At 35.3% G+C, this 113,972-nt stretch overlaps 4 protein-coding genes and 1 long non-coding RNA gene across 6 annotated transcripts; 2 read left to right on the forward strand and 3 right to left on the reverse strand.

The window, feature by feature from the left end:
- Positions 1 to 10,305: 10,305 nt before the first annotated feature.
- Positions 10,306 to 23,670, forward strand: LOC129254193 (eukaryotic translation initiation factor 2 subunit 2-like). Its single transcript, XM_054892650.2, has 8 exons — positions 10,306 to 10,797; positions 13,806 to 14,013; positions 15,642 to 15,739; positions 16,961 to 17,144; positions 17,543 to 17,613; positions 18,305 to 18,453; positions 19,312 to 19,454; positions 20,125 to 23,670. Exons 1-8 carry the CDS (start codon positions 10,765 to 10,767, stop codon positions 20,298 to 20,300), a joined length of 1,062 nt encoding a protein of 353 aa, XP_054748625.2. The 5' UTR covers positions 10,306 to 10,764; the 3' UTR covers positions 20,301 to 23,670.
- Positions 23,671 to 25,361: 1,691 nt separating this feature from the next.
- Positions 25,362 to 50,225, reverse strand: LOC129254192 (RNA-binding protein 39-like). Its single transcript, XM_054892649.2, has 14 exons — positions 49,793 to 50,225; positions 46,465 to 46,567; positions 44,561 to 44,634; positions 42,432 to 42,506; positions 39,635 to 39,955; positions 39,136 to 39,247; positions 36,285 to 36,377; positions 35,477 to 35,674; positions 34,463 to 34,528; positions 33,769 to 33,976; positions 32,655 to 32,872; positions 31,635 to 31,843; positions 29,883 to 30,067; positions 25,362 to 28,939 (listed from the first exon to the last, which is right to left on the reverse strand). Exons 2-14 carry the CDS (start codon positions 46,522 to 46,524, stop codon positions 28,830 to 28,832), a joined length of 1,929 nt encoding a protein of 642 aa, XP_054748624.2. The 5' UTR covers positions 46,525 to 46,567; positions 49,793 to 50,225; the 3' UTR covers positions 25,362 to 28,829.
- Positions 50,226 to 50,997: 772 nt separating this feature from the next.
- LOC129269200 (uncharacterized) lies at positions 50,998 to 58,316 on the reverse strand. Its single transcript, XR_008585375.2, has 3 exons — positions 57,844 to 58,316; positions 54,587 to 54,703; positions 50,998 to 54,049 (listed from the first exon to the last, which is right to left on the reverse strand). It is a non-coding gene; the product is annotated as an uncharacterized LOC129269200 (long non-coding RNA).
- A 9,258-nt stretch (positions 58,317 to 67,574) lies between these two features.
- On the forward strand, positions 67,575 to 77,075 carry LOC129254191 (uncharacterized). The gene has a single exon (XM_064094880.1). The coding sequence runs from the start codon at positions 67,713 to 67,715 to the stop codon at positions 69,327 to 69,329; it is 1,617 nt and encodes a 538-aa protein (XP_063950950.1). The 5' UTR covers positions 67,575 to 67,712; the 3' UTR covers positions 69,330 to 77,075.
- A 20,969-nt stretch (positions 77,076 to 98,044) lies between these two features.
- Positions 98,045 to 111,840, reverse strand: LOC129271521 (ubiquinone biosynthesis protein COQ9, mitochondrial-like). Of its 2 annotated transcripts, XR_010292612.1 has the most exons (7): positions 111,488 to 111,618; positions 108,061 to 108,415; positions 105,473 to 105,659; positions 104,229 to 104,384; positions 102,883 to 102,936; positions 100,651 to 101,137; positions 98,685 to 100,495 (listed from the first exon to the last, which is right to left on the reverse strand). XR_010292612.1 is itself a non-coding variant. In XM_054908853.2 (6 exons), exons 1-6 carry the CDS (start codon positions 111,528 to 111,530, stop codon positions 101,102 to 101,104), a joined length of 831 nt encoding a protein of 276 aa, XP_054764828.2. In that variant the 5' UTR covers positions 111,531 to 111,840; the 3' UTR covers positions 98,045 to 101,101. The 2 variants fall into 2 exon arrangements, 1 of the variants encoding a protein (XP_054764828.2); XM_054908853.2 differs by having other exon boundaries at positions 98,045 to 101,137; positions 111,488 to 111,840.
- Positions 111,841 to 113,972: the final 2,132 nt, after the last annotated feature.

Raw genomic sequence — 113,972 nt, forward strand, 5'->3', positions numbered from 1 at the left:
TGCATTTCTTTGTGCTAGTGTGAGTGTACAGATATAAAAGAATAGCAAAATAGCTATTCAAAAAAATAAAATTCATATGTCATATAATATAGGTGCCATGAGCCTAATTACATCAGGATGGCTAAAGATATTCGTTCGACCCAACCCATTCGAATTTTTTCAATTTGATGTTGCTGATTGACAAAAATGTATGAATATGATTCAAAATCTAACACTGATTCTAGAAATGGTAACTACTGAACTTCCTTCGTCCAAATTGGGAAGATAAATAAGTGACTTGGAACTATTTTTTGACTGGCGGACTAATTAGGGCTATTTTACTGTTTCAGTTGATGAATTTGATCCATTCATAGTTATCTTCATAAATGGCGATTTATTTTCAAAATGAGCTGGCTACGGTACCCTTTCCTGGTCAGATATGGAATGTCAGATATATATCCTATCCAATGGTAGTAAACATTCCACCCTCTAATTTCACATTTATTTTTGATGAATTTTTAAAAGTGCCATTTTAACACACAAGTCTATGGGGAATGTTTTACGCGCGTGGCACCTGTAACAACAGGCAACTCGACCACGTCTCCATCTGCGTCAAATTTTAGACATTTTTTTCAATGACGTCATGATGTTCTATGGTACGCTGCCCATGCCAATTCAATTTTAGTCAATTTGACAAGACTATCTCTTATTTAGGATTTTACTTTACTTTTAAAGTTAACTTTGGGCTCTATGATGAAAATTTACCTAATCATTTCATGGCGATGAAAATATAACGAGTTGAGGATAATTTCCATCATGAAAATATCCCTCCTCTCTCGAAGATATCTTTATCAATGATTTATTGAAATATCTTTCCTCTTTTTGAGAGATTTTCATAAATTCACCAATAAAATATTTTTTTCTCTTTGGTGAAAATGACTGAGAAAAAAACAACAAGCAGACTAAATTTAGAAAATGGAAAGTCTACACAGATGTAAATCCAATGTAATTTTGAGTGACATTTCTGTTATCACTTCACAGAACTAAGGGAACTCACAGGGCTCACAATGCGTTGATCGACAGCGTCAATCATGTTGATCCTTCTTGGACTTGACAGAACTACACTCGAAAAAATATCGGGTAAAAATTTTCCATGAAGGTATGTGTCCAACCAGCATTGGGCATTCCTTTTGGGCATTTTTATTTATCCTGTGTGATGAAAAGTATGCCCATTTTAAAGTACACCTGTAATTGCTGCTTATTTTTTAACCTTACTGGACAATACGCTTCCCGCGTGGGGTCAAATACTACTGCCCCAAATTGCCTGGACACATAATTACCCTCGTACTGGTTAAAATTTTACCCAATATTTTTTACAGTGTATTTACAACAACGACCCAGCCCCCAAGGCTCATAATGCTACTATATGCCTTCATCGTGTAAAAAAAGTGTATGTTCATTGGTGGACCCATGAGGGCCGAAGGGCCCCCCCCCCCCCCTGGCCGTTATTGGCGGCACAAAAAACAAGGGCATATGGAAAAGAATTTAAAAAAGAATGGGAAGAAGAAAACGCAAAGTAGAGGAGAAGAAGAAGTCTGAGGGAGAGAAATGAATGAAACAAGTTAAATCAATGGTTATCTTGGAGAAAATTTTTAAACTTATATTTGGAATAATTTAGGCTAGGTGATTCTTTGATGTTATTATTAATAGTTCCCCAGAGTCTAGGGCCTTCAAAAGTAAAAATTAATTTTGCAAGGACGGTCCGGGGTAGTGGTAAAAAGGAATTCATCTGATTGACGTGGGGGATATTTGTGAAGAGTTTTGTTTTTGTTAAAGGTCAAGTCCACCCCAGCAAAATGTTGATTTGAATAAATAGATAAAAATCAAACTAGCATAACACTGAAAATTTCATTAAAATCGGATGTAAAATAAGAAAGTTATGGCATTTTAAAGTTTCGCTTATTTTTCACAAAACAGTGATGTGCACAACTCAGTGATGTCCATCACTCACTATTTCTTTTGTTTTTTTATTGTTTGAATTATACAATATTTCATTTTTTACAGATCTGACTGTAGGGACCGACTTGACTGAACCATATAGTATTAAACTATGCTAATTCCATATGTATAGGGAGGAATTAATCGCTGTTTCACTTGACAATGAGGAGAAATTTAGAATATTTCATATTTCATATAATAAAATACAAAAGAAATAGTGAATGGATGACGTCATAGTCTCCTCATTTGCATACCGACCAGGATGTGCATACAACTGTTTTGTGAAATTAAGGGAAACTTTGAAATGTCATAACTTTCTTATTTTACATCCGATTTTGATGAAATTTTCAATGTTATGCTTGTTGGATTTTTCTCTTTTTATTCAAATAATCTTTTTGTTGGGGTGGAATTGTCCTTTAAATGAATAATTAAAGGGTGGTAACATATGAATTGACCTAAGTTATGGTACAGTGTTTTTATTTTTAGAATGTTATTGTTGAAAAACAAGCGATCTGAGTGGGATCTCCAGGACAAGTTGAAAATAACACGCAACGCCTTCTTTTGTAAAAGCAAATATTCTATCTAGGTAGGTTGAGTGTGTATTTCCCCAAACAATTGCTCCATAATTAAGATATGGTAAAATTAATGTTGTTTAGGGAGGAAGTTGGAAGAAAAAACTTAACTTTGTTGATAACACTAATATTGCGTGAAATTGTACATTTATATGTTGTACAATCAGTGGCGTACCTGGGATTTTTCACAGGGGGGGGGCAAAACCGTCCGCCAAAAAATTTGACAAGCAAAAAAAAAAAAAAAAAAAAAAAAAAAAAAAAAAAAGGTCTTCAATCACAAATGAAGGATTTCGTACCAGAAAAAAATTTGACAAGCAAATAAAACAAAAAAAAACAAGGTCTTCAATCACAAATGAAGGATTTCGTACCAGAAAATAATTTGACAAGCAAAAAAAAAAAAAAAAAAAAAAAAAAAAAAGTATTCAAGCTAGCTCGTCAGGGGGGGCAATAAAGGTCTTCAAACTCGTCAGGGGGGCAGGGATACGTGTTTTGCATGGGTTGTGGCTCGTCAGGGGGGGCAGACTGCCCCCTTTGCCCACCCCCCGTAGGTACGCTAGTGTGTACAATTAACGGTCCATGTGTGTTTTCCAAGATAATTTGTTGTCTTTTTCCAAAATAAAATGTTTTGTTGTTGTAGTAACAACTTCAATGTCTATAATGTCCAGTTTAAAATGAAATGGCAGTTGTTCTAAAGAAATGCTAAAAAGCATGCATTACGTTTTTGTACATTAATTGACAATTTGTTTGCCCTATATTGTATCAAGTGTTCAGTACATTAATTAAAATATCGGGGTTAGGATGAGAGTATAGAGTACATTGAATCATCTGCAAAAAGGGCATAAGATAATATTTCAGAGGAGTTCTGGATGTCATTTATATTATAAATAAAAGTGGGCCCAGTAAGCTGCCTTGGGGAACACCCCAGTTAACATTTTGTAGAGAAGAATTTTGATCATTGATGCTTACGAATTGTTTACGATTTGCGAGGTAGTTTCTGAACCACTCCAAGGCCTTCTCAATTAGAACTCCGTGATTTTCAAGTTTGTAGAGAAGTATTTCATGATAGTGTCAAAGGCCTTGAGTCTCGACGATGCCAGCAGCAGATCAGTCATGCATTATGTAATTAGACGAATATAACAACAGGCAACTCGACCACGTCTCCATCTGCGTCAAATTTTAGACATTTTTTTCAATGACGTCATGATGTTCTATGGTACGCTGCCCATGCCAATTCAATTTTAGTCAATTTGACAAGACTATCTCTTATTTAGGATTTTACTTTACTTTTAAAGTTAACTTTGGGCTCTATGATGAAAATTTACCTAATCATTTCATGGCGATGAAAATATAACGAGTTGAGGATAATTTCCATCATGAAAATATCCCTCCTCTCTCGAAGATATCTTTATCAATGATTTATTGAAATATCTTTCCTCTTTTTGAGAGATTTTCATAAATTCACCAATAAAATATTTTTTTCTCTTTGGTGAAAATGACTGAGAAAAAAACAACAAGCAGACTAAATTTAGAAAATGGAAAGTCTACACAGATGTAAATCCAATGTAATTTTGAGTGACATTTCTGTTATCACTTCACAGAACTAAGGGAACTCACAGGGCTCACAATGCGTTGATCGACAGCGTCAATCATGTTGATCCTTCTTGGACTTGACAGAACTACACTCGAAAAAATATCGGGTAAAAATTTTCCATGAAGGTATGTGTCCAACCAGCATTGGGCATTCCTTTTGGGCATTTTTATTTATCCTGTGTGATGAAAAGTATGCCCATTTTAAAGTACACCTGTAATTGCTGCTTATTTTTTAACCTTACTGGACAATACGCTTCCCGCGTGGGGTCAAATACTACTGCCCCAAATTGCCTGGACACATAATTACCCTCGTACTGGTTAAAATTTTACCCAATATTTTTTACAGTGTATTTACAACAACGACCCAGCCCCCAAGGCTCATAATGCTACTATATGCCTTCATCGTGTAAAAAAAGTGTATGTTCATTGGTGGACCCATGAGGGCCGAAGGCCCCCCCCCCCTGGCCGTTATTGGCGGCACAAAAAACAAGGGCATATGGAAAAGAATTTAAAAAAGAATGGGAAGAAGAAAACGCAAAGTAGAGGAGAAGAAGAAGTCTGAGGGAGAGAAATGAATGAAACAAGTTAAATCAATGGTTATCTTGGAGAAAATTTTTAAACTTATATTTGGAATAATTTAGGCTAGGTGATTCTTTGATGTTATTATTAATAGTTCCCCAGAGTCTAGGGCCTTCAAAAGTAAAAATTAATTTTGCAAGGACGGTCCGGGGTAGTGGTAAAAAGGAATTCATCTGATTGACGTGGGGGATATTTGTGAAGAGTTTTGTTTTTGTTAAAGGTCAAGTCCACCCCAGCAAAATGTTGATTTGAATAAATAGATAAAAATCAAACTAGCATAACACTGAAAATTTCATTAAAATCGGATGTAAAATAAGAAAGTTATGGCATTTTAAAGTTTCGCTTATTTTTCACAAAACAGTGATGTGCACAACTCAGTGATGTCCATCACTCACTATTTCTTTTGTTTTTTTATTGTTTGAATTATACAATATTTCATTTTTTACAGATCTGACTGTAGGGACCGACTTGACTGAACCATATAGTATTAAACTATGCTAATTCCATATGTATAGGGAGGAATTAATCGCTGTTTCACTTGACAATGAGGAGAAATTTAGAATATTTCATATTTCATATAATAAAATACAAAAGAAATAGTGAATGGATGACGTCATAGTCTCCTCATTTGCATACCGACCAGGATGTGCATACAACTGTTTTGTGAAATTAAGGGAAACTTTGAAATGTCATAACTTTCTTATTTTACATCCGATTTTGATGAAATTTTCAATGTTATGCTTGTTGGATTTTTCTCTTTTTATTCAAATAATCTTTTTGTTGGGGTGGAATTGTCCTTTAAATGAATAATTAAAGGGTGGTAACATATGAATTGACCTAAGTTATGGTACAGTGTTTTTATTTTTAGAATGTTATTGTTGAAAAACAAGCGATCTGAGTGGGATCTCCAGGACAAGTTGAAAATAACACGCAACGCCTTCTTTTGTAAAAGCAAATATTCTATCTAGGTAGGTTGAGTGTGTATTTCCCCAAACAATTGCTCCATAATTAAGATATGGTAAAATTAATGTTGTTTAGGGAGGAAGTTGGAAGAAAAAACTTAACTTTGTTGATAACACTAATATTGCGTGAAATTGTACATTTATATGTTGTACAATCAGTGGCGTACCTGGGATTTTTCACAGGGGGGGGGCAAAACCGTCCGCCAAAAAATTTGACAAGCAAAAAAAAAAAAAAAAAAAAAAAAAAAAAAAAAAAGGTCTTCAATCACAAATGAAGGATTTCGTACCAGAAAAAAATTTGACAAGCAAATAAAACAAAAAAAAACAAGGTCTTCAATCACAAATGAAGGATTTCGTACCAGAAAATAATTTGACAAGCAAAAAAAAAAAAAAAAAAAAAAAAAAAAAAGTATTCAAGCTCGTCAGGGGGGGCAATAAAGGTCTTCAAACTCGTCAGGGGGGCAGGGATACGTGTTTTGCATGGGTTGTGGCTCGTCAGGGGGGGCAGACTGCCCCCTTTGCCCACCCCCCGTAGGTACGCTAGTGTGTACAATTAACGGTCCATGTGTGTTTTCCAAGATAATTTGTTGTCTTTTTCCAAAATAAAATGTTTTGTTGTTGTAGTAACAACTTCAATGTCTATAATGTCCAGTTTAAAATGAAATGGCAGTTGTTCTAAAGAAATGCTAAAAAGCATGCATTACGTTTTTGTACATTAATTGACAATTTGTTTGCCCTATATTGTATCAAGTGTTCAGTACATTAATTAAAATATCGGGGTTAGGATGAGAGTATAGAGTACATTGAATCATCTGCAAAAAGGGCATAAGATAATATTTCAGAGGAGTTCTGGATGTCATTTATATTATAAATAAAAGTGGGCCCAGTAAGCTGCCTTGGGGAACACCCCAGTTAACATTTTGTAGAGAAGAATTTTGATCATTGATGCTTACGAATTGTTTACGATTTGCGAGGTAGTTTCTGAACCACTCCAAGGCCTTCTCAATTAGAACTCCGTGATTTTCAAGTTTGTAGAGAAGTATTTCATGATAGTGTCAAAGGCCTTGGAGAGGTCCAGAAAAACGCCTCTTGTATGTTCAAAGTTGTCATTAGCTTTTGTGATTTTGTCAATAAATGAGAGAGTGGAATGAGATATACTATATTTTTGGCGAAATCCAAATTGAAAATTATATCATATTTATTCAAAAAATTTAATAATCTTCACCATTTCCATAACTTTAGACAAAGTAGGCGATAATGCTCTCGGTCTATAGTTACACACATTAATCTTTTCTCCTTTATTGTACACTGGTATTATCTTTGATATTTTCATATTGTCAGGCACGACGCCATTATTAAAGAAAGGTATTATATACTAATGGATCAACAATATATTCTATAACATTAATTCTTTAACAAAATATTGTCAATACCATCATGACCACAGCTTTTTTTGTTTTTTAGTTGTTCACTATATTTAGTATTTCATTCCTATTAAAAAAAAAAGAATTAGGGTTTGGTTGGTGAATGAAATCCGTAAATTTCTTTTGTGTTAATGATAAATTGTCTGCAAGACTTTTTCCAATTTGTGTAAAGTATTGATCAAATATATCAGCTATACGAAAAGAATCATGAATTTCAACATTATTGTGCTTTATTGTTTTTATGCGTGCTTTTGTGCTTTATTTATGGCAGTGTTTATTGTTTTCCATGTTTTATTGATGTCGTGTTTGAAACAAATTAATTGATTTGTGAAATATTTTCGTTTTTCACTCCGCAATGATTTAGTGAGGGTATCATGTGTATATTTACGATGTGACTTTTCTGAGCGATTAATTTTATCTGCATATAGTACAAGTTGTTTTTGCGATTTATTGATCGTAATATTTATTTCGATATCCAAGGAAGTCTTGGACTCTTTTTATAATTATTACATTTACTGACCAATGGTACATGTATATTTAAATGTGAAGTAAAATTTTTCATGAATATACATGTGCTGTATTTGTATCTTGAGAACTGAACGCTTCAGACCAATCCGCGTCTTCAAGACCATCTTTTAAGCTCTGTAAATTATTTGGTGTTATAGCCGTCGGAATTTATGTTGCGGGGTGTCTTTTTTTTTGCTTACCTATACGGAGTTCTTGAAAATATCGGGAAATTGTCAGAAAAAAATTATTCCATACTCGGGTAAAGGAGAAACATTACAAAAATATTATCAATGGTAAAAAGGATGATGAAAGCATGGTATCCAAAAATTCATGTGACCTATTGTGATTAGATTTAGATAATGTCTATATTAAAGTCACCTAAAATACTACATAACAATCTTTATTATAAAAAACGGATTTTGTAGAACTTTCAAGTATCCAAAAAAAATATTTGTGTTGGAGTTAGGAGGTCTATAAAATATGATGATCATTATGTTATTAGATTTTGGTACCCGAATTTCAATGATAAGAGATTCAGCAATTTCATTCATACAAGTAAGATCACTGTGAGTAAAATATTCTAGTTTTTCATTCATATAGATACCTATACCCCTCCTCCTCGTCTATTACCCCTATGGTTTTCTACGAACGTAAAACCAGGAGATAAGTATAAACCATCAGATTCCTGAGATAACCATGTGTCGGTTTATTAAGGACCGGGACATTCTCAGAACATTATGTCATCATATGAATATAATGACTATCTGATTTCTCTTCCTATAAGCGCGAGATGAAACTTGTCAATATTCCATTCTGAAAAAGGGACAATTTAATTATTGAATTAATTTATTAATATAATATAAGCCCAATAAAAGCGCGAAATCTGTCAATATTATAGCCTGAAAACTGGACATTTAAGGACGTTCCACAGTTAAAGTGAAATCCATGTCATTTTCACCAAACTTTGCACATAGATACTTTAGAACCTTAATATTCGAAATATGCAAAAATTAACATAGGTCCATGTGCTTGAATTTTTGCTATAGAGCTTCAAAGTTCACCCAAATTGATGTTTTTAAGAATTGCGCATTCAAAAGAATTTGGCATTTTTAGACCGCCCAAGATTACTACAATGAGTTTAAACCTCTATTACTCAGTCAAAATACATGAAAAAGTCATCAAATTTCGCAAGAGAGTTAATAATTGTATCGTTAGAATGGAGAATATATTTATAGTGCTATTTGTTTGCAATTTTAAGTTTAACAGCACTGTCAGTTCTTAAAAATGGCGTAAAAGATAACAAAATCCCAATCTAAAAAATGTAAAATTTCAGTAACAAACTACAAACGTACAATAAATGCTGCACTTTATTCAAAATCCATGTCATTTTCACAAAAATTTGCAGAGTTGTAGAGGAAGGTATACCTAAGAGGTACAAACATTAAAAAATAGGGGTTCATGTGCTTGTTTTTAAACTATCACCATTTTTATTAGAGCAAATGTGCTTTTTAAAACACCAAAAATGCGCCGAATGCTTAGTATCTATGTGAAGAAAAAATCAAAACCACTCTACCATTTATTCAAACTCGGGCTAATATTCGTGATTCTTGGCAGCACTGCAGAGTAAAGTATTTTGAAATTGTAGAGAATATTTTTTTGAATGGTCCATGGGATAATTCCATTTTTTATATTCATGAAATAACGCATCGGATCTGCAGTTAAAAATCAGCTCATACCCGCAGCTAATTAATCACCTGTTCATCCATTGTGACGTCAGCGCGCAGAGTGTAAATTATGCGCAGATCATAATGTGCACAAACATAACTGTGGAACGTCCTTAAAACACTTTTTAATTATGAATAAGATGCATGACTTAATATATGTTCAACAATCAATGCCATCGCAAATCGCGAGCCGAAATTTTTGATAAACTGTCATGAAATGGGGATTTTAAGTAGTTTATTATAGAATAATATTGAGATATACATAACGCACAAATCAAAATACCAGCGTACAGCGCTAGCTGTACGTTAATTTCGACTCGTTTCGACACTCTGATCTGAATAGGGATATTTTGAGAACTTTATGGAATAAAGCAAAATAATAGGCCGGTACCTATACAAATCAAATTTTGCGAGCGCACTGCGCGATCAGAAAATGTTACTATTCAGCCCATAAAACATACATTTTTACAGAGCACTTTTTAAAAATCAATTTGTAAATAAAAAAATTGGAAGTTCGATTTACGAACTTGACTTGAAAATTCGATATTTTAATCTCCATATTCAGCAAGATATGTAAATCACCTAAAAGGCAATGCGAGCGTGAAGCGCGAGCGAAAATTTTATAAAGTGACATGAAATATTTTTTTATTATTTCATTCACTCGTTTTCCTCCTCTTATGTTTCCCCTTCTTTTTTTCTCCTCTCTTTTCCTTTCTTTTTCTTTCTTCCCCCTTTTTTCTTCATTTTTTGCTCCGCCAATAGGGGGGGGCGGGCCCCTCTTGATCCGCGCCTATGGGGGTGTCTGGTAAAGAGATCGTTTGGGATGCCTTCTCACTGCTCGACCCCACTGATTTCTCCTTCTATTTGTTTGTTGTTATGTTTTTTAGTACTATTATTTTTTACCATGAGAAGATGTACTGTACAAGTATTTCGCAGGAAACAAAAGCTAAGCCAAAAAAAAAATCCACCCACAATGGCTCTCCATAACCATTTCTGTACCCTCCGTTCGTTTTTAGTGGACAGTTCAATGGAGATTTGTGCACAGTTCAATGGAGATTTGCCTCGCACATGAATTTCTGATGCAATCCCCCGCGATGCCTAGCCTATAGACTAGGCATGCACACGCACTCGCGCGATATCGACCACACATGTGTGTAAAACCGGTAATCCAATCTATCTGCATTGCATGCATTGCACTATTGAACAAACCAGCTGTGCTGCGGAATAGGAACTGGACATTTGACAAGTTACTATAGATCTACTAGTTGTTGTGTACTAATTATCACATCAGTAGATTTGCATCTGTATTTCAACATTCTGAAGAAAAGGGAGAGAGTTTCTTTTATCTAGTATTAGTACCGGTATTATTAATATTAGTAAAAACGAAGCTGAAAAGTCGGAGACAGAAACGAAGTCGAACTCGAAGAAAATGACGGACGAAGTTCAGGAAGACAATGAAGCGGTAATGACAAAAAAGACCAAAATGTTTTCATAGGATCTTAATTTTGTATTTAATTTATTCTACTAAGTGAATCCTTTATTTTTTCTATAGATTAACGACTAGACTAAGTTAAACCTACCATTGTTTAGATCTACTAACATGACTAATATTCACCATAGGCATAGCCATGCTAAATCATGATTGTAATGAAGGGCCTAAACATGCTAAATAATTTCCAAGACAAGAATAAAATTAAAAAATGAATGTTCAATTTCTGTTTCCACATGAAGGATTTTTTTTTATCCCCAATAATTATGCCATAATCATGATATTTTAATTATGATATTAGGGCCAAGTGTATAATATGCCCTGTTTTTTATTGTTCAATTTCAACTTTGCCTAAGTAACAGTAACAACAAAGTCATGAAAGTTAGGGACCTTATGTGAATATGATTATGAGGCTTAGGGTAAAATTAAATAAATTTTGTAGAGACTAGAGTCTGTTATCATGATAGTATTATCAATGTCTGAATTGAATTTATAAAGAGGGGCTGTCGCATATGTTCTTTTGCTAGAATCGCGCAGATAAGCGTACGCACAGACTTCGGGGACCTTATTACCGTATAACATATCTGAAGTCAGAAAAAAATATTTTTCATCACAAATGATCAGATAAAAATTGTAAAACTAATTTGAAACAGTGAGATATAATATTGTTCATGAAAATTGGCTCAATATTTTGGCATATTCAACTTACTCAGATGAACATGCTACATCATGTATCTGTGGCAGTCCCGTGGATATTAGTATTACATGAGCCTTTCAAATTATTTTGAAACTGCAGCTTATGCTTACTAAAATCAGGTACACTGTAAGACCAATATTTCGATCAAATACTAATTAGATGGCCATGCGTCTTGAACTTGCCCTATAAAAAGGTTGTTTTCTTACGCTTTTCCCATTTTCATTCAGTTTAACATATGATATCTCAGTTGAACGGAGAGATATTGTCTTGAAATTTGTATCATTTTAAAGCTGAATCTATCATGTCTGAAAAAATGAGCGCAATAGCACATAATGAGCGACACTGCGATTGATACTGGAACTTGGAAGTCGGTACTTAGTATCGAATGATAGTACACTGTAGATCTACATGTATGCCCTACACGCATCTTGTAATCCTTAATTTGCCAAACTGCCATTTGTCCGTCATGATTTTGCTGTGTCCGCCACGCTTTGACTATATCCATCAGGGTTTTTTTGCTGGCTTTTCTCCTTGAGGGAACTGCCTACTGGTCTGGGTAAAAATACTGTTAAATGTGAAGTCCCCGAAGAAAACGGACAGGATCGTCTGGTGCAAATTTCTATCACAAGCAAAATAAAAGTTACTATCCCTATGGGGGGGGGGGCATCAATTATGTTAAGCAGATCCAAAACACTATAAAGAAAAAACAAACAAATAGAAGATGCCTTATCAAGCTGTGTATCAATGGTTATTTTTACGTAGAGCAATATTGTCAAGTACATGTAGCTCTAAAATACTAAAGAAAAAAAAATGCTTTTCATGCGATATCAACGGAAGGTAATGTTATTTTTTAACTTAGCCCTTCAAAATAAACTAAAGTAGATCCAATTCAAGTAGGTTTCCAAAACTACATACATGTTCAAACCCTCCACATTTCAAATACATGTACAAGTAAATAAACATAAAACCTAAAAAGATCCATTGCCTTTCAAGATTATGGTTGACATTTAACATTTATAAACACAATACCACCAAATAAATTCAAGTTACTCCATTCATTTATTTATATCAAAATGAATGTACATTTAAAACATGTTCCCAATTCAAAACACTTTGTTATTATACAGTGTATACACTACATTAAATAGAAAACATCTCAATGATAGTGTATTATCGTGCTTGCAACATACACTGGTGTATCCTCTAGTCTACAGTACATAATTTACAATTTATTTTGTTAATGAAATGTATGGATTCATTCACAATATAATATATTGGGGCAATTCCAAGCAAAAGTGGACATTTTCCAAAAATTTATATTGGCTCTATTTCAAATCTGGATCAAATTTTTCTATTAAAACTCATATGGGATTTCATAAATACAAGAGGGGAACATAATTAGCCAAAATTTTGTTTTCTTTCGCATCTCCTCATAGGAGAATCCAAATCATACAAAAAATTCTATACATGGGACTACATATATTGTTTTTTACTTAATTTCAATTTATCAGAAAACTTTTGCTTGTTTTGTAAAAATTTTCTTTTGGATAATTTGAAGGTCATCATTTTACATCATATCAAAAGAAAATTTTAAAATATAAGTTCATTTTACGTCGCCTGTGTGTGAATATTTCAGATGTCACTCCGTAACCGGGTATGGGTTTATGTTTTAAGTTGTAATTAACGAAAAAATAGGTCAATTTTTTAATGTAATGCAGCATATTAAAGCTAGAACAACATAGAATCCAATCAATAACTCAACATTGTGATAGCCATTTAAAGTTCACAGAGTTTGAGCAATATGTTTTTTCTTCAAATATGCATGTCCATTTTACGTCACTTTGTAACCATGATTATGAATATTCATATCTCATTAATTCAGTGGATCAAAATAACAAATATTATTTTGAAAAGTGGGTTTCAGCAACTACTGTCAGGTACCATTTCTTTGCAAATAACTATTTAAATATAGGTGATATCTTTGTTTGAATGCTAAAAACTTGTTTCTGAATGTCACTCCGTAACCGTGGAACTGCCCATTGGTCTGTTTTGTGTACATGTGATTGACCAAATATAGAGTTCTTTAGATCTGCTTTATTTGTATGTAATTGATGTCTTTGTGATAAAGTTTTAAAAGTTTTTTTTTTTTTTTTTTTTTTAATTTCATGAGCATACACTTGTCTTAGAAAGGAAAAAAAAAGTACGGAGTATATAAACTCAAATATATATGATTATGCTGGTAAGTGGTAACCATCAATTTTTTACTTGTTTGTATATTATACAGATCTTTGATCCTTCTATGAAGAAGAAAAAGAAGAAGAAGAAGACGCCCTTTGATTTAGATGCTGCCCTCGGTGGTGAAACTCAGAATGAGGAAGCTGATGCACCGGCAGCAGCAGCAGAGAATGTGGATTCAGAGACAAAACCAACCGAGGAGACGCAAGGGGAAGGAGAGAAGAAGAAAAAGAAAGAAAAAGCATCAGCAGATAATTGTAAGTTTATTAATTGTATTGTGTTATTTAATTTGTAGTTGAGTTAGCTACAGTACATGACAAATGTTTGATTCAGTCAAACCTGATTTAGGGTAATTCCACAGGAGAGAAACAATAGATACTCTGAATATGCATCAAATTGATCATTTTGATAAGTCCTGAATTCAGCAAAATCATGTAATTAAAATAAGCTTCAAAAATTGGAGTCAACTATAGTCAGTTTTTAGTATAACTGGTTTTGATTTTAGATGACATTTTGGTAGCCTGACCATGGCACCATTCGGTAGTAATTCTGTAACCTAGCTAGAGTAGCACAATACCATGAATAGATACGTAAAGAATTGATGAAATTGAAGTGTAAGGTGAAAAAAGCACATTAAGGCAAGGTTCAAAACACACGCACAAACTTGACAGCTTTTGGTTGGTATGGAATTAATCATCATCGTATTGCTTTTAGCAACCATACATGTCTATATCCTGGCATCTATAGGCTAACATTGATTCGACTTAAAGGAGAATTAAACCTTTCGAACAAGATAGCTTGTTTGATAACAGAAAAATCAAAGAAACAGATCAACAAAAGTTTGAGAAGAATCGGACAAAAAATGAGAAAGTTATGGGCATTTGAATATTGCGATCACTAATGCTATGGAGATCCTCACAATGGCAATGCGACAAAGATGTGTGATGTCACTTGTGAACAACTCTCCCCATTACATTAATATATATTTCACTTAAATTGCCTCTTTTATCACATCTATCAGTAGATTATATATTCTTTATATAGGAGCGCATGTAATACAGATTAAAAAAAAAAAAACATTATGGATAAAGAGTTTGTATCACCATAAGAAAAAGCAAAAAGAGACATTTTGGGGGTATTTTATAGTCCATCAAAGGAAAAGTTGTTCGCATGTGATATCACAGATCCTTGTCGCATTGCCAATGTGAGGATCTCCATAGCATTAGTGATTGCAATATTCAAATGCTCATAACTTCCTCATTTTTTGTCCCATTTCTCTCAAACTTTCGTTGATCTGTTTCTTTTATTTTTCTGTTTTGACACAAGCCTACTTATTCCAAAGGTTTCATTCCCCTTTAAATAAGTCTTAGCTGCAAGGTCCCTTCACACGAGTCTGTGATATCTTACAAAAGTGAAGCCCATAAAAAATTGTCCAGATACAAAATTATAAAATTGTGGTTTGCGCTGTACTTGTAGCTTTTTATTCTCAATAATGGTTGTTTTCCGGGTATTTTTTTTTATAGATCTAATAAATGTAATGATTTACTCATACACATGTTTCATCTCTGTTGGAGAATATTAAATTGGTTGTTCGCAAAGCTAGCCAATGCCTCTAAGGCCGTATTTTCTCCACCTTCAACATTGTTTTCCAAAGGATCATGCAATGAAGGAAACATATCCATAAAGATCAGCATACTTCTTTGGCCACTTTTAGTTTAAATGTAATATAGTGACACATGTAGGTTTCATATGGTTCCATTTCTGTGTTAGGAATACCTGCCATGTTTATTTTGAGAAAAAGTTATTTTCAGCTTGTAACCCTAATGCTACAACATGAACGTTTGCCATTATTGGTGTACATTTCTTCATTGAATTGTTTTTGCAGTCGATGAACTTGACCTGGAAGATTTCACAGCGTTGAAAAAGAAGAAGAAAAAGAAGAAGACGGCTTTTGTGATGGATGGTTTGGAGTCGGCCTTACCAGTAAGTAGCACCTTTGAAGGGATACTCCAGGTAGAAAATTATGTGATTTGAACAAAAAGAGTAAAAATAGACACACAAAACACTGAAAATCTTATCAAAATCAGACAAGGAATAACAAAGTTAGGAAAATTCAAAGTTTTTGCATTATGACGGTGAAACAGTTCTTTGCATATCTTCATGAGTATCATCCCTTTCATCATGCTTGAGAATCTGTGTTTTAATATCAGGCTATGTGGCAATCTGCTGTGCACATTGCATCATATTGCATTATGCAATCTCGGCTCGAAGCTGTTGAAGTTTTGAAAGCCAGAAACATAGGTTTGGAGAGGCCAAATGACTTATCCAAGTGCAGAGAGGTATATTACAAAGATGAAGCAGAATAGGATGGTAAAAAGAGCCTAGTTTTGAGTGTGCCATGTGGCAAGTACTATTGGCCTTGGTCTGAATAGATTTGAGCTGGGATGCAGTGTACATTAGTCTTAGATTTTGTTTTGTATGATTTGCAGACACTCTGGCCCGAATTCACAAAGGTGGTTTTGAAAACCCACGGTTGAGTCCATGGTTTATGCAGATTTCCTGTATGAATTACGCTTATATTAGCGCGTATCGGGCGCGTGTATAAAAAATGTCCAATGCTGATGCGCGCTTTTGTCACAGTGCGCCAAATTGACGCATGTTACCATGGTTATATACGCTGTTTTATTCATGAGTCCACTGTTTGAAGAGTGGACTCATGAATAAAAACAGTGGACTCATGAATAAAACCATGGTAACATGCGTCAATTTGGCGCACTGTGACAAAAGCGCGCATCAGCATTGGACATTTCTTATACACGCGCCCGATACGCGCTAATAAAAGCGTAATTCATACAGGAAATCTGCATAAACCATGGACTCAACCGTGGGTTTTCAAAAACACCTTTGTGAATTCGGGCCTTTAAATTCAGTTTTTCATGAGAAAAAAATTGCTGATAGTGCACATTTTAGGAAGATTGGCCACACTGTCTTGAATTACCAATGAACAAGAATGGGTCTAGATAAATGCTCAAAATGGCAAAGTTGGAGGAAAATTGCCAATTATTTTGGGGATACAGCCCCCTTTCGGGTCTCTTATTAACGTGCACAGAGCTAAGACAATTTATGATGTTGATGCAATCAAATGATTGGTCATGTGAGTTTGCGTCTCTTATCAAGTGTCATCCATCTCTCATATCTTTCTAGGATGTGGATGATAACACCAGCAAAGAGCCGGCTGAGGAAGACGCTCCCATGGCACTGGAAGATATGCCAGAGATGGAGGATCTAGATATCACAAAACAGAAGAAGAAGAAAAAGAAAAAGAAGAAGCGAATCGAAGACTTGGATGGAGATGATGTTGTCGAACCTGTCATTGGAAAAGAAGATGGTAAGTCAATCGTAGGAAACGTATGATTGGTCTTATTTTCACTGCAGGACTGTACAGAACCTATCTTCTTTCCCTTATAATGCCCTGGTTTCCTTGTTTTCTTTTACTTTTACAGTATTATTTGTCTTGGTTCACTTGTGTATATTGCCAATAATTTCTCATGTCAATTTCTAATAATCCCTGTAACATGTATGCTTGATACTTTTATTCAATTATGTTGCAAGGTTGCTATGTGCATTGCACTCGTAAAGTTGCAGTCATGCTTTGTAAACTGTTTTGTATCACAATACATGTATTGCAAGACTTAATTTTTGTTCTTTTTTTTTTTTTGCCACAATTTGAAATCTATTTTGGATCTTTTGATCAAGGTTTTTTTTCATGTTTTTTTTTATTTATAGATAATTCAGAATTAAAGGACACAAGTGGTACAACGTGGGCTGGAACAGAACGTGATTACACATATGATGAAGTAAGTTGTAATGTATGTACAGAACTTACATGTGTTGACCGATACTGTCACTGACTGGTATTGTGCTGACCTGGGATAGCTTCTCAAAGAGCTTTGTATCTTGTGGAAAAGTTGCTCCAGGAATATTGACCATTATCATTTATTTAAGGATTATAAACACTTGATTATAGTTGTGTGTATTTATGGACATACATCTGTGTATAATGTATAAATGTATAGAAAAAAAGACAGCATATGCATTTTTAATACAGAGATGATGATGAATGTAACACTAATATTGTATGTCAATACTAGTATTTTGTGATGATGTACATGTGCAGTTATTGTGAAAATGATAATGATGATGTTGGCAATGATGACCACATTTACATGATCACAGAATATTAACATAATTCATGATATTGTGAAGCTAAAGCACATTCATTGATACTTTTGGCAATACGGTCATCATCATCTTCATCATCATCATATTGCTACCAAGAGAATAGTACATTGAATAAAATTGTGGTTTTCCTGAATTTTGTTCATTACATTTCATATGAGATAAAGCAAAGGAAAGAAAAAAACTGTATTTTGTTTATTATTGTTCCTTTTCTTTATTCAAATACAAGTGTATTTGATGTCATACTATTATAGAATCTTTATACTTCCGTTCGCTTTTATTATTTTTCTTTTCTTGTTCTTTATTTAGTTACTAACGAGGGCATTTGACATCATGAGATCAAAGAATCCCGACATGGTAACAGGAGAGAAGAAGAGATTCATCATGAGGCCTCCTCAGGTCGTTAGGATTGGAACCAAGAAAAGCTCCTTTGTCAACTTCACAGAAATTTGTAAAATGTGAGTGTGAAGATTCATTTTACTGACATATTTCAATTATTTTACATGAACATAGAGTGAAGACATTTTATAATGTGTCAGAAATGGCATTGCCATGGTAGTGGCACATTACAGCAATAAACCTTGGAAAATTGTACACAGCAAACTGGTGCTCATGAGACTTGGCCCATATATTGATCTTAGAGTGAAATGCAAAAGCATTTATTAAAGTGTCGGAAACTGCGATGCCATGGCAGTGGTATATTGTGGCAATGAGTCCTCATCATGGGGCTTGGATATTAAACATAAATGACATTTGTGGTAACGGTCGCAAATGATTGTTTGTATGTGTAACTAGAAAATACGCGCTAAGGATTCTGGAAGAAAATGTCTCCAAGTAAACATGGCATTCTAGCACGGAAAAATTACACGGGGCTTGTCATGATTTTGCCCCCAATATGCTTAAAATAGCCCTCGAAACTCGAAAAGGAGCCCCGGAAAATCTCCAGCCATTACTCAATGCAATGTTAAAGCTTATCAAATTTTGCAGATTTAGGCAAAAGTTTTGAAAAGTAGCCCCCGGAAAATAAGAACTTAATTTCTGCCTGCATTCTCGCAAGGTACCTTATAGGGTCGTTTTCCAATCAGTTATCTCACATGCATATTGGCAATCTTCAGTATGATAGTGTGTTCAGCTTCACAGAGTACGGTATGCTTAAATGTACCAGATCTTGATCTTCAACATTATGGTGACAATTAGCCTTGAGTTTTAACAGTTTTCTCATGAAATTGTTTGCTGCAACTATGTGATTGGTTTCAGCTTGAATCGCATTAGGTGATAATTCTAGGTTTTATTCATAATTTTTTTTTTCCACACAGGCTTCATAGACCCACAGAGCATCTGCTCAACTTCTTATTAGCCGAGTTAGGGACGAGCGGGTCCATAGACGGAAATAACCAGCTCATTATCAAAGGTCGCTTCCAACAAAAACAAATGGAAAGTGTACTCAGGAGATATATTAGTAAGTATTGTAAAATGTTTGCCATTGTTGGTGTACATTTATTCATTGAATTGTAAAATTGAATTCATGTAAAATTACAAACTTAATCATGTGAATCACATTTTCGTTTCATCTCCCCCTCTTCTTTAACTGTTTCAGGGAATACATACTCATATGGTCTAGTAAGGAATTGGAATAGTAATCTAGACACATTTTGGGAATTTATCCAAGCTGAATACTGGTTTTAATGCTCTGGAGTATGGAGATGTTCCAAATTTTTGTAATTCGACTCATTAATACTGACATGAAAACTTTTGGGGATATATTAATTTAATGTTTCTAATAATTTTTTAATAATGCTCTTTCCTTCCTACTTACCTCACTTTAGATTATTTTGGTAGAAATTATTGTTTTTCTTATTAATAGCAGCTGTGATAAAGATTTGTGAATGTTATTCAAAATATTACAGAATTAACTGATAAAATAAGATGTTTGAAGGCAGTATATCAAATGTTTTCAAATAATAATATGTATGTTCGGTTACTTTAAATGGCAATTTTGCAGTATTATTATATTTACATTGATGTTTCGCTTTATAATACTTGATAAATCAAACCAAAAATTTGGAAGCCTCTCACAAAATGTGCAGATGCCTGCTAACTGAATAAACCCTTAATTTTCTTTTTTGCAGAGGAATACGTAACGTGTCACACGTGTAGATCGTCCGAAACCTTCCTGCACAAAGAGAATCGGCTTTTCTTCTTACAGTGCGAGAGGTGTCAATCACGGTGTTCTGTCGCTAGCATCAAGTCCGGTTTCCAGGCCCTTACAGGCAAAAGGGCACAAATGCGTGCCAAAGAAAAATAGTAGGGTTTCTTGTGTTTGTATGTATAGAAACGTTGTCTTTATATCAATGTCATCCTTTACTGTATGCATAGATAGGTATGTTACTCTGATACACATCATGCACGTGATCTCTACTTCTCTGTATTTTTATTCAAAACCTTACAAGCTTGTATGAATAATTTTTTCCTTCTGTGTTTTCTTCTGATATTTACCCATAAAGACAAATAGTGATATAATATTTCAGTTATTTAAAAAAGAGATGTTTGTCCTGTGTCCAAACCAGTATGGTTTCGGTATAACTATACATAATTCTTGAAAGCAATCAAATTGTTCTGTTAGTGGTATTGAACGAGGCTGGTGTGACCTTTAAAAACTTCAACATACAGGTGGCTCTGCCCAAGTTGAATCTATTGGGACCAGATTGCAAAGCATGTATTTAAGCCAGGGCTGGACATTAGCAATGGCCCGGTGGCCTGGGGCAACCTAAATTGAGAGTCGGTCCACCAAAATTCTGTAAAAGCTCACACTTGGCCCGGTTTGGCTACCAAAGTTTTGCAAAATTGAAATGTTTTCTATTGTTTCAGGGCCACCGCAGTTGCTCTGCGGGCCACCAAAAATATGATATTGATGATTTTGGTGGACCGATTGGGCCACCAAGAAAAAAAGTTAGTGTGGAGCCTTGATTAAGCAATAACATCTAAATGTTGAATTTAACCTATTGTTATTGATACATGTTTTGCATATTCTGGTCTGAAATCATGCTTTTGAGTTAAGGCATTATTTGACTTAGAGAAGGTAGACTTGAAACCATCATTTGCGTTAGGCCATTACTTGTCTTTAAGGGGTACTCCAGGCTGAAAATAATACAATTGGAAGAGATAAACAAAAATTAGACAAGGAAAACACAGAGAATTTGTTCAAAATCGGACAAGAATTAACATAGTTATGACATTGAAACGGTTCTATGCATATCGTCATGAATATTTATTGAGCAAACTGGTGATGTCATATCCCCACTTGTTCTTATTTATGTTATTGCATTAATTTATGTTTATTCTAACTTGTGAAAGAATAAAAAAGAATGGATTAAAATCTGATTTAATGTCTTAGATATTCATTGCTGCAAATTATTATTATTATATTGTAATGGAGGCATATCATACACACATGTATGAAAATATGAAATTAAAATGATTTCATGTAATAACATAAGAAAAGGGAAAATGGGGATGAGACATCATCAGCCCAACCTAATGAATATTCATGATGCCATGCAAATAACTGTTTTCACAAAATATTGGTGAATTTTGAAATTCAATAACAGATTTATATTAAATTTTCAGTGAATTTTTACTCTTTTTTTTTTTAGATATAATTATTTTCAGCCCTGATTATCCCTTCAATGAAGGTCAATATTTATTGTCTCTCATTAGTCATTTTGTGAATCAGGGTTTTTCTTTCTCAAACTTTCACACATACAATCAGAGTAGACAGTATCAAAGAAATGACCCCCCATGTGCATGTTGTGTTTATCATTTTGTCCATGTTTGTGTACACACGTCGTCCTGTATTTTTATGCCTTTTCTCTTTTCATTCTTAAAGCACCGTCAGGATGCTCTCAAAATTCTATTAATTTGTGACATTTCTCCGTTAATGGAAATATGGATTGTTATATCCCTTATTGCCAAGAGAAAGCATATGCATGTTTGTAAGTAAGCAATTAGTGGACTTACAGCTATACACCATCACCAGGGGGCTTGATTGTGAAGGTAGCTAGTATATGGAAATTTGTTACAACACCAAGTCATATAAAAACTCTGCTTTATAAATAGGCTTTCCGTTCTCATTTTGAGTACATCTCCTATTGTGCTATGTTTAAAGGTCAAGTCCAATTCAGAAAAATTTTGATTTTCATCAAAAGAGAAAAATCAGACAAGCATAATGCTGAAATAAGAAAGTTATGACATTTTAAAGGTTCTCTTATTTTTCACAAAATAGTTATATGCACAAATTTGTCACATGCAAATGAGAGAATCAATTATGTCCCTCACTATTTCTTTTGTTTTTTATTGTTTGAATTATAAAATTTTTCAAATTTCACAGATTTGACAATAAGGACCAACTTGACTGAACCATAAAATGATATCACAATGGTTCAGGGAGAAATAAAACTTTGTTTCACAGGACAATGATGAGAAAATAAGAATATTTCATATAATGAAATATAAAAGAAATAGTGAGTGAGTGATGTCATCAGTTCCCTCATTCGCATACCAGCCGGAATGTGCATATAACTATTTTGTGAAATTGAGTGAAACTTCAAAATGTCATAACTCTCTTATTTTACATCCGATTTTGATGAAATTTTCAGTGTTACGCTTGTTGGATTTTTCTCTTTTTATTTGAATCAACATTGTGTTAAGGTGGACTTATCCTTTAAAGAAGTCTTCTAATCTATAATTTTTTTAAATAAAATTCTAGTTGTCCTATTTCATGCAAGCAGTGATTGTATTGCACATATCTCACCATGTAGCTACAAACTGTCTGTTGATAATGGGAACACCAGGAAAGTCCTAATGTTAGAGAAAATCAAGTTCAACTTAGCAGATAAATTTATACTTTGATGTCCAATGATCAGTTCTAATTTTACAATAATTTTAAAATTTATGATTGATTTTTCTCAATGGAAACTTTACTTGTTATATATTGCAAGGACAAAAGCCATGATTAGACCAAATGGGCATAGCATAACTGGAAATTAGACAAACTGCCCGGTGGGCTTTGTGGCAATGAACTTGTAGAAGAAATGGGAGTAGACCAAGTAGCGATCCAGGGTATTACCCTAACTTGTATATGTTTCACCCCCAAAATGCATCATGCAAATATATGTTTACAGACTTATTTGCTAATGCTATACAGTATATCATTTGTGAGCAAGGTTGCAAAGTACATTTTCTTCATTATTTTCAACTGTGTTGTCTAATTGTACCCATGAAAACATTTCTAACTTTTGATTGTTTATTGTGCAGAACCAACCACTCATCCTGGATAATCAAATACTTTTCAAAGATCAGTTATATTCTCTGTAGAGGATGTTGCCTTTTCTTTATCTCAAGTTAGTCATCTGGGCCCCGTAACTCAGAGGTTAGCGATTAATCACGAAATGAAATGGCCTATCAAGATCACCATTGCATGCACATTTTGCTCTGTAGACTGACTAGGAACCAATCAGAATTGTTCTTTCAACTTGGAGATTAATCGCTAACCTTTGTGTTACTGGGACCTGGGTTTCATTCCATACCAGGTTTTTTTTTTCATTTGCAAGAAATATGAATCAAATCATGATGTGGTCTTGATAGATTGATTAAATTTTGAAGAGATTTCAATTTGACATTGTTTTGGATTTGTCTTCATTTTCGACAGCATTTTATAACATTGTGCACAACATACACATGGCAATAGAGTACCGAAGTGTGACGTCACAATGTCATGACAATGAACCGGCTGGTTCTAAACAGAGTCGCAGCTGACTATCTATACACATTTGTAATTGCAAAATTACCATACTCCTATGAGAAACACGCTCCAGGCCGCCATGACACCATGGCAACCGACGTCATCGCTTCGGTACTCTATTCAGTGGGTTATGATAGGGTAAGATATTCTTGCTCATCAAATGTGGATAACATTCAACGTTTAATTATTGCTTGTCATAATACATGCACCACCAACCAATGTTTGCTGTCACGAGAGCCTTGTGGGTCAACCATTCTCCCCCCAAGCCATACAAGAAAGAACAGGCCATGAGTAAAATTCAAAAAATAAAGAAAATATTTAACTTAACACTGAATCCCATGTGCAGGGAAGAATAAGGGTTTTTAAGAAGAACTAACAGTGATATCCTAGGAAAACTGTAGTGTTCAATCGAGGCTTGCAATCACTATGAAAGAGAAACGGTGATTAATGCATGGTGTCGAGAACACTGCAGTCAACAAATCTCTGGGGGGAGGGGGGTTTAATTCGAGCAAAAGAGTGACGCAACAAGAACGCTGCAACTTTCGCACATGTATAATAAAGGTGACATTTGCTCCGGCGACAATTGCTCCTGGCTTTATTTCTTCCCTTGATTTAGGTTTAGGATAGTGGTGTTAAATCAAGGGATGAAATTAGCAAGTCCTTGTGTGGACTTTATGAAACGGCCCCCCCACGAATAATATACAAACTCATAAATCGAAACTGGGGGGCGTTTCATAAAGCTGTTCGTAAGTTAACAGCGACTTGTGATCCTTTCTCACACGCTAGATAATCACAAATGAACATTAAATGAAATGGTGAATATCATTTACCACAAGGAAGGGTCACAAGTCGTACTTAAAGTCGCTCTTAACTTACGAACAGCTTTATGAAACGGCCCCCCGTACTGTTAGAGAATTGTTTCACAATTGGTTATCCATAATTAAATCACAACTTTAGACCACAGCTTGAATTTAACATGAGTCCAAAATACAAGCCAATATCCCTGGGAGTAAGAGGTAAGGAAAAAGGGGGTGGGGTAAAATTTGAGGGAGAGTTTGAGACAGAGAGGAGGGGGCCAATGAACACGAAAGAATAGAGAGAGGGAAGAGGTTGCCCATCTATTTTTCGGTTTATTTCCAATTGCCAACTCATCTACTATCATTTGGTCTACCATCAGTTAGTCCACTCACATGGTCTACTTTCATATAGTGTAATGCCATTCCCTCTAATAACCAGTTGGTTCAATAGCCATTTAGTCCATATACCATTTGGTCTAATTAAACTGAAGTGTTTTGTGCAAAATGAATGAAAAGAAAATGGGTATTAGACCAAACTGGTTATAAGACGAAGTGATGATTGGACCAAATGGTTTTTAGACGAAATGTTGGACGGAATGGCATTGATAAGACTAAATGAAGGTAGGCCATGTAGTGAGTGGACGAGTTGGCAGTGGATGAATTGGCAATTTACCTAATTTTCTAGGAGATCGTCGACGGATCTGAATGACCACTTCTTAAAACATGTCACAACACATCAAACATTAATTAAAAAGCAAAAGCAAAATACTTGGATTTCTGTATAAAATTTATTTTCAATACAAGTGATGTTGATGATTGAAGAAAAAATGAAAGTGGAACAGACAAAAAAATAAGGTAAAGATACATGTAGAGAAAGATTCGCTTGTTCAATACCCCTTTGGAAACTATGTGAGCTGATGGTTCCAAGTTTGTTTTGAATTTCCGTGATTATTTTTTTTTTTGGGGGGGGGGTCCGATCAAATCATGTACACACAATAGAGAAAAAAATAAACATATTTCAAGCCAAAATTCACCACCTTGTACTTCTACAAACCATAATATACCAGTCTAAAACCTTTGTGCCCAGTTTCACAAGTATAGTAAAATGAAGTATTTTTTTTCTTTCTTATTTCAGGTAATGAATTGTCTGTAAATCATTCTACAGAAACAATGCCAGAAAAGATGTAATCTAACAAGAAATATCTCCTTGTAATAGAAATTTCTCTGTATAGGAATGTGGATCAGGTAAAAAAAATTCTACTAATTTCTGCTGTCGCAGAAAATTTGTGTAAAATATTTATTTGATGCGTGTCAAAAGCACAAAACAAATTTCAAGGAGCTATGTGCATAGACAAATATTAGGTGTTTTATTCCCTCAAATAAACTTATACTTTACACTGATGCATTCACATTTGAAAGTGCCTTGACGTGAGGATCATACACATGTGTTCATAATAGTTCTGCTTTACTCAATATTTTTAAATATGACGTTCTGCACATGTATCCAAAATAAATGGAAAAGTTATTTCAATGCAAAGGTTTTTGCACAAGTAGGTACTATATTTTAATTTCATTATCACAGAATTAAAGGACAGCCACATTCCCAAAGGAGCCTGGCCAGAACACAGCTATCTCGTATGGTTTTATACTGTGAACATATGATGTAAATGTCTACTGACATGTCATGAGGAACTTATGAACCAAGAAATAAATCATATATGACCAGAATAAAAAATAGGGGGGGGGGGGCATTTATCTCAAAGTATCTCATATGTATTTACATAATATTTACAAAATGTCATTGTTCTTGATCAATACTGAAGAGGGAAAAAAGTCAAAACAACTCGTTGACATCAGAAAGCTAGTTTGGGTAAAAACAGACCCCTTATTTACAAGTACAGGCATCATATTAATAAAAAATTTACAAGTCTGAAAAAACTCGGGGACATTTGATTCAAGCATCATTCAAGCAAAATATTCTCAACGGCACCAAAAGAAGCTCATTGTGATAGCTTGCACATTAACTAGGTTTGTGGTGCGTTCACACACTCACTATGGCATGATAAGACCGAATAATATTCCTGTTATTGCATCACAATTTGCTCCACATTTTTTTTAAGACTGCTGGGAACACAAAATGTCTTTCTTTAGCAGATTTTAGCTCAGGAACGTACATAACGTAATTGAGAACTTTTTTATAATGACCAAAAATATTTATCAAATGTGGTGAGCAAAATTAATCCCTTCAAGGACTGATATTAAAAGTGGATGCTGGATGAAATTGGTTCAGGACCCTGTTTCATAAAGACCTCTGTTTATGGTAAACTTTCCATAATGTAACTAAGTACATGTACCTTGACATTGATTGGCTACTGAGCCTTATCACCATAGTAGTTACAACAAATGGTAAACTTTCAATAATCCTAAGTGTTTTATGAAACAGACCCCAGGTTCTTGGTACTGAGGGGGAGCATCTTGATAAGGAAGGATATATGGAAGCGGGGGGAGGTCAGATAAACTGAGGTCCATTGCAACATGGACAGTTAACATAAAGGGCAATCCCATGAAAAAAAATCATAAAATATTGACTGGACTCGAGGGTACAACAAATACATAGCCCGCAATAGAATCATATTGGCACTGAGTCTTAAGGGCAATATATTTGACGTTTCCCGAAAGAAGAGCCACCTAATATTTTTATCATCGAAATCAGACATCAAGAGCAAAATCATGAAACATTAAGTATTTTAACCTTTAAGAGTGTGATTCTATTTTCCATGTTGGGCAGGCTGAGCCTCATAAGCTTTACCATTGAGACGTATAAGAAATGTCACAGTATCCAGCGTTTGTTCATCTTGACTGACATTATGACACATATTGCACGGCGCAGATCAATATGACGCCTATCTCTTTCTACACGTCCTCAGATGCCTAGATGTGAGACCAGGGAAAATACAAAGGTATATTTTGAATCATCTCAGCATGCAAAGTCAGTACGCGCAGAGCGACAGAGGAAAATACAAATAATATACCTATCCCTTTCTGATATTTATGAAATCTAGGGCATTACAGTTTTGTAAATTACCAGCTCGGATGTTTGATATGGGTAATAATCAACCACATTTTCTCCATTCTTATTTCATTTCTTGAATGGCTCAAGCCATGATAATTTCAAATCATTACATGCTTTAATACGACGCACGAAGCAGAGAGTTATAATTTTAAGAAAGATTCCAGGTATAGGAGGTCCCATTTACATGCTTTATAAATTGCCCAAAAACTTCAGTGCATCACTTTACTAAACAGCCTACATGAAGTAGAAAGACTGATGTTTGGGATCAAATCCAATTAATAAAATTAAATAAAACACATGAACTCCCTGCAAACCATAAGCATATTCTTCTTTAAAAACAAAACAATTCTTTTTTTTTTCTTTAACAAATATTATATGAAAACCTTTCTTGAAATAAGATATCACCCATTGGCAGGGTAGTGGTTAAGAGTGGGCAAGTGTGATGAATTACTGTATTAATAGATATTAGATCAGATAATCATAAAAACACATGTACATTGTACATTAAAAACCACATAATAGAACTTTTACAAAGGGTATTATAAGCACTCTGCTTGACAATAAACTTCTCATATTAAAAAAAACAAAAGTTTTGGAACATTTTCAGTCTTATGGGCACATATATTGTGATAAATCAAGCCTGCTAGCTGCGCAGCAAGCGGCAGAAATCGATGTGGCATATATCGTCGATTCAATACCTAGTCAGACACCGATTTCCATTTGCAAGGGATCAACCGTACATTATCCACTCCATGTAGACCGAATCAGAGAACAAAGCCCAAGTATCAGCATTTGATTAGACATTAATGACAACTGGGCTCCGTAACACAAAGATTAGCGATCAATCGCTAAATGAACTGACCAATCAACATCAATGTTACACGCGCATTTGGTTTGAAATACTGACCAGGGACCAATCAGTGCGGTTCTTACACATTTGCAATCCATCGCAAATCTTTGTGTTACGGAACCCTGCATGGCAATAATTCCAGAGTAGAGAAGATGGTCACACGTTTCACCGATTAATCTCTTGGCTTTGCTTGTAGCACCCACGCAGCACAGAAGAGGTGATATTTGGTATCGAACGTTCTGTAAAAATTGTCACGGCTGAAGCAACTTCTGCGACATGGACGTGACAGAAAGGAGAGCGTTGCTGTCAGCGTGCTACACTCTCCTGGGTGTGCTGGGTTGAAGTAGCATTGTAGCTGATGCAGCTTGCGGAAAGATGGCATGGTAGTTGGCCACTGGCATGTAGGCTGCGGTGATCATTTTACCTGGAAATACAATCAAACACACATCATTAACTTATAGAGTCTTCAATTCTTCCATAATTACACTTGCCTGCATCACCTAACAATTTCCTTACGAGTCCCTATGCACTCTCAAATAATGTTGCACAACAACCCCGGCTTTAGGGGAGAATATGCTACACACTCTGTGTATATGGAGATGTATTTTCATTCAATCTCACATGAAACTTTGAAGAAACACATCAGAACTATTATCTGAAGATAAACCAATTTGTTTTCAAACAAGCAAATACTAATGCAAGTACTAATGTCCAATTTCAAAACTTTGGTTCATATTCCAGCACTTGGTCATGTGTGTCTCTTACTCCAACCTTAAAAAAAATATATATATATTTTTGTATTCCCAAAGTAGCCATCTCCCCAAAATATGTTTCCTTCTTCAAAATAGCATTTTTGTTTTAAATATAAATTTAGCTTGTCTTTCCAAAATACACCCCCCCCCCCCTCCCCAGATGCTTCTAAAACAGGGTTCCCAGCTTTTCAATAAAACAAATTCCCTTATTTTTCCCTGATGAAGTTTAAAAATTCCCTGATAATTATTTAAATCCATTCCCAGTTTCGCATGTTTTCTAAGTTGTTGCAGTGAAATACGTGTATTTTCAGTATAAGAACAATAATGTAAAACCACCATAACCAGTCATTCAATGGAAGTTGTTTTGATATGCAACAAAATATAACAGAGTCTGACTGACTACCGTGCTTTCGACTTTTGGGCTGATCAAAATTCCCTGATTTTTCCCTCATTTGAGGCATTTTTCACTGATTTGAGGTATTTTTTAATCAAATTCACTCATTTTTCCCTGACTGGAAAAAAGTAAAATAATTTTCCCTGATGGGCTGGGAACCCTGTAAAACTGGAGTCAATGGCCGACAATGAAAAATAAAACCATCCTTGGTGGAGACCTACCTGCAAACCATCTGTTGTGCAGATTACTAACAGCCGCCATAGCTATCTGAGCATTTGGGCATTTGACATAAACATTTCCCTGCGGCGATGCTTTATCTACGTGTATATGAAGCACTCCTCCGTGTTTATTACATTCCTCAATCACGTCATCTCGGATATCTGTCTCCCAACCTATCATTGTCTCTCTGTAAGAAAAAATGTATTCAACTGTGAGTTGATAGTTTAAGGTATGTCTAAAGCTTTGGTAGAGGTTCAATACTGTGAATTAAGTATACTTAGGTACAGAGCTGTCAACTGTTATTGTGAAAAAAAAAATCCTTTCCTTTATTTCTTTATATCCTATTTTCAAGCCTAAAATCCTGTTTTTCTTTAAAAATTTTGAACAAAAAACCAAGAAATATCATCATTCTTACAAATTTCATAATCCTATAATTGGGGTAAAAATCCTATTATGTGTCACTTCCCCCTTAAAAATCCTACTAATTGGCAGCTCTGTTAGGTATCATTTACATTCTGATCTTGGAAAGGTGTACTGTCCTTAGATTTATTTTTCTTCACAAGTTTATTCCTTCAGGATATCTAGCACCCATTCGCAGTAAATGTTTTTATTCCCATTGTAAAATGACAGATGGCCACTTTACAGATTATTATCACCCTTTTCAATTTTAAAATAAAAATAGTTCAGAATGATTTTTAATTTCTGCAAATATCTACTTTTATAGGATTCATATCATGTGATATATGGGGAGAGCAGCTCAAATGTGGGGTCACAAAATATTAAATTAAAAAACAAATTTTATTCACTGATGGATCAGTAACAAACCTTCAATATCGTTTCTATCATTTTTATTGATATCAGGGTAATCTTTGCATAAAATTCTGAATTTATCACGTAGAGGAGACCCTATTATCTATGCTAATAAAAGGTTTTCCTGCGAGCCCATTGGGAGGAATACGGTCACATGGCTGAACCTTAACCCTAAACTGACCGGGGGGGGGGGGGGGGGGGGGGGGGTTGAATCAACCCCCCCCTCAACATTTTCTGCGATCATTTCGCCGCACAAAATTTTTTTACCGCGCCACTCACAGAGTTTATACTTTCAAGTCTCGCGCATCTTTTCAGACCAAATTTGCGACACCCAGGTACGCGGTTCTAAAATTATGCAACATTTTGTAAGTGCATGTCAGACCAAAAATTGTTCCAAAACGTGATTTTGTGTACAAAGTCAATGCAAATTGAGTTTTCTCATCTTATTAATAAAGATATGGTTATTTTTGCTTTTAACAGCTGAAATCAATTGATTTTAGCATAATCATGCTTCAAAAAGGTTGTGCAATAAATCTGGTGAAAAAAAAAAGAAAAACAAAAGGTTGAAAAACAATGAAATACATAAGAAATTCATAAAACAATAAAATACATAAGAAATTGATTTCCAAACCGAAGTTTTTTTCAATTGCGATTGTTAAGAATGCTACAAAGAATATTTTTACCAAAAATTAGCATTCTAGGAGCTTTATTTAGTGAATTAGAGCAAAAAGTATGATTTATGCATAAATTAGCATAATTAATTCATATAAAATAAAATCTCATTATTTTGGAAAATTTTACCATACAGCCTTGTAGATTACATCGCACACTACCAGCGTGCAAATTTTTGCGGCGCTCGCAAGGGGGTCGGGACGTACAAAGGTCGACTATCTGATGGAATTTCCAATTTATTTTTCGTTTGAATAGTTGATCAGAATACGTACGCTTGAGGATCGAACATGTTGGAGAGCATGAAGCAAGCTGTAGATCCAGCTCCAGTAGGTCCACCTGCTGCTGCTGGTGGTGCCGGTGCTTGGACCTGTGGTACGGGCGGTGGTACCTGAGGTACTGGTTCAGGTAATAGACCAGCTGCGAGAGGTGGGATGCCTGATAACACGTCTGGTACGGCTCCCATTCCTAGTGCCAAATTGGTCTGAAAAAGTAGATGAAGATATACAGATAAGGACAAGAAGACTTGTGACAGGGATATTTTGATGATTTCAAAATTGTATATATGAATTATGAAAATGCACAAATATCAAGTAAAAAAATATATGTCTACATATCATATTTTGATTACTTCAACCTTATGAATCTTGCAATTCTCCAAGTTTAATAGATTAGTTCAACAAAGAAAACTGAAATTTATTGCTTAAAAACATGAGAGAAAAGTATGTGGCAATGCCAGCTTACATTAAAATCCATGCTTTGAGCTACTTCGCATTAGGATGCTATTTACCACAGAAATACTCATGTCCTAATTTTGTTGATAGGTCTAAATAGATCTTCTTTGACTTTTCTTTTTAATCAAAATAACAGGATCTAAACAATTGTTGCACAAAGCAAATGATTTCTTCATTCTTTTACTAAATGATCTACCCTCTCTTGTTGAGGCTTGAGTCATCTATCACAAACAGCCTGGACAGATTCTGGATAGACTATACAATTAACCCATGCACGTGTTAACATTTTTACTATTTCAGTTGTGTTATTGTTATTTATTCTTTTTATTAATCATTTATTCGGCATAATAGAAAAGATATTAAATAGAAATTTAACAACAGGATAAGGAGAGTCACATAGATGCAAGGAAAGGAAAATAGATGAAATAAATGACTATTACTTCAAGGTCTTCCTTTCAATCCATAAGCATTTACAGAAACACCCTGGGTACAAGTAAGGCACACAACAGCAAAGGAGTTGTACATGTGAGTACATGCACCCAGATTGAAATAGAGGCATACCTGTTGAGCTGAAGCAGTGGCTGCTGCCAGAGCTTGCGCACTCTGTTGAGCCTGTAGCTGAGCAGCTTGCAGGGATTCCTGTAGGTTCAAACCAGCTGCTGGCTGTGGTAAGGTCATCTGGGTTGGATTCACCTGGAGTCCTGGTAGACCCATCCCTGGTACCTGGCTCAGCGGATGCAACGCTTCCGCTGCAGCAGCGGGGATCTGGAAACCAGTGCCTGCACAGTGACAAAGAAATACAGATATTCTTGGTGTTTAGCCTTTAGGGATGTCACTCGGAAATTATTAAAAAATAGTCTGAAAATCATCCAGAATGACTCCTTCCCTACAAGAAAAACGTGTTTTCTATGGCTAAAATAGGTAGCCTAGCTTAGCTGGGTAATAATAATAGCAGGGCCCGCTGGGAGAACAGTTTTCGGAACTGAAGTGGCTACCCTGGGTAAATATACTGTTATTATTATTAAAATATATTGAAAAGGTCTGACTTCAGACTTTAGTCTTAAAAGTGGCATCCCCAAGCCCTTATCTATGTGTATCATACTGGGTGAATTTAAGTTTGGTGTTGGTGTTGAAAGCACGATTAAGATTGTCTTCCTAAGCTCCAACACCTAGTCTGACTTTACACAATGATTCAAATTACATGACAGCTCAACACCTGGTGCAATTCATCCAAGCACCAACTAACATTTCAAGTTATAGGAGTCAAAAATCTAAAGTCAATATCGTAGTTGAAATCAGCAACTGCGGTGACAAAGCCTTCCTGGGGGTCTCATGCAGAAATAGTTGCATATCGAATACAATTAAAAATCAAACACAAGTTGATTTCAAACTATTCAGAAGCATGCACTTGCATGTAATATATCAAGTTGTGTTTAAATGCAACTCTTTCTGCAATTTATGAGCCCCTGAATAAAGAAAAACAAATTACTTTTGCTATTTCTTTTTCTTTTTCAAATCTTGTAAAATGTGTGTTGTTCTTTGAGCACTAAAGAGAGTCAACTGTCAAGGTACAAGTTCAATTTGTTGTCAACATCATCAGTGCTATCATTCTTGACATCATTACCATCATCTTCATCAACATCACATTTAATAAAACAAATGCCATATGTCTTACCTTCTGCTAGTTTAGCCATAAGTTGCAATCTGCCGGTAGTATTGAGTGTGATGCCTCTCTTATCAAGCTCTTCGCTATCTAGAAACGACGGCGTCTGTTGACCTTGTTCATTCCTCTCTGTAACGTGGTTGACTTTCATGGGTCTTCCTGCTAACTCAAATCCATTCAACTGATCTAGAGCCCTCTTGGCATCCTCGGCATCATGGAACTATAAAAAAAACGCAGATTTATTTAGCACAAAAAACAAACTTAAGACTGTGCATTATTCAACTTGCCATTACAAGATAAACTATCTGTTGTGAACCAATAAAGAGTTAGCACTCTTCACGCATAACAGTATGAAGATGGTTATGGGACAGTCACACTTGGATGACTAAGCCAGCGTATGCCCGACATATGCCATCATACATTTGGCAAGTCATTTACCCCTATTTCTTAATAAACAGAATTGCAATTTGTCAACAAAACAATATTCAATCCATTGGATTTCTTGATATTAAGAAGTAGGATTAAATGAAATGTATGGCAGCATACACAATCAAATCAACACCTTGTTGTGGTGGACAATTCTTGATAATTTAATCTTGAAAATCATGTATATTTTGCCATACAAATTATCAAGTATGTTGGATGTTCTTCGTGACATAAGCAATAATGACATTTAAACAATTATATGGCAATAGATTCTACTTACAGTAATAAAACCATATCCCTTGGATCGATTGGCGTCTGTGTCCATCATGAGTTGAATATTATCAATCTGCAAGGGAAGTACAAATAACCAATAATCAATAAACTGGCAGAAAGTCGATCCTACTGTGAACTTAAGATAATAGTAAACCAAGTTACAAGATAATTACATGTTCATGAAGCTTACAGCTTAAACTGATAATATATTTCCCTTGGAATACAGGTCATCATTCAAATATAAGAAATCAATACAAAATACAATTGCCAAGGATTTTAGAAAATCAATGATCAATATTACTGTTGATTGTTCCATTAAAATAAAAATAAATTAGCATGGAAAAACAAGCTAACATCCATGTACCAGTACATGACATGACAGAACTAATAAATAATTTTTATTTTTAAAAATGCTAATGATACCAAATATAATGATTTATCATGTCTAAAGAATACAAAGTGCTGACAAACCCTGTTGGTAGTTTGCCTAGTAGTTTGACTTTCATCAGAAAGTTAAATACATGGATAGGTAATTCATCAATTCATTCAATCATCAATCCATCCATCCACCCATTCATCTTATCCATCTTTCAATCAATTCATCATTAAATTCATCATTCATTATTAAAGGACAAGTCCTCCCCAACAAAAAATTGATTTGAAATCAATATTATATTATTCAAACAATAAAAAACAAAAGAAATAGTGAGGGACATCATCGACTGTCTCATTTGCATGTCACCCAGTTGTGCATATCAATGTTTTGTGAAAAATAAAAGAAACTTTAAAATGTCATAACTTTCTTATTTTACATGTATTCATTTTTCAGTATTATGCTAGTTCGATTTTTCTCTATTTACTCTAATCAACATTTTCTGGGGTGGACTTGACCTTGAATTTCTTATTCATATATTTATTTTATCCACATTTAAATGCAATTTAAAGCATTTTGAGTTCATGAGCTGGCAGGGGTGAGGTAGCAAGCATAGGGAAGGTTACAATAACCCCCTGTGGTACTTACTTTACCAAACGGTTCAAAGATGCCCCGGAGCATAGCTTCTGTGATGTTATAATGAAGAGATCCTACATAGAGCCTCATAGGACCTGAATTGACTTTCTGCAGGGTAACATTCTGACCAGCTGACCGGTTCTTCTCTGCATGGGACGGCTGTACGATGATGGGAACACCTAGTAACTTCTGATTGTTGAGTCCTAGTGCCTGTGTAAATTACATTATTCATATCATTACAATTTTGTCACTAGCACCCAAATTAATCAATTCATGGGACTACAGGATTTAGTATAGAGGTGTTTTATTCATTAATTATTTGTACATTTGTACAAGTCAAACATGACTTTCTCCAAAACTGGATACAAAGGTCATAAAGAAAAGTTTGCTCGCATGTTTATCATTATCTGCATAATTCAACTAGAACTGAACATGATAAAATGGCTCACAAACTAATTGGGTTATAATATTCAAATCATTTGTAACAGTAACTTTTTGATCATCTTAATGAAATTCTCCAGGTTGAAACATATACAATATAAAATATCAAGATTGAATTGATATTAATATTTGAAGATATATTGATCAAAGTTGGATGCCCTGAAACTACCCCCAAACCCCATTTTATACCAAAAAAAAGGCCTGAAAAAACTATGTGTAAAATACTAAATTTCTAAAACTTGTTCCTTTAACACAGACAATATGAAGGTAGGGGTTTCTTTCTTTAGTAAGTGGGATCTTAATCCCTTGCATTTATCCTTTGTGTAAATATCAAAGAAAGAAATACTACACGTAAATAAATATCGCTCTCTACACTTACCAGAGGTACTGAGTCTGCACAATCGTATTCCACATATCCTACTCCTTTTGATCTCCTTGAGTTACGATCTGTGATGATTTTGACAGTCCTCACCTATGGGGGGAAATATAATCATGGGTAATTACAAATCTCTCCTGACACTGGATACAAGCATCCTTTGCAGTATCAATCATTCTTATCTCTCTTTTTCTTTCACGTATTTTTGTCGAGTGAAGGACCCCCGGGGGGTCACTCTCCACATGGACTGCTACCCACCCATGTCCGACAACCTCACAAATGCACCCTAAACGGCATAACTACATCAACTAAATTTGAAACCCTAAATGGCGTAACCCATGAGAAAAGCCACCCTAAGTGGCGTAAACAGGGAAAAGCCCCTAATTCGATACCCTAAGTGGCGTATACATATCGAAATCGATTAATTTGATACCACACTGATTACTAATGTTAGATTTATGTTACATACAACAGGTATAAATTCCCGGCATTTAAAAAAAAGGTTATTGCAAGTAAGGCCAGCATAATTTACTCTCAATGACACCTCTCTTACGCCACTTTGAATAGCCATCTTTTAGCCTAAATTAATGAATGCAAGTGAAAAATGTTGCTTGCCTTGACTGACTGATGCATCACTTACCATTCGTTTTACCAATTTCATCAAAACTTGAAAAAATGGAATCCATACCAGTTAATGTGTTGAAAAATACATACATTAATTAAACCTGTATTTTCTTTTATTTTGTTTTAATTGATAATAAAAAACAAATCAATATAGGAATCCCCGGTATGAATCAAACAAAATGGTATAGACTATAGGCCTAAACCCTAGGCGTGCTGCCTAGTATAGAGGCGGGTGTAAGACTAGAGACTATACTGTACGGGGGTATTCTCTCATAAGTGATGCACTGGCCGGCGTGTGCGAGGATTATTTTGTATCCCTTAAAATCACGCCCTTCATGGTGTCGATTTACCAGCGAATGGTGCTGAAATGCAACCCTATTTGCCAAAGACGTCAACGACGCCTGAAACGGGACCCTTTTCGACGCTTTTTCTGGACGCGGGTGCGTAGCAGGCCATGTGGAGAGTGACCCCCCGGGGAAGGACCTTGTATCTTGTAGTAATTTTTCCTGAAATCCTCCATCAGGAAGTGTTTACCAAAGGCAGACGAGAGTGGTGGTATTTTTCTCTAGTTTTGGGTTTGGGAAATTGGGAGGGAATTTATTATTTGGTTTGTGAAAATTTCAGTACTTTTTTAATTAACACTTTCCCTAGTGAGTTTGTACCAGTGGGCTATTGTGTCAGGGAAGAATGAGTTTGCAAGCTGAGTCGTGTAGATGAAGGTAGAGTTAACATTGTATTGCTCGTCATGAGAGCGTCTCAACCTTTCTTAGAGGGACATTTATGTAAATCTTAAGTGAACTTTAAGTGAAATATCAAATGTTGTAAAATTGGAGTGTACTCCTTTGCATTATTTGCATGCTATACCTACTGAAAAAATATTTTGAAGTTTCCATTATTTTTTTCTTCTGCTGGCAGCATAAAAAAATGTTCTGATATCCGTAAGTATACAATATCATGATTGCTGCATATGGGATAAAAAAAAAATGAAATTACTATTCTCTGCCTTTTGTGAAAGTCTTGATCACAAAGAAAGTCGTAGTGTCTCTATGACTGTCAACTGTTGGATGCTTGCTGAAATACATATTTCAATCCAATGTACAACATTTTTAATTTCCCCCCATTTTTGGCTCTCTCTCCAGAGTACAGTACATACAGTACAAGTATTTTAGTATCTCCTAAGTAAATATAAGTGCTGCTAATTATTGCATAGTATTAATAAGAATGCTTTTATATCATTCGACAATACAATAAAAATTCATTACAAAGTGTACAAGGGTTGTCTGGAATATATATCCATCCATAGTATCACAATTACTATTAAATGTAAGGAGAAATGCTGCAGTCATACCAACAAAAATGACTCTAAACCAACCAACCAATGATATGTAGGGACAGTGATTTTCCGTTTCTAAAAATTGCCTTTTCCGTTTCAGAAAATCTTAAATTCAGTTTTAGCAAGTCTGAAAACGGAAATTCCCTTTCCCCACAGACTTTGTGTGCATGAAAAAGTGACAATTCCGTTTACATAGAAAATCAATACGCAACGAGTCGCGATGTCAAAATGCTCACGCAGGTCGAAATTTGTATTTGCCACTGTACTAACAACGCTTTAAAATCTATTGCAATCGAAGAGATACGAATACAAAAACTATTTAAAGAAACATAATCAACATCAATACATCCTCACCTTTCACATTATTAGCACCATTTTTTTGTTGAGATTTTATCGATAATTTGGGGACTTTTTGGACATCGTTTTGAGCAGTCAACGACTTACGCCCATCCGCCATTTTGGATTCGAGGATTCCACCAAAATGATGTTATGACCAAACGAAGAGGGCGGCAACACACGGCCGTGTTTCTGCCTTTATGGGGACGTGAATGTAATTTCGATACGATTGAGTGACGGAATCGAGTGCAGTCAGGATGTGTGGAGTGTCATGGTTGTAGCGAAGTGAGATGTTTTTTGGCCAGTTGATATTCATATATCGTTGAGGATATGGGAGTAATTTCTGTTGCTATTCTGTGCATTTTGAGGAAAAATACGTTTTTCATGATTTTCCATTTGAAGAGCCACTTTCCATTTCAAAAGGCCGAATTCGTGAATTCTGTCCGTTTTCCGTGATCGCGGAAAATCACTGTCCCTACATAAGTCATTGAAAATATCATGAAAGCTGTGGTAGGTCTGGAGTCGGTATCGCTGGTGTGACTGTGGGATAAAATACCCTACCTTTCCAACTGATGAGAAGAATTCTTTGAGTTCCCTTTCTTTGGCTCTCTGTGAAAGTTGCATAACGAAAACAGTTCTGGCATCACGCGTATCTGCATCTGGATCATCCCGCCTGAATGAGGAAAAGATTGGAATTGAGTTCCTGGTGAATTATGCACAAAATATGCTTGATTTATTTCTCTTAAAATATCTCTCTCTCTTTCAAAGAAACATTTATTCAAAGTCAAACATGAAAACAATTTATTCATTTTACACAAATATAATAAAGCAAACATGTTCACAGCAGCTGTACATGTATACTATCATAATAAAAAACTTTGTATTTATCATGCAGAACTGACTCTACTCCGTATATTCTTTAATAAAAGAAATGATGAACTGATCTACCTTGCAAAACGTTTAGAATATAATATATTTAGCATGGAGAATTAAACAAAATCAAAATCAAATCTCCACCACATCCACAAGTACACAACTACTAATTGCCTCAGTGACTTACACAGGGCTGATTTCCTTGTTGCGTTCTTTACTGCGTGATCTTTTGGATCTGTAGTTGTCTTCCTCCCTGTCTCTGTGATAATAGCCACCTCGACCACCCCTATAGCCTCCTCCACCCCATCGGTCTCCTCCCCTGTACCCTCCGTAGCGCTCCCTGCTTCGGCTCCGTCTCCTCGGCGGGCTCCTTCGTCTGTCCCTGTCTCTGTCACGATCCCTCCTGTCACCTCGGTCCCTGTCACGATCTCTATCCTTGTCTCGGTCTCCCCTGTCCCGGTCTCTTTCACGGTCCCTGTCTCGGCCTCTGTCGCGATCCTTGCGATCTCTGAAATGCAAGAGGAAAGCAGATGTAGTCAGAATAAAGTCTTTCACTTGACTACCAATGCTACGCCTTCTTCCAAGAACTGGGGACTGTTTCAGAAACAGTTACAACTACAACAAATAACTTTATAAACACATTGTATAGTGTTTCAATTATCAGCTGCATAGGCTAGTGTACGCCAAGTACTTCAATTTATTTGTAAAAAGCCTGGAGGAGCATTCCAATCATTTATTAAGTAGTCTGATGAGGTTGTGGAGAGCCAACCCCAACTGGGCCATCATGATGCAGCCAACTCCAAAGGTATGCAACATTTATCAAACACTGGGAATTCATTCAGTTGAACATCAAGACAGTCCCTCTATGTAATTTTAAAGTAATGGAACTGGTAACTATTATCCTAGACTTCTCTCTCTAACATCAATGTTTTCCTTCTTTATCAATAACCATCTGAGGATTAGGGCTTAGAAGAGAACAGCAAGAGATACCTCTTCAGAAACAAGTGGAATGCCTCTGGCCGTCTCACCTGCATCACGCGATTCAATATAGCAGCAGTGCTGATTTTGAAAACTACTATAACTCGCGCAAGATGTTCAGTGATACTTGGTTACTCTTATTTCCACGTTTTATGAACTAGACCAATACACTTATAGAGATATGATGGCAATTCAACAAATACCCCCAACGTGGCCAAAGTTCTTTGAACTTACATGACCTTTGACCTTGATCATGTGACCTGAAACTCGCACAGGATGTTCAGTGATACTTGATTACTCTTATGTCCAAGTTTTATGAACTAGACCAACACACTTTCAAATTTATGGCTGTAATTCAACAAATACCCCAATTTGGCCAAAGTTCATTGACCCTAAATGACCTTTGACCTTGATCATGTGACCTGAACTTGCACAGGATGTTCAGTAATACTTGATTACTATTATGTCCAAGTTTCATGAATCAGATCCATAAACTTTCAAAGTTATGATGGTAATTCAACAGATACCCCCAATTCGGCCAAAGTTCATTGACCCTAAATGACCTTTGACCTTGGTCATGTGACGTGAAACTCATGCAGGATGTTCAGTGATACTTGATTAACCTTATGTATAAGTTTCATGAACTAGGTCCATATATTTTCTAAGTTATGATGACATTTCAAAAACTTAACCTTGGGTTAAGATTTTGATGTTGATTCCCCCAACATGGTCAAGTTCATTGACCCTAAATGACCTTTGACCTTGGTCATGTGACATGAAACTCAGGCAGGATGTTCAGTAATACTTGATTAACCTTATGGCCAAGTTTCATGAACTAGGTCCATATACTTTCTAAGTTATGCTGTCATTTCAAAAACTTAACCTCAGGTTAAGATTTGGTGTTGACGCCGCCGCCGCCGTCGGAAAAGCGGCGCCTATAGTCTCACTCTGCTATGCAGGTGAGACAAAAAACTAAGAAAGAGATTGAAGCTGATAAGGAGAACAAGTGGAATGCCTCTGGCCGTCTCACCTGCATCACGCGATTCAATATAGCAGCAGTGCTGATTTTGAAAACTACTATAACTCGCACAAGATGTTCAGTGATACTTGGTTACTCTTATTTCCACGTTTTATGAACTAGACCAATACACTTTTAGAGATATGATGGCAATTCAACAAATACCCCCAACGTGGCCAAAGTTCTTTGACCTTACATGACCTTTGACCTTGATCATGTGACCTGAAACTCGCACAGGATGTTCAGTGATACTTGATTACTATTATGTCCAAGTTTTATGAACTAGACCAACACACTTTCAAATTTATGGCTGTAATTCAACAAATACCCCAATTTGGCCAAAGTTCATTGACCCTAAATGACCTTTGACCTTGATCATGTGACCTGAAACTTGCACAGGATGTTCAGTAATACTTGATTACTATTATGTCCAAGTTTCATGAATCAGATCCATAAACTTTCAAAGTTATGATGGTAATTCAACAGATACCCCCAATTCGGCCAAAGTTCATTGACCCTAAATGACCTTTGACCTTGGTCATGTGACGTGAAACTCATGCAGGATGTTCAGTGATACTTGATTAACCTTATGTATAAGTTTCATGAACTAGGTCCATATATTTTCTAAGTTATGATGACATTTCAAAAACTTAACCTTAGGTTAAGATTTTGATGTTGATTCCCCCAACATGGTCTAAGTTCATTGACCCTAAATGACCTTTGACCTTGGTCATGTGACATGAAACTCAGGCAGGATGTTCAGTAATACTTGATTAACCTTATGGCTAAGTTTCATGAACTAGGTCCATATACTTTCTAAGTTATGCTGTCATTTCAAAAACTTAACCTCAGGTTAAGATTTGGTGTTGACGCCGCCGCCGCCGTCGCCGCCGCCGTCGCCGTCGCCGCCGCCGCCGCCGCCGCCGTCGGAAAAGCGGCGCCTATAGTCTCACTCTGCTATGCAGGTGAGACAAAAATGATCTCTCACCTGTGTCTTTCTTTGCTCTTGCTGCGGCTGCGTTTCCTTCCTTTGCTCCTGCTGCGACTCCTTCTCCTTTCTTCCCTGAAATACAAAGTCTCCACATGTTAATAAATTATCATTTATGAAAGTACAACTGTATTTACAATTACTTATAGTATATTCTAATTGAAACCCCTTTTATCCAAAGCAATTAAATCTGGTTTGAAAATTTTGATATTTCCATCATATAGCTTTCATGGAGTAGACTTCCAAATACACTAGGAAGTGAAAACTTAATCTTTATTTATTTCTTCATCTTTTTTTAAAGTTGAAATGAACAAATTTATCATCTGCAGAAAAGGAACTTCTCATGCTCTCCTGTATGGGAGCTGTTTAAATCGTAGAGCACTTCTTCTATCAAAATTCTGTCCCTTGTGATAAAAAGATGGAATGCAGAGTTACGGACGAGCATTCATTCCTATTTGACGTTTCTATTTGTAGATTCAGGGTGTAGCCAATAATCCAACTATAATACTGAGTATTATCCACTTGACAACACTGGTTGTATATATATATATCTAATTACAGACAGGTCTCAAATTACCCCCTAATGCAACCATGGCCATGGCTTGGCTGGGACACTTTTAACTGACCTCAATGCCCCTCTCAGTTGCCTTACATATTTTTTTTAGGATATTGCTAAAATGTCCTTATTTCAAGCTGTTGTACTGTATAGAAATGGACCTTATAGAACAGGGACGTTGCCCTCCTAAATAAAAACTTCAGGCCTCTACAGCTGTACATATTTTTTTTCTTCTAGACAGTTAACGGCGAATCAACTAACTCCTAATGTTCTTCCTTCACTGTTAACTCATAATATCACACATATGTTGATGCGGTTTCCACAACAATTGGTCCCCATGCACGTGACACAGTGACACAAAGTATCCCAGGATGGTCTAATTATTACACCATGTATCCCTCAAAACTCAGACACCTTTTAGACAAACCATATACATATATCTCCTGCAGTCTCACACCAGACTCAACTTTGTTTTAATGTACATGAGACTACAGAAGATAAGTGAAATGTGAGAGGGAGGGTGTCAAATCATATCAAATGGGGGACGTCAATCTCGACACCTTGCGCCACGGTGATCATCTCGGCTCTTCTCCAGTGACCAAAGGACGAAAACAACTTTCGAATTGCGTTCTGCAGGCGAAGTTGGCTAGGTATTTCTCACTTTATCCATACAATCTGCGGCAATAGACATTGACCCAAGTTGTTACTTATTTCTTGGTTTTTAAACACTGCTTTGGGGGAGTTGGGGAATGGACTTCACTTGAAATCAACTTAGACATTATAATGGACTTACTCTGAAGATTTTAATTGCAATCCACATTTATAAAGGCCAAATATGTCAATGAATGATTTTTGTGAATTATATGCAGCAATAAAAAGAATAACAAACTGCTTGCTCTTTGACAATGTCTCCTCACTACATGAACAAATTCACATCTCAAAAAAAATTTAAGTATACACAACAATATATCAGAGATGTATGTGTATATATGTGTTCCTAAAAATTGTATTTGATCAAAAACATGCTTCAAGTAACTCTTATCCCCAAATTTCTCTACAACATGGTGTACATTTTGGGCATGCATGTAATGGAAAATAGCATTTTTTCCTCAAGCTCTACTAGACAGGTGTTACAAAAGCAACCATCTACAATCATATCTGCGAGATGGCAAATAAATTCTCCCTGCATCACAGTTCCACTATACCTTACCTTAAAGAGGGGGTTTTAAGCAGGGCTGACTTTTCCGCATCAAGTTCACCAAACTATCCCTCAAAAACTTGCCACCTATGTGATGGAGCACATGTGTAAAATTGTTACTGTGTTTTTAGCCTGGAAAGAAATATAGTCTTCATGATGAGATTTTCTATGTGTTTTAGTTTCATTTGTACCTCTCACACACTACAACCTACTATGGGGTATCCACTGACACATTTCAACATAAAGACTGAAATCATTTTCAACATAACACTTTGACTCTTGCCCAAACATCAGTGACGCAAGTTAAATGGACATTGACATAATGACATAAGTAAGAGTCCCTTTAGAGAAAGTAAATAGTAATGAGCAACTCACTTTTTCTTTGACGCCGGGGCTTCCTCTTCTGTTTCTTCATGTGTGGGTTGATCATCTTTCTCTGGGGCGGCTTCCTGGATTCCAAAGGATAACATCATCATCAATGTAACACCACAAGCACGATGGGGGAGTATTGGGTAGCAAAAAGGGGAGGGGCAACAGGGATTGTGGTAGAATAAAAAAGGGAAAGAAAGCAGAACAAGCAAAGGCATGTGAATAAATGTGTTCATATTTTATATTTGTTGAGATTTTCCCATGACTTGATGCATGCATGAGAAGCAGGAGTCTCTCTATCAGTTGCTATTAGATTTAAAGTCTAACTGTTGTGTGAGGAAAATAAAGCGGTTTTATAATTGATTATTTGGGGGTTTTCCCCTGGATCATCCTGAATGCAACTTGGCATGAAACTACTGCTTCTCATGTTGCTCCCTTCGCATCAACTTACCAGGCACCTACTATAAAACAGTGCTTCCAAATTTGGAACATATTATAACCCTAGGAACGTTTTGCCTGGGACCTGCAAAGGAAAATACTTACACTGACCTACAACCATCAGTCATGAAACTTTTTAAAAGACCGATCCAAATAGAATGAGATGGTCCAAATACCAGTAAATAGGAATCTGTGACAAATGAAAATGTTGGAAAAGTGTGAGGCACTGTTGTCTTTATAAGACAAGAACCCTGCTGTAAATAGGTGCATTGAGATTCTGACTATTAGGGATAATGCATACATCTTCATGCATGAAAGGGTATAAAATAGCCAAAGGAGACTAAATATACCGCAAGAAATGAATTTCTTGGACAATAGTGGAAAAGTAGCAATTGTTTTGGGAGAAAGATATGCGAAAGAGTACAATGATATACTTTGGTTCCAATTAGTTCTTCTTTTCAATTTTCCTCCGTTGAAACATGCATCAACATTCTACTACTTTCTGTTACAACCCCCTACCCCCCCAAAAAAGGATGAAATTGTCAAGATGTATTAACAAAGGAATAAAATCAAATAAGTTTAAAAATATTTGAGAAATTAATTAGTGATGAAGAGTAAAATTCATAAACAAAAAACATTTATTCCTAGAGGAGCAGAAGGCAGGTGACAAAAGACCAATATGGTCCTGCACGCAACAAATCATTTTGTTATCCTTGACTTAAAATGTTGAAAAGATCATTACTATCCACAAATATGGCTGTAATGCATTATAAAATCATGCACACTCCTGAGTGCATGAGACATGACCCCCCCCCCCATTTCTCCAATCGCAATGGTTTTTTTTTTCAACAATGTACATCTTCAAAAATACTATATTTTATACTCTTTGTCATAGAGATGATACAATATGCTTTGAAGGTCATGAGCTCCCTAATAACATCTGGGTACAGGTGGACATTCTAATCAAACCTAGAAAAGACAGATGGGTAAGCATGTCAATTTCATTCTTAAAAGAGTGTTTTTTTTTTTTTATTGTCAATGAAAATCTATTTAAAATTAAATGTTTAGAATTTAAAATTCTTCGCAACATCAATAGGTGATTCTGTATGCTAAAAATTCCAAACTTTGCTCTTTAGCTGGATACACTAAACATAAAACATATTTTCCCTCTTTTTACATCAAATTCACTGTGCACATAGGAACTTGGTTCTCAGCATTTTCAAATATTTCGATTTTAAAAGACTGCCTAAAGGTTCTGGATATTAATTCTTGATAAATGGATGAACTTTGACATTAACCATCATGAATATCTCTAATTATGTCAGCCTCCCACAAACATATAATCAAAATGAAGTCATAACAACATCTTGTTTCAAAATGCTTCTTAAAACATGATTTAAAATTGATTTAAAATACATATAAAAAAATGTGTATCATGATCCAGCAATCAAGTAATATCAACAAGAACTCACCTCTTTTTTGTACATGTAGGGGGCCTCCAACATGGCCTCAACATCCAAATCCTCTGCCATTTTGATTGTCTATTTGTCTTCAATTATTGATAACCACTTTACCCTAAAATGAAAACAAATGATGTAAATTAATAGGTAGATACAGTATGATCTGAATCAGTTCATCAATGATAGACATTCAACCATTTCAAAAATTGTGAGACTGCGACCTGTTTATAAAATTGTGATCGACAAAAACAAATTGCTAGATAACTGTTATCAAACAGTACGATCAAATAGATTGTACACTAATCTGAGATGTTGCCTACTTCTATTCTGTTTTATTTTCCTTTCCCCGTTGTCAGAACATAACGAAAGGTATAAAAAATATATATTTTAACTCGCTAGCACCTCAAAACAATTTTTCAAATATGTCCTGATAGATCGTACTGATCTGAAATGTTGCCTACTTCTATTCTGTTTTATTTTTCATTTATGATATTTATCGGCGGATGGAAGTATTTTACGATTCATGATATTTATAGGCCGATGCAAGTATTTTTTAAATCTAAGTTGGCACTGCTCATGATATTGTTGCCCTCTATACCCATCTTGTACATGTACATGTAGCTAGGCTACAGTAACAAAGACGGCAAGATGGCGACAATAACAGACTGAAACAGACTCCTGCTCTTAATTATTTTTCTCATTTTTCTTGATCTATTTGAATAAATACATGCACCATTAGTATGTGGCGGGGGGGGGGGGGGTAAATATATTTTTAGCCCATTTACATAAGTTTGGGCTCAAACCTTAAAGAAAACAAGTATTTTGGAGCAACATTGTTGTCTCCAAAATACTTGGTGTACGTAGAGCAATGGCATCCAGTCCCTGGCTCCGTGGAGTAAGCATAAGTTTTACTTTCTAGGAGCCTCCTGGCTAACCGGGAGCGCCACAGCAATGAATCTGTGGCGAACCTCTAAAGGCGCGAGCAAACAACACAAAAATATATGCCGATTCCGGCTAAAATTTCTTCATTTCCGCTACAAAAATTAAAAACCATAAACATAGATGTTGAGATAAGGGTTTTCCCAATCGTCATTTTTAGGGCAAGGTCAGTTTGGCCTTGAAATACCTCGCATTTTTTAGGGCACCAAGGCAACTACAAAGGGCACTAAGGCCAAAATCTTTTTCAAAGAAGGGCATCAAAAGCCTTTTTTTTTTCGGTTTCTTTTTTTTTAGATGTCAAATGTACTTAATCTTGTCAGGGTGCTACATAACCTTTTTTTATTTCTAAATAGTTGGAAAATACTTGCCCGAATATATATTTCACTTGCCCCCCCCGAAAATTATTTCAAAGCAAGATTTTACCGTTTAAAGGAAAGAAGTGCTGTTCTATGGACATGTACCATTGTCTTTTTCCTCTTTTTAACATGAACTGATGTGCCTTGTATTTGTAAAAAAAAATTTCAAAGTGATTTTATCTTGCCGGCCATGACCGAAATTAGTGTGTTGATATGCTATTTGAATGATTTCCTCTCTTATATTTTCATGTACTTTTGTGACCGTGGCACAAAATAAAAAAGGGAATCACTGATAATAATTATAAAAGAAGAAAGAAAAATATAAAGAAAGGAAAAAAAAGAAAGAAAAGGAAAGGAAGGGAGGGTGAACAAATGGGTGAAATAAAGAATGAAGGAGACAAAGAAAAGAGATGAATGGAGAAGAAAGAAAGAAAAAAATGAAGGGGGAAAATGAAGTAAAGAAAATGAAGGAAAAAAAGAAAAACAGTGAAAGGAAAGAAAGTTAGAATAAAAGAAGGATGAAAGAAATAATAAAGGAAAGAATGAAGGAAAGAAAAATATTTCTTTCATTCTTTAAGAAAAAGAAAGAAGAAAAACAGGAAGGGAGGGAGGAAGGGAATAGCAAAAAGGAATAAAGAATGAAATAAAGGATGAAAGAGAGGAAGGAGAGAATGAAAAAAAGAACAAAGGGAGAGGAAGTGGAAAGGAAGCAAAGAAAATTTTAAGAAATGAAAGAATGAAGGAAAAAAAATCAAATAAAAAAAGAAGGAAAGTCAGAGAAAGAAGGAAAAAAAGAAAGAAAGAAAAAAAAAAACAATGAGGAACATGTAAAGAAGGAAAGAATGAAGAAAATAGATGAACACAGAAAAAAAAGGAAGGAAAGCTAGGAAATAATAAATAAAGATAGATGGAATGGAAAGGGAATTCAGAAAAGATAGGATGAAGAAAGAAGGAATGGGAAAAAAGAAAGAGAAAAAGAAAAAATCAGGAAGGAAAGAACAAAAAATGAACAGAAAGGATCAGGAAAGAAAGCTAGGAAAGATTTGAAATTAGACAGAAAAAAAAGGCAAGCAGGAAGGATAGAAGGATGAAGAAAAAAAGGATAGAAAAGAAATAAAAATGAACGAAAGAAAGCAAAAAAGAAATGAAGAAAGAATTAAAGAGGAAAAAATTCAAGCTCAAGCAAACAAAACAAATGTAATCATCTAACAAAAATCTTACTGATATTTGTTTTTTTTATAATATAGGCCCTATTTAAAAATTGTTAGAAAACTAAAATGTTTTAGAAACGAATAAAATTTCAAAGTGAAACATTGTCAAACTTAAAAATTAGGTGAACATCGCGGCATCACACCTACACCGGCTAGGCATATCTCTTCCCATTGTCGTGTCTTCTTGTTATCGGTGCGAACACTAGAAGACTCAAAACAAAAGCTGAAACAACGTCGCGTAAGTAACGTCGGGGAAGTACAATAAGAAACAAGATGGCGGCGTAAACATCAGGCAAGTCTCTTCTGTCTTTTCACAATATTTTTTCATTTTTTTGATGAATTCTTGTTTAAAAATAACGAGAGCGTAGAAATGTCGGAAATGAAGTTTTATCCCATGTACCGGTACATGATTTAATTATGCCTGGCTAGATGTTACTATTAGTACTATTAGAAGTAGAAATCTCGGGGGCGAAAGTTTCAGGGTTTTTTGCGGTAGGGCCTACACGCAGATGAATAGGAAGGACTCCCTGGCTTCATTGAGAGCAAGCCTACGTTAGTAAATGATTTTTACTCTCAATAAGCCGCCTGGCTAATTATGGTCACCCCATCAACATTAAACAAATTTCTTGTGAAACAGCCAGGACATACAAATTACACCATGACCATGTACACCCCTTCCCCCCCCCCCCCCCCCCCCCACGCACACAGCCCGCACACATCATGACGACACGCGAACCATGCATGCATCATCACACCAAATCATCATCGAACCTGAGTCGGCACTGAATTTCATAATTAAGACATCGAAATTCGTACTGAAATCATCCAATTTACCTCAATATTCATGAGTAGTGTAGAGATTGTGTGACGATATACAGACAGCAACTTATATGACACGTTCACGCGGCGAAATGTCGATTTGTGTTCGATTTCCGCAAGAAATTTCCACAGATTTCCACGGGCCAGAGTTCAGAAATTGCCGAATTGCTAAGTTTTATCATCAACAAAAACTTTAAAAAGGGCTTTTCAAATGATCTGAACAATATTACATGGTATTTATTTAATTTTAAAAAATAAAAATTATACTCAAATAAAAATTGTATTTCTAAGATTAATTTTGATCAAATTTATCGACTAATCATTATATTTTATAAATATATTTTGATCGAGACAGACGCGTCCGCATGCGCAAGCGCTAAGCTGGCTCGCCGCTCACGCACGCGGAATACTAGTATATGTAGCGGCCACAGAAATACAAATCGTTGGTATCGGCCACTGATCAGTGGTATCGGCCAAAGGCAGTCGCGCGCGGCACCATAGATTACGTATTTAACTCTATGCGCGGCACATGTTTCCTTTTTAATAGCGTTCATAATGCATAATGTTGAGGGTTCAAAAAGACGAAACGTGAAATAGCTCCATGGTGAAATTGTACTTGTTGTAGGTTAAAAAAAAAATCCTGAAAATTGTCTTTAGCCAGCAATTGCCCTTATAAAAAAAATTGAATGGTATACCATTGAAATACCATACACCATACACCATTGAAACACCATTGATATACCATTGGAATACCATTCGCACAGCACCCATCATACACCAATGGTATACCATTCAAGCCCCAATGGTATACCATTCAAACTAATTTAAATAATTGGGACGTTACTATTACCATATTCATGAGCACCATTTACCATTCATATACCATTGATCAAACACCATTCACCATTGATCTACCATGACCACTATAGACAGGTTTACCATTGACCACCATTCAGCCACCATTCACTGGCCTACCATTTACCATTCAGCCACCGTTCACTGGACACCATTGGTCTACCATTCACCTTACACCATTCGCCTACCATTCACCATACACCGTTGACCTACCATTCACCGTACACCATTCGCGTACCATTCACCGTACACCATTCACGTACCATTCACCATACACCATTCGCCTACCATTCACCATACACCGTACACCTACCATTCACCGTACACCATTCGCGTACCATTCACCGTATACCATTCACCTACCATTCACCATACACCGTTCACCATTGCCCTACCATTCACCATACACCATTGACCTACCATACATTGTACACCATTGGCCTACCATACACCGCACACCATTGACCTACCATTTACAGTTCACCATTGGCCTACCATACACCATACACCATTGACCTACCAATCACCGTACACCATTGGCTTACCATACACCGTTGACCTACCATTTACCGTACACCATTGGCCTACCGTTCACTGTACACCATTGCCATACCATACACTCTATACCATTGGTCAACCATTCAATTTACACCATTGGCCATACATTATAGACCACAAGTGTACTGTGAATGGTAGACCAATGGTTTACACTGAATGATAGTTAGTAGACCAAAGGTGTACAATGTATAGTAGGCCAATAAAGTACAGTGAATGGTAGACCAATGGTGAACAGCATATATAGCTCGGGTTAATGGTAGGTTTGATAATGGATTAAGTATGCACAAGAAAAAAATGATGAAAACAGTTATTTCAAGAACGTCAAATGTTTTTACTATAAGAAGTTTAAGTACAGCATAAATGGAACACAGTATTCACAAGTATAGACTTTATAATTAAAGCACATAAGTTATGAATATATGACTTTGCTCCTCGTTGACATCTATACTCTGTCAATCTTGGTATCTAAAATAAACATGTATCAAGACAGAGTTTAATTGAAAAGCACAACAAATGAATAACATTTCCAAGAATAAACATGTTCTCTCTGATGGCTTTTTACGTGGATTGAGTACTTGGCAAAACCACTGTTCTGCAAACAAACCTGATACTTGTAATACAATAACCTTGATTTTAAATCTGTTGCGTGTAATTGCTTTCACACAGCTACTTCAATGACATTAATAAAATATTTTTTTTACTAATAAGTTCAAGTACAAAAGAGTAGAACCCAGTATTGACAAGTACATGTATGGCATAAAAGCACCAGCATTATGAATACATGTGACTGCACGACTCTACAAGAGGTCAATGATTGCACTCCACATAGATATTATGTTAATCTTCCTATAAACAAATCTAAATGTAAGACAGAGTTTGGACAACAAACTGATGAACACCAAATTTCGAAGATTAAACTCAAAATGTGTGATAGCCTTCACATGACCAAATGATTAAAGGTAAAGAGTACCAAACTTAGAGGAAATAAATATCCCCAAAAGGGGGGAAAATAGTACCCCCATAAAAATAGAACCTCCTAATATTTCTCTATTTTCTTTTCACCTAAAAGATATATCAAACGGCGTGTTTCTACATAGAATCGTTAAAAGGTATTACCCGCGTAAGTATCCAGAATCCCGGAAAACTTTCCTGTAGAATTTTGTAGAAACAGACGCGATGCAGTTTATTGATAAACTGTTTCAAGCAAAATATGGTTTCTCATAACCATCTCTGAGAGGTGGTTATTGCCATGTTAATCCGTTTAACTTTTCTGTAAAAACACACGGCAAAATAGCGTATCGTGTCTGGCGGAAGTGCTTAATCCCGGAAGTGCAATTTCGCAGTAAATAAATTTGCACATTCTGGCCTTTTCGATCTCGCCAGCTGATCGTGCAACACGTATACCTGCTACATTGAGTGAGATCTACCACAAATTTTGAAAATTTTCCTTAGAAGATGCAATTTTGGACATATGTACAATGCAACGTGAGGTTATAGGTTGAATTTTCCAATTTCCGCCGTATTTGCAACGTGAAAAGCGAGTTAATCAGATTATTCGGTTTGTAGAAGCAGGTTGGTTTAAGGGCAATAAGGTTTTTCGAGTCCGGAAAAGATAAATCCTTTTTAATGATTTTCTGTAGAAACATGCCAAAAGTTTATCATAAATACATTAAAGATACATAAAGAAATAAATAATATCTATATCAAAAATAGAATATATAGAATAATAGAATAATAAAGAATATATCATGAAAATAGAAAAAAAAACAAGAAAAATAGCGACATTTTTTTAAAATATTTTGCAAATCATATAGAAAATAATTCTTAGTAGCACATCTATTTTTTAACTATTTCCCATAGTTCAAATATACAAGATTCCCACTTATTTCTTTTTTGTCTATTTTTGTTGTGTTGAATCAGATGAATAACTCAACTATGTGTGAGAAATAATATAATTTTTGTCTTACACAGTATATCAGTAGTCAATCGTAATTTTTTACAACCTAGCTTGGACAAAATTTGAATTCATATAATACAAAAAAATATATAAATTGGGATCTTGTATATTCATGAGGACTTGCAGAGAATAGTTTTACCAAAAAATAACAACTTTAATTCATCATAATTTCGTTAATCCTCATTCAATTTTGATGAAATTTTCATTTTTTTTTTTGGTCTCATGTACTCTTTGAATTAAAATCACATAACTTTCAGTCTAGAGTACCTAGCCCTTCAATCAAATGGGTTGGACGACCGGTTACATTTTACATATAACATAGTTATAAGGAGAATGAAGGGGACCATAAAAAGACAGCATGAGGAAAGGGGAGATTTAGGTAGGAAGAGAATTAATCAGAAAAGCATAATGTTGACAATTTCGTAAAAATCTGATAACAAAGTCTTTGATTTGAAGGTTTAGCAACATTTTGAGAAAAATTACTGGAATGTGCACATGATCGTCAGGAATATGTGTTAGGCTTATGTTATAAAATGAAATCATAATAATTTCATATTTTCGTACACGTGTGTATGATATGTCCCACGTAGCATAAAATGATTTCAAGCAATGCATGTGTTTACATTAAATAAATCTTCACTCCACTTTTTAGTTCTTGGAGGTCAAAATGTGAATAAACATGACTTCTTGTTATAAAATACAAAAGAACAAGTGGGGGTATGACATCAGCTTGTTAACTGTGGGTGCGTCGTGGTCTAGTGGTTCTGACTCTCACCTTTCAACAGAGCGTCGTGGGTTTGAATCCTAGCAATGGTGTTTTCCTTCAGCAACACATTTATCCACTGTGCTGCACTCGACCAAGGTGAAGTGAATGCGTACCCGGCAAGATTAATTTCTTGCAGCTGTAATAAAAGAATATGGGATGAAAACAATGCAAAGGACAGTATGTCAGCTACGGGTTCAAAACATCAATGCTTGTCGTGCGTGCAAGCTTTCTTGAGAAATTTATATATTTTTCTAAAATATCGAGAAATTTGCATAATACACTACCCTTCAATTGAATAGTACCAATTAACAAATATCAACAAAACATTTTGTACAATATGATAAAGAAATTCATGTTTAACCATAGATTAGCAGAAAATAACCCGCTATATTAATGGGAGGTTGCCCAAATGATGACAAATACCATACCACATGCATACCTGGGCCAAAGTGTCCACCCCCCCCCCGCCAGCATATTGATTTTTTTTTCCAGGGGGGGGGGGGTGTTAGAAAGGACGTGTAATCCTATAAATGGGGATGACATTTGGTCTTTTTCAGTATTTTTACCATTCCTCACAAGTTTTGTTTCAGCTATGCCACTGCAGGAGTACAATCTGTTTTATTTAATGAAGCTTTGCAATTTTTTCCACTGAAGTGAATTCTTACACAATTACCTTTCACAAACTCCAGTTGTTTTCTTGTAAACCGTTTTCTGTGTTCAACACCTGTAGTTTCCTTCTCAGATAATCCTGGACCATCTACATTATCATCCAGTGTATCCGTCGTCCAATCTTAAATGAAATAAAATCAATTTGAGTGTTGGAAAATATGCATGTGCAGATAAAAACAAAAATATAATACTAATATAGTAAAACTTTCTTTAAGCTCCAAAATGCAATGATTCACTCATATACAGATTCAAGATAATTTTTATTTCAACATATGCAGCAAATTCACTTGAAAATATGTTTGAAATTGATGTCACAGAAATAAAATTCCCCCACCAAAGATTTTCTGTGTGTGCATGCTGGAAATATATAGATCAATATAACACAGTTACTCTGCTGCGTAACGTGTTTTGATCAGCAATCATGTAGATATGCAAGAGAAAATTATCTAATAGAAAAAGAATGATCTGAAGTCATATTTCCAGAGCAGCAGTTTTCAAAAGGTAGGCCTAATCAATTAATTGATAACATTCAATATGATTTTCTTTTCTTGGTATTGACAATCACAGTAACGGATCCAGATGGGCACAATTGACCTGTGCCCCCCCCCCTTGAGAGCAATAGTCAATGGCCCGAATTCAAAAAGGTGGTTTTTAAAACCCCGGTTGAGTCCATGTTTTATGGAGATTTCCTGTATAAATTACGCTTATTTACAGCGTATATCAAAATATGTCCAATACTGATGCGCGCTTTTGTCACAGTGCGCCAAATTGACGCCTGTTGCCGTGGTTATCCACGCTATTTTAATCACGAGTCCACTGTTTTGAATTAATGAGTCCACTCTTCAAACAGTGGACTCATTAATAAAATAGCGTATCTAACCATGGTAACAGGCGTCAATTTGGCGCACTGCGACAAAAGCGCGCATCAGAATTTGACAATTTTTATACACGCGCCAGATACGTGCTAAATTAAGCGTAATTTATACAGGAAATCTGCATACACCATGGACTCAACCTTGGGTTTTCAAAACCACCTTTGTGAATTCGGGCCAATGTGTTTAATGTAAATATGGCGTCCTTACACAAGTGTGTCCCTCCTTTTGAAAGTTACAGCAAATATTTCTAACGGAAATATATACCGTGTTTACACTTAATCGGCTTTTTCATAGCGTGTAAAACACGATTAACTTGCATCGGCTCGCGGTTCAGAATCAGCAATTTGCACCACCAAAGTAGTAGGTTCAGAACCACCAGCCGATGCAGAATCGGCTTTTTTACTACGTGTAAACAGAAAGCCGATTCTGCATCGGCAATTGGTGCGCATTTCATTTACTTTACCATTGTGACATAATTGTAAGCGCACGGATTCAGCGTTGTCTTTATTATGACGTATATTGTTGGTGAGCGTATCAAATAAGGTTTTTGACACGCGAGCTGATTCTGCACCGCAAGCTGTAACAGCGTGTAAATGCAGTGCAAGATAAACCAAAAGCCGATTCTGCATCGGCTTTTGGTACTGAACCAAAAGCCGATCAAGTGTAAACACAGTAATTGTCTCATACACAAGTAAAGATCTCCTTTTTTGTGCTTGTTAAAGCATGGACCTATTACGAATGGACATTCAACGAGAGCTCTTTATGACCACCACCTGTTTCCAGCTGTCAAAATCGCTGTCTAACCCTTAACTTTCTCTTTACGCGGTTTTTACGACGACCGCCCGGGGCGATTGTTTACACAAGCTCCTTTCGGCCAATGATCGTCACCGATCGATCACTGGCCCTCTTTCGACCAAAGACGGTCATGTTTTAGCCCCGATTGCCAATAGGGAAAGTCCCTACATTACCTAGAATGCAATGCGCGATTCATATCCGGTTTTTCAGTACATTATTTTAGGCTGTCTATAATGTGCGATTGTCGTCTGACCATCAAAAAAAATCCCGTTAAATTTCAGTCCATATCAAAATTACGGCACAGCAACGCATGAGGATTCAAACAATGACGTAGAGATCGAAGCCGATATACAGCTGTTCCCGATATTCGGAAAAGCGGTGGGCATATGGACATTCAAATGCAATTTAGACTTGATATGACATTTGAGAACAACATTTGGTGGTGAATTTTGCTCGAAGTTGGTCGGTGCGAAATTAGCGCCCAATCCCACGGAAAAATCCCAAGGAAAAAATTCAGAAATTGTGATTTTAGTCAGCTGGCATGGCTGAGTTCAGATTAGCATAGGCCCTTTTTTGGGGGGATACATTTACATATACATGTAAACTACAAATTTTGATTACAAACGTCAAAAACTATGCCAATTTTTATATTTGAACAAATTATATCGTATTCATATGTAATAAATATTCTAAAAAAAACCTTAGGCCTAACCAAGAAGAAAATATCACATAACTCACTAATACCAAAATCCCGCCATGTTTTCAGAACACTTCTTGATTTATCATGGAATATTTCTCTGCCTCAATTTCTAAAATATGTTAATTCCAAACAGTTGTAGGTTTTCTCTGAATATTTATTGCAGTCTCTCTAGAAAAATTGAATAGGAATCGTTTGTCACTCTCTCCAGTCACAGTTCCGCACACAAAGTGCACATTTTACCATTGAAATTGCATGCGCAATAAGTGGTGCGTAGCTTTTTAGGGCCTGCGTAGCCTTTAAGGCTTTACTTTATGTTTTAAAATTTAGGACAACTTACCATGTTTCACCTGAATACTACCATGTCCATGTCATCTTAATTTACCAACATTATCTACCAACAACAACAAATTATAGGCCTCATTCCAGAGCAATATTTTTCGGCAAGGTTTCCATTTCAGTGAAACAATGTCAATGTTGTGCAGTAACCAATGGCCTAATTGACACTTTGACAGTCAATGTCATGACAGTACTGCACTGTACAGCATTAATTTAACAAGTCATTCATTCATAAATTCATACCGGTATTCAGATATGGTTTTGTAAAACATTGACAATAGATATCAGGCCCTACGAGCGAATTACTACTCAATGACAATGCTCGGCTCAGCTCACCTCAGCCAATACAAAGCATATTAACGCACCCCATAATCCATCTCGCCAGAGACAGGCGTGTCCCGGCCCGCGCCAACGGGGCAGTGGCGGTACGGTGGCAGTGAAACCCCGTGGCAGTACAACGACATCTAACAGTAACACTAACAGTAACATTCTAGAAAATCAGGCCGAGCCACTAACTACGAAAACAATATCAAAGAAAATTGTTATCTAACTTACTGTTTAGCGTATTCTGCGAATGAATTTGAAGTCGTTGTCCGAATCTGACCTGTGTTCCTTTAGTTTATGATGAATTATAGACGGACTTCTGAACAGCAAAACAGTGGTTGATCGGGTTCTTTTTTCAAATATTGCAATTGGCGGTTACATGCGTACGTGCGCGCGCGCGTGCGAGAACAACACTTACATACATAGAGCGAGCTAGCTAGCAGCGCAGCCAACACATCCCGATATTGGGGGGGGGGGGTAAATCAAGACCAAATCAGGGGGAGGGGGCTTCTTAGCCAAGATACATCCCGATATGGGGGAGGAGTGAATTGCATGTAAGACCAAATCAGGGGTGTCTTTTTCTTGATTGGTTCTGGGTTGGCAATTAACCATGCAGTCAATTTTTGCCACTGCTTATCCTTTGAAAGGATCTATGAAAAAAATCATTTTGCTCAATTTTTTTCTGTTCTATAATTCCATGTCTTTTTTTTTTCCATTGTCTTTTTTTCTTTTTCCTTCTTTTTTTTCTGTTCAGTCTTTCTTCTTTTCTTTGTCTTAGTCTTTTTCTTTTCTTTTTTTAAATTTATTTTTCTGTTTTTCGATATATATATTTTTTACTTATTTCTTTTTTCCTTTTCTCTCTTTGTTTAATTTCGCTTTTGTTTTGATTGCAATTGAGAATTTCGTTCATTAGATTTTTTTCTGTTACATATTGTACTAGCCTGGCGGCAGGGAATTTTGATACTGGGGGGGGGGGGCAAGACAATAACATACAAATCATTTCAATTAAGCAAGTAATGACCGGCCTAGAATAGCTCTCCTCTTTATAAACACCATCCATGAGTGAGAAAAAATAATTAAAACACAATTTGTAAAGAAAAAAAAAAGAGGAACGTTTTATGATCAAAAGCAGTAGTAGCGATATATAAATTGGCCGGGAGGGGGCTTTGGTCGTTGCAGACCAAAATCAGGGTTTGCCGATGGGAATTTCAATAGGGGTTGGGGGAGGAAGACTACCAACAGTGAATTCATTTTAAGCAAAATAATGACCTATGGGACATTGCAAGAAACTTGCAATTGAACGCAAGTCAATTTCAAACTCCAAAATCAATTGAAAGTCTTACTTTTCATTGCAAACTTGCAACTGATTTATTGTTTCTTCCATCAATAAATCTATAAATTTGTTTACTATAGATGAAATTAGTCTATCACTTGTAAATTTGCAACCGAATTTTGGGATTGACTGCAAATATTTTCTTGCAACACCCCATAGCTCTCTTTATAAAAAGTGGCCATAATTAAATAAGAAAATTAATTTAAAAATAGAACAAAACTTTCAAGAAGGGGGGGGGGCGTTACATAAAAAACTGTATACCGTACAGATAGGAGAGGTGGTGTGCCGTTCAAATTATACCAAGAAACAAAAAGAGAAAAGAAAGGATGGTGAAATGTACAATTTTCTATTTAGTACGATACACATCTTGTTCATGCTCTTTAAAACATGCATGTTTTAATTTCAAGATTTTTACGGTAAATGATGATTATATTCTTCCATTTCGGGAGTGGCTGTGAAATAATTTGTCCGTTGATATTAAGGTACAATAAAAACCCTTTTTATCAAATAAGATTTCATTGACTCCTTTTATTTTGCACTCAATGCATCAGATATAAATTTAGAAGGTAATATGTACAATTGTAAAATATAACAAATTAATAATATTGTATTTTAAGCACTGGTTCAATTATATTTAAACACATATAGGCCTTTTACTTAATAAAGACAAAGACAATTTAAAAGAATGCAACAGACCAAGTTTGCCATCATGAGCGAATGGGCCTGATTTGGGGAAGCTGCTCGCATAAAAGTCACAACTCAAAAATTTTAATAATTCTAATTTTTAATCTTTGATCTTTTTTTTTCTTTAAATCTTCGGAATTATGTTATTGGGTAATGCAATTGGGCATACCATTCACCATTAACATAAATAGCATTCATTAGGCACACACCACTAAGCCACAATTGCGTTACAATTATCCAACAACTATCCATTAATTATACCACTATATAGGCACATACTACTGAGACACCATATTGGGCATATGGTATACCATTGATACAAATCATACCATTACACATATACCACTGAGACTATTGGATACCACTGAGACACCATTGGGTATATGGTATACCATTCACCATACCAATCATATCATTATAGAGGCACATACTACTGAGACACCATTGAATACGACTGAGACACCATTGGGTATATGGTATACCATTCACCATACCAATCATACCATTAGAGGCACATATACTACTGAGAGTATGAGACACCATTGTATACCACTGAGACACCATTGGATATGGTATACCATTCATCATACCAATCATACCATTAGAGGCACATACTACTGAGACACCATTGTATACCACTGAGACACCATTGGTATATGGTATACCATTCACCATACAAATCATACCATTAGAGCTGGCACATACTACTGAGACACCATTGAATACCACTGAGACACCATTGGGTATATGGTATACCATTCATCATACCAATCATACCATTAGAGGCACATATACTACTGAGAGTCTGAGACACCATTGTATACCACTGAGACACCATTAGGTATGGTATACCATTCATCATACCAATCATACCATTAGAGGCACATACTACTGAGACACCATTGTATACCACTGAGACACCACTGGTATATGGTATACCATTCACCATACAAATCATACCATTAGAGGCACATACTACTGAGACACCATTGAATACCACTGAGACACCATTGGGTATATGGTATTCCATTCATCATACCAATCATACCATTAGAGGCACATACTACTGAGACACCATTGTATACCACTGAGACACCATTGGGTATGGTATACCATTCATCATACCAATCATACCATTAGACACATACCACTGAGACACCATTGGGTATATGGTATACCATTTACCATTAAATAAACTACCACTTACCATTAAGAACTTACCATTGAAACACCACTTAAATACCATTCGCGTACCATTTACCATTCAGATCACCATTCAACTACCATAAACTACCACTTACCATTAAGAACTTACCATTGAAACACCACTTAAATACCATTCGCGTACCATTTACCATTCAGATCACCATTCAACTACCATTCGCCACCATTCAAATACCATTGGCGATTTTTATAAGGGTGTGTCCATTATTCATATAGATTTATATTTTCTACCAAAGATTTATAAACTCAGATAAAACTATCTTCATCCATATATTTTGTATTTGAATCCAGTATCTATAGGGGCGGAGACCGGGGAGAAATGGAACACTCTTGTAACTTGAAAAATATTCAGCCAATCAGCAAGCCGGTTACATCAGTAAAAAGGTGTGCCTATAATATACATGTAGCTCAAAACAGATCAGCTACTCTACAGCTCTACAAGTAAGTTATAAACGAGTTTCTTTTGTTACCCCTTTTACATGATACTTTTTCATCGTTCTTTTGAGTACATATTTATATCAAGTATATCACATAGATCATGATGGTAGGTGTGCAGCTTCTGAAGATAAAATTGTTTGATAAAAGACAGGTTAGAAACAGTGACTGCCATTGGAGAATGCATGGGACAGTGTTTTCTCCCCGTACTGTCCCACCCCCCCCCCCCCCAGCAGGTATACTTGTGCAATTCAATTTCCATAATTACTGTGAAATAGACATCCAATTATCTTAACATCTTTATTGCACACTTAAAATTTAAATGATTTTCTCAAGTCTATATAAAGTGCTTTCAATTGGCCTTATTTTTCTCCCACTTATCTAAGAGCAAACCAATAAATAATTTCCACACTTTATTTTGTTTTGTTTTTCCTAAAATATTAGACAAGTATCTTCAGCAATTTATTAATTATCCTATTATACTTATTTTTGTTTTTGGAGTAAAAAGCCTATAAAATAATAAAAGCAATCGAAATGGTTAGTGTCATGGGCGTCGACGGTCTACGCCCATGGTCCACGGTTCCTATTGCTGTATAGAGTTTCTCTATTTACATTTTTGTAGGTGGACAGGCAGTGGCGTACCGTGGGTCACGGCATTGGGGGGGGGGGGGCACCAGCAAAAATTTCGAGTCATTTAGGGAGCGCGTGAAGCGTGCTCAGTTGCCAGGTATACTGACCTAATAGAGATATTTTAAGGACATGCAGTGCCATTAAACGGATATATATCTCACTGATTTAATGCGATTTAATTTTTGAAATTCAGACCTAAAAAGGAACATTATAAGCAAATTTTTTGTAATCATGATACGTACCTGCCTCGCTAAACAAACAATGCGAGCGCGAAGCGCGAGCTGAAATTTTTGTATATATTGACCCCAAACAGGGAATTTTTATATTTTAGGAATCCATTAAGAGTATATATATCTCAGCATAGTCATCTAATGCTAGTGCCATCCTTTGCTGATTTTGTTAGAATTACATCTAAACACATTTAGCACTTTTTGTAGACATGGTAATCATGATTACTATACGCATCTCACTAATCAAATACTGCGAGCGCGAAGCGCGAGCTGAAAATTTAGGAAATTCAGACCTGAAGAGGGGCATTCTAAGGCTAATTGTTTGCAGGAATTCACTAAGACCGTACTTATTTCACTTACCAAATGATGCGAGCGCGAAGCGCGAGCTGAAAAATTTTGATATTGAGATCAGAAAAATTGGCATTTTAAGGACTGATTTTAGGAATTCTTGAAGAGCAGATCACTTTAAGTAGTAATGAAAAAGAAGCAAATGTCACTACATGAAATAATAATAACTCGAATTGCGAGGAAATATATTTGGTGTACAGTATATTGATTTGAAAACGGGAGGTTTTAGTACAACAGGAATATATATCTCGTTAAACAGTCTATGCGAGCACCAGGAACAATAAAGACATAGGCCCTGAGCAAATAATGTTTCATAAATAAAGTTATGAAAAAATGCTTCTTATGTAATATAACATAATTATAATATAATATAACATTTATAATGAACATAATTTCTTCTTTCCCCACTACGTTTCTTTTCCTTTCTCCCTCCTTTTCTCCTTTTCCCCGTTTTTTTTTTTTTTGGCCAGCCGATTGGGGGGGGGCACGTGCCCCCCCCCACGCCCCCCCCCCCCCCCCGTAGTTACGCCACTGTGGACAGGATCAATTGATTTCATTTGTTGTACAGATTTCTTCATGATTATTTCTTGGTTAACAGCAGTAAAAGTTCAACACAGTCATCTAGATTACAAGAAGGGCATTTGCATCATACATCATTGTGTCAAGCTTAGGCCTAGGTTGTTCTTTGTTTTAAGTGCCCTTTTCAAAAGAGGAAGTGTCCTTGTGCCCCCCCCCCCGCTTTCAAATTTACACGTCCCTGGGATAGAATTTGGTGTATGAAAAATATAATTTCATACTATGAGACTTGTTCAATTACTCACATTCTATGTGAGTATTTTTCATTCTATTTTTCAATGTTTTACAAATAATTATGTTTTTTTCAAGGAGGGAAAAGGTCAGTCTGATTTGCAGCGTTGTGTCGACTAGACTGAAAAGCTTACAACATTTTGTAATTTTATACTAACAGATGTTTGAATAAAACTTATCTCTTAAAGGATTGTGTAAAGAATGTTATACGATCCAGAAAAGTCTCATAGCAAATTTACGTGTGTTTTTATCTGTCATTCTATTTTATCCCCCTTAATGATCTTTCCCCCTTATATTAATTATCCCCCTTAATGATATTTCTGTAATGTGTAGAACCTCGAGTGCAATGTTTAATCTTACTCTTATGTTCTTATTATATTTTGTTAATTCGTAGGTATATTTCCTTTTTTTCTGTTAACTTTGTATGTGTCAGTCTTCGGACTGTTTTACAATGTCTTTTCATAATAAACCGAATTGAATTGAATTGAATACATTCAAGGTTTAATATTCAAGGAAAACAATGATTTTATGAGAGAATTGGTCTGTAATACTTAAATATTATTGTTATCATATTTTGACTTGTTCTTATTGTTAAGTGTTATTCGGGCATGCAACACTATTGTAGCGTTCTTAATTGTGTTCTTAAAAGACGGTGTTTAATCCATTGTGTGCAGTGGCGTATAGCTAGGATTTTTTCTTGAGGAGGGGGGGCACTGGGGGTCCTTGCTTTTAATGGAGGGGGCAACCATTTTTTTTCTGTGTGTGTATAGGCCCCTATGTGTAACGGTTACTTCTTCGCTTTATTCTTATAAAACAACATAAATATGAAATAATCTCATAAGCCTATATAAAAAGTACGAGCGTGAAGCGCGCGCTATTTTTTTTTTTACTTTCATGTATTTTGTCCTGAAAATTACAAATAATTGCTGCGAACGCTAAGCGCGAGCAGAAATTTTTAAGCTTTCTGGTCTGATCGAAAAGGGACCTGTGGGGGTTAAGAACTGTTTGCAGTTACCCATGAAGACGATACATATATCAACAAATACAAAATGCGAGCGCGAAGAGCGTGCTGAAAATTTTTGACATTCCGACCTAAAAAAAGAAAAAAAAGGCCGTTCCAAAATTTTTGACATTCCGACCTAAAAAAGAAAAAGAAAAAAAAGGCCATTCCAAGCACTTTGTGTAATCATGAATGGGATAGGTATGCAACTAAACAATTGATGCGAGTGCGAAGTGTGAGCGGGAGAAAATGCAGATTTTAGACCTAAAAACGGTACAATCTATTCATGTTTTGTAAATCATGAAACGGATGGATAATTGGATATCTTCCTAATGATACGAGCGTGAAGAGCGAGCAGAAAATTATTGATATTCTGATCCGAATCTGGATAATTTAAGCACGTTTTGAATAAAGAACAATGATGACTATCTTCCCAATTATATTCCTATAAGCGCGAGATAAAACTTGTCGATATTCAATTCGGAAAAAGGGCCAATTTAGTTATTATATAGGAATTTATTTTCTAAATTTTTCTCTTTTTATTCAAATCAACTTTTTGTTGGGGTGGACTTGTCCTTTAAGCATTTTAACAGCATACGACTTAAACCACAAAATTGTAATGTTTTGATGAAATAATAATAAGACTAAAAGATATATATATATATATTTTTTAAAACTTTTATGAGTGTAGGATCTATTGCACTGTTTGTCTGATTTTCCTTCCCCTTTCCTTTTGAGGCCTTTATCAATTTCAAGCTCTAAGCTTAAGATGAAGGTCTCCCAAATTTCAAAATGTATTATGTCAATATATGTATATATATAATTTTTTTCTGCTATTTGTTTTAATAATAATAAAAATTTTTTTATAAGGTATAAATATATTTCAATTAGATTGTTAGATTGTATATGCATATGTTATCAATTATGTCATTTGCTTATTGTTATGTTATGCAAAGAAAAAAATGATTACACTTGTAAATACTTTTGTTATTAGAATGTGGAAATAAATAAATCAAATCAAATTTACGGATCCAGCTTTCCCCAAAAGGGGACCGAAAAACAAAAATCACTGATCCACATTTTCCCCGATCGATGGCCCCCCAAAAAGAGTATATATTCTTAAGGGCCCCGGAAATGGCGGGGATAGAGGGCATGGCGAATTTTCGCCCCATGTACCCCCTAAATGTTAAACAAACAAAAGCAATACAGACTTTTACAGATTTATTTTAGCCCCTGACTGGGCACTTTTAAGTAAATTTAGTGTCAGTGGATGGTATAGCCTCAGGTTCTTTGACGAGTATGCCCCATGCCCCCGTGAAACATGCGTTTAGAAAATCCTTCGCCCCTTTATGTACCCCCTAAATGTTAAACAAACAAAAATCAATACAGACATTTACACATTTATTTTAGCCCCTGACTGGGCACTTTTAAGTAAATTTAGTGTCAGTGGATGGTTAGCCTCAGGTTCTTTGACGAGTATGCCCCATGCCCCCGTGAAACATGCGTAAAATCCTTCAAGCAATATAGTCCTTATAATTAGGATATAGCATGCTTTATTGCTCGAACAGTGCGATCAGGTTTAACCTAAAATGTATCGGCAATTAAAATTTTGCATCTGATATTTTTGAGTAAATGAAAACGTACAGTAAATTCTAATGATCAAACGTAAAAACCGGCTGGGTAGGTCAATACATTAATTTGAAGCGCTCGCACGCTCGATCCCCGCGTTATAATTAGTGAAATAAATAGTTTTTCATAATTATGTATAGTCATTTGCAGTGAATTCAATTCGAGGAGGAAGAAAAGTGAATGAAAAATTGAAAAGTAAGGGGAGGGGATCTTTGGAACAAAATGAGGAATTTTTCAGGTCATTATACAAAAATTTCGCTTACCCTTCGCGATTGCATTTCGCCCGATGAGTAATATAGAGGATTTCAAGGCAATATATGCATATATTTTCTTTTAGCAAGACACCCTTCATAAATTATGATTGCAAAACTAAGTGCTGAATATCAAGTGAGATCGCGCTTCGTGCATTCGCATTATGAGATTCATGTACATCATTCCCTTTGTAATAATGAAGCTAATATGTTTTTAATAACTGCAGTCTACTTATAGCTAGACATGAAAAAATAACAAAATCAGCTTCGGGGCCGAAATGGAATCACTAAAATGTGGATGAAAATAAATTTTTTTCAGCCCCCTCCCCGCATTGGGGAAAGCTGTATCCGCCCCTGGAGTATCCCCCTCCCACACCCTATACCAGCTCGGTCGCTTCGCTCCCTCGCCAAATATCTGTCATTAAATAAAATTAAAAAAATCAAGATTCCCCTAACGGGCCCCAACCAAATGTTTTCGGTGCGAGTGCTTCACAAACAAGATATATATTAAGGTATCTCATAAAACGTTTTTTTTGGGGGGGGAAGGGGAATATTCAGCATTTTTGTATTATCATGAACAATATCGATGTGTATCTCGCTGACTGAAGCAAAATAATGAGAATACTCCAATAGCGAGCAGAACGGGACATTTTAAATCCCATGCATATACCCACTTTAGCTATAGCTGATCATTCACGGCAATGCGATTGGTAAGTATCCATTTTAGTTTTGTACAATGACCTGAAAGTTTTTTTTCCCCAATTACTCCCCTCCCCTTAATTGTTTCACTCATTTTTCTTCCCCTTTTGTTTCTTTTCTCCTCCCCCTTTCTCCTTTGGGCGGCCAGTGGTGGTGGTGGTGGGCCCGGGGGGGGGGGGGGTGGGGTGATGGGCCGCCGGCTGCTTCGGACCCCTTTATCCAGCCTATGGGGGGGGGGTGTTTGCACATGCCATTCTCCTCTCCGAAAAGCGAGGTGAGGCAGGTTGAGAAAAGTATCCCCAGGCCCCTGGAATTAAAGAATTTATATTTTGAAAAATAACTATAAAACTTGTATAAACCCGCGTAAAGAATGAGTGTTTCTCGTTTCTCGGTTGGGAGATTAGGATTAGGATACTTTCCGGTGATACTTTGATGACTGTATTTTATGCTTTTAGACTTATAGGACCTAGACAGCACTTAGACAGGCCTAAGAAAAATCTAGGCCATGAAATCTAATGTAAGATATTGTTTGAAGAAAGCCCCGAATCCCGAAATCCAAGTAAAACAAAAATTCTTCGAGAGCATGATCGGAACTGTATAGATATAGATGCGATGGAGTACAATTTATTGGTGTATGGCGCCATCTAAAAAAAGTGTTAACGCAATTTTATATTGACGCGGTGTTTATTATATCCACGACTAGCAGAAGTACGATATCTAGTGACTGATCTGGCAGGGAAATTCACGTCAAACCATGTTTCTTCAGTGTTTTTCTTGATATTTGTAAGGGAGTTCATTTTCTGTTGACTCGATGAAAACCTTCTAAGATAATGTCGTCCGTGAAGAAATTAAGTTTGAGTGGATTTAAGTCCACTTTCAAGCGTAAAACAAGCCGAGGGATTTCTCGGAATCATTCTCCCGCACAGCTCAATGGAGACTTGCAACAAGGATGCTTGTGTGACAACGACTTGAGCAAATCGAACGGCGAGTACCAGAATATCCCGACCAAAAACAGGTCAGGTAATGTAAAATCCGAGGAAATTACTCCCACTTTTAATGATAAACACAGTCTGAAGAATCGGGAGTCTAAATCAAGTCGATGGGGTTTGCGTCAAAAGGCTGATGGCAAGAGCAAATACGGGAATGAAAGTGAAACAATGATTAACAGTTGTGAACCCGGAAGTGGTGTTGATTCGGATCGCGATTGCATGGTTGATGATTCTGCTGTACTATGCAACCCCCCGTCTGCAAATGGACACATTGTAATGAGAAATCGAAATATGAACGAGTATGATATTGATACTGGGTATGTTGGAGCCAGGTCTGTGTCATCACCCCGCATTTCAAATAACCATTCATTTCATGAAGGCATTTCCAGTCATTATATAAATAATCCTAAGTCAAGAAAAAGTGAGACTGAGCCTGAGGTGCTTCCCGATGCAGAAAATAAGCGCACAAACCAAACAACAGAATATAATCGCCCATTGCCTGTGCCTACGTGTAGCTCTGTTAATGATAAACATTGTGAAAATGAAGTTCAAACAAACGTGAATAATATGATGTGCGATATAAACGATAATGCTGCAATCTTTGAACAAAGACTTGATGAGTGCCTAGAAAATAACATGTGTTTGAAGGATGTTGACGAAAGTGTTCCATCTACAGAAACCCCACCAGCCATTCCACCTAAGCCTGCATCACTCTACTGCAATGGTCAGTGGCAATTGCAAGATGATAAGGACCCTGACTCTGTTCAGTCAAAGAATATGAGGAATTCAACCTTGTCTCTTGGCGAAAATCCTGATGTTCCTCCACGCCCCCCTGCACGCTCTAAAAGGAGACACGGTGTGGATTTGAGTCTGCCGTTCAACAGGATGTACTTGGAAATGAAAGAAAGAAGCTGCAGCCAGACTGTACCTGTATACGAGGACGTGAAGGTGGAGCTTGGTCTGGAGAGTGGCGGTCTTGCAGGAGAGCTGTCAAAGCTTCCTCGTCAACCTTGGTACTGGGGTCCAATGAGTCAAGATGAAGCAGAGGGTAAGCTTAGTGATGCTGACGACGGCAGCTTCCTGGTGAGGGATAGCTCCGATGATAGGTATCTACTTACGTTGAGTTTCAAGTCCAGTGGTCGTACCCTCCACACGCGTATCGAACACCGTAACGGCCTCTTCAGTCTCAACGATTCAGAGGGACATGCCTCGGTCATTGAGCTCATAGAGAATGCTGTCAAAGAATCGCAGGGTGGAGTCTTTGGTTACATGAATGACTCCACAGGAATCCAGAACTTCCCTGCTAGACTCACCCATTGGGTATCCAGATACAGTGAAGTGAAGTCTCTGCAGTACCTCTGTCGCTTTGTGATACGGGAAACATACCCCAGACATCATATCCGGCATCTTCCACTTCCTAAGAAGATCAATGAATATATCCTAGAAAATCAGTACTAAAATCATTCTATTTGAATTTGTTGAATCATGAATTGAAATGCTGAATTGTTCCAAAGATGTTTTTTGAGTGCTCTTTTATAAAGCATTTTGTACTAACAGCATATATTTTATATATTTTTTTCAAATATAAGAGGTTTACATGTGTCGTAATGAGAATACCTTGTAGGCCTTTACTGTACTACTAAACTACTACATGTACTTCTACTAACAGTAAAATGTATACTAATCTACAATTTGTAGATATTCATTGTTTTGAGAGAATACAGTGTACATGTATGACAAAACCTTACTTGATTTTAATATAAGAAAATATACTTCCATAGCACGGTACTACATGTAATAGTGATTCAAAGAATGTTGACTGGTACTGTATGTACCACCATGCATAAGTAAGAGAGACTACACCCACTCGGTAAATGTTTCTTAGATTTTCAACCGTCTATAAAAGATATTAATATGGTAAAGAAAGAATTTTAGTACTGTTCTTTGTATGCAACAGCTCCTTACAGACTTTTGCTTTGAAATTGGTAAAAGTGGCTCGCATCTATAGGTGGATTTGTAATTTAATATCTACATGTAGGCCTTTCAGTGCTGAAATACTTACATGTAGCAGAATGCAGTCCATATCCCCAAGCATTTCTTCCTTTATTTCCTGTAACAATACTTATTTCTTAACCCCCCCCCCCCCTGAACTTGATGTGCTTCCAGTATAACAAGTTTTTTCTTTTGACAAGTGCCTTGATAAAGTTGATAGTCTTTTGAGATTCAGTTATAAAGCAACAGTCAATGACAATCCACCAGCTTTTTCAATTAAATTGCATTATATTTATTTATTTTTAAATTTTGATTTCACTTTCTTTCATTTATTCATTTATTATTGATTATTTTATTTTTATTTATTTATTCCTTTTTTTTTTTTTTTTTTTTTTTTTTTGGGGGGGGGGGGGGAGGGGCCCGGAACAAGGTATATACATTACAGCCACATATCCTAGTAGAGGGAAGGGGGTAGTAAAAGAGTGCTCAGTATCGAAAAGTGATCTAAATTGTGATCTATCATGGTTATAAAATCTATGTAAGCTCTGTGTACTGTAGGAGTGACAGTAGGACAGTTGTGAAAAATCCCTTCATTTACATTGTACACTGTAGGTAAAACCCTTTCCGTTATATGTTTTTTAGGCCCCTTTTGACTTTCTAATATGTTTTTTTAACAAGGTGAATGGAAAGGCGAATTTACTTAATTTCCATTTAACTCTCCTTTTTGTTTCCAGTACCATTACTAAACTAATATCAGTACTTGCAAATTATTTATACATACATGTGTATTAATAATAATACGCATGGTTCCTTGCTCACTTAGTGGTTAACCTGGTGACTACCAAAACCAGGTTATTCCTTTAAAACCTGTTTGAAATCTGCAGTCGATAGGTTTAGTTTGATAACTGGACTGTCTGGAACTCCTACTCTCTTAATTCTCCTCCTATTTAAAAAAAAAATGCAATCACTCCGAACTTTTTTGCCATCCGTTGTAGTCTGTATCGTGAATCGTCTGAGTTTTTTGACGTTATGTAATGTACTACTAGTAAGTAGTATTATATTATTGACTATGATTGTGAAATTATCTGTACACCTGAAAGCTTTTTTTTCTTGAATGTGGTATGATTCATGATATTTCCTTTCTTTGTTCCTTCTGTTGGACAACTTTACATTCCATCTTTTATGCTTTTGTGTTTGGTCAACCAACTGGAGCCAGAAGAATGTTGTAAAAAAAATAGTCTCATTAGTGGTATTCTTATGAATCACATCCACCTGATCGTGAGTTTGTTTACTAGACCTTGTTCAAGGTTGGAGTAGAATTCCTAAGACAAGAATACCAGCTCTTATCGTGTACTTTATTCTGATGGATGGATGTGAAGGTACCTAATGCAAAAATCCATAATTGTGCCTTATTTAAACCCCACTAATGCACACAAGTATAGATCCCACCTTCAAATAATGATAAAAAAGAATAATTGTCATGTACTACACACATTTCTCCGTAACTTATATTTCTGTTGCATCTATTAGTGAACAAATATGGAGGCCTACACATGTCCGTAATTTTTTGTTGGTTTGGGTATTTATAGGCAGTAAAGACACAGTGTTTTTTGTAAGGGTCATGTGAATACTGAACCTTTGACCAGGGGAGCAATTCATGAAATGAATACTAGTATTCACTGATCTTCATCGACTTACTTACATGTATAAGCTACTGAAATACTTGTATGTGATTGGCTCGGAGCTAATTTATCAGTGACAATTACTAAATATTTGTTTCATGAAACAGTTCCCCGGTATTTATAATTTTAAATGTTTTGACTGTTTTCCTTTTAAAAAAAGGCTTTAAACAAAGTAATCGATCTGTTATTGTCTGTTCAACTTGAAAGTTTGTATTGAGTCTTTAATACAATATTGTACGCTTATAAGGCCAGAATTACATGTAACAGTTTTGTTTTTTAACCATTGTCTACTGATTTCATACATTAATTACACTTTAATTTTTAATAGGGTGCTCATTGAGAAAGGGTCCACATTTGACAAAGGTGGCTAATTTCATGCCTGTTTGTAACTGGCTTGTTATATAAAGTCCTAAACTCCTGTGTCCTCTTTCTGTAATTGAATAAATAAAAGGCGGAATTATATGAATTCAAAACAGTTTATTATTTAAGCAGTGGACTCAATGGTAACAAAAAACTTAAATTGCTCTGCATATGATACCTGGCAAAAATGTGCAGGCATTCATGGATAAAATGATGAAATCTGCATTATGACACCATGGTCCAAAACCAATTTTCATGATCCCCAGCCAAAGTTTTTATAAAATAGCCTAAATTGACCAAAATAAATCCAAAAAAAATCTTTCCTCTGAAGAATTTCCCTTTGTAATGTATGAAAGTAACTTTGGGTGAATTTATACAAGTTTATGTTCACTATTTGCAACAAAGTTTATATATATATATATATATATATATAAATGTGCATGTTTAGCACAATCATCTTTTGAGTCTAAGAAAGGCAATGTAATGTGCATTTCATATTACACTGTACATGTAATGTATGTACGACTGACCGAGAAAAGTTCCATTCCCTTGCTGAGTACAAAGTCTATTTCCTGTATTATGCACATTACATGTATGTATACACTTATTTACTTTTGAGTATGGGTAGGGAATTTACATGCACAATAAGTTTTATACATGTACATGTATGTGCATTGTATGCATGATGTAATTTTGCACTGCAGATCTGATCTCTCATACATGTAGGTTTTTTTTTTGTCGTCACTGTACATGTACAGTACATGTACAATCCCGGTGTACAATGTAGTTTTCATGATGTCCAAAACGTTTTCTTCCATGATTGAATAAAAAGAAATAAATTGTACCCTTTCATGTACTGTACCTCCACAATTCGATGCATTCTGTGTGTGCATTAAAAATTTTTTGCTTAATCAAGTTCCTATCCTCATAAAGCACAAATTATATATTCATGTATTGTTTTTTTTTTTTGCATTGGTAAATACTAAAAACTATGTATGTATGGTAGGCCTATTGCTGTCTTGCCTGGCTGTACTATGAAAACAAAGTAAGGGGAATTTGTGCAGACAGTGATAAATGAATGGAGGGAATATGTCTACTGTAAGTACTGTATTTTAAAACAAAATTCATGGATTGATGAAATTGTGGAGTTGAGCTGTGTGTGACTTCCTGCCTTTATCTATTGGTTTCCTCTTTGAAACTGAACTACATGTATCTCACAGCCTTTCATGTATACATCGTCATTCTGCAAGTAAAAGGGCAATATGGCTGATATAAAAGATATTCTGTTTTTTAATAAATTTTCTGATATCTTCAAAATGACCAAAATTAGTTTTTTTTTAATGAGAAGAAAAAAAATCCAAACTTTTATGAAAATTTGAAAGAAATTGGACAATGTTTGAATAATGACATTTCTACGAAAAGGGCTGCAACTTTTATGCAAGAAATACAACATGGGTCTAGGATTTGCAAGAAATTCCTATACATGGATACCCTGTTTCTTTATACCTTGGTCACATTTGATCTACGGCGGCCGTACGGCGAGTCGATAACAGCCGTTTTCTTCATTTTTATTCAAACCACCTCTATGTAGCTGGTACAAAAAATGTTAAAACGGCTGTTTTCGACTCGCCATACGGCCGCCGTAGAGCAAATGTGACCAAGCTATTAAGTCTGTGTCTGAAGATGGACAACTACATGTAGGGGTTCATGGTATGGGGACTCGCACCCTTGTAAAAAGATTACCGGTAGTCAGTGTCTAGAGTGTCCTCCCCCCAGTTAAATAACAAAGATGTTTAAGTCCTTACATAAACATGTACTTCAATGTTGGATCTGAGAAATCTGTTTTGTGTACATGCACTAAGCAGTAAACCACTAAATGTTTGAGATCACTGTAATACCAGGAACTTCATTAGAAAATACGTTTGATACATTAACATTTATTGGGAAACAGGATGTTTGCATAGAAAACACTGCTAAGTAGTCAGTTTCATTTTATTTGGAGAATAGTTTACTCTGGAGTCATATCTTTTTTCTGAACTGTATTTTATCAATTTATTTTTTACATATAATTCTGTTAAAGGGACACTCCAGGCTGAAAATAATTATACAAGAAAAAATAGAGTAAACAAATTCACCGTGCAAAATGCTGAAAATTTCATCAAAATCTGATAAATAACAAAGGTATTGAATTGGAAAGTTTAACAATTTTTTTTAGAAAACTCTTATGAATGTCATCATGAATATTCATTAGGTGGGCTGGTGAGGTCACATCCCCACTTTCCTTTTTCTTATGTTATTACATGAAATCATAAAAAGGACATATTTCCATAGATGTGGGTATTTATTGTATTCTCCCTCATGAAATAAGCAGTAAATATCTAATTAGATATTTACTGCTGCAACTTATTTCATGAGGGAGAATACAATACTCACATCTATGGAAATATGTCATTTTTATGCATTAAATCAATTGTAAATCAATTCCTTTTTAATTCTTGGAGGACATAATTACATATAACACAATAAAAAAGAACAGGTTGGGATATGACATCAGTTTGCTAATTGAATTGAATCTGAATTTATTACCAAATCTCACTGTCAGGTACAATTACATGGAATATTAATCACATACGACCAAAACATTTGGTAATTGGAGCTCACATAATCCAAGATGCTAATCAAGGTTATAGCCCCAGATGATGTCATTATCATAGTTTGAACAATAATTTTAACTAAATCACAATATCGTACATCAAATTCAGTATTAATTCTTACTATTACTGGAAGAGACAATTGCGGCCATTTTAGTGAACATATTTACAGAAAAAAGTGTCTTAATTATTCACAAAATCTTTATACATATTTTTTTCAGGCATTATATACCACACTTTATTTATGATATTATTCCAGCAGCATTAGTTTTAATGATTTGCTAAATATCTTGCGACTGGGGGTGTTTCTAATAATATTACTTAGCAGATAACTGAATATTAATGAAGACATACATTAAAAAAAAGTTTCACCGAAATAATGCAAATCTTTAAAATATCATAACTTTGTTATTCCTTGTCCAATTTTGATAACATTTTCTGTGTTTTGTTTGTCTGATTTTTCTTTATCTGTTCAAATCATACTATTTAAAAAAGATTCCATTAATACCAGTAAATCAATACTAAAAATCTGTTAATTTTTTTTTACTTTTCATGTGAAAATTCATTGAATGTACCTTTGCAAAACAGTTTTTGATGCACATTTTCTATGACAAAATAAAATTTACATTTTAAATCAAGTTACAGGTTTTCAGAAACGGAAAAGAAAATTTCATGGAACAGGAAAATCACTGCTCCTATACACTTGCATGTGTTCAGTAATATCAACAATATTTAAAGAAAAGTATTTTTTTATACTGCAACTTGCCTTTAACTACATGTAGAAATATTCAAAGTAAATTTATTGCACTCAAATGATGGGGTAATGATATTTAGCAAATATCCCTTCTGTCATTTGGTTGAAAGACTAAGGTCTAATTTCCAGAGCCCATTTGGTCTAAATAGCCAGTTTGGTCTTCTCTTCCATTTGTTCAGGTAGATATCTCATGGTTTGTTTACGTGTTAGAAAAACATAAAAATTAAATGTTTTTGCTTTGGCGAGAAAAGTGTTACTCCTTACTGAGATTGTTGAAAACCTATATCATGTACATGTATATCATGTAACATCTGTAAGTTTGATTTTATATCATGTCCTTCATGTAATTAAAACAAATTAAATGTCACTTGCACACTGAATTCAGAAAAAGCAAATCATTCAAGTTTGAGCTTCATGTGTTGCCTTTAGAATTGGCGAGGAGGGATTGTACATGTACCCGCCGTTTGCATTGATGTACATGTAATAGGAGGAAATTTCCTAACATGGATAAATCAAAGTCATGATTATAAAATTGTGTGATTTGGCCCTCAAGGTGTCAAATTAGAACTTTGCAAAATGTTATTTGCAAGTAATGATATTGACCACTATTATTATTATTATTGTAAAACAACGTATTATGTTAACTTTCCACTGTGTCCATGGCTCTTCCCCAGTACCTCATTTTACTGATCAAAAGTTATACCCCTTCAAGATCCTTACGTTCCTCCTCTTCCAGTTCTCTCGTTACCCCCAAAGTTTCCAAAAGCTGGGGGGGGGGGGGAAGATAATTTGTTCACTCATCCTCCAAGTTATGGAATAGCCTCCCTGAAAACATTAAAAAGTGCTTGACCTCTGAAACTTTCAAACAATACCTTAAAACATATCTCTTCAATTCTTCTTAATTTCGTTTATGATTTCCTACAAAGAGCCCTGAGCACTCGACAGAGTGGATTTGGCGCAATGTAAGTCTAATTATTATTATTGTTGTTATTATTATTATTATTGTTATTATCATTACTATTTCTAAACACAAATGAGAGGCACACCTTGGGGGTGTTTCACAAAGATTTAAGTATGACTTGGTGTCGCACTTAAATACCGAGTTGCATTCGGTATAAAAGGCTTGACAGCATTGATCAGATCATGCCTATAGAGGATGTGCATTGATCAATAAGATTGCGCGTTGCATATCATGTACACGCCGGCATTTAAGTGCGACTCTTAGTCATACTAAAATCTTTTTGAAGCACTCCCAGGATTATGATACTTTACGTCATGTAGTAAAATGGAAATGTAGTACATACATGTGTATTTAGGTGATAAATATTTTGTATATATCCATCATGTTTATGAATATGAATATGTTTATCTTGAACGATTCAAAGCATTTTATGTATCAAAATGTAAACATGTAATCAGAATGATATGTGTTTGAACTCATATGTCTGTAGTACTATGTGAGTGGAAATGTTAATCATTTTGGGGTACTTGATCATTTTATATAGAATGAAGGAAAAAAATCAGAGCATCTTGATTGCTTTTGTAACTGATTACTATTTTGTACTGTTTTTCTGCCTTTTCTAATGTTTTGTAACTATTGTATTTTTGTATACCAGCAGTGCTTGAATCTGAAGTTGACTTTTAAAGCCACATAATATATGAAAGAAATGTGATGTGTACTGTTCATTTTTAATGCATTTTTATCAAATGCTGTTTTTTTTTGTAACAAAATAAATGCAGACAATTTGTAAGCAAATGAAAATTACATATTTGTATCATTTGAAGCTTGTTGTGAAGTACTGTGTCCAGAGTTGGAAAGAAAAAGAAGTATTCTGTTTATTCTGTGTATGGGTGGGTAATTTTGTTCATTCAATCTTATGAATTTTCCAGGAACTGAAAGATTGATTTTCAGTTAACTTTAGTTTTGAAAAGCTCCATCAATATTAAATTTCATTTCATTTCATTTATTTCACATTAAAAACCAATACACACAATTACAAAAGACAGAAAAGGAAATAACTCCATGTATATATAAAAGAGAGAGAGAAAAAAAAATTAAAATACAATGGTAAATAATGTGACCGGGGCTAGAAAAAGCAGAGCTTATCGAGTCTAGCCCCGGCAGAAATGGAGAATACAAGAGGAAGGAGAGGCCCACCCCGGGAGCACGTACGGTCAGAGGCATTAGGCACTCTGGCCGTGACCAACTAAGCTCCCGGAGTAGCTCTCTCCTCCAGTGAACACTTTAAAATGATTATGTACATGTTTAGATAATATATATATATCTTAAAGTTTCACGTATTTGCTTCTGTAAGGTAACAAAATAATGCTGGAGATAATGCTTTGATTGCCAATAAATTTTTCATTATATATATGTATATATATATATATATATATATATATGTGTGTATATATATATATATATATATATATATATGTGTGTATATATATATATATATATATATATATATATATAAATGTGTATATATATATATATATATATGTATATATACATGTATATATATATATGTATATATACATGTATATATATATATGTATATATATATATATATATATATATATATATATGTAATGTGCATGCATGAAGTCATGTTGCGCTAATCATTTCTTCAACTTCTTGTTATTGACATGCACACTATACAGTGCGTCCCAGAAAAAACGAAACCGAGTCATTTGGCGGGTTGTATCTTGCTTTCAAAAGGAAAACCACATTTTTAAAAAGTTCAATATCTGCTCTTTAATTTGATACCTCAATTGCAGAAAATGGTCAAGAAATAACAAAGTTCTGGTTATTTGAAATAAGGCTTGAATTTCAATAATTTCATAAAATGAAGAGGTTTTACAGGCTAGCGTTCAAACTCACTCGACACTCCGTTTTGTTTACGATCAGCCATGCATTAAGTCTTTTGTTAACCATGCGATAGCTTCTGTGGGAAACCGGTGAAAACACCCCGCCAAATGAGTTTTTGGTATCCTTTCTTCAAATTATTTTTGCTCACTCATGCGTGAATGAGGAATAATCTAAGTAATATCAGATGAAAGAGGAGATTCTAAGCTTTACATTGGAAGGTCATTTGTTTATTGTATTTGTGAGTAAGTTATGATGAATCATCGCTAAATCTCGGTTTCGTTTTTTCTGGGACGCACTGTATATAATAGAATTTGATTTGAAACCTGCACTTTACAGGTGTATGTATCATAAGTATTGTGAAGTATTCAAAATGATACTGAAGAGGAATCAGCCTGTCAAATTACATGTACGTGTAATTTTCTTTAAAACAATTAAGTTTGTGACCTTAAGACAGATTTCAGGTTACAGATTTTGTCTCGCCTGCATAGCAGGCGCCGCTTTTCCGACGGCGGCTTCGTCAACATTGAAATCTTAACCAAGAATAAGTTTTTGAAATGTCATCATAACTTAAAAAGTATATGGACCTAGTTCATGAAACTTGGACAAAAGTAATCAAGTATTACTGAACATCCTGCTTGAGTTTCAGGTCACATGACAAAGGTCACTTAGGGTCAAAGAACTTTGACCATGTTGGGGGAATCAATATCGAAATCTTAACCAAGGTTAAGTTTTTGAAATGTTGTCATCACTTGGAAATTATATGGACCTAGTTCATGAAACTTAGACATAAGGGTAATAGTGTATCACTGAACATCTTGCCCGAGTTTCAGGTCACATGACCAAGGTCACTTCGGGTCAACGAAGTTCATGAAACTTTGACATAAGAGTGACCATTTATCCCTGAATATCCTGTGCGCCCTTCAGGTCACATGACCAAGATCAAAGGTCATTTAAGATCAATGAACTTTGGCCGTGTTGGGGGTATTTGTTGAATTGGCATCGTAACTTAAAAATTTTATGGATCTACACATGTATGTAGTTCATGAAACATAGACATGTGGGTAATCAAGTAATCATAGACATGAGGGTAATCAAGTATGTTTTGCACATGTCTTAGGTCACATGATCATTGTCAAAGGTCATGTTGGGTCAATGGCCATAGTATTTCATTATCATAATTATGAGTGTTTTCTTTTGTGAATAATTATCCTATAGCTGTTTTCAAAGTCAGCACTGCTGCTATATCGAATGCAGGCGAGACTGCCAGAGGCGTTCCTCTTGTTACAAATACACATTTGCTTACATCTCTGCAATATGGGAAGTGAATCATCAGCACACAATTCAATACAAACAGTATTTTGTATCATTTCAGTTTCTGTTTCCTCCTTTTTTTCTTTTTTAATTGTACTTTCCAATGCCATCCCCTATCACACAAAGTTAATAACACCTCCCCCTCTCTAAATACACACCTCTCTATATTTTCTATCTCTTTTTCTGTCCCGTTTCTCGCTATTTCCCCTTCATTCTGTTCAAAGACCAGTGGCCCGTTTCATAAAGGACTTGCAACTGTTGTAACTTTGCCATAATGGCAACTACCATAGTAACAGGGCTCAGCAGCCGATCAGAATCGAGGTTTCCATGGTAGTTGCCATAATGGCAAAGTTACAACAGTTGCAAGTCCTTAAGGAACCGGGCCCCAGAGGCCCGATTACAATTATTGTGACTTTGCCATTATGGTAGCTAAGTATGTGGAAACTTTGATTTTGATTGGCTGCTGAGCCTTGTTACCTTGTTATTTACCATATGGTAACATACATAATTGCAAAGTTACCATACTTTTTAATGAAACGGGATTCCAAGTTATGCACACCGTGTTTCTTACTTCTAAAGTCAGACCATAATCTAGTAAGATCTATAGACATTCAGCGATATGACTCGGGCATTCATCGACATTAGACCAAAATAACAGTCGTACAGGGGCCGATTGCACGAAAGGGTCTTTGCAAGGACCATCTTTCGTGTCGCCCATTTTTCATGATGCGCCATGCGAAACGCATTTCACTGAATAAATTATCTGCAAACATATTTTATTCGTCCGTTAAAATAAACAAAATATTTGTTTATTTTAACGGACGTGATATCTCATGAAATTGTATGAAATTTGATTTTAAAGCAAGATTACGAATTTTATTTGTTTTTCATAAATATCAGAAACACCCCGCTTATCACGCTTACAGTACGTGCATCATAAAAGATGGGCGACACGAAAGACATCTTTGGAAAGACCCTTTCGTGCAATCGGCCCCTGCTATCAATAAAGACTGCAGCGATAATCATGTTTGAAAACATTTGTCTACTCACAGATACAATAGAAGTGAGTCATGGTGGAGCAAGGTTGCATATATTGAGTTTAATTTCACATGGACACGCCTTGATGTGATTAATGGATTAAATAAATACACACTGAAGGCCCCAAATTGTTCAATATAAGATACAAGTCAGACGCAGTTGACCTTCAGGTGTTAAATCTATATAACACCAAAGAGTATGAAGACGTAATAACACTCATTGATGTTGAACTAACATTGTGAAATTCACACTGGAGTATTAAAAATGGATGGTGTATTATGATCCTCTTCAGTGGCGTACCTAGGATTTTCTAAAGGGGGGGGGGGGCAAATTCGTCCGCCAAAAAATTTGACAAGCAAAAAAAAAAAAGGTCTTCAACCGCAGGTAAAGGACATTTCGCAAAAAAAAGGTCTTCAACCACAAGTAAAGGACATTTCGCACCAGAAAAAAAATTGACAAGCAAAAAAAAAAAAAAAAAAGGTTTTCAAGTTCAGATGGGGCCACTTGTGGCTCGTCAGGGATTGATTGATTGATTGATTGATTTTATTCGTCAAGAATATCACAGGAGATTACAATGAAATTGAGGAAATACCTTGACAGGATAGCCCATGAAAGCCGAAAGGCTTATTTCCAATGGGGTCCTATAGTTAGTATAAAACATTAACATATTGTAACAAAAAAATATAAACTACGACAAGTACTGGAATATTGGGGGAAAAAATACATACAAACATATCCATCAGTCATATAATTTGCAAACATCTGAAGCAAACAATAATCTTCCTAATATGTGAAACAAGATTATATTTTAACATACCCTAATGTATACATTATCTACAATACTAGAAACCAACTGTACAAAATGTGTTATTTTACTGGTAATGCTGTTCTCGGGCAGCTTCCCGTTTTAGGTGATTTTTTAATGCACTCTTAAATTGACAAAAAAATTTAACAGCTTTTATTTTATCAGGAAGAGCATTCCAAGATTGGATGCCATTAAAATAAAAAGTGTTTCCAATATGTCCTTCACGTTTTGGTAATACGAAATTAAAATTACTATTTCGAGTATCGTACCTATGGATATTTGATACCCGGGTGAAATTATTTGCTATATAATGATCTAATTTATCCGAATAGAATATTTTATGCACGTGGTGTAATACTAATTGTTGTGACCTGTGATCTACATGAAGCAATCCTGCCTTTTCAAGTTCATTATATCCGACATGTGCTCTTGGTCCTAAAACATTTATATATCTCACAATTTTATTTTGAATTATTCTTAGCTTTTTCTTATCCGTAACACCCAGACTACCGTACCAAGCCGCATTAGCATAGTCGAATAAACATTGTATTAAAGCAAAGCATAAATACGTCTAGACTTCATATTCAAACAGGTTTGATATCTATACAAAAATTTCAAGCGTGAATTTGCCTTTTTGGCGATTGAGTCTACCAAACCCGTCCATGATAGGTTACTTGTTAAATTAATTCCCAAATATCTTACTGAATCTTTTCTTTCAATTACCTGATTATTATATGAAACCTTGAAATCGTGTGTATATCTTAACTTTCGTTTCGAACAAAATAAAATGCTTTCCGTTTTCCCAACGTGTAAACTAAGCTTGTTGTCAGACATCCATTCGATGCAATTAGCCAAATCTGCACTAAGTTTTTTATCAATTATCTTGGGATTTGTATCTGAATATAGCAAGACACTATCATCAGCATATAAAATTAATTTAGATTCGTTAATACAAGTACACATATCATTGATGTAAGACATAAAAAGAATGGGGCCTAAAATGCTTCCTTGAGGGACTCCGCATTTAATAGGCAGTGAATCAGAAAGAACCGTCTGCATGGTAACTACCTGATGACGGTTAGATAAATATGATCTAAACCATGTCACACATGCAGAGTCTAAACCCATCACTTCTAATTTCTTTAAAAGTATGCTATGATTTACAGTATCAAAGGCTTTTTGTAAGTCTAGGAGAACCATTCCAACCATGCGCCCATGTGAAATTTCATTCCTGATAAAATCTGTTAAATGTATTAAACAAGTTTCAGTGGAATATCCGTTACGAAAGCCGGACTGAAATTTATATATTAGCTTGGTTTCTTGGATCAGTTTTGAATCGTCAGGGGGGCAGGGATACGTCATTTGCATGAGTTGTGACTCGTCAGGGAAGGCAGTCTGCCCCCCTGCCCCCCCCCCCACTTAGGTATGCTAGTGATCCTCTCTATCTCTCTCTCTATATATGTGTACCAATTAACACCAAAGTTTATGATGTGTATAGAAACCTGAATCTAAACCGAGATATTTCAAGCCAAAATGCCAGTCACTTTGAATATCACCGACTCAAGTCCAGGAGAGTATTTCATCAACATTTTTGTCCGACAAGTTGTCAGATCTGACAACTTTCCTTCATTCTGATTGGCTGATAGTCACTGTTACTATGGTAACTGTCGGATAAAACGCCTGACAAGTCCTTTCTTGAAACGCTCCCCCGAAGCGTGGACTCAAGTCCTAAACTACTAAAAACCTCCGACTTCCTTGTATCAACATCGAATGCAATATTTTCCTCATGACCTGATGTCAATTTATAGAGATCACAATAAAGATGGGAATATTTAAACAAATTGAATGCCTCTGGCAATCTCGCCCCATTACAAAATTCAATACAGCAGTTTCTTTGAAAACAACTCTATGAGGTACGATGAATATTTTTTTTTTCAAAAAGAGAGAAGAAAAAACACATTCATTTGATAAAAATATCCTCCAAAGTTCGTTGACCTTAACTAAGAAACTTGAACTTCATTTCATACCATTTTGTGATATCAAGTAATAAAATTAAATATTTTTTAAAGTAATGAACAAATCCATCTTGATTGATCCAAACTGACATTTATAAACTCTTCCCTTAAATTTTACTCAACTAATTTATGATCCCTGTTAACCATTATATCCATGACATTGGCCTAATACTGACTGGTTATTTAAAAAAAATCCTAACATTTGGTTTTTTTTAATTAATGACACCAGTTTATTGACCCCTTAATGACCATTAGAATCCGCATAGTAACCTTAAATTACATTAATTCATTTGCTGATACTAATTGGTATCCATTGTACGAAAGTTTAGTGAAGTAGGGATTTATACTTTCAAAATTATCTAGATTTTTTGTTTCTTGGTTGAGTTGTTGATATTTATAGTGCAACATTGTCAAAATTCATTGACCCTAACTAGACCTCGACCAAGTGACCTCTGAAGCTCGTTTAAGATCAAAGCTTTATGAAATCCTTATACTTTCAAAGTTATGATGGCCTTTTAAAAACTTTATCTTGGTTAAGATTTCAATTTTTATACCTCAACATTGTTAAAGTTCATTGACCTTAAAAGAGCTTTGATCTTGATCATGTATATGCAACAGGATCAGTGATACTTGATTACCCTTATGTCCAAGTCTCATGGACTAGGTCCATATACTTTTTAAGTTATATTTCAAAACCTTAACCTTGGTTAGGATTTCATTGTTGACGACACTGACTTCTCCTTGGTGGCAAAACATTGAGTATTCTCAGTTTCATTTTTTCTATCATGTCTTGGACAAAACTCATATTTTGTTGTTTGCTAGTATTTTGATTGGATTCTGTACTCAAAATCTACTTCATGATCATCATCTCAATTGGAACTTGGTTATGATAAACTGAATCGTCTCTGAACAATGTCACTGCTGAAAGTATCATAACCTCTCAAATACTCTATACAATAACAGGAACTCTAAACTATGGTTTCATGGTTATTTTTATCATTCACTTATCAATAATCCCGGGTCAATAATGAATCTGGAAATGGTAATGGTCATGGTAAACCAATGCAAGTTGATTCTTTTGAAAGAAGTGGTCTGCATTTCAAAACATACCTAAATATGGTTTAACTTTTTGAAGTTGATAAATTTTCATAAAATAATTCCTGATATTGGACATAGGTCATTATATAGACATGATATAATGAAAAAAATATATTGAAACCATACCTTCATGGTAGTAATAGTAGTAGTAGTAGTAGTAGTAGTAGTAGTAGTAGTAGTATTAGCAGTATTAGTAGCAGCAGCAGCAGCAGTAGTAGTAGGAGTGGTAGCAGTATAGTAGTAGTAGTAGTAGTAGTAGTAGTAGTAGTAGTAGTAGTAGTAGTAGTAGTAGTAGTAGTAGTATCATAGTAGTTGTAGTAGTAGTAGTAGTAGAAGTAGTAGTAGTTTTAGTAGTAGTAGTAGTAGTGAAGTAGTAGTATAGTAGTAGTAGTAGTCGTCGTCGTAGTAGTATTAGTCGTAGTAGTCGTAGTAGTATTATTATTATTAGTATAGTAGTAGTATAGTATTACCATTATTATTATTAGTAGTAGTATAGTAGTAGTAGTAGTAGTAGTAGTAGTATTGGTAGTAGTATTATAGTAGTTGTAGTAGTAGTAGTAGTAGTAGAAGTAGAAGTAGTAGTAGTAGTAGTTTTAGTAGTTGTGAAGTAGTAGTATAGTAGCAGCAGCAGCAGTAGTAGTAGGAGTAGTAGCAGTATAGTAGTAGTAGTAGTAGTAGTAGTAGTAGTAGTAGTAGTAGTAGTAGTAGTATAGTAGTTGTAGTAGTAGTAGTAGTAGTAGTAGTAGTAGTAGTAGAAGTAGTAGTAGTTTTAGTAGTAGTAGTGAAGTAGTAGTATAGTAGTAGTAGTAGTCGTCGTAGTAGTATTAGTCGTAGTAGTCGTAGTAGTAGTATTATTATTAGTATAGTAGTAGTATAGTATTACCATTATTATTAATAGTAGTAGTACAGTAGTAGTAGTAGTATTAGTAGTAGTATTATAGTAGTTGTAGTAGTAGTAGTAGTAGTAGAAGTAGTAGTAGTTTTAGTAGTTGTGAAGTAGTAGTATAGTAGCAGCAGCAGTAGTAGTAGGAGTAGTAGCAGTATAGTAGTAGTAGTAGTAGTAGTAGTAGTAGTAGTAGTAGTAGTATAGTAGTTGTAGTAGTAGTAGTAGTAGTAGTAGTAGTAGTATAAGTAGTAGTAGTTTTAGTAGTAGTAGTCGTCGTAGTAGTAGTAGTCGTAGTAGTAGTAGTAGTAGCAGTAGTAGTAGTAGTATAGTAGTAGTATAGTATTATCATTATTATTAGTAGTAGTAATATAGTAGTAGTAGTATTATTAGTAGTATTATAGTAGTTGTAGTAGTAGTAGTAGTAGTAGTAGTAGTAGTAGAAGTAGAAGTAGTAGTAGTAGTGTAGTAGTAGTAGTAGTAGTAGTATAGTATTATCATTATTATTATTATTAGTAGTAGTAGTATAGTAGTAGTAGTATAGTAGTAGTAGTAGTAGTAGTAGTAGAAGAAGTAGTACTACTAGTAGTAGTAGTAGTAGTAGTAGTAGTAGTAGTAGTAGTAGTAGTAGTAGTAGAAGAACTAGTACTAGTAGTAGTATAGTAGTAGTAGCAATAGTAGCAGCAGCAGCAGCAGTAGTAGTAGTAGTAGAAGAAGAAGTAGTACTACTACTACTACTAGTAGTAGTAGTAGTAGTAGTAGTAGTAGTAGTAGTAGTAGTAGTAGTAGTAGTAGTAGTAGTAGTATAGTAGTAGTAGTATAGTAGTAGCAGTGGTAGTAGTAGTAGTAGTAGTAGTAGTAGTAGTAGTAGTAGTAGCAACAGCAGCAGCAGTAGTAGTAGTAGTAGTAGTAGCAGTAGCAGTGATAGCAACAACAGCAATAGTAGTAGTAGTAGTTTTAGTAGTTGTGAAGTAGTAGTATAGTAGCAGCAGCAGCAGTAGTAGTAGGAGTAGTAGTAGTAAAGTACTAGTAGTAGTAGTAGTAGCAGTGGTAGTAGTAGTAGTAGTAGGAGTAGTAGTAGTAGTAGTAGTAGTGGTAGTAGTAGTGGTAGTAGTAGTAGTAGTAGTAGCAACAGCAGCAGCAGCAGCAGCAGCAGTAGTAGTAGTAGTAGTAGTAGCAGTAGTAGTAGTAGTAGTAGTATAGTAGTAGCAGTGGTAGTAGTAGTAGTATAGTAGTAGTAGTAGTATAGTAGTAGCAGTGGTAGTAGTAGTAGTAGAAGTAGTATAGTAGATGTAGTAGTAGTAGTAGTAGTAGTAGTAGTAGTAGTAGTAGTAGTAGTAGTAGTAGTAGAAGTAGTAGTAGAAATAGTGATAGAAGAAAAAAAAAACAATGATGATGATAATGATGATGATGATTTGACACAAATTTGACCAACTTGATTGAACCATGAAATATTAAGAGAATGGTAATTCCACATATTAAGAGAGGAACAAAACTTTTTTCACATGACAATGACATGAATGAGGGGGAAATTAGAAAATTCAATATTTCTTATAATAAAAATACAAAACAAATAGTGAGTGGATGACGTCATCAGTTCCCTCATTTGCATACAGTCCAGGATGTGCATATAACAGTTTTGTGAATTTAAGCGAAATTTAAAAATGTCATAACTTAGTGTAATTTACACCCGATTTTGATAAAATTTTCAGTGTTACGCTTGTTGGATTTTTCTCTTTTTATTCAATTTTTTTTTGCCGGGGTGGACTTGCCCTTAAATTTACGATTGATTATTTTTAGTTAATGACCGACTTGATGACTTACCGCTCTGTATGATGTGAACCTTACATTGACTGGAGTAAGGTGAAAAATACATTATACTTTTCAATGGTTATCACAGCGATCAATCATATATGTATCATATCATATTATGTATCACCACTGTGCTCATAATAAGTACCATTCTATGGTTTCACTGCGTACTTGAAAGGATATTTATAACACTTCTTAAGGGTGTGTTCCTACAAGACAATATCAAGGAGAGTCATTGACATTTTCATCAAAATAAAGTGGTAAATAAAAAACAGGGTGTTGTGACATTGCCAGGGTAGTTTATACAGCGTCCCACGCTATGAAACCTTTTAATAACAGGTTTGATAAAAAAAAATAAACAATCAGAAGACATGAAAGGAGAAATTAAACCCTTCTAACAAGTTACCTTGTGTGTAAACAGAAAAATCAAAGAAGATTAATGAACGTTTGATAACAACTTGGACAAGCAATAATAAAGTTAGGAGCATTTGAATGTTGAGATCACTAATACAGGGGAGATCCTCCTATCGGCAATGTGACCAAGATTTGTGATGTAACACTAATCTTGTACAACACTAAAATTATACCCCAATTAAGGCATCTATTTTTGCTATTTCTTACAGATAGAAAAAACTCTTTGTACATGATCTACATGTACTTATTGAAACCTCTGATCTAAACGCCCTCTAATGAAAAGAGCAGCTGGTCTTAGGATAAATTTGTTAAAACTGTTGATTAAAATCAAAATGATGTACAAAAGTAATGGGGGAGTTGGATAAGTGTGACATCACACATCTTGGTCAAATTGCCAATGGGAGGATCTCCATAGTATTGGTGATCTCGACATCCAAGTGCTCCTAAATTTCTTATTGTTTGTCAAAGTTGTTAAAAAAAACTTTCATGATTGGTCTTATGCCTTGATTTGTCTTTTTTTCCACACAAGCTAACCAATCCAAAGGTTTCATTCTCCTTTAAAGAAAGGAGATGCCATGGCTATCATCTTGTATTAGTTTGTTGCATGGTACATGCATTCATGATGTTTCAGAGTATTTAAATTAGTGAAATCAAGGCTGTTAATAGTACAATTTGAATCAACAAAAGCACCGCAATTTCATGAAAATCAGACAAGAAATAACAAATAAATGGCTTTTTTTATACTTAATTTGATAAAATAGTTTTATGGTATCATCGTGAACATGCTATGAGCAAGCTAATGATGTCATATCCCTAATTTATTATTGTGTATCATATGAAATTATTTAAATTCAAATTCTGTCCTCTAAGAATGACAAAAGAATGGACCGACTACTTATTAAAATGTTCAAAGTGTAAGATAATCATTCAACTTACTTTACTATAGGGGAGACATAATATCATACACACATGTATGAAAATATGAAGAAAAAAAAATGATTTCACGTAACAGAAAAAGTAAAATCAAGACATGACATCATCAGCCCACCCATTGCAGCATATAACTGTTTTCATAAACTAATGCAAAAAGCTTTAAAATTTAACAATTTATTATTTTCAATCAGCTTTTAATGACACTTTCAGTGTTTTACTTGGTAAACTTTACCTTGATTATTTAGATATTAATATTTAAAGCCCGCAGTACCCTCTTGATAATAAAATAATATCATCACACACTACAGACTCGGTAAAAAAGGTGTGAAAAAATATAGCAACATTTATGGGTACGAAGACAAAATGGACTATGAGACAAGGTGGCTTGTTTTTGGTGACATAATTGCAGACCAAGTAATTTTTTTAAAGGGTAGAACAAATGGAATGAGATAGTAAGTGCAAATAATGTCGAGAGTTACAAATTTATGTACATCAAGAAACTTGAGCCATGACGCAATAATGAAATTGTTATGACATGATATAATAAAAATCATCATCACCAGATTATAATTATGAAAATAATAGACAATTCTTGTATAACCCATATCACATTATGATACAGTGTCCCAATATGCGCTCTTATTTGACAGGAGCCAACCATAAATGATGTCATGAGATTGCCGACCCAGGTTTTGAACCATTAATCAGACCTGAAGTGTATGATACTCATTTATTTAATAGCATGTGAAAAAAATGTGTCATCATGTCTGAAAAACGTTTAAATATATTACTGGGCTTGTATCCTATATCCGAATGAGACTTAATTCAATGAAGGAACAATAAAACTTTAAAATCAGTCGCAATTCAATTCAAGTCGATTGTAGGTCTTCAAGTTAAACATATTCAATTGTCTTGCAATTTATAATTGATTGCTAGTCTGCTTTTTGTGTAAGAAATGATAAATCCATTTGCGATGGTAATAATCATGATAATAACAACAATAACAATTATTGAGCATACGCACCGTCTTTGGACAGTAAGAAACAAATGCAGCCGTTCTCATGTATAGTACAAGTCAATTTATGAAGTATTTAAATCAACTACTTTTACATGTTTTTACCACTACCTATGCCATTAATAGCTCCACCTGAGATGGCCCTAGGAAGCGGGGGTGCTGCGAGGAATATTCTCCATTGGCAGCACCCAAGGTATTCTGTAAGGTGTGTAAAAAGGAAATATATAACCAGAATGACCTTCATTTTGTAGTGACACCCCCCCCTCTTTTTTTGCTGTTCAAATTTCTGATAGAGGTCCTACTTGAACTCCAGTTTATAAACAAAAAATCCTTTATTTTTGCTTTCAAATTTCTTTTGACCAAAATGACTTTGATATTTTAGTGAAACTTTTTTTTTTCTTTTTTGCTTTTCAAATTTACATCTTCACCCCCTGTCAAAAAAAAAATCATTCCCAGGGTCCTGTTGATACAAAAAAAATACATGGAATATAAATCTCTCCCAATAAATGAGGTGAGCACGATTCGAAAGTTGAGATGGGGTTGTTTTTGGGACTGAGACCTAAAATCGAGACATTGTAGGCATTTTTTGTAATCATAAAGAAGATGTGTGTCTTACTAAATAGGCCTAATTATGAATCCATAGCTGAAAATATATGGTACTCTGACATTAAAAGGGGATATTTCAAGGGCAGTTTGTTGGAATTCATGGAGAGGATACGTAATTTAATAATCAGGTAATGCGACAATCCGATATCAAAAATATTTGTCTAATCAACAACATTATTTTTATCGACATCCTCTAAGGTATTGTCTACACTCTCAGATCAAAGCGGCGCCAGTCTATTCACAATCGCCATGGAAGTAAAATGTCGTGAGGTCATAGAGCCCTGCAAGTCCTCCAATAACAAAACCTTTTGCAAACTATCTACGCGCACTGACTTACATAACAATATCCGTCCAACAACGCAGCAAAACAACATAAACTTTTGACCAATCTGGAACGAGATACTAAAACCGCTTATAACAAATCATATATACGTAACAAAGAAACGCCTAAGTTTCCGTTGACATTAGCAACTTAACAGTTCATTCTTTATGAATTTTCATTGCGATCAAGACGTTTGCTTTGCTCCTGTCTTCAGATCTCTCAAAGAGAATGGCTCGACGATCTTCACGTGTACGAAGATATTTCTCCCGACTGCGAAAGAGCATGAGAAAGAAATTGACAAAATTGTGCTGTTTCATCTAAGGTATGGACGATATTCTTCATCAGAATCCCACCCCAAAGACATGACATGAAAATAAAAAATTATTGTCAACTCATTTTAAAGATACTTCTAAACTATTTCATTCAATTCATATTGAAAAAAAGTAAACGCAATTTTTCTGGTACCAGTTCAAATTGAATATTTGTGCTATAAAATAAATTTCATTCAAGTTTAACATAATCTATATCTTTGTTTACAGTTACCGAAGATGACAGCGAAGGCATTCCAAAGAATGCATTGACAATAGAGGGCCTCAAAATGGTAAGCCATGCACTGTTGACAAAAACATTTTAATTCTATTCTCTGTAATGCGTGTTAACCAAACATTGAGAGTTACGAAAATTTCTTTTAGAATAAAAGTACGGCCTACCCTGGCTCTGCGAATTTTCTCCTATAAAATCTCTTGCAGAAGTACTCTTGATTTCCTTAATGTAATTTGGAGGCCTGTTTCTGTTTATTTTAATGTTAGATATATTTTGTCTTATTTATTGAAACACAGTTCCACTCTACAAATATCAGTGATGCTTACAGCGACACGACATCCGAATGGAGTTTTGAAGACGGCTTACAAAGTACTTTGTATTATCCGGTAAACACCCTCAAGCAAATCGAAAGCGAGGACGACAACGTCGACGACTCTTATCAATCTGGTCATAATATCTTGATTGAAGGTGATAGCGAATCGTTCCTATCAGAGTCTACATGTAGCCTTCTAAGGTTTATGGATCAGATGGATAATGACAGCCTAACAGATGTGTCAAGCATCGCAAGCGATGATGAGTATACGATGTCGACACGTTTACAACTGTTAGCGATTTGACAGACTTTAATGATGATCTCTTCGATGACGACAGCAGTGAGGTCGTGCTTGAAATGTCTCTGCCAAAAGTCGAATTTGGGGTGATAGACAATGCTTTATCCGTTGCAACTACCTTCCTCAATGAAATAATTGTTGATGTCGCTTCCGAACTGAACTTGAACTTCAAAAATCACTCAATCACTTTCTTGTAAATAAAACTATCTGGAGATTATATACATTTTCTTCTCTCTTCTCTATGTTTTTGCTGTATAGTAAGAAATTATGAAATAGTAACAATGACAGCAAGAGAAAGTGCTAGGCGTGAGAAGTGTTCAATGTTCTCATTTCCTGAAAATTACAGACCCTTTTTTTTAGCTTTCCAAATTTCTCGGGACCAATTTGACCTCAGTTTTGTAGTGAAAACCTTTGTTGTTGGTTTTTTTTTTTTTTTAATTTTTTTTTTGTGGGGGGGGGGGGGCTTTGAAATGAACATCTGCACCCTCAGTAAAAAAAATGTTCCTGCCTCCTGGTCTGCTGTGCAAACCTTACACTTGAGTTAAGGGGTCTAAATGCAAACCCACAATGACTTGTGTACAGAAGGCCCTCTCGCTCAGGATTGAAAAAAGCAAGTTTCATATGTACTAGTCTTGTGTGAAGACCCACTTGTTTATCAAAGTTTCAGTTAGGGTTCGTGGTGCAGCTCCACCAGCTAAAATTGATGTCAATTGATTGCTAATTAGTTTCTTGCAATATTCCTCTTGATAATGCTTGTTCAATCTCTTGATGCATTTTGAAATCATGGTAAAAGGCATGACTAGCTTTCACAACAGGTATTTAATATAAAAAAAACACAAATAAAAAAACCCAGGTATTTAATATGTAAGATATACATCCATTCTTATATATGGTACATGTCTATCCTTCAATTTACTGCCCAGCAGAGTTTGTATAAAGAATATTAATTTTAGGGCTTAAATTAATCCACCTGATTGGACTCAATACCCCTCTCACTGGTTTGGAGATTTCTTTTTTGGCCCTTTTTAATCTATTCCAAATTTATTCTGTAATATTCTTTGAAATAATGGTTATAAAAAAAAGCCTTGCCCTGCTGAAAATACAATTTTTATAAAGGCCTTTAATTATCTATGTCCCAATAAATAATTTAATCTTCTTCTCGAGGGATATCAGGGATTCAATGTAGAATTGTAATTAGTGCTGTAGCCGAACAGCCGAACCGAACGGTAGTTCGCCGAACATGGCACTTCCGAACCGAACAGAACCGAACCGAACACTAAGACTTGGTTCGGAAGTTCGGCAAAAAAAAAAAAAAACGGCTTTCAGCTAATAAATTTATAAGTTTACACCCTTTCTAATCATTATATTTGCGCATTCTCTATTGAATCTTCTTTGCAATTTTATGTTGGAAGTATGCGCATATTTTGCGGTTACTAGATTTTGTTTTCATTTTCATGTTGACATTGTGGTTTTTACGGCCCTGATTAAGAAAGGAGATCCGATGAATGATGTTGCGCGAGCTTGCGCTATAATCATTTTACTGGCTTTCATCATCTCTCGCTCTGTGGCCGAATCGCCGAAGCATGGCAAAGAAAACCAAAACTGTATGAGTGTTCATTGGTTAAATCTAATTATCTAAAATATTGTTGTTTTTAGGTGGCGAACAAGATTCTTGTTTGAAAATCTTCAAAGTATTTTGAATGAACGAGCTCAATAAACTGAAAGTGAAAGATGAAGTACCATTAATATTACGAATTACGATACGATGTGATTAAGATCGTAACTCGTGTATTGTTGCGGCGGAGAATAAAGATCTGATTGAGGTGATTGACATTATTATTGAGGTGTCGGCTCGCTACTGTCTAGTTTTCATGATTTTAGAGAGAAGTAAAGAGTTTTGAAAACGAGAGATCAAGTGAAAGTGGGAAATAAAGTGAGTGACTGTTAGAGATGGAAAGGAGAGACGCAAAACAAATAATATAGAAATGAGATGAGGTGAAGTTATCTTTTTTATCATTAACAATCAGATGAAAATAAAAATCAAATACTCATGAATGATTACGGTATAGCATATAGCAAGATCCCCTTCCCCTCGTTGACAAGTTGAATGAAGATAAAGCCATGCGGAAACATTCATCTCTTGGGGGAAAATGACCCCCAATCTTTACTTTTGTTTTCCTTTCTTATCAACTTCTCAAATTAACCATAAACAATTCGATGATCACTCTACTCCCCCTGTCCCATTACAGTCATAAAACTTTGCATCCCACTTGGTCTGTATGTTCATGGTCGAATGAAATCTGACCAATGAAATCATAGAAATCTCGGGAATTGCTCTTCAATCAGTGAGCTGAGTTTCGCGAGCAGACAAAGCACGTGGCTGTATGTGCCGATGCGACAATCAGCGACATGCGATTGGTGTTTTAGTTCACCCATCGAGCCAATTAGCGAAAGGCGCATTACATAAGCACGCTTTTTTCGACACGCCCCTGGCCCTACTATGCCTACAGTTCAGTGCACTGGCGCTGGCCGCCTCTTGCCAATCACGTTTGGCCGGACTGTATATATAAATATTCATGAGCTCAGAGTCCCGCTACAAGGGGACTGCATGCGCTGGCCTAGCTGGTACTGGTACTTGGTACATGGTACGAGTGCGAGCGTAGTTAATTTGGCAAGTATCCAAAGTGTGGTCCAGGTATGGACGATCGACTAGGAAGAGTCGCCATTTTAGAACTGTGAGTTACCCAATTAATCTGTCATCAGATAATCAAATTCGAGATAACAGTTGATTCGTTGAGCGCTATAACTTTCATAGTTTCATGTCAACAAGATAGAGATAAAATGGTTTGATGTGACACGCGGTACACGCGAGGTACACGCGAGCACATGCAGTCAATCAAGTACAAATTGTCTACCGGTACGCTACGTATATGGTACCTGAATGAACTATAGCTTTATCAGTCTATCATTACCGAACCCCGAACCGAACCAATGTTCGGCAAATTTCTGCCGAACCTTGCCGAACCGAACCGAACCCGAACATGGCGCCTGACTTGCAGCACTAATTGTAATGCATAATATAGAAATTTAGAACAATCGTGGTTGACGGACTTGACATGAACAGTTTCAATGTCAGCAGCTGACGAATACAGTAGAAACTCGGTTTGAAAATAAAATACAATTTCCTCTTTTTTAACATGGTAATAATCCTTGTCTCTCTACTTTCCATACTATTGTTTATAAATCATTAAAAAGAGAACTGAAAAAATATCTATAGAAAATGGTAATTTGATCGGTAATATATAGCATGGTTTGGGTTAATATTTTCATGCCTTCAAGAAGCACTGGTTTCGAGCATGTTTGCAACACAACTATAACGAGGCCATTCTGACGTGCAAAGCTTCAATGAAAACTGTTAAGCATTTCATGTAGTGATTTATTGATAGTTTCACTGACAACTGTTATAAGCTACAGAAATTCTACCCTCTGATTGGCTGATCAAAAGTCTCTCAATGAATTGATTCAATGCTTTGTGAAACACCCCCAAGATCACTTCTCTTGAGACAAGTAGTCATTGGGATAAGTACATGCGTCGTCTGTTGGAAAGACCATGACTATTCTCGAAAGAAAATGTAATCACTAAACAGAATACAGATGAAGAATGGGGCAGTGGTAAAACTATCACTAGATGCAAACAAGATACAGACTTCTACAGTGCGTCCCAAAAAAAACTATACACTTTTGAAATGGCTGCCAAATCAAAAATATAGCACTTTGGGGAAAATAATTTATAGATATGGAAAGCCGATAAAGTCAACTTTCAAGTGACACCAAAAAGTTGGAAAACTATTCATGCTTGAGCGAGCACTGCCCACTGAAACAAAGGGTATGAAAATTAGAGTGGGACGGAATTAGCCTTCCAATTTCTTTAAGGTTTTTTGTTTGGTACATGCAAAGTTGAGGGTTATTTGGTGAATTAAAGATCAGATGTGATAGTTTGTTGTTTGTGAAAATTTAATGCGTTATCAAATTGAATTTATTACATTGAAATTTAATGCATGAGTGATCGTGAATTGCAATTTTTAGTGCAGCATTTTGTCTTTATCATGTGGATCTCAACAATGTGTTTATGAAAGTCAGGAGAAAAGGGGGTTATATGACTTAGGTAGGTGAAGTACGTTGATGGGATAAAGGTCAACAGAACATTTAGCAACCCCTCCCTCCATCTCAACCCCCCCCCCTGCTTCTTTCCTCCTCAGACATTAAGCTCGGCTAAAGTTGAAATGCTGCCCCAAAAGTGTAATTTGTGTTCACTCATTCATTAAAGTTCAATTTAATAATTTATAGAATTTGCATAAGCAACCAAAATTGGTCACGGTTGATCATTAATTTATCACAACGCCCTTAACTTTGCAAGTTCGAAAGGATTTGCCTCTTAAAAACTGACATAAATTGGAAGGCTAATTCCAGCCCACCCTAATTTTCATACCCTTTGTTTCAGTGGGCAGTGCTCGCTCAAGCATGAACAGTTTTCCAACTTTTTGGTGTCATTTGAAAGTTGACTCTATTGGCTTTCCATATATGTACAATTTTTTTCCCCAAAATGCTATATTTTTTTTATTTGGCAGCCATTTCAAAAGTGTATATTTTTTTTGGGACGCACTGTAGTATAGAAATGCAGAATAATGAAGTCACATTTTAAGGGAGAAATTCATCCTGAATAAAAGTTTGTTGTAAAAATAGCAGAAATAATGCTAAAAAATATTGGTGATAGTTTGAGAAAAATTTATTAAATATCAAGTTTTTAGAATGTTAAGTTTTGGATTTGTGATGTCATAAACGAGCAGCAGCCCCATATGTTTATAATATAAAATGCATAAAATTTCAATTTTTTACAGGTTTGTGATGATTTATTTATTTATTATTTTTTGGAATGGGTGTGAAATGATTTGCGGATTAATATACTGAAGGCATGGTAAAAACAATTTTCAATTTTTTGAAAAAATGACATTTCATTGTTTTTTTTTACCATACAATATGTAGGAAAGCTGCTCACATATGATAATAAAAATTCTAATAACTTTTTTATTCTTTGATGGATTTTTCTCAAACCTTGGGCAATATTTTGTATTATTTTTTCTGCCATTTTTAAAATCAACTTTTTGTCAGGGTGAACTTCCCCTTTAAAATAAACACCCTTTTTTTGTACAATAATGCAAAGGATATTACTCTGGAAAAATTTAGGGAAAATAGAATATTAAAAAGAGAATACCCAATACATGTGCATCTCACTTTGAGAAAAGAAAATACTATATACATCCTTTCAAAAAGTCATGGAATTATACAGAGAACAAGTGAAATCAAAGAGTGAAAATGTTTATACATTTTGAAATTATCTCAGAGATAACTAAAAAGAAAGAAGTTAACGAGGAGTCTCTCACAATCTATATTCCCTCTAAATTCACTATTTTCTTTCACTTGATAGTCAGACTAGAATGGCAATTTCTATTGAGTGATACGCTGTCCAATTTCACTCTTCTAAGAGCTAGTGCATCTTTTTCGCCTTAGATTTCAATACTTTCAGGATAATGTAACCTTTTGAAAGACACTTTCCTAGATAATGTCACAATGGGAAGAATTACAAAGGGCACAAAAATCTCCAAGCTGGACAATGAGAGGGACACGGAGGCCAAGCGAAAGGTCATCAAAGGTCATGTCCTTTAATTGTGGCCTTGGAGAAATTCAAAAAGAAATTCCATTTGTGGTAACGATCTCAAAATTAGTTCGAACATATTCCAACAAAATGATCACCCAAGTGTTTGTACGTATAAATAAAAAAAAATATGTGGCAAATGGCTCTGAAAGAAAATGTGTAATTGCTGATGGACAAGCAAATAAACACAGAATTCCATCATATGTCAGGTATTTTTCCAAGGAATATTAATACACTGTCACACATATGCTTTTCTGTGTTCAATAGTGATCATATGGGTTGTCAGTTTTCAGCTAAGATTTCAAGATTTCACAATTCACACAGATAAGTAATATGTTAATGTACAAGATCTAGACCTGTATGATAATAAGGTGACAAAAGGCTCGACTTTAAAGACTTTCTCATGAAATAATTGCCTGCTGCAACTATATTCTTTCACCTTGTAAGAGGGCATTCATTGTGAGTCTCTCAATTTAACCCTTTCTAATACTAGCAGTTGACTTACTATAACCAACACTTTCAATAGCATGATAAGAGAGTAAAGAAAAAAGATATTACGTCACCTTCCAGACGATGAGAATTGACAAACTGGAAATACAAGTATGCAAATCAAAATGGAGAGAGAATCCATGAAAAGAACAGTGAAAAACAAACGAGACCATAAAGTGAAATAAAAGTATAAGTATTTTTGAAGAAGGAAACAGTACAAATAATGGTATAAATCACATTGAAGCATACATATCTCTAATTCATCTCTATTTATTACAAGAAAAACATATACTCGATAAATATATTGAAGAATTTTTCAGGTATACATAATTACATAACGTTTATGGCCATGTGTCATGAGGCCGCCCGCTAAAAGTGGTGGTGTTGTTACACATTTTGGTTAATTTGTTATTCCTAAATATAAAAAAAACAAACAAATAAGCTATGCCAACAAGTTTGGTATCATTTTAAACCTGAATTCATTGGCTAATAATCTAGAGAGTTTTATGGGTCTAGGATAAATAGAATTTGAGTCACATGTCTTTAAAGACCAAGAACCAGGGGTGGTGCCGGAAGAAGTTTCATCTGTACAAAGTCAATGGGGATTCTCAATATTTTGTGCTATTTTGGTTAAATCTTTAATAGCTTTTGTGAAAACTTGACTTTCAACCATGGACCTGTCCACGGAGGATTATTCTCTTGTTACTGGGGGTGCTGAGCATTGTCACAGCACCCCCAGTAACGATAGATAATCCTTCGTGGCCAGGTCCATGCTTTCAACTACAAATTAGCTAGAACATTTCTCTTTACTGTTATTTGTACTTGATTAAAAAATAAGTTTGGCAATGTCATTGTCACATGTACCTACAAAAAACAACTGAAGGTCAAAACATTGAACAAGAAATAGAAAATTTGTCAAAATTTTTCACTTTTCACAATAATTCTTCTATATTGACACATATTTTCTTCATGTAGCTTTTTTGTAAAGACCAGAAAATGTGATTTCTACTATTCTGTAGGATCACAGATCTTGAAAGGTCAAATGACACAGGTCAGATCGAGACATTCAGACTTACAATATGTGAAGAATCTTCGAAGTATTAATTGGTCTGTTATTCTACATTTTGTTTAAGTTGTTTTATACCTTAAATCAGATGGACACAGCAGATACACCCACCATGTAATGGTAATGCAGGAAAAAATAGCACACACGATATATACATTTTTTTTTGTTCTGGTTGATTTTGAGGTAATTTATTGACCATAAACCCAATAAAATTATACATTCTTTGGTCATTAGGGGACTATACAAACTATCATAATCACAAATAGATTTTTAAAAATATTTTTTTTCTTCTATTCATCATAATATAACACTAAGGTCTTACACCTAATACTATTTCTGAGTACATGTATTTGGATTTATTGAGCAATTTCCTTTCAGAAAATATATACTTTTACCATCATAGGGTGTATACTTAGTGAGATATAGACTTTTGAAGTTAAAAATGTGACCCAAAAGCAAAACTCAATGAGGCGACCTCATAACACATGGCCTTATATGAAGAAATTATATGAAAAATAAATGCTCATCTTCTTTGACTTCATACAGCATTCAAGTGTAAATTCAATCTTAAGCCCGCCACACACTATACGATTTCTTGCGATCCGAATTTCTAAGAAATTGTCAGAACATTTGATATGAATATCCCAACCAATAAAATCTTAGAGATTTCAGAATAGTGGTAGGACTACTGAAATTGAAATTCAGTCTAGTTTGAGCCTCCCTGTAGGAATAAAAGCAAATTGAATTTCAAATAATGACGTCATCATCGGCTGCAACTTGAAGCCGATTTTGACTTTAATCCCACTACAGGGCTTGCTGCAATGCAAAAGTATAATTTTATTATTCCTAACATAATGCCAAACTTCAAGTAAAATAATTTTACTTCTTGGACCCTTCACATTTAATGCAAAATGCGATTTATTAAATAATGGTGTCAAATCGTATTGCATAGTGTGCGCTGGGCTATACAAAGAGTTATGACCGATCTCATTAATCTCTGCTATGGAAATCCATTGCTTCCATAATTCATTACGTAAGTAGATGGAATCTCAACTACACTCATTTATAATCTATGCCTTCACCATTGCTACATGACAGTTACACCCCAAACTTCTAAAAGTGTGAAATAAAAGCATATGCACTGCAGGTTTATTATTTCAAAAGAAAGAAAAGAGTATGCTCACTGGTGAAAACAACTGTCACTATCACAAGAGGACACTTTTAACAGAAATATGATGGTATTTGATAGAAAGAATTGTTGGAGTAAATATTTTACTTGGCTATAAAAAAAGCAAAATGCATACTCATATTCAGGTCAATTTGAAGTATTTTAATCTATCAAGCCAAATTTAATCAAAATTAGTTACAAATACCAATTGTGACGTCATAAAGTCTAAGCCAAATAATCGTGCACCCAGGTGCAGGATGCCTGACTGCATGTACGTCTGTAAACTGCACGATCATCAGACTTATCCCAGGTAGGGGCTGACATGGATTTAACTCGTAGCAAAATACTTACCTTAAAACGACAATTGAATACCCATGAAGGATAAGTATTTTACTTCAGCAGAATAGTGAGTAAAATACTTAAAATTTTGGCTTAAGTACTAAATTGAATCCGACCTGGTATGTATTCACACTGAGGCTGAACACCCAGTACAAGTATGAATCTGCCTTAGAAGTTGAATCTCCACAGAATTCAATCTTATGACTAGAATCCATTAAATAATGCTGTGTATATTCAATCCATCACCTCATATTGTAAAGTGATTATCTCACTTCCCCTAGCCTCACAATGCCCAATGTAGTTCACGGAATATATGTTGGGACTGCACAACAACTGGATGAGCCCCTAAAGATGCAACTATTCTCCCGCTTATTCCAGTGCTTTTCACAAATCATAATGGACTCCCCATGGAAGCCTAATACAGACCGCTTTTAAGTATAGCTGTCTCTTTTTAGTTGCATAATCAAATTTAGTTCAAGTTGAAGCTATTTCATCAGTCCCAACTGATTCAAATAAATTCAACCCATTGCCTGCCGAAATGGTCCCTGTTGAAAGTCTATGGGAATTACAGAATTCAGCAGTCAACAGGTTAAAGAAGATTGACTGCATGCTTTGAGCATGCTATCAGCAATCCTGCTCAAATGGACCTGTTTTCACAATAAACATGTTTGGTGCACAAAGTCCTACACATCAGGCGAGCATACGAGCCAGTGGATGATTTTATGATCCCGGTTTCTTTCAGTTTCTTGAATTAAGCCCTGAAATGTTCCTTGCCTGTAGAAATGAAACCGGATTGCATACTCTTAAAATATATCACAAATCAGAATGGAGTGGATTGAGTGATTAAATGAAGTCGAAGAATTTTGTAATTTTCAACAAAAGCAGAAAAACCAGAGAAGCATGTCTGTGAAAGTCTGTGAAAAATGTCTTATCAGAAATCTGTATTTTATAACTTCATAATGCAAATCAAATCTGAATTATATTTCTGACCTTTTTGCTATATAATTTTAAGTTTAAAACATTTTTTTTTCCAATACACAATCATCAAATTCCCAGGCTGGTATTATCTAATGAAATTTCAATTATGCATGTCTCAATCAAGCGTTTCTCATTTGAATGTCAATTATTTTAAGTGTATATAAATCTTCCAATGTAAATAATATTCAATGAAAACATTGCACAATTAGTCTTCGGATTACAGCATTTTATTCTGTTTTATATCTAATAAACCGAAATTGAATTGAATAAAAGGTAATATTTGAAAACCTTACATTGCTAACAGATACTGGCAATTCTCTAGGGCAGCACACATTTTCACTGTACAAGTGCGGTATAGCCAATACACACATACTATTTCCCCCCAAATTTGTACACATGTATAGTTTGTACATAATAGAATGAGCAAAACGGGCCAAATAAGTCAACAGCAATGACAGTTACTAGTAATTCCCACAGCCAGGGTTAAAATCTTATAAATTAGAGAATGATGACAACACAAATTGAAGATCAATTCATTTTTATCAGATTTTTTTTCATGAATCTTGAATCCTTGAAAGATTTTGGCACTAGTTCGTTAGGGATATGGAAGTCTACTGTTTCATTTCCCTAAACATTCTCACATCCTTTCAATCAGGTTAAGAAATCATTATTATTATTATTTTTTGTGGGGGGGTATTTTTTCTTCAATTAGGGGCAAGTACTGAATTTCAGAGGCTATTTCTTTTATTTAATGAGCTAATCATTGTGCAATGAGCACTTACACAGTAAATGAAAATATCATTATTCTGCCATATGTAGAAGATTGATTTTCTAATTCCAAAGTATTCTTTGTGGTAGATATTGGGGCTACTCCTGAAAAGCTAGTTGCCCCAAAGCATGCAAATTGGGGAAGTTTAGGTGGTATATGGGCTGTAAACTGGAAAAAAAAACCCGCCTGTCACCCTCGTGTATCTCCTATGATGCTTTTAATACATCTCATTATGCCAAAGTCAAAGTAGAGTCAATATTTAATTGCCAATATGCCTAGCGAATTCAATTTATCTTATACAATTATCCAAACCCCCCAAAATATGAGATGTAATGAGAATGCATCACGATAATCATTGTCCATAACCTATCAAGGATGCACATTCTATTTCTGTTTCACAAAGTTGAACACATGGGAAGACAAATAATTGTCACTTCATAAAAAAATGGAAAAAAAATCTTCCATATCATTGATAGTAACGTAAAAAATCATTTGTATGTTCTGAAAAATTGCGAGGTTAAAACTGAATCTTGAAGATATCAACAACAAAAAATGTCTGTCAATTTGTGAGACAAGGAACAAATTCTTTGAAAAAGACGCTGTGCTATTTCTCATCAAGATGTCTAGATCCAATAATTAATCAGTATTTAATTTGCTGTAACCCTCTTCATATAAAAAGCAACTACAGTAATTCAGAGACTGGTATGAAACACCAAGGACAAACTTGCTCTGCGATAAAGAAGTGAACTTTAAATCTCATTATATTACTTACAGAAGTAATTGCTGCAGACATAAATTCATTCATTGCACTACCAGCAGTCTCCATCTGAAGATAAAGTAATAATATAATATAATAATATAGGGTATTTATATTGCGCACATATCCACCTTGTAATTAGGTGCTCAAGGCGCTCCTATATTACCCGGCTAAGCTAGGCGTTCATAGCGCACACAGCTTTTTAAGGAATTACTTCCTACCGGTACCCATTTACCTCACCTGGGTTGAGTGCAGCACATTGTGGATCAGTTTCTTGCTGAAGGAAATTACGCCATGGCTGGGATTCGAACCCACGACCCTCTGTTTCAAAGTCCGAAGACTAATCCACTGGGCCACAACGCTCCACTAAAAACACTAAAAAAGTAAAAACATAATGAACAATTTTGTACCACTGAATTAATAGTAATCATACTAATCATAGCTGGATTTACAAAGTGCTTTTGCCACAAGATCAAAGACAATGGTCAGAATATATCTTCTTTTTTTTTGGTTAATGGTCAAGTCCACCCCAGAAAAATGTTGCTTTGAATAAATAGAGAAAAATCAAACAAGCACAACACTGAAAATCTAATCCAAATCGGATGTGAAATAAGAAAGCTATGACATTTTAAAGTTTCTATTATTTTTTTAGAACTATGCTCAACGCAGTGATATGCAAAAGAGAGTTGACAATGTCTCTCACTCACTATTTCTTCTGTTTTTTTTTTTTTTTTTTTAATAATACAATATTTCAATTTTGATCAATGTGACAAAAAGGACCAACTTGAATGAACCATAAAATGTTAAAACAATGGTAATTTTACATGTTCACGGAGGAACAAAACTTTGTTTCACAGGACAATGAGAAGAAAATTAGAATACTTCACATCATAAAATACAAAAGAACTAGTGAGTGAGTGATGGCATCAGTCCCCTCATTTGCATACTGACCAGGATGTGAATATAACTGTTTAGTGAAATTAAGCAAAACTTGAAAATTTCATTACTCTTTTTATTTCAAATCCGATTTTGATGACATTTTTTAGTGTTATGCTTGTTGGATTTTTCTCTTTTTATTTAAATCAACTTTTTGTTGTGAAGGACTTGTCCTTTAAGTAATGATATGCAGCTTTTCAAATACACTTTATACCTAGTTACCTGTTTAGAGGTGCAGAGGAATATACAACTTCATTATTTTTAATTACTCATAAGGTGGTCTATACAGATAGAGTAATAGCATTTCCCCATCCATGGATAAAAACGGAAACCATTAAAATAAAAGTATGAATTCAAAATAATCTTTAAGTAAGTAAAAAGCTTCAGGCATGTGAACCTCATTATATATATCAAAAGATGCTTACATCTCCTCTGAACTTGGCAAATCTAGTAAAGTCTGTGAGCCTGTTGTCTAAAAATGTCCACGTTTCCTCAAAATCTGGCGACTGGTCCTGAATAAAGCACAGTTCTGTACTCTTATACACTGCAGCCAGAGACAGTCGCTTGGTGTACCAGTTGAACTAAAATGAATAAATGATCAGCTATGTTATGGGATCAGCAAAATTGTCACCTAATTGCATGTCTTAAAGTATACAGGAACACGGAGCAATGAAATATAGTCACTTTTAGCAACTCCTAAGCTTTTCATCTTTTCAATCTTTGTGATCTTTCAATCTACATCCCTACTGATTCTGCATAGCAGGACCACGAACTATGGAGATTGGGCTTTTAGTCATGTGGCCCAAGTTATCTGGAACAGACTTCCAAGCACTATCAGAAACAGTCCAAAGACCTTCCAATCAAGTGTAAATAATTATTTATTCTCGTGGGCATATAGAGAAGTCATAATGATAGTGATAATTCATTAGAATATGTGCATTAGAAATACTTATACTCTGCCGAACTTTGTTCAGGCGAGACAGAAAGGGTATTGCTATTAATTTTGCACAAGCACCGAATAATTTTCCTTACCAAATTTGATTAGCATTTATGGTCATAAGAGAAAATCTGCTACACAAAAGCCCGGGGAGGGGGGGGCACTCACATATATTGGTGGTAAGGGGACGTGCCGCTTTGATGACCCCCCTTTTCAGACCTAATTTTCAGTTTTCTAGATACTCCAAATGACAAAATTTCAGTTCAGAAGCTGCCCAGCCCCGCTCGCAAGACCCCCGTTACGATCAGTTCCCCAGCCCTGCCAAAATTGTCAATATATATAAAACTAGTAGCCGCTCCATGCATGGCTAGCACATGCACAGCGCTACGGTGCAACGTACCTACAGTGCCGCAATCCCATTCCATAGACCCTGTTTTTCACACTGCGTGGTATATATTTAGGTCCCAAGACCGCGTACTTAGACCCCCATTTCAGAGTTTCGTGAGGCACACCCTACCAGAAAATAATTTGAGTGCCCCCCCCCCCCCCCCCCGGCGCAAAAGACTATGTGTAGCAGTCTTAACAAAATATGGTGCAAAATTGCAGAGCTATAGCAGGAAAACTATTCCCTGACAAGTATAAGTCACCAATCCTGCATAAAGTAATGTGCAATTTATGATCAACTTTATGAAAGACCACCCTGAACCCTATCTTCAATGATATGTCACTCACATCTGCAGATTTATCCCCGGCATGATACCAGACTGTGTCCATAAGGTTTGCTAGATTACGGAAGTGTTCAGCTATATTCTCAGGTCTCGCTGTAAGAACCATAGCATCAGGCCACTGCGCATGATACGGGATGATCATTCTGAGACGAGTCTGCAAGGCGTCTCGGATAAATGCACCAGTCTTCTTCCTGTTGGAATTGATATCAAGTTGGAAAGGAACTGATTTCATTTACAATTGCATTCATAGCATAATGTTTTTGTGGAATTCTTTTCACACTCTTTTTTTATAAAAGAAAAAAATGTTGACAAGAGTAAGATTCTTTGAATTATTTAGATGAAAGTATAAATGTAAAAACCTGAGATAAACTTGGATTTAATTGTGTAGGTGTAGGGCATGTGAATTCAGATTAAAAATAAGTTTATGAAATAAAACAAATACTTTCACATTTTCACTAAGCCTGAGTCGAATTGATTTTAAAATCGGTGTTCGATCGATGTCATCGAACACCGGTGCAGAATTTGCAAAATCGGTGCATCGAAAAAAAAAAAAAAAAATTACGTCGGCCGGCCGATTCGTTTGGTTCACACAATCAGTCATCAAAATATCAGTAAGTCCAATTAGACTACTACTTACTTGATTTCTATTGCCCCCAAAATGAAACCGATTGTGTAATTATGATGCCTATTCACCATTAATTTGAAGTTTATCTCGATCATAGTTCGAGTCTTACTCGTCTGCTCGTGCAGAGATAATTTATGCACGATGAATTCATGAATGGAAGTCATGGCCATCGATCGTGCATGCGCAGTACCGGTACTGTTCTTTAATCAAACCAGAAAATGGCCGGAAATTGACGTGATCAACGTAAAATAAATCTTGCTTTCATGAACAATATTAATATCATGACCACAGAACATTATTTAATCGTAATATTTAACAATAATTTACATATGATAATCATTAATATGAATTTAGAGCTTGATGTGAAACGTTTGTATTTCGTTTCAATTTTCAATGGCGGACATCTCATGACGATCGACTTGAGTCGAGTGAGTGCACTTGTCTAAAAAAAAATAATTATCACGTCAGGATTGATTCTCGAACATTGTCTACATGCAAAAACTCTTTTCAAAATCGTAATATCACCATATAATAACATTTTACATGACAAAACAGAGAAAATTGCGTTTGATATTTTTTTCCCATCAATTTGAAGCTAGTTTGTGCACAACTTTGGGCTCTGATTTCATGAATGGAAAATATGTCATACGTCATCGAATTAACGCGCATGCGCATTGTGTTTCTTTTATCGGAGCTTGGAGGAGACGTCCAGAGATGGAATAACAATAGAAATAATGCCAGTATTAATTCTTCCATATGAACATAACATACTTTGCTGACATCGTCAATATTCTTAGTATGACCATAAAATCTTGTTAAATCGTAATAATTTATGTGAGTTTAGGGCTCGATTCGAAACATTTGTATTTATTTCGATCGCATGCTCAATTGTGTCCAACAAAATGGGTGTCAGTATCAGGATTAATTCTCGAACATCGCCATAAGTCATATTCCACAATCTTTCCTCACAATCGTTATATCAGCATTGAATAGCAATTCAAATGACCATCCAGAGAAAATTACGTATTTATTCTCATAAATTTATTTGGAACTCATTTTGGATCCAACTACACAATTTCAGGCAAGTTACATCGCTCTCCGTTGGTTGCACTTGTGTGCTGGCGCTGACAAGCACGCCTGTCGTTTAGGGAGAGTGAGTGTACGGGGCTGCGGACGGGACTGGTGAATGCGAGTCTGAACTGCGAATGCTAGTTGACCGAAAATCATTCGGATTGACTCTGCGTGATTCATGCCTTTATTATTGTTTCATTTTAAACTTATATGTTGTCATCTGCAAATATCATTGTTGAAGATATTTTGGGAAGAATTTTGCATTGGTCCCCGGCCTTTTTTGTGTTCTGTGATCATGGAAAATACAAACGAAGTTTGCTCTGTCATCTGCTTGTGCAACGCTCACCCGGCCATCGCCAGCACATACCGTCAGTGCGTAATGCATGCATAGCGCATCGACGCTAAAAAAAGACTAAATTTCCCCGCCTTCAACATTCGATGCATCGATGTTCGATCGAATTAAAGCTGTCGAACACCGGTTTTCGAAATAATCGATATGACTCAGGCTTAATTTTCACTGTCTTTCTAACAGTGCAGCAAATTTCAAAAGAGCATGCTGCATGCTGTATAATATCAAAGTTCTCTTGATGCCTATTCATGAAAAGATATTTTCATTCACTGTTGTAGAAATAAAACAAACCGCAGACAAGTACAGGTAACTGGATATAATCTAACAGCAGGTAACCTTATTTAATGGTGTCTTAATCACACGACTTATTCTGCTCAACCTTCTTGTAATTTACTGAAATTACTTAACGAGTAGTGAGTAGTCAGTCCTTATTTGGAGGTGACATTTTTTGCCATTCAGTGCTAATTGGGTAAAAGAATCAAGCTTGATCCATGATGGAAGGCATTTAATTTTCAAGATTTAAAAACATCTGGAATGCATGCCATACCTTTCTCCTTCTTCCACATCTTTACTAGCTTCCGAAGCCAGCTGCTCTGCCAACTGTGCATTGCACTCTCTCACAAAATGGTGCATAAGATCACCTCCACCCCTGGAAAACATGCCATGGGCAACTCCTGGGTATCCTTCATGCTTGGCAGCCTCAGCAAGAGACTTGACAGTCCAACCATGAATGGGTACAAACTCTAGGGCAGTGTTGAGAACCAGCTTCTGGATGTCTTCAACACTAGGCTCTTCTTGAGTTGTTTGATCACTCTCTGATGATGAGGAGTCACTGCTACTCCTTGCTTCATTGTCTCCATGTCTGTATCTCACCGAGGAGGAAACCCATCTACAATTCAGTCCTATTGATGAAAAGTTAACAAAACATCATCTAAATATTAAAAATCAAAATCTATCAATAAATCATCTAAAGTTGCATCTAAGTTTCAGTCATAACTTCAGTCCTCTTCAGAAATAGAAAACATTATTTCTTTATTTCTCCATAAAATTTCAATTTTTCAAACTCTATCATAGTATCAAATAATTAAATTCAATAGCATTTATTTACAAAGGCTAAGCATTATTTGCATGATTAAGAAATCTTTTAATTTGATAAAGTTTACAATATGAGAGGTGACAACTTTGTGAAAGTACACCTTGTAGGAAGTGCACCATAGATACATTAAGGAATATCTATGGTCTTGGACAACTACCGGGTAAAAAAAAAAAAAAAAAAAAACAGGCTGGCATTGGCATTGCGAAGATAACTTCCATACGAATGATACGATGTACAGATATCAAACAATAAAAAAAAAAAAAAAAGAATAATAACTAAGACAAAACCAGACAACTTATATCATATACACATATGCACATTATGTTGAATGATGGAATGGTCGAAATTTGAATGAACCAGTCATCAACGAGATTCATTATCTGATACTGGGCCCACCAACCAGTCCAGGGCAAAATAATTTTTTGTTCCCACTTTTAAAGTTTTGCACACTGTCAACTGTCAAGTACCGGTAGTCATGGTAGTACGCACCCAAGGGTTCATTACATGCCGCCGCGCACAGAAAATTTAAGCCATAGAAGTCGTGTGTTGTGGACCCAAGAAGTGAGATCCCAGCACGCGCGACCCACTAGTTAGAAATCCACTGCCAAACGCGGTTCGTGGTGCGAGGTTAGTATACTAATACTAACCTCGCAATACGTGTGAGTGGGTAGTATGGTAGTGGATCGTATTACCGAACACTTTTCATGAATTCAATCATAATTCATATCAAACACATTATTCTCATAAAATTCACCAAACTTTCACCATAAATACACAATTACCTACAAAATATAAATATGTAAAAATTTTGCCGAAATTGTATTTCCTTTTTACGATATTAGCTTCCAATCGGACCCCTCTTCGCATGTGAAATATTTTGGTCACTTGAAAAAGGTATCGTATTACCGAACGTGTGTTTTCTATGGGAAAAGTTGAGAAAACAACAAAATCACTGATGTCATGAGCTATTTTGACCATATTTTATTATTTTTAGAATATTAATACTTTGAAAATGTGTTTTTTACAATTTTTCATCATCTTTCTATTCAAGTTCTCTTTGGAAGGATTCTGCAAAATTTTGAGCGTATGAAATTATTTCTGATGCGTATGATGCGCGCGTTCGGTAATACAACTTACAAGGCCGGTCGGTAATACAACTTACAAGCACTCACTATACCGGTACGGTAGGATGGGGGATCGGGTGTCCGGACACTTTATATTTTTGAAGCCTTCTTTTTTGTCTTAAGATTACACTAAAAATATGAATTCAATAGTTGTAATCATCTTCTATTTTGTTCTCTATAATATTTTCTAAAATTTTGTACTAAAATTTGATGAAACTTCGCTTGTAATTTTTTCCAAATGACTTTCTAAAATTGATCGTCCGGACACACAACCTGTCCGGACACACAACAACTGGGTTAGACCAAAAGCTTCAGTCTCTGTATTTTGGTTGTTCCGCTGAACTACGTTGGCTCCACTCACCATACATATAGACCAAAAGCTTCAGTCTCTGTATTTTGGTTGTTCCGCTGAACTACGTTGGCTCCACTCACCATACATAGACTGAAGGGGATGGGGCCCCGTACCTACAGCCAACGTATAGTGAACTAGCGTTTTATAGATCGAGATTTTAAACTGTTTTTTAAGCAAAATTGAAAGTTTCATGGTTTCCATGCGAGCCCACACGTACACCCTACCGTCGGTAAATGGGGATTACAGTAAAATGTCAGAAATTGTTGAATAAATCCCCAGAAACGACGGTTATTCCTGTCTATGTATGGTATGGTATAGACCATACAGCTTTTGGTAAATGGGGATTACAGTAAAATGTCAGAAATTGTTGAATAAATCCCCAGAAACGACGGTTATTCCTGTCTACAACTGGGTACCGTATGGGTACTAGTATTCAACCCGGCATAATTCAAAGATTTTGACATATTCCCCAAAATATTTAGAAATAGGGAATTTATCTTACTTTCATACCTTTGTTATTTCCAGGGTAATCTGTTGTCGATATTTTCTTTGTCAATCTGTCGACTGTATGCGCGGAGGATCGAATTATGCGGCGATGGCCTTTTGCACTGAATGGTACTACTAGTATTCAACCTAGTGAGGATTGATAGCAAATCTCAAAAGGGTTTAGATTGCTAAATTAGATGTAGATCTATGTAAGTCTCTGGCTTTGATTAATTCCCTGTTTGGTCTCATCTCAAATGGTCTAGTCCATAGTCAGATGGGACAAGGGCAGATTGAGAGACAGGGCCATCGTTCATCGCTAGGTTGAATACTAGTACCGACGGGTTGAATACTAGTACCAAAATTCGTCGCCGTACAATTCGATCGCCCGCGCACACAGTCAACTGGTTGAAGAAAAAAATAACGGAAAAAGAATCACCAGCATTTGCTCTTGGAAATAAGACGGGTCTGAAATTCAGGTAAATTCTATATTTCTATATATTTGAGGAAACTCTCCAAACGGGTTGAATACTAGTGCCCTTACGGTATACGGTACTTCCATTGAGTTCAAATCAATTCAAGTTCAAATGCGATATGCGCCAGGCAGATCCCCAAATCAGAAAAAAAACATCTAACCTGTCTAATCAAGCTAGACTCACGTGTAAATTTCAGTCACATTTATCTCCCGGTGACGCAGTTAGATCTTCTAATCACGATCATCCAATTCTCAGCTTATTCTGAGCTGCGTCAGGGGCTACGGTCATGGAATCAACTTCCCCCCGGAGGTTTTGGGCAAAACTTGACGAGTTTTTGTCAACCGCAGTCGCCAGTACCGCATCACGTTCAATCATTACAAATAAGTCAATACATCAATGAAGCATAACAAACCTTTATTAATCTAAATAAATATTTAACTTACCAAATACGTTGCGAACAAATCTGAACCCCTGCAAGCTTGTCATTTTCTGTAATTTGTTGGTTTATCGCCGGGTTTACCGTCGCGGATCTGAAATCTTTACCAACTCTTTCGTAACAAATTAGCTGAATCCTAACAAGCTGCCTTCTCAAAGTGTGTCAAATGTGGTATGTGGTAGCAGCGAACAAGCAAAACGTCCATCTCGCTCTTTCTATTAAACGTTAGCAGACGACATTTCTGTCTCTCCTCTCATTTATGAAGCGATTTACTGCATATACAGAGAATTAGAATGGTGCTGTAATAACTGCACCCCTATTTGAGGTTGACCTTGATATGAAGTGATAATTTGAGGCTAGGGAGGCACTGGAAAGAGACTGGAAAGAGCCTATCTTTTTATTTTTTTTATTGGGGGGGGGGGGGGTTATGGAGTTACATGTACCAGCAATCAGACGTACATTATAGTACATTGAGTCAGTGTCATGTCACAAACAATATGGCTTTTGATGTATCATTTCAACATTTGTTCTTCTCATTTAGACAAAATTGTCAGTGTTAATTCTCATTTTACCTTTTTCTGTTTTTTAGCTCAAGCTTTTTGGCCGGGTAGATTTGATATGTATGATAGGTTTCAAAAGTTAACCATGAATTTTAAATAAATGGGTACTAAAAATCCCCCAATTAACCAACTCTTACACAAAAAATGAGAGGGTGGGATGGTGAAAGAGACAAACATAAAAGAGATAAAAAGGTGGAGAGAGAGAGGGGGAGAGGGAGGGGGAAGGGTACAGACTATTTTTGGTCCCCTACGAAAAAAAGCAATTGCTGATAGGGTGTTCCTTATCCTACGAGAGGTAAATACCTAACTACTAGTAACTAACTAACTAAATATATAAATGAATAAATTAATTAATAAAAAATAAATGAAAGAATAAAAATATTCAAAAGCATACACAAGCACTCAAACTCTTGAATCAACAGATATTGCTGCATTTCCATCTTTATTGTACACACATCTTCACAGCATAATGGTGGGTTAGCATGACTAAATATGCAATACAAATAAATTATACAACATCTATGTTGCTGCATGGTGAAAACATTTCACAAGATTATAACAATAGTACCTTTGTAACCCACAAGTCATCAACATAACACTATCATTTCAATAATCATATTTATATGAAGTCATAACAGATTTGCTGAAATGAAATGCTAGGTAATCCAATGCAGTCAGCTAGCCAGTGATATTACGTGTGGAGCTTACAGAAGATTTAATCCTCGTATTAGACCACTTTAAGACTTTATCCAAGTTTAACATTCTTGAAATTAATGCCAAAAATCATGACATAGAAAGGTTGCACTAGGTTAAGTAAAATGGCTAAAAACAGTTTTCATCTGATAATACTGTGTTTTTTTTACAATTGTTTTATCAAAAGTTTGTAACCTAAAAGTATATTGATTTTACTAGTACACAGTCACTGCAATTTTTATTAGCTGTGCTTAAAGGAACTGTAAGTCTGCTGTTATTACAAATGTGCTAAACATATGAGCAGTAGGGCAGAAGTTTCCACCAAGAGATAAAGGGTAGAAGGAAGACCTGCAAAGCTTTCGGATGAAATAAGGATGGAATATCTAAAATAATATCAAATTTCTTGGTAATATACTTCATAGAAATTTCTTAGTTGAGTACCATATTATTGAAAGTTCCATCAATAAGTACTATATCATGTTTATTGCTAGAAGACATCAAAGAATTCATAAAGGAAATACGAAAAGTAACCCGCTATTTACAGTCATAGCATATTTGTGTGGCTTAAGTTTTTTAATGTTAAATATCAAAATAACATTGCAAAAAATAGATTTGCTGAAACAAGCAAATTTCTCCTTTAATACATGATATGAAGTTAAATTGGGTTCACTACAAAAAATTGAAAATATTACAAATGTCTCAAATAAAATTTGAGATTTTCCAGAGAAGTGATATTTTTATAGAAATAATGATTTAAAAAATAAAAAGGCAAAAATTATTAAATTATGGAAAATGCAAAAAAAAACTCAATAACAATCTTTGCTCTATATACTACAGGCTAAAATCACATCAGCTGCCCATAAATATTTTTTTCCTTTTTAACTAATAGTAAATCAATCCAAAATAAAATCATGATAGTAAAAGAAAACACATATTTTAGGGTAGAAAAATGTCTTGCTATATATGCCAAGTATAGTGAAAATGAATACATGGAACAGCAAGATTCCCATATCCAGATTAAAAAAAAAAATACCATACAATTACAATAAGTAATACAAGGCAAAGTTACTTAAATAGGTTATTGGTATGTAAAATCATAGTCCAGGTGAAAATGTAAGTTCTATAAGTCTGAAAAAAAGTTCATGTGGTGGCAGCACGGTGTACATCTAGAGAAATGCATCCCTACCAACCCAAAAGACCCCATCATATATCTTGCCATGTCATGATATATTTAACCTC

This window comes from Lytechinus pictus, chromosome 2 (genome assembly GCF_037042905.1).
Source record: "Lytechinus pictus isolate F3 Inbred chromosome 2, Lp3.0, whole genome shotgun sequence".
NCBI lineage: Eukaryota > Metazoa > Echinodermata > Echinoidea > Temnopleuroida > Toxopneustidae > Lytechinus > Lytechinus pictus.

Bases quoted from the DNA above. Each gene is read 5' to 3' on its own strand.
- LOC129254192 (XM_054892649.2), bottom strand. From the start codon at position 46,524: ATGGCAGAGGATTTGGATGTTGAGGCCATGTTGGAGGCCCCCTACATG. The intron at 35,675-36,284 runs GTAAGTGTAGAG...TAATTTACACAG, and splicing joins GTGCAGACTCAGTACCTCTG to GCACTAGGACTCAACAATCA. The intron at 31,844-32,654 runs GTATGCCTCTAT...CTACTTTTTCAG, and splicing joins CCACTGCTTCAGCTCAACAG to ACCAATTTGGCACTAGGAAT.
- LOC129271521 (XM_054908853.2), bottom strand. From the start codon at position 111,530: ATGACAAGCTTGCAGGGGTTCAGATTTGTTCGCAACGTATTTG. The intron at 108,416-111,487 runs GTAAGTTAAATA...TTTCATCAATAG, and splicing joins ATTTGTTCGCAACGTATTTG to GACTGAATTGTAGATGGGTT. The intron at 105,660-108,060 runs GTATGGCATGCA...CAATTCCAACAG, and splicing joins GATGTGGAAGAAGGAGAAAG to GAAGAAGACTGGTGCATTTA.
- LOC129254191 (XM_064094880.1), top strand. From the start codon at position 67,713: ATGTCGTCCGTGAAGAAATTAAGTTTGAGTGGATTTAAGTCCACTTTC.
- LOC129254193 (XM_054892650.2), top strand. From the start codon at position 10,765: ATGACGGACGAAGTTCAGGAAGACAATGAAGCG. The intron at 14,014-15,641 runs GTAAGTTTATTA...TTGTTTTTGCAG, and splicing joins AAAAGCATCAGCAGATAATT to TCGATGAACTTGACCTGGAA. The intron at 18,454-19,311 runs GTGAGTGTGAAG...TTTTCCACACAG, and splicing joins TTCACAGAAATTTGTAAAAT to GCTTCATAGACCCACAGAGC.